General features: G+C 49.0%; 1 protein-coding gene across 1 annotated transcript; it reads left to right on the top strand.

Annotated features, from left to right (window-relative positions):
• Positions 1–597: 597 nt before the first annotated feature.
• On the top strand, positions 598–79535 carry IPO13 (importin 13). The gene is made up of 16 exons (XM_089663600.1): positions 598–733; positions 7014–7134; positions 9042–9189; positions 11366–11547; positions 12674–12700; positions 12825–12959; positions 15306–15449; positions 17017–17097; positions 21810–21947; positions 29118–29214; positions 47712–47764; positions 54453–54519; positions 67290–67348; positions 70145–70234; positions 71957–72138; positions 78081–79535. Exons 2-16 carry the CDS (start codon positions 7036–7038, stop codon positions 78175–78177), a joined length of 1599 nt encoding a protein of 532 aa, XP_089519726.1. The 5' UTR covers positions 598–733; positions 7014–7035; the 3' UTR covers positions 78178–79535.
• The last annotated feature ends 57506 nt before the right edge of the window (positions 79536–137041 follow it).

Here is a 137041-nt window from a genome sequence, read left to right on the forward strand (position 1 = left end):
GATGTATTTTTCTTCATGTTGTGATTTGGAATAGAATGTGTCGTGTTCCCAATGCATTTGTGTGGATGGAAATAAAAGCTATTAGAAGGATTTTCAGCTTTATTCACTTTTTTCAACACACTGCTATTATTTTGAACACAACTGTATATATTGCATGAGAGGGGTCTGGACAGGATGGTTCATCTTGGGTTTTAATTCTTTATGAGCCATAGTTAGAAGATTGCTTAGTTAGGTTGCCCGGCAGCAAGCTTTAAGGGATCCCTTATCCTTTTTTTTTCCTAAGGAGAATCTGTACATAACCCCTGAAACGCGTCTATCAACTTTTGATAGATTCCCCTTATTCTGAGAGGTTGTATCTGGATCAGTCCCTATGGCTTGGAACTCTTGTCTTCCTTTTCGCTCCATATAACCGACTCCTTGAGGAACCCTGTTGGGGTCCCACCTGCCATACTTTACAGTTACGTGACTGATTTGGAACATTTATCAATTCGATTCCAGCACCCCCACATTTTGAGTCCATCACTCGGGTCGTTCTTAGTCTTTCCTCCTCTCTTCCCCCCACACAGGACGATATCCTGTCTTTTGAGACGGAGAAGCAGACGGTGTATCTGCAGGTATATAGGCCGGTCTATTTCCAGCTGGTGGATGTGTTACTGCAAAAGGCGCAGTTCCCTGCAGACGATGAGTATGCATCTTGGTCCTCTGACGAGAAGGAACAGTTCCGAATCTACAGGTACTGGGATATAATATACAGGCGTTGATGGTTTTTTATCTCAAAGTGTTTTTATTGTCCCATCTATGCACTCCTAATACTGTTGATAGGAATAGTGGGGCCTTGAAATTTAAAGTGACTGAAGACATTCGATGTTGGAGATCAAATCTTTGAAAGACTTTAGATTGAATAACCAAGTAATTGAAGTGATTTTTCAAAACCATAAATGGTTAATCATGGTAATTTTGTATTGTGTAGTGTTGTCACGAGCAGGGGCGTAAATCTGGGGGGGGATAAGAGGGTCAAAATTCTCCTCTAGAGCATCCATGAAGCAGCAGCTAGGGATTCATGCAGTTAAGTGCAAAGGGTTTCAATAACCAAACCATTTAAATAAATAAATTAAAAAAAAAAAAAAAAAAGTAGCATCGTCACTTCAACTTTTGTAAAAATAACAGCTAGTTAAATAAATAAGAAAATGTGGAAGAGGTGGGCACCTTTTCCAGGTAAAGAGAAGGGCACAGTGACTGGCTGGGTGGCATCAGTGGCGGAGGGGATCACAGGAAAGGGAAGTTTGTCATGTGACCTGCACCCCTCGTTGGGCGGTGATGGTATGGTGGACGCATTCCCCTGATCTGTCATTGGGCAGTGGTAATCTGGTGGAGGCACATCTTGAACCATTGGTGGCAAGGTGAAGGCACATTCACCCATATTACTGAGCAGTGTTGATGTGGCACAAGTTCATCTCCCAGGACTGTTGCCAGGCAGTGATGGTATGATGGCGGCTGTAACGGAACCGTCCCAGCCTGTGCTGAGTACTTCCGTTCGGACAGGGAAGTGATATCCTAACACCGACCACAGACACCACTGCTGACCATACAAGACTAGACGATACCAGTCTTGAAGTAAACCAGGAAATAGACTAGTTTAATTTAACACAGATACAAGATATATACACTCAGAGGACAATAGCGTCTCCCTGCATAATGACACAGGGTGGGGCAATCTACCTTTAGTAACAAAAGACACACCAACAGACAGTCCCATCAGGAGGTCTGCTGGAAACACCCCCCACCAAGCCAGTACACAAACGCGTACATCCCATAATAGTTTGCTCCAAAGCAAGACACACAACAGAACTGTTACAGATCCGCCAGGTGGTACCTCTGGCAGCCCACTAGGCGGAATCACCCGGAGCGTGGAGTCTAAGTCCCGGTCTGCGTTTTCACCAGGGCCCCTGATGGTGGGGATGGACTTGGAGCAGAACCAGGACCAGGTCACGACCTCCGAGCAATACCACCAGTGGCAGAGGGAGCCTCCGGGGATGAGAGTAAGGCAGAATAGAGCCAGATGTGAGGAGGCCGGCAGGACTAGGCAGGATAAACCGGCGGTTGTCACCGTGGGGAATGGCGAGGTACAGAGACGGCAGGCAGAGAGTGGTCAGGTCACACGCAGGGTCAGTACCGGAGTCGGTCCGCAGAATGGTCAAACAAGCCGGGGGTCGGGATAGGAGAAGGCAGCGTAGTCAGGGGCAATCCGGGTCAAACACAGGAGAAGGCAGCATAGTCAGATAATCTGGGTCAGGGCTGGAGCAGGCAGAAGGTCAAACAATCCGGGTCTTTAATCACAGGGCACAGGTAACGACAGGTAACAGATCAGACCTTGCGGCGATTTGTGACAGTGCAGGGCATCTTTAAATATCGCACCCTGCACTGTCATTGGCCGCCCAGGACACGCCCCCGGGCTGTCATTGGCCGCCCGAGGCGCGCCCGTGGCTCCTACTGCGCATGCGCTGCTTCCGGTCAGCCGCGGGCCGCCGGGATCTGGTGCTTGTGTGCCGGCGTGAACCGCCGCTAGTGCGCATGCGCCGGGGACGGAGCCGTGGCGGTCCCTGACAAGAACAATTAGATGCAGCCACATGGCATTAAACAATCAACAACCACCCACCCCAATATTAGGACAGATCACCTTGTACCCCTAATAGGCACAGGGTGACTTACACATAATAGGGATATGGGGAGCTGAGACAGAGGTCTCCTCACCTCTCCAAAGGGAGCTGGATTCCATGGGCCCCCCACCCAAAGTGACTCCCATCACATATCTCCCCTTTCGGCAGGAGACTAACGCAGGAGGAAACCCCAGACGGGTGGACTTCGAAGTTAGTCGGTACTTCCAGTCCCCCAGTGCCATCACTCACACCGTTCCCCAAGCAAATTGTCCCACACAAAGCATTACCCAGCCAACCTCTGCCTCTCTCGTAGAACATACCCGCCGCCCCCACCCAAAGTGACATTCCCACATACCATCGCTGGGCAGTAATGGTGTGGTGGAGGCGCATCCCCCCGGTACTGTCTCTGGACAGTGGTGGAGGCGCATCCCCCCGGTACTGTCTCTGGACAGTGGTGGAGGTGCATCCCCCCCGGAACTGTCTCTGGACAGTGGTGGAGGCGCATCCCCCCGGAACTGTCTCTGGACAGTGGTGGAGGCGCATCCCCCCGGTACTGTCTCTGGACAGTGGTGGAGGCGCATCCCCCCCGGTACTGTCTCTGGACAGTGGTGGAGGCGCATCCCCCCGGTACTGTCTCTGGACAGTGGTGGAGGCGCATCCCCCCGGTACTGTCTCTGGACAGTGGTGGAGGCGCATCCCCCCGGTACTGTCTCTGGACAGTGGTGGAGGCGCATCCCCCCCGGAACTGTCTCTGGACAGTGGTGGAGGCGCATCCCCCCCGGAACTGTCTCTGGACAGTGGTGGAGGCGCATCCCCCCGGTACTGTCTCTGGACAGTGGTGGAGGCGCATCCCCCCGGAACTGTCTCTGGACAGTGGTGGAGGCGCATCCCCCCGGTACTGTCTCTGGACAGTGGTGGAGGCGCATCCCCCCCGGAACTGTCTCTGGACAGTGGTGGAGGCGCATCCCCCCGGAACTGTCTCTGGACAGTGGTGGAGGCGCATCCCCCCGGTACTGTCTCTGGACAGTGGTGGAGGCGCATCCCCCCAGTACTGTCTCTGGACAGTGGTGGAGGCGCATCCCCCCGGTACTGTCTCTGGACAGTGGTGGAGGTGCATCCCCCCCGGAACTGTCTCTGGACAGTGGTGGAGGCGCATCCCCCCGGTACTGTCTCTGGACAGTGGTGGAGGCGCATCCCCCCGGTACTGTCTCTGGACAGTGGTGGAGGCGCATCCCCCCGGTACTGTCTCTGGACAGTGGTGGAGGTGCAACCTTCAAGTAAGGACTAGGAGCTGCTAGTGCACTTAGTGCTTTCAATGGAAGGGTCCCTTGCAGACCACAAAACGGGGGTTGTAATGTCTGTGCCTGAGCTTTTTCTTTATGTATGGGGAGTGTCTCGGCCATTTGTAGCCCGTCACTCTGCCTGACAGTAATCTGTCATTATCTTGTCAGCAGCACAGCATGCCAGTACAGGAACCTAGCCGAGCAAGTCATGTTCTTCAGAGGAGGATCTATACCAGGAATATTGTGGTGCAGAGCCAACACCCCCATCCCTGGTTACAAGCCTACTTCCCCCAGGCCTGACCTTGATCATTCATACCCTGAGGTGTACAGTGTTCCTCGGTGTTGTATTCCTGCCAAGGAGCAATGTGTGTACAGATGGAGGGGAAGGAAGACCCTTCTGGCTGGGCTCCCTGACGTTGAGCAATACAGATCACATATAATATTTCCATTGCACACATTCTTGGCAATGGTAGGAAATGAATCGGGTTCTGTAGCAACTACCAGCTGGAGAGCGGTAATGTGATAAGCAGGCGTATACCGTATATCACCAGCACACCACTGATCTCGGAAATGTCATCCAAACGGTTATTCAATGATCACATCACAGAGGTTGAGGGACAATGTTTTGGAGCAACGCAGGACCCCTTTGTCAGGCATGTGATTCCGACATTGAACAAAGTGCATTGGCCGTAGGACCTGCTTTCCTTTCTCAAACCTTATATAAAATACAGCTTGGGAAATTCCATGTGTTCTTTTTTTTTTCAGATACACTATGTTGCCAAAAGTATTGGGCTCCGCCCTCCAGATCATGTGATTCAAGTGTTCCAATCCCCTCCATGGCCACAGGTGTATATAATCAAGCCCCCAAACAGCCGAACGGTGGCAGTGCAGGGTCGGGTGACCGTTTATAAACGGCCTCCCCGCCCCCTGATTGTGCGTGCTCCCTAGGAGCGCGCAGCACCGCGATCCGGTGCCCGCTGTGTCCTCCGGACACAGTGGAACACCGATCGTCGTACGGGACCTTTGTTTGAGGTCCCGATCATGTGATCACTGATTTGGCCAATTAGTGATCACATGAATAGTAGTTAGCAAGATGTCACTTCCTGGCATCATTGCTTACTACTTGTGAATGATCACTGAGGTCACATGGTAGGGCTATTCACAACAGCCTTGAACCATGTGACAAGCTTTGACCAATCACAGCTCTCACAGTATTTCTCAATGGCTGCAAGAATGGCTGGAGAAATTACTGCTAGGGTGACGGTATGTAAAAAAAAAAAAAATGTAAACATTAAATTGGTTATAAACTAATTTGGGTTATTTTTATTTATGTATTTATTTATTTTTTACTAAAAAGATAACGGAATACATTTTGGCCAAGATTTATGATGAAATATTTATTTGCAAAATTTTAAAGCACTTTTTTTTTTCAAAATGTTTGGGCTTTTTCATTTGCTAAAAAAATAAAAATCCCCGTGGTTAATAAATACCACCAAAATAAAGCTTTATCTGTCTCAAAAAAATGCTAAAAAATTCATATGGGTACAGTGTTGCATGACCGCGCAATTGTCATTCAAAGTGTGACAGCGCTGAAGGCTGAAAATTGGCCTGGACTGGAAGGGGGGTGAAAGTGTCTGGACTGGAAGGGGGGGGAAAGTGTCCGGACTGGAAGGGGGGGGAAAGTGTCCGGACTGGAAAGGGGGGAAAGTGTCCGGACTGGAAGGGGGGGGAAAGTGTCCGGACTGGAAGGGGGGGGGAAAGTGTCCGGACTGGAAGGGGGGGGAAAGTGTCCGGACTGGAAGGGGGGGGAAAGTGTCCGGACTGGAAGGGGGGGGAAAGTGTCCGGACTGGAAGGGGGGGGAAAGTGTCCGGACTGGAAGGGGGGGGGAAAGTGTCCGGACTGGAAGGGGGGGGGAAATTGTCCGGACTGGAAGGGGGGGAAAGTGTCCGGACTGGAAGGGGGGGTGAAAGTGTCCGGACTGGAAGGGGGGGGAAAGTGTCCGGACTGGAAGGGGGGGAAAGTGTCCGGACTGGAAGGGGGGGAAAGTGTCCGGACTGGAAGGGGGGGTGGGACTGGAAGGGGGGTGAAAGCGTCCGGACTGGAAGGGGGGGGAAAGCGTCCGGACTGGAAAGGGGGTGAAAGCGTCCGAACTGGAAGGGGGGGAAGCGTCCGGACTGGAAGGGGGGTGAAAGCGTCCGGACTGGAAGGGGGGGAAAGCGTCCGGACTGGAAGGGGGTGGGACTGGAAGGGGGGGAAAGTGTCCGGACTGGAAGGGGGGGAAAGTGTCCGGACTGGAAGGGGGGGAAAGTGTCCGGACTGGAAGGGGGGGAAAGTGTCCGGACTGGAAGGGGGGTGAAAATGTCCGGACTGGAAGGGGGGTGGGACTGGAAGGGGGGTGAAAGTGTCCGGACTGGAAGGGGGGGGGGGAAAGTGTCCGGACTGGAAGGGGGGGGGAAAGTGTCCAGACTGGAAGGGGGGGAAAGTGTCCAGACTGGAAGGGGGGGAAAGCGTCCGGACTGGAAGGGGGGTGAAAATGTCCGGACTGGAAGGGGGGTGGGACTGGAAGGGGGGTGAAAGTGTCCGGACTGGAAGGGGGGGGGAAAGTGTCCGGACTGGAAGGGGGGGGGGAAAGTGTCCGGACTGGAAGGGGGGGGGGAAAGTGTCCGGACTGGAAGGGGGGGGGGAAAGTGTCCGGACTGGAAGGGGGGGAAAGCGTCCGGACTGGAAGGGGGGGAAAGCGTCCGGACTGGAAGGGGGTGAGAGCGTCCGGACTGGAAGGGGGGGAAAGTGTCCAGACTGGAAGGGGGGAGAGTGTCCGGACTGGAAGGGGGGGAGAGTGTCCGGACTGGAAGGGGGGGAGAGTGTCCGGACTGGAAGGGGGGGAGAGGGTCCGGACTGGAAGGGGGGGAAAGTGTCCGGACTGGAAGGGGGGAAAGTGTCCGTACTGGAAGGGGGGGAAAGTGTCCGGACTGGAAGGGGGGGAAAGTGTCCGGACCTGAAGTGGTTAAGACAACCATGGCGTGTGTCACCCGCACTTGACATGTGAATAACCCGTGTTTCCTTCTCCTACAGAGTGGACATCTCGGATACCCTCATGTATGTCTATGAGATGCTCGGTGCTGAGCTGCTCAGTAACTTGTATGATAAACTCGGGCGCCTCCTGACCTCCTCAGACCACCCCACGTCCTGGCAGGTAGGTTTTAGGACACCAGGAAAGGGGATTTTTTTGTAATAAATTGAGATAAAAATAAACATTGGTCACTATCGGAATTACTGGTGAATGCTCCTCCCCTTTGCGAGTATTGCTGGGATTTGGGCTGGGGAGGTTTTGCCAAATTTAAATTTCTTGTTGGCGGAGGATTAGAATGATCACCGGACACCGATCTGGCTGGCTGTGGTCAATGTGGTCATTCTAATCCCCTTTTTATACTTTTGCTGGAAGTCGAGTTCCCAGAATGCATTGGCTGTCTTTCCTGACCTGTTGTCTAGGTAAAAAAAACCCAAAAAACTTTTATTGGACCTGATACAACCTGTAGTGCTTGTGTAAAGGGGGCACTGTGGTGAGTACCCTTGTGTAAAGGGGGCTCTGTGGTGAGTACCCTTGTGTAAAGGGGGCTCTGTGGTGAGTACCCTTGTGTACAGGGGGCTCTGTGGTGAGTACCCTTGTGGAAAGGGGGCACTGTGGTGAGTACCCTTGTGTAAAGGGGGCACTGTGGTGAGTACCCTTGTGTAAAGGGGGCATTGTGGTGAGTACCCTTGTGTAAAGGGGGCACTGTGGTGAGTTCCCTTGTGTACAGGGGGCACTGTGATGAGTACCCTTGTGTACAGGGGGCTCTGTGGTGAGTACCCTTGTGTACAGGGGGAACTGTGGTGAGTACCTTTGTGTACAGGGGGCACTGTGGTGAGTACCCTTGTGTACAGGGGGAACTGTGGTGAGTACCTTTGTGTACAGGGGGCTCTGTGATGAGTACCCTTGTGTAAAGGGGGCTCTGTGGTGAGTACCCTTGTGTAAAGGGGGGCTCTGTGGTGAGTACCCTTGTGTAAAGGGGGGCTCTGTGGTGAGTACCCTTGTGTAAAGGGGGGCTCTGTGGTGAGTACCCTTGTGTAAAGGGGGGCTCTGTGGTGAGTACCCTTGTGTAAAGGGGGGCTCTGTGGTGAGTACCCTTGTGTAAAGGGGGGCTCTGTGGTGAGTACCCTTGTGTAAAGGGGGGCTCTGTGGTGAGTACCCTTGTGTAAAGGGGGGCTCTGTGGTGAGTACCCTTGTGTACGGGGGGGCTCTGTGGTGAGTACCCTTGTGTACGGGGGGGCTCTGTGGTGAGTACCCTTGTGTACAGGGGGGCTCTGTGGTGAGTACCCTTGTGTACAGGGGGGCTCTGTGGTGAGTACCCTTGTGTACAGGGGGGCTCTGTGGTGAGTACCCTTGTGTACAGGGGGGCTCTGTGGTGAGTACCCTTGTGTAAAGGGGGGCTCTGTGGTGAGTACCCTTGTGTAAAGGGGGCACTCTGACAACTCCTGATATGAGGGGGCACGTTTTCTGGCCCTGTCTCAAGGGCATACCATGGCTGACAGAGCTGCCTGTAAGAACTGTACATGAATCTGATTTTCCTTCTCAGTGGGTCCACAATTACACAAAAGGCACAACTATCCACGTCTGGCAATTCCCACCAATCATGATGCAGGTATTTGCTTCTCCGTGAACTCCCGAAACCATACACACGCACATAGGTAACGGAGCACCACTTAGTCATGTAACACCCGACGTGCAGAAATACATACAAAAATGTGATACTTCGGACAGAATGATGAGAGGGGAAGCAGAACCAGACCCTGGTGAAAACAGGAGGAAGAACCCAACATTTTGGGGGTGTGGAGACCCCCACTCTCCTGCCCCCCCCCCCCACTCTTTTCACTAGAGCCTGGCTCTGCTTTCCTCTGCATATCCAGCTGCTATATAATGAAGACTTCAAATGCTTAGTGAACTGGTTCTCCATCACTCATGAATAGAAGAGGCTCTTATGACCCCAAATACAATGAATGTTCCATGTGTCCCGTCCTGTGGATACTCAGCCTTGGTAATAATGGGATTGTTCTCTCCTCCAGCACACAGAAGCTTTGTTGTATGGATTCCAGTCCATAGCCGAGACTGTTGACGTCAACTATTCCGACGTTGTCCCGGGGCTCATCGGCCTCATCCCGCGGATCAACATCAACAACGTGCAACTTGCAGACACAGTTATGTTTACGATCGGTAAGGAAAGACGATTTTTAACAGTTGTTTTTTTTTTTTTCTTTAACCGGTTGCAAACCACCTATCGCAGTTTTACTGCAGCAGAGCAACATGTGGCGGCCAGAAGGCGAGGGGTCTGCCAGGCATTTTGGCTTGGTGGACCATGTTGGAAACCCTTTGTGCCTGTCAGGAGCCTTGCACCCCGGGGGATCAGAGTAGAGGTCCTACCCCTTCGGGTGGTTGACAAAAGCACACCCCTAAGTGCATTTTTTTGTGTTGGCTTTTTGCACTCGCACGTGCATAAGGGGGGATATGATCTCCATGTATAATACATAAGGGGGGATATGATCTCCATGTATAATACATAAGGGGGGATATGATCTCCATGTATAATACATAAGGGGGGGTATGATCTCCATGTATAATACATAAGGGGGGATATGATCTCCATGTATAATACATAAGGGGGGGGATATGATCTCCATGTATAATACATAAGGGGGGGGATATGATCTCCATGTATAATACATAAGGGGGGATATGATCTCCATGTATAATACATAAGGGGGGATATGATCTCCATGTATAATACATAAGGGGGGGATATGATCTCCATGTATAATACATAAGGGGGGGATATGATCTCCATGTATAATACATAAGGGGGGATATGATCTCCATGTATAATACATAAGGGGGGATATGATCTCCATGTATAATACATAAGGGGGGATATGATCACCATGTATAATATATAAGGGGGGATATGATCTCCATGTATAATACATAAGGGGGGGTATGATCTCCATGTATAATACATAAGGGGGGATATGATCACCATGTATAATATATAAGGGGGGATATGATCTCCATGTATAATACATAAGGGGGGGGATATGATCTCCATGTATAATACATAAGGGGGGATATGATCTCCATGTATAATACATAAGGGGGGTATGATCTCCATGTATAATACATAAGGGGGGTATGATCTCCATGTATAATACATAAGGGGGGATATGATCTCCATGTATAATACATAAGGGGGGATATGATCTCCATGTATAATACATAAGGGGGGATATAATCTCCATGTATAATACATAAGGGGGGATATGATCTCCATGTATAATACATAAGGGGGGATATGATCTCCATGTATAATACATAAGGGGGGATATGATCTCCATGTATAATACATAAGGGGGGATATGATCACCATGTATAATACATAAGGGGGATATGATATCCATGTATAATACATAAGGGGGGATATGATCTCCATGTATAATACATAAGGGGGGATATGATCTCCATGTATAATACATAAGGGGGGATATGATCTCCATGTATAATACATAAGGGGGGGATATGATCTCCATGTATAATACATAAGGGGGGGATATGATCTCCATGTATAATACAATGTATAATCTTCTGGGTTTAACCTCTTCCTGCCGGATGTGTGCATATATATACATCCAAAACATAAACAATGCTGTGTTGAGAGCGTGCGCCATACATGCTTCCGGCACAGCTACCAGTGGTTACCTGCAGGGGTGGACTGACAACTCATGGGCCCCCAGGCAATAGGGGATCATGGGGCCCCTGTGTCCTTGGCCAAACTCAAAAAAGCCTATGAAAAAGGTACCAGGGGCATCTCATGGGGGCCCCTACTGACCCCGGGCCGTCGGGCAGTGCCCGAGTTTCCAAATATTCAGTCCGCCCCTGGTTACCTGAAACCTCCTGATCTCTACTTGCCATTGGGAGCTTTTTGATCATGTGACTGCTATGACAGCCAGTCACAGGGGGTCACATGCTCAGAATGCCCGCCTCCCGATGTCAAGAAGGTCCTAATGGGCTAGTAGGTGGTGGTGGGAAGGGACTGAGGACATCATGTGGTGGAATTGAGTTACTGCAGTCGACTGCATCAGAGAGGAAGAGAACATTGCAGGCAGAGCTTTTTTTAATTATAATACTGCGGGGGAGGGGGGGGCATTATATAAACAAAGATTTCACCCACAGTTCAGATTTGATTCGATCGATTTAATTCGATTAAGATCGTTTTCTACCATTGCAAATGTATGAACGACTATTGCAGCTGTACAGCTCACTTTTGGAGGTGGCTGATTATAATACGAGGAAAGAAGAGAAATATTGCTAATATCACTCTCCCTCTCTGTGTGTTTCTTAGGGGCACTGGCAGAATGGCTGGCGGACCACCCAGTCATGATCAGTAAGGTGTTACCGCTCGTCCTCCACGCTCTGGGGAATCCTGAACTGTCTGTGTCCAGTGTCTCCACGCTAAAGAAAATCTGCCGGGAATGCAAATACGACCTTCTCCCGTACGCTGCCAACATTGTCGCTGTGTCCCAGGTAACACAATACTGCAGACTCCATCTACTGCTATCCATTTATGTGTACGCATGGCGTTCTATTCACTAAAGAAAAGCACTTTCTTTCCACTGACCACCAATGTAAGGGACATTCTTCCCACTGACCCCCAATGTAAGGGACATTCTTCCCACTGATCACCAATGTAAGGGACATTCTTCCCACTGATCACCAATGTAAGGGACATTCTTCCCACTGACCCCCAATGTAAGGGACATTCTTCCCACTGACCCCCAATGTAAGGGACATTCTTCCCACTGACCCCCAATGTAAGGGACATTCTTCCCACTGACCCCCAATGTAAGGGACATTCTTCCCACTGACCCCCAATGTAAGGGACATTCTTCCCACTGACCCCCAATGTAAGGGACATTCTTCCCACTGATCACCAATGTAAGGGACATTCTTCCCACTGACCCCCAATGTAAGAGACATTCTTCCCACTGACCCCCAATGTAAGGGACATTCTTCCCACTGACCCCCAATGTAAGAGACATTCTTCCCACTGATCACCAATGTAAGGGACATTCTTCCCACTGACCCCCAATGTAAGAGACATTCTTCCCACTGACCCCCAATGTAAGAGACATTCTTCCCACTGACCCCCAATGTAAGAGACATTCTTCCCACTGATCACCAATGTAAGGGACATTCTTCCCACTGACCCCCAATGTAAGAGACATTCTTCCCACTGACCCCCAATGTAAGGGACATTCTTCCCACTGACCCCCAATGTAAGGGACATTCTTCCCCCTGATCACCAATGTAAGGGACATTCTTCCCACTGACCCCCAATGTAAGGGACATTCTTCCCACTGACCCCCAATGTAAGGGACATTCTTCCCACTGATCACCAATGTAAGGGACATTCTTCCCACTGACCCCCAATGTAAGAGACATTCTTCCCACTGACCCCCAATGTAAGAGACATTCTTCCCACTGACCACCAATGAATGAGTGAATTACTGAGATCTGGAAATTCAAGTGTTCCCCTGGGATAAATAGTCAGACTGGTCTCGGGGACCTCCTGTAAGCGTAGAATTCTGTTGTGTGTGTATTATACGGAGACTCTTCCTTCACTAAAATATTTTTTCTTCTCACATTGCAGGACGTGTTGCTGAAACAGATTCACAAGGTAATTGGGAGATCTCCCCTGTCTGTACAGCTTGAAGATTTGCCCCAACCTATCAGTGTTATGAAGGGGAGGGGGCCGTGTTCTCCTTGTCTGTTCTCCTCATTATATCGATCTTCTCTTTCAGACCAGTCAGTGTATGTGGCTGATGCAGGCGTTGGGCTTCCTGTTATCGGCCCTGCAGGTGGAGGAGATTCTCAGCAACCTACACTCCCTCATCACCCCCTATATCCAGCAGCTGGAGAAGTTGGCTGATGAGACGGTGAGTGCTGCTCGGCATGTCCATTGTTCTCATGTTGTGGAAAACAGTGATTGCTTAACCGCTTTCCCACCGCCCTATAGCAGATGTACGACTACAGGGCGGCAGGGGTGCGCAAAATCACGTGTGTATGTATGTATATGTGTGTGTGTATGTATGTATGTATGTATGTATATATATATATATATATATATATATATATATATATATATATATATATATATATATATATATATATATATATATATACATACACATACATTTTTTATATATATATATCTTTATATATGGGATTTTGCATTTCCAGGCAAGGGGCGCGTGCCCTACCTGTGCCGCTATTCACAGCCTCGGCTGTCAATCACCGGGTCCGGTGATTACTCGCCGGCACCCGGTGACCGCCGAGCATTTCCGATGGGGATGAGAGCTGTATGTAAACAAAACATCTCTCTCCCCTGTCAGCTCCTGCACACTGCTTTGTATGGCTCTGCATAGCAGTGTGCTTACAGTGGAAAGCACACACACAGCCTTCAGTAAAACAGCACACAGTTAACCCTTTGATCGCCCCCAGATGTTAACCCCTTCCTGCCCCGTGCCATTAGTACAGTGTCAGTGCTTTTTATTAGCATTGATCACTGTATTGGTGTCAGTGGGGATGTCCGTGACACCAAGTCAGCTCCCCCTAGTGTCAGATTGCCTGCCGCAGTCCTGCTGTAAGTCGCTGATTGCCGCCATCACTAGCGGAAAAAAAAAAATAATTCCAGTATCCAGTATCTATACCGCCATTTGTAAACGCTATAACTTTCAGGTAAACCAATTAATTTACACGTATTGGGATTTTTTTTTTTAAGCAAAGACATGGAGCGGGAGACATTTTGGCCTATAATTTATGACGAAATTTGATTTTTTAACATTTTTTTCACTAGACATGTTTAATAGCAAAAAGTGAAGAATATTGTTTTTTTTTTTTTCTCAAAATTGTTGGTCCTTTTTTTTTTTTTTTTGCGCAAATAATAAAAACCGCAAAGGTGATCAAATAACACCGATAAAAAGCTCCATTTGTGAGGAAAAAAGGACATAACGTTAATTTGGGTACAGCGCTGAATGACCGCGCAATTGTCAGTTAAAGTAACGCAGCGCCGCAACGCAAAAAATAGCCTAGTCAGAAAGAAGGGGAAATCCTCTGGAGGGCGAGGGGTTAAAGTGGAATTCCGGTCACAATCTAAGCCTAAACCTGCTCCCGCCCCTATTCTTGGCCTGTTCTATCTAACCCATAAAGGAAAGTTTCCAATACCTTCCTTTTCTGAAGTCGGTCCGGTAACATGATCGGGTCACAGCACCGGCTTCCGTGTAGAGGAGGGACCACCGACAATGGCTGCACCATAGTACGTCTATGGGTGACATCCTCGCCTAGGCTCTGCAGTCGCTGTCGCTGCTCTCGCCTCTACACTGAAGCCGCCGATGGAGAGATCATGTGATCGGGCCGGAGGGACTCCAGAATAGGTAAGTATGCACATCTTTCCTTTTACAGGGTGGATAGAATGGGGGTGGGAGTAGGTTTAGGCTTAGTTAGGTTGACTGGAATTACACATATAAAGCGAATGTACGGTTTTGTATATATTTTATGTATGGTCGGGACAAAAACACTTATTTAACTAAAGAAAAAACAAAAAAAAAAAGAGTAACTGTACCTTTTTTATATTTTATTTTCATTGCTAGCCAGCAGATGGAGCTATAAACATTTTTGGAACACAATTTTGAATCTCCCTATCAGCTGCAGGAAAAAAGCCTGTCTATAGAGTTCTATAGCTCAGGCTTTGGGAATCCTTTGGCATGTATTAAAAACACTGATGTAACTTTAAAGTCTAACTCTGGGAAAGGTAAACACCTTCCCCCTCAGTGGGGCTGTCCCACAATGCAAGGGTTAAATGCTTGTTCAGGCCTGGCGGAAGGACAATAAAAACTTTTTTTTTTTTCTTACTCGATTGGCTGCTTTCCCTGCAGACGGGGCTTTCCCATGCTCTGGCAATGGACTGTTTTCAGGGTCCTCTCGTCCAGTGCACGACTCTTTAAAGGGCATTTTCATTGGATGGTAATGTGTATGCTGCTGGATGTGGCTTAGGCCGTGGCTGCTATGGCTGAAGGCTTTACAACGGTCTTGGCATCGAGTTCTATTCCTGTCACTTCCAGAAATTCTTATGGTAAATGAAAGTTTTATTTTATGCAGTAGTCATGTTTGAGTGAAGGTTTTGTACAATATATCTGTGCTTCCGGATTCCAGGAGTTGTGTGTGAAGTTTATGATGATGTTTGTATTTGTATAATGTCATTCCATTTTTTTCTTTCTGTGCAGCCGAACCCCTCTAATAAGCTGGCGATAATCCACATTCTCGGCCTCCTCTCCAACCTCTTCACCACATTGGACATCAGCTGCCATGATGATGAGCACGAGGGAGCAGAGGTCAAGAAGCTGCCGGTAGCACATGGACCCAATCCGGTGAGTCAACCAAGCTGATCCTCTTCCTTTTCCTTTCTTCACTCTCTCTCCTCCCTCTCTCTCCCCTCTCTCCCCCCTTCCTCCCTCTCTCTCCCCTCTCTCCCCCCTTCCTCCCTCTCTCTCCCCTCTCTCCCCCCTTCCTCCCTCTCTCTCCCCTCTCTCCCCCCTTCCTCCCTCTCTCTCCCCTCTCTCCCCCCTTCCTCCCTCTCTCTCCCCTCTCTCCCCCCTTCCTCCCTCTCTCTCCCCTCTCTCCCCTCTCTCCCCCCTTCCTCCCTCTCTCTCCCCTCTCTCCCCCCTTCCTCCCTCTCTCCCCCCTTCCTCCCTCTCTCCCCTCTCTCCCCTCTCTCCCCCCTTCCTCCCTCTCTCTCCCCTCTCTCCCCCTTCCTCCCTCTCTCTCCCCTCTCTCCCCCTTCCTCCCTCTCTCTCCCCTCTCTCCCCCTTCCTCCCTCCCTCTCCTCCCTCTCCCCCCTCTCTCCCTCCCTCTCGCCCCCCCCCTCCCTCTCTCCCCCTCTCCCCCCTCCCTCTCTCCCCCTCTCCCCCCTCCCTCTCTCCCCCCCTCTCGCCTCTCTCTCCCCCTCTCGCCTCTCTCTCCCCTCTCTCCTCCCTCTCTCTCCCCCCTCTCTCCCCCCCCCTCTCTCTACCCCCCTCTCTCTCCCCCCTCTCTCTCCCCCTCTCTCTCCCCCCCTCTCTCTCCTCCCTCCCTCTCCTCCCTCTCTCTCCTCCCTCTCCTCCCTCTCTCTCTGCCCCTCTCCTCCCTCTCTCTCTGCCCCTCTCCTCCCTCTCTCTCTGCCCCTCTCCTCCCTCTCTCTCTGCCCCTCTCCTCCCTCTCTCTCTCCCCCTCCACTTCTTGACATCATTGCTTACTACTTGTGAAATCTGTGAATGGTCACAGAGGTCACATGGTACAGGGCTATTGAGAACAGCCTTGTACCATGTGACAAGCTGTGACCAATCACAGCTCACACCGTAGTTCTCAATGGCTGCAAGAATGCAGCCAGAGAGGAGAAATGATTGCTTTTACAGCCTTTATAGGTGTAAAAGCAATCGGTGTAAAAAAAAAAAAATAAAAAAAAAAATCTTCATCACCCCCCACAAGTAGTACAGTGTCACTATGGTGACACTGTACTGCTAGGGTGACAGTATGTAACAGAAAACCCCCCGAAAAAATAAATAATTAAAAATGTAAAAAACTGTCTAAAAAAGAAAGCTAAAAAATTCATATGGGTACAGTGTTGCATGACCGTGCAATTGTCATTCAAAGTGTGACAGCGCTGAAAATTGGCCTGGACAGGAAAAGGGGTGCCCTTACTTGAAGTGGTTAATTTGCAGGGGTTTCCTCCCACTTCCTGTTTGGCTACAGGACAGGAAGTGAGGGGAAATCTCCCCAATGGGACACAGATGGCGAAAACAAATCTGACAGGGGTCATAATCCTCCCTTGCTCTATCCAAAATGAAGAAAAAAAAAAGGGGGTTTGCTTATAGTTCTGCTTTATATAATTTCCAAACATGCTATATTTGCAGTTTAACTTGTACACAGTCAGCAATGCACTTTCTTTGCTTTGTGCAGGTCGTTCTGGTCTTACAGCAAGTCTTCCAGTTGATTCGAAAAATTCTCAGTACTTGGCTGAACGATGCCCAGGTGGTGGAGGTAAGTCCTGGAGGTACACGTGCACTACTGTGTTGCAGCAGTTCCTTTCAGACCTGGAGGGCTCATGAACATGGGGGGCAGACCGTCTGTGCTCAGGGGTGTACATATCTATGTATTTATTTCAGGTACTTATACAGTGCCGTCAATTTGCGCAGCGCTTTACATATATATTGTACATTCACATCAGTCCCTAACCTTCGAGGGGCGTACAATCTAAGGTCCCTAACCCTCAAGGGGTGTACAATCTAAGGTCCCTAACCCTCAAGGGGTGTACAATCTAAGGTCCCTAACCCTCAAGGGGCGTACAATCTAAGGTCCCTAACCCTCAAGGGGCGTACAATCTAAGGTCCCTAACTCTCAAGGGGTGTACAATCTAAGGTCCCTAACCCTCAAGGGGCGTACAATCTAAGGTCCCTAACCCTCAAGGGGCGTACAATCTAAGGTCCCTAACCCTCAAGGGACGTACAATCTAAGGTCCCTAACCCTCAAGGGGTGTACAATCTAAGGTCCCTAACCCTCAAGGGGTGTACAATCTAAGGTCCCTAACCCTCAGGGAGCGTACAATCTAAGGTCCCTAACCCTCAAGGGGCGTACAATCTAAGGTCCCTAACCCTCAAGGGGTGTACAATCTAAGGTCCCTAACCCTCAGGGAGCGTACAATCTAAGGTCCCTAACCCTCAAGGGGCGTACAATCTAAGGTCCCTAACCCTCAAGGGGTGTACAATCTAAGGTCCCTAACCCTCAAGGGGTGTACAATCTAAGGTCCCTAACCCTCAGGGAGCGTACAATCTAAGGTCCCTAACCCTCAAGGGGCGTACAATCTAAGGTCCCTCACCCTCAAGGGGCGTACAATCTAAGGTCCCTAACCCTCAAGGGGCGTACAATCTAAGGTCCCTAACCCTCAAGGGGCGTACAATCTAAGGTCCCTAACCCTCAAGGGGCGTACAATCTAAGGTCCCTAACCCTCAAGGGGCGTACAATCTAAGGTCCCTAACCCTCAAGGGGCGTACAATCTAAGGTAATACCTGTATACTTGTAGAAACTCAGGTCTGCGTTCACCAGTTTTCAGCCACTTCCTGTACGCAGCACCCCGCAGGCATGGAAATGCAGCCTTTTTCTACGGTTTGAGTCCCTATGCGCCTGTGTGCATGAGCCCTTCATGCCAAAGCAGAAAAGAGTTTGTATATCGGGAGTCACTTTGGGGGGGGGGCCCATGGAACCCAGCTCACTTTGGAGAGGTGGGGAGACCCCTGTCTCAGCTCCCCATATCCCTATTATGTGTAAGTCACCCTGTGCCTGTTAGGGGTACAGGGTGATCTGTCCTAATATTGGGGTGGGGGTTGTTGATTAATGCCATGTGGTTGCATCCCATTGTTCTATTGTGTGTCTTGCTTTGGAGCAAACTATTATGGGATGTATGTGTTTATGGGTATTGGCTTGGTGGGGGGTGTCTCCAGCAGCACTCCCTATTGATGGGACTGTCTGCTGGTGTGTCTCTTGTTACTAAATGTAGATTGCCCCGCCCTGTGTCATTATGCAGGGAGGGGGGATTGTCCCCTGAGTGTATATATCTTGTATCTGTGGTAAAATAAACTAGTCTACTTCCTGGTTTACTTCAAGACTGGTGTGGTCTAGTCTTGTATGGTCGGCTGTGGTGTCTGTTGTCGCTGTTTGGACGGGGAAGCGGTATTCTAACAGAAATACCCAAGTGCAGTCGGGGTCCTGTTCCGTTGCAATATCTTTTTTTTTTTTTTTGTTAACCTCCCTAGTGGTCTGATTATGTCAGTATTTCTGTGCTCAAAGCGGTACATTGTTTCCAGTGGAAATATGTTGTTTTTTTTATTGTAGGTATTGTAGAGTAATTCTTAGGAATAACTCACTGAAATCTGTCCGAACAAGAGTCTAGTAAACATCCCGGGGAGGATAAAATTTGAAACACAAAATCATAAATTATAATATAATAATCATAAAAAATAATATAGTAATGTAATTCAATAATATAATCAAACCAAAAACACTGAAATGTTAAAAAGAGCGCCAAGTTCGCACATCGCTGAGCTCAGTCGCAGAATCGTTTTCATTGTCCGGCGCCCTGCCTGCATCTTTACTGTTCTTTCTGCCTGGAAACTGAGAAACGTCCATGGCGTCCAAAAAGCGTCCCTTTAGGTCAGACGCGGTTTTAGAGCGGCTAGAGAACAGCGATAGTAAATCAGAACCACTTGCAGAATTGAGTGATAATGATTGGTGGGGGAAATTCCTCATCAGACACTGAAAACGATTCTGCGACTGAGCTCAGCGATGTGCGAACTTGGCGCTCTATTTCACATTTCAGTGTTTTTGGTTTGATTATATTATTGAATACATTTATTATATTATTATTTTTTTATGATTGTTTAATAAATTATAATTTATGATTTCGTGTTTCAAATTTTCTCATCCCCGGGATGTTTACTAGACTCTTGTTGGGACAGATTTCAGAGAGTTATTCCTAAAAAATGACAGGCCTACAATAAAAAAAAATACATATTTCCATGCAAAAAAAGTACCGCTTTGAGCACAGAAATACTGACATAATCAGACCGCTAGGGAGGTTAATAAATTGATTGTAAAGGATAATTTAACAAACGTGATGCTTACCTGTTCTGTAATGGCTTTGCACAGAGCAGCCCCGATCCTCCTCTTATCGGGTCCCCTGGCTCCTGCCCCCCTGCCAAGTGCTCCCACAGCAAGCCGCTTCCTATGATGGCTCATGTCATGGTGGCACTTGTGCGGGCCCGGTCCATTGACACACACAACGCGGCTCAGCCCTTCCTGCCCCCTCCTCACTGGCTGTGATTGACAGCAACAGGAAACCGTGGCTCCTGCCGCTGCCTCTCTGTCCATTGAGGAGAGAGAGATGCTGTTGTGCACAGCACTGGATCGAGATCAGGCTTAGGTAGGTATAAGGATGGGGAGTGGGGGGGGGGGGGATGCACACAGGAGGTTTTGTACCAGGGGCGGACTGACCATTTGGAAACTCAGGCACTGCCCGAGGGCCCAGGGTCAGTAGGGGGCCCCATGAGATGCCCCTGGTACCTTTTTCATAGGCTTATTTGAGTTTGGACAAGGACACAGGGGCCCCATGATCCCCTATTGCCCGGGGGCCCCATGAGTTGTCAGTCTGCCCCTGTTTCATACCTTTTAATGCAGGGAATGCAAAACCTTCTACCTTTTAGAACCACTTTAATAGCTGAGGTCCAGGAAACCCGCTCAATATAATGATTGATATGTATGGATCGCCTGATCTGCCAAAGGATTTGTAATTCTGTTCAGATACTCTTGGCAGTCCAACACCTCTGCCAGACATCACAGCCTGGAAAGTTACACCACTTTTTGTGAAAGCCAAACTTAGTGACCGGCCCCAAGAATAAAAAAAAGTGTGACCACCCCCCCCTCCCCAAACAAGCGTACAATCCAAACGCACACATTCCTGCATTACAAATGGCTGCGCGTATAAGTGGGTGCTGCAGCGTCCGTCGGCTGGAACCGAACAGAATCCGCGAGGGTGAACGTCACCAGCACACCGAGGATCACCAATATGGGTTCAAAACTTTTTTAATGAACGATCACATCGTTACAGCAAGGCAACTTTTCGGAGTCCCGCAGGACCCCTTCATCAGGCATGTGGTCACAAGGTGTGATGAAGGGGTCCTATGAGACTCTGAAACGTTGCCTTGCTGTAACTATGCGATCGTTCATTAAATGTTTTGGACCCATATTGGTGATCCTCGGTGTGCTGGTGACATTCCCCCCCCAATCGTTTGTCTTGGTGGTTCTAAAACCGAGGATGCTTACTTTAATCCTTGGCCCTCTAGTGGGTGATGCTCCAGTCGTCTTCTCCTCTGCCCCAGAACGTGGACAGGCCCTCAACGTCATCCCGTACAATGTAGGACCAGCGGTATCCAAAGAACAAAGGTATTCCGCTCAGGCAAACCATCTACAACAGGTGACGGCTCTGGTCCGCCACCACACACGATGCAATAGGAAGAAGGTCAGCCGCACACAGGAGGATAGATGAATATAGTGTGTATTTATTGATCCATAGGACACACAACACCAGGAGAGGAGTACAGGACCTGCTAACGCGTTTCACACAATCTCGCGCTCATAACCAGAGCTGCCTAGTCCTGCAATGAAAACAATGGTAGGTGGGGCCTTGATATGACCAGAGAGGCAGTGCAGCTTTGGGAAACTGGTTGGACAGTCCTGGAACCGGCAGAATAAAAGCCTGCAGAACTGAGAATACTTTGTATTAGAACCTCTAGTCCAGGGGTAGGCAACCTGCGTCTCTCTAGCTGTTGTGGAACTACATTTCCCATGAGGCATTGCAACATTACAAAACTGACAGTTACAGCTATGACTTGCAGAGGCATGATGGAACTTGTAGTCCTGCAACAGCTGGAGAGCCGCAGGTTGCCTACCCCTGACCTAGTCAAAGTATGTTATATCCTGCATATTTGGGGGGCAGGGGTCACTTTTTTTTAATTCTCGGACCAGCCCGAATTTCCCCTTACATTGATCTCTTCTCCCAATCCTCTCCTCGCCTGCTGTGTAGGTGGTGACTGGAGGCAGATATCGAGGTTCTCATTCTGATTGTATATAACAATGTTTGTAAACGAATGCACCCGATGGTGGTGTATCCAAGGGGTTAACCTCCAGATTTCCCATGACAGGCAGTGTGCGCCATATTTGAGAAGTCGGTGAAGACTCTTCTGGACGACTTTGCTCCGATGGTTCCTCAGTTATGCGAGATGATGGGCCAGATGTACAGCACTATTCCGCAGGCCTGCGCCATCGATCTGACACGGCAGGTCAGTAATTTGTACAAAAAAAAAAAGATTTTGGAAACTAGTAGAAGAAAACACTCTTCTTTCGTGCCATTATATCACTACTTAAAGCAGGGATGCCCAACATTTTGAGGACAGTGGGCCGGTCGTGGGCCACATTGAAATGAAATGGTTCAGAATGTCGAGTTGTTTTTTTTAATAGCATAATGAACATTTTCCTCCTACAGTCGCTGAATGCTGGCAGGACTGAGAGGAGAAACTAGCTTTCTGCAGTTGCAATAATGGAGAGCACTGGTTTCTGTATATGCCGCCTCCGCAGCCCCTCCTGCACAAGTGTAAAACAGAATCTGACAGGGAGGTCGTACGGGCCCCGTGGAGCATGGGACGGGGTTGCCATGCTACATCAGTGTTTCGGGGTGTGTGGTAAAAACACTTCTCAGCTATGGGGTTGAGAATGCTGAATGCTGGCAGGACGGAGAGGAGAAACCCAGCTTTCTGCAGTTGCAATAATGGAGAGGACTGGTTTCTGTATATGCCGCCTTCGCCGCCCCTCCTGTACAAGTGTAAAACAGAATCTAACTGGAAGGTCGCAGGGGCCCTCTGGAGCATGGGACGGGGTTGCCATGCTACATCAGTGGTTGGGGGTGTGTGGTAAAAACACTTCTTAACTATGGGATTTTACCACCCCCCAAAACCACAAATGTAAATGAGCCCCCTCTGAGCTACGTTCATACTGCCGCACTGTGGGTGCGATGCACCTGCGGCTTTTTCTTTGCCATAGACTTCAATTATATCTTGTGAGTGTGGTTCACTTTCTGAAATTGCACCAAAACCCCTGCATTTAATTTGAGGTCAAGGGCCACATCAGAGGGCTCCGAGGCCCACAGTTTGAGCAGCCCTGATTTAAAGTGTACCTGTCACCAAGATAAAGTGAAATGTTCCTTTCCGGTCCTCTGAGGGATGCAGGAAGTCATTAGCAGTCAGGTTATACTGCCACCTACAGGATGTTTTGAAACTGGCAAACGAGAAAATTGTATTCCAGCCTCGGATAACCCTCCTACATTCAGCATGTCTCCATTTTTGGCCAGTGTCCTAGAAGGATGGGTGTCTTTCAGCTTTACTGCATTAAAAAAAACTCAACATTTTGCTGTTAATGGTTTTTACTTCAGTTTTTCTCTTCATTCAAGGCTCTTCGGACAGCTGTGGTTGCAACTTGAGCGGCAATAAGAAGTGGTCTATCCTCAGTTTGACCGGGACCAGAACCCGTTGGACAGGGCTAGCCTGGATGTGACCTTTTGAGCACTTGGTTCTGCTTAACATTGTATCCAGACCCTATTCTGGTAACAAGTCAACTGCAGGACATTTCTGAATTTAAAGCCCTTGGCCTTGTCTGAGCCCTTGGCCTGTATATGAGGATACACATGAGATCCTACTGTGTCAAGAAAGGTAGCGAGTCCTAACTTGGATTCAGCCTTGTGCTCCAGTCCTGACGCTTTATGCTGGTCAAATGTGGTCTTCAGTGGGTCAGTTTTTTTGTTATAGGGAAAAAGTTCAGGCATCTACTGTAGTTGTGTTTCTCATTCTGCATGAGGAGGATGTTGGAGAGGCTTCGTGATACCCAGAGCCTTCTATGTGCTGAACATGCTAGTTTCCGTGCCGCAGGCAATGATCCAAGCACTCCGTGGGATCTGCATACCAGGGTCTAGTGTCCTCCTCCTTGTTTGCTTTGCAGATTCGAGAAGAGGACCTTTTGGTGACCTTCCATGCTCTGGCTCAACAAGTTGAATGTTCTTCACTGATATGTCTCCTGCCTGTTGCTTTACAATCCTGATGCATTGTGGTATCTGGGAAGTCAGGAGCATCTTTAGGCCTGTGACGCGTCGAGTCTGTAGGACAAGTCGGGTTTTCAAACCTTTTTGCTTAGGGCTTCATCCCAAGGATGACTGCTAGTTGCTGGGTGTGTTGAGATTGGTCTTCAACCCTATCAGGTTGTGATCTTCCTTACTGTCCTCTTCTGAGGCAGTCTAGCTTCCCTGCCTACCCATTTATGGGATTTGCCTTGTACAGTACCTCATCCTAGTGCTTAGGCTGACTTTGTGCCATCAAACGTTGGTTCCTGAGGTCCTTGGGAGTGATTCATTCTACTCCTTGGAGGTGTTTTTCCCAAATAGTTCTTGTGTTATCGAGAGGAACGTCTGCTTGGAAGTCATTATGGACACGTTTCTTGTTCCTTGGATCCTTCTAGAAGTTCAGGCTTAGGGCCGTTGTTTATTTTCAGACTGATTTTGTGGTTTTCCTTCTTCAGGACATCGTATTTGGGTTCTCTGTCCGGTTCCAGTTCTTACGAGGGAGTTCTTTTACTCCTCGTTGACCACGGTTCAGACTGCCTGTATTCAACTTGTTTGTTTCAACCTTGGTTGGGCTAGGTTGACCAGCTTCTCACTTTTATTATTGGTGTCTCTAACATTCCACACTAGCTAAGTAACCTTTCTCTTGGTCCTCAGGCAAAAAAGCTGAATTCCAGGAAATCGGTTCCTTTAGTAAAAAAAAAAAAAAATGCAAGTTCCGGGGGACCTTCCTCCTCCCTCCCTCCCTCCCCTCCCTCCCCTCCCTCCCCTCCCTCCCCTCCCTCCCCTCCCTCCCTCCCCTCCCTCCCTCCCTCCCTCCCTCCCTCCCTTCTTCCTCCCTCCCTCCCTTCTTCCTCCCTCCCTTCTTCTTCCTCCCTCCCTTCTTCCTCCCTCCCTTCTTCCTCCCTCCCTTCTTCCTCCTTCTTCCTTCCTCTTCTTCCTCTCAGAACTAGGTGAATGTGGTTAAAATGAAGTTCTACTCACCCTGTTAAAAAATAAAAGTCAGCAGCTGCAAAAACTGTAGCTGATGACTTAAAAAAACAGCCACTTACCTGTAACTTGGTCCCGTGGTGTCCCCCCCGCAGCCCGTTTCACCGGCCGTCCTGTATTCCAGGAGGCCGGCATCTTCAGTGTGGGCACCCGGCTGTGATAACTTGGGGCTTCACAGCCGGGTACCCACTGTGCATGCGCGAGTAACTCTGCGCTTCATGAATGGTCCTGTAGTCTTCTGGGACCTGTCACGTGTCCCAAAAGACTACAGGGAGGGAGGACACCTTCCATTTCTGATCGCCTAGGCCAGGGGTGGGCAACCTGCGGCTCTCTAGCTGTTGTGGAACTAGATTTCCCATGAGGCATTGCAAAGATTACAAAACTGACAGTTACAGCTATGACTTGCAGAGGCATGATGGAACTTGTAGTCCTGCGGCTCTCAGATTGCCTACCCCTGGCCTAGGCATTCGGACCGGAAGTGGGAGTGGGTACCTGTCAAATTCAGGTATCTGCTCCCCCCCCGCCCCCCAAAGGTGCCAATCCTTAATGGGGAGTGGAGCAGTCCTTAAAGCGGAACTTCCCCTTTTGGGTGGAGCTCCGCTTTAAGTTCTGCAGATTTCCATGAGCCAATCATGTGCATGCAAAATACTTTTTATTTTCCTTGCACCTGATTGGGTATTCTTTACAAAGTGAAGCTTCACTGCATTCACTAAGCTCTGGGGAAAATGAGTGCAATTGTGCTAGCAGAGTTTACAGTCTGTTTGCCTTTAGTGAATCAACCCCAACAAGTTAAAGTGATATTAAACCTTTGTTTGTTTTTTTTAAATTAAAATAAAAAACACGTCTATACTTGCCTGCTCTGTGCAATGCTTTTGCACAGAGCAGCCCCGATCCTCCTCTATTGGGGTCCACCGTCTGTGCTCCTGGCCTCTACTCTTCGGTGGGTGCCCCCACGGAAAACCGATTTCCATGGGGGCACCCATGCAGGCTCGCTTCTGAGCCTCCCTGTCTGCGTCCATTGACACAGAGTGGGAGGCTTGGCCCCGCTCGCATGTCACAACATTTGGCTCATTTGGCCATTGGCTCCCACTGCTGTTACTCTGCCCAATGAGGTGACAGAGCCGCTGCTCTTGTGCACATCGCTGCATTGGTTTGGGCTCAGGTAAGAAATACGTTAGGGTGAAAAAAAACTTAAAGCGGAGCTCCACCCAAAAGAGGAACTTCCGCTTTCAGGACTGCTCTCCCACTCCCCATTAAGGATTGGCACCTTTTGGGGGGCGGGGGGAGTGTGTACCCAAATTTGACAGGTACCCGCTCCCACTTCCAGTCTGATCGCCTAGGCGATTGGAAGCGGAAGGTGTCCTCCCTCCCTCCCTGTAGTCTTTTGGGACAGGTCTCAGAAGACTACAGGACCATTCGTGAAGTGCAGCGCTGCACTACTCGCGCATGCGCAGTGGGTACCCGGCTGTGAAGCCGCAAGCTGTTACAGCACGGTGCCCACACTGAAGTTGCCGGCCTCCTGGAATACAGGACGGCCGGTGAAATGAGCTGCAGGGGACACACCATGGGACCAAAAGGACAGGTAAGTGGCTGTTTTTTAAAAGTCAGCAGCTACAGTTTTTGTAGCTGCTGACTTTTATTTTTTGACAGGTTGAGTGGAACTCCGCTTTAAAGCTATAGAACCACCTTAAGTCTAGTGAGGTGCATGACACCTCCTGGACTTAACTCGGTTGACAGCTGTAGTTTCCAGATGAGCAACGCTGATCCTTCTGAGCTATGAATCTTGAACAGAAGAGTCGCTGCAGCTGCTATGCCCGCCACTACCCTCCCTACTGGCCGATCACTGAAGCCTTGGTTTTATGTGAACACATTCACAAAATACAAAGGCTTCTGTGAATGGGCAGCAGAGGGGAGAGGTGGGCATAGCTGCTCTTTGTTCCTTTCCTCTCAGATCCCTGGAGTGTCTCTCATGCAAAGCAGTAAACCTGTCAAATGTAAATAACAGAGATAAGCCCAGGGGATGTCATGCAGCTCCTTGGACTTCATTCATAGTATGCTTTCCTGGAATAAAGCGTTAATCATAGTTTCACTTTTCCTCCTGGTCTGGTTAGTTTATTTCCTTTAGTAGGTGGGGGTGGTTCAGCCTCATCCACTGGCTTCAGCCAAGGTTCCATAGGAGGCTTTCCATAGGCAGTCCCCAGTTTTGGTTCAGGTTGGGTTTGTTGGCATTTGCTGTTGCCCACCCCTCAGTTGGAGTTCTCTTGGAAATCCCAAAGGTTGAATACGTCCTGTGTCCTGTGTCCCTCAATGGATGAGGGGGGAAAAAAAAGGGATTTTTTTTTTACTCACCATGAAATCCTTTTCTTGTGGTCCCATTGAAGTTGCATAGATCATTTGCCTCTTTTTTTAGGATCATGCTGTCTATATGGCTTTGCTATAAAACTTCAGGCATGCTGGTAGTGGGAGGTGTTTTCCTGAGCTTGCCTACAATTATTATTTTTTTTTTGGCCAGTGTCCTATCCCGGTAGGTTGCAGTATAACCCGAAGGTGAAAGATTGTGTCCTCCATTTGCTACAAGAAAAAGGCTGCGCATAGTAAATCCTATTTTGACTGAAGATTATTATTATTATACAGGATTTATGGCACCAACAGTTCGCTCAGCACTTTACAAGATAATGGGAGACAGTACAGCAACAATACAGTACAACACACGAGGGGTTCGAGGGCCCTGATCCTTGGAGCTTACAATCTAGGAGGGAGGGGATAGTGGTACAGGAGGAAATAGCTGTGGGGGATGGAGTGGTAGGAGGAGTGGAGGAGATTGGCAATTAGCTGAGGACGGTGTAGACTTCCCTGAAGAGATGGGTTTTCAGGGTGCGCCTAAAGGTGAGGAGAGTAGGTGATAATCTGATGGATTGGGGTAGGGAGTTCCAGAGGATGGGGGAAGCCCTGGAGAAGTCCTGGAGACGGGCATGGGAGGAGGAGACCAGGGAACTAGAGAGTAGGAGGTCTTGTGAGGAGCGGAGAGTACGTTTTGGGTGGCATTTGGAGACAAGATCGGTGATGTAGTTTGGGGCAGTATTATGAATGGCTTTGTACGTCAGTGTTGGCATTTTGAATTTTATGTGCTGGGCAATCGGAAGTCAGTGGAGGGAATGAAAGAGGGGGGTGGAGGACACTGAATGGAGGCCAGTGGAGGGATTGGCAGAGAGGGGTGGAGGACACTGAATGGAGGCCAATGGAGGGATTGGAAGAGAGGGGTGAAGGACACTGAATGGAGGCCAGTGGAGGGATTGGCAGAGAGGGGTGAAGGACACTGAATGGAGGCCAGTGGAGGGATTGGCAGAGAGGGGTGGAGGACACTGAGTGGAGGCCAGTGAAGGGATTGGCAGAGAGGGATGGAGGACACTGAGTGGAGGCCAGTGGAGGGATTGGCAGAGAGGGGTGGAGGACACTGAGTGGAGGCCAGTGAAGGGATTGGCAGAGAGGGATGGAGGACACTGAGTGGAGGCCAGTGGAGGGATTGGCAGAGAGGGGTGGAGGTCAGTGGAGGGATTGGCAGAGAGGGGTGGAGGACACTGGAGGCCAGTGGAGGGATTGGCAGAGAGGGGTGGAGGACACTGAGTGGAGGTCAGTGGAGGGATTGGCAGAGAGGGGTGGAGGACACTGAGTGGAGGGATTGGCAGAGGGAGGTAGAGGACACTGAGTGGAGGCCAGTGGAGGGATTGGCAGAGGGGGGTGGAGGACACTGAATGGAGGCCAGTGGAGGGATTGGCAGAGGGGGGTGGTGGATACGGAGCGGTTAGTAAGGTGGATGAGTCTGGCCGCAGTATTCAGGATAGACTGAAGCGGGGATAGCCTGCGATGAGGTAAGCCAGTGAGGAGGGAGTTGCAGTAGTCGAGGTGTGATATGATGAGGGAGTGAATGAGTTGCTTAGTGGTTTCCGGGGTTAGGAACGGTCGTATCTTGGAGATGTTGCGGAGGTGGAGTCTACATGAGTTTGTCAGCGATTGGACCTGGGGCTGAAAGGACAGATCGGAGTCTAGGATGACACCAAGTACTCTGGCTTGCGGGGTGGGCCTGATGGTGGCATTGTTGGTCTTGATGTTGGGAGGGGGTGCGGGGCGTGGGCTGGGGGGAAAACTAGCTCGGTTTTGGAAAGATTTAGTTTGAGGAAGATGAAGAGCTCTGATTGGCAGGACAAGTTGTCAGCACCATCCCCCATATGTCTGTCCTTACCAGTTTCCGTTTAATCATTGGTATGATTGGACCGCGGGTAGAACCTTCTTTTTTTTTTTTTTTTTTCTTTTTTTTTTTCACAGTCCTAAATCTTGTGTGTTTTGTGTTCTCTGGCAGTTGGTTCACATCTTCGCGCACGAGCCAGCGCACTTCCCTCCAATCAAAGCGCTTTTCCTGCTGGTCACATCGCTGACTCTGTCCCTGTTTCAGCAAGGTTAGTTCACACCGGTGACGTGTACAATGTAAACCGTTCCTGTTTCTATTCCAGGGTTCTGCCAGGACCGAGCCGCTCTCATCTGTTGGAGGTTGAATATGGTGGTGCAGCCATGCTTATAATATACGGGAATATAAAAAAATATAATAAGCGATCGCTATTCTTTGCGATAATACAAGGTCGTTCTGTGGTCGAAATAAAAAAAAAAAAGGACACATATCATGCATTCTGTTAGTAGCATTAACACGGCAGTATTTAACATGATGCTGCTACCTGCTGCTCCTTCAGGTAGATTTATTTATCCATTTCCTGTAACAGGGTGACAACGCTGTTTGTTCTGCTGTGAAATCGCACAGCAGCATTGTCACCCTTTGGTCAGGGTGGTCTTGGGGCTCATGTACACGGGGCGTTTGGAAAACCTTTCTGAACGATAGAAACTGACTGCTGGAAAATGTAGGTTAACCCCTTGGTGCCGGCGCCTTCTGACTCTTTAACCTTTTCACGCCAGCCGAACGCAAATGTGCAGCCTCCCGGCGTCTGGGCCTAGACGCCGAGCGGCCACACATTTGCGTTCTATTAAAAAAGGACATATCTGCCGAGAGCGTGCGCCCTGCTCGCTCCCAGCACACGTCCGATACTCATGGAAAGGTCCCGATCTCCTCTTTCGATCAGGACCTTTCCCAATCATGTGACCGCCGTGACGGCGCGTCACGGCGGTCACATGACCCTAAACCCAGCCTTCTGGAACTCTTAAAGGGCCCAGAGGCATCGGCGTGAAGGGGTTAAGGGTTTCAGAAGCCGGGAGGCGGAGCGGGGTTTGAAGGTCATGTGACTGCCGTGATTCACCGTCACAGCGGTCACATGATCGGGAAAGGTCCCGATCGAAAGAGGAGATCGGGACCTTCCTGTGAGTATCGGACATGTGTGCTGGGAGCACGCAGAGCGCGGGGTCTCAGCACATACCGTATGTTTTTCTTAACTGCACGCAAATGTGCGGCCGCTCGGTGTCAAGGCCCAGATGCCGGGAGGCCGCACGTTTGCGTGTGGCCGGCGCGAAGAGGTTAACAAAGTCAGTTTAGTTGAGTTTGCATACCGAGTTTATGCGCGTTTGCGTTTAGAAGCGTTTTAAAAGATAACCTCAGGAGACCTTCCAAAATACCCAGAATGCACTGAAAAACAGTAAAAAAAATTAACTATTTCAGACATTTTGAGAGGAATAGAGAGAGTAGAAGCAGAGAGAGCAGTATGTGTGGAGATGACCTGTCTATTCTGGTTGTATTCACTATGGATCCCATCATGAGCATAATGCGGCGCGTTCTACCATTTTTTCCACGCGAAACCTGGACCTGACTGCGCTGGTGTACCGGGTCCATTTGAATACATGGAAAACACTTCGCATGCATTTCTGATGATGAAAAAAGGCTCCGGACAGCATCTGGACATGGAACAGTTAAAAAAAACGCTTCTTAACGCAAACGCTTATAAACGCGGTAAACCGCGTTTACAAGCGTTTTGACATTTGAAACGCCGGTAAAATCTACTCCTGAACGCAAGTTTGGTGCGTTCAAAAAAATGACTGTAAACTCAACTGCCTGTAAACGGCGATGTGTACACGGACACAGAGGAGGACATTAGGGAGAGTTCAGGGGCTGCTGAAAAAAACGCAGAAAAGCTCCGGAACGTCAGTTTATCAGCCGCAGTGTACATGGGCCCTTAGACGGACATGTAGTTTTAGATGAATTTTAAGTGACGGTATTTTTTTTTTTTTCACGAAAAATGGGGATTTGTGATGTGCACAGAATGATACAAAACCTTTATTAAAAAGAAATTGCATAACTTGTATTCCTACAAAAAAGATGGAGAACAGGCCGATATTCCCTTATATGAAATATATGAACATGGAACGGTTTTAGGGCCAGTTCACACCACATGCAGTCCAGTGCGGCTTTTTTCTGCATCAAAAATGCATTGATAGGTCATATGGTTTCCAATGGCGTTGTTCACATCAGTGCAGTCAGTTCCAGCACGTTCCAGGAAAAAAAAGTAGTACATGCTGTGTTTCTTCGGAACTGTACTGGCAGGCGTGAAAACGCATCAAAAGTGCACCGGAACGCACCAAAAACGCACTGAAACGCACATGTCCTTATTTAAATTGAAGAAAGAGAGGGGGGGAAAATGAACCGGAACGCATCAAAAACACAGCAAACATGCGCATACAGAAACCCATCCGGACTGAGTTTCTATGATGTGAACAAGCCCTTAGACGTATTATTTATTTCAGGTACTTATATATCACCGTTAATTTACGCAGCACTTTACTTATATATTGTACATTCACATCAGTCCCTAACCCTCAAGGGGCGTACAATCTAAGGTCCCTAACCCTCAAGGGGCGTACAATCTAAGGTCCCTAACCCTGAAGGGGCGTACAATCTAAGGTCCCTAACCCTGAAGGGGCGTACAATCTAAGGTCCCTAACCCTGAAGGGGCGTACAATCTAAGGTCCCTAACCCTGAAGGGGCGTACAATCTAAGGTCCCTAACCCTGAAGGGGCGTACAATCTAAGGTCCCTAACCCTCAAGGGGCGTACAATCTAAGGTCCCTAACCCTCAAGGGGCGTACAATCTAAGGTCCCTAACCCTCAAGGGGCGTACAATCTAAGGTCCCTAACCCTCAAGGGGCGTACAATCTAAGGTCCCTGACCCTCAAGGGGCGTACAATCGAAGGTCCCCGACCCTCAAGGGGCGTACAATCTAAGGTCCCCGACCCTCAAGGGGCGTACAATCTAAGGTCCCCGACCCTCAAGGGGCGTACAATCTAAGGTCCCCGACCCTCAAGGGGCGTACAATCTAAGGTCCGTGACCCTCAAGGGGCGTACAATCTAAGGTCCCCGACCCTCAAGGGGCGTACAATCTAAGGTCCCTACCCCTCAAGGGGCGTACAATCTAAGGTCCCTACCCCTCAACGGGCGTACAATCTAAGGTCCCTAACCCTCAAGGGGCGTACAATCTAAGGTCCCTAACCTTGAAGGGGCGTACAATCTAAGGTCCCTAACCCTGAAGGGGCGTACAATCTAAGGTCCCTAACCCTGAAGGGGCGTACAATCTAAGGTCCCTAACCCTCAAGGGGCGTACAATCTAAGGTCCCTAACCCTCAAGGGGCGTACAATCTAAGGTCCCTAACCCTCAAGGGGGGTACAATCTAAGGTCCCTAACCCTCAAGGGGCGTACAATCTAAGGTCCCTAACCCTCAAGGGGCGTACAATCTAAGGTCCCTGACCCTCAAGGGGCGTACAATCTAAGGTCCCTGACCCTCAAGGGGCGTACAATCGAAGGTCCCCGACCCTCAAGGGGCGTACAATCGAAGGTCCCCGACCCTCAAGGGGCGTACAATCTAAGGTCCCCGACCCTCAAGGGGCGTACAATCTAAGGTCCCCGACCCTCAAGGGGCGTACAATCTAAGGTCCCCGACCCTCAAGGGGCGTACAATCTAAGGTCCGTGACCCTCAAGGGGCGTACAATCTAAGGTCCCTACCCCTCAAGGGGCGTACAATCTAAGGTCCCTACCCCTCAAGGGGCGTACAATCTAAGGTCCCTACCCCTCAAGGGGCGTACAATCTAAGGTCCCTAACCCTGAAGGGGCGTACAATCTAAGGTCCCTAACCCTGAAGGGGCGTACAATCTAAGGTCCCTAACCTTGAAGGGGCGTACAATCTAAGGTCCCTAACCCTGAAGGGGCGTACAATCTAAGGTCCCTAACCCTCAAGGGGCGTACAATCTAAGGTCCCTGACCCTCAAGGGGCGTACAATCTAAGGTCCGTGACCCTCAAGGGGCGTACAATCTAAGGTCCGTGACCCTCAAGGGGCGTACAATCTAAGGTCCGTGACCCTCAAGGGGCGTACAATCGAAGGTCCCCGACCCTCAAGGGGCGTACAATCGAAGGTCCCCGACCCTCAAGGGGCGTACAATCGAAGGTCCCCGACCCTCAAGGGGCGTACAATCTAAGGTCCCCGACCCTCAAGGGGCGTACAATCTAAGGTCCCCGACCCTCAAGGGGCGTACAATCTAAGGTCCCCGACCCTCAAGGGGCGTACAATCTAAGGTCCCTACCCCTCAAGGGGCGTACAATCTAAGGTCCCCAACCCTCAAGGGGCGTACAATCTAAGGTCCCTAACCCTCAAGGGGCGTACAATCTAAGGTCCCTAACCCTCAAGGGGCGTACAATCTAAGGTCCCTAACCCTCAAGAGGCGTACAATCTAAGGTCCCTAACCCTCAAGGGGCGTACAATCTAAGGTCCCTAACCCTCAAGGGGCGTACAATCTAAGGTCCCTAACCCTCAAGGGGCGTACAATCTAAGGTCCCTAACCCTCAAGGGGCGTACAATCTAAGGTCCCTAACCCTCAAGGGGCGTACAATCTAAGGTCCCTAACCCTCAAGGGGGGTACAATCTAAGGTCCCTAACCCTCAAGGGGTGTACAATCTAAGGTCCCTAACCCTCAAGGGGCGTACAGTCTAAGGTCCCTAACCCTCAAGGGGCGTACAATCTAAGGTCCCTAACCCTCAAGGGGCGTACAGTCTAAGGTCCCTAACCCTCAAGGGGCGTACAGTCTAAGGTCCCTAACCCTCAAGGGGCGTACAGTCTAAGGTCCCTAACCCTCAAGGGGCGTACAATCTAAGGTCCCTAACCCTCAAGGGGCGTACAATCTAAGGTCCCTAACCCTCAAGGGGCGTACAATCTAAGGTCCCTAACCCTCAAGGGGCGTACAATCTAAGGTCCCTAACCCTCAAGGGGCGTACAATCTAAGGTCCCTAACCCTCAAGGGGCGTACAATCTAAGGTCCCTAACCCTCAAGGGGGGTACAATCTAAGGGCCCTGACCCTCAAGGGGCGTACAATCTAAGGGCCCTGACCCTCAAGGGGCGTACAATCTAAGGTCCCTAACCCTCAAGGGGCGTACAATCTAAGGTCCCTAACCCTCAAGGGGCGTACAATCTAAGGTCCCTAACCCTCAAGGGGCGTACAATCTAAGGTCCCTAACTCACATTCATACATACACATACTAGGGACAATTTAGACAGGAGCCAATGAACCTACCAGCATGTCTTTGGAGTGTAGGAGGAAACCAGAGCACCCAGAGGAAACCCACACAGGCACAGGGAGAACATGGAAACTCCAGGCAGGTGATGCCGTGGCTGGGATTCGAACCAACGACCCGAGTACTGCCAGGCGGGAGTGCTAACCATTTAGCCGCTGTGCTCACCACATGGCAAAAGATTATCCTGGTCACAGTGTCCTGCATTGTCCTGCAGATGTTGATTCTCATTTATATAGTTACATCTCAAAAAGAGAAGATTCTCTTCTGTATGTTGATTGTTATCCAATGTTTGCTTTTTTTAGGGATGCACTTGCAGTACAAATGTCAGGGATCATGTTATGTAATGGTCCCCAAAACAGGTTATTGTTCAAAAACATCTCCTAAATGGCACAACGCTGCAGATTTACTGGCAGAAAATATTCCCCCAGAAAGGACACGTTGGGATGGAGGAAATAAAAATGTGAAAAAGTGCTTGTGAGCTACTATGGTGGATATTAAAGTGCCTCGATAATGAATCAATTATGGAGGAAAAACAGAAAACAATCAGTGAGACAAAATTATAATAATAAATCCTTAAAGGAAATGTCCATCTAGAGTTGTCAAAAATAAAGTCCCCAAAACAGGAAAATCCACAGATAGCTGATGTGTCACCGACCAATCACATAAAAGGCTTACCAGAGAGGTGGGACCCCCTGTTAAGAGCGGTCAGTCACGCTTTGCTGTATGCTAACCCAGAAAACTGGAAAGCCGGACTCCCCTCTGGATCCCCAAGTGAGAAACGCCAAAGATCCTCCCAGCAATGATCCTAAGTTGGGTGGACTTCCTAAGAAGGTCGCAGAGCACCTTCACCCCACTACACCAGAGCTGAGGGTCGCTCCGCCCCTCCTTGCGTTCCAAGCTTCGTTTTCACACCAAAAGTAGGACCAATGAAATAACTGGTGTAGTGGGGTGAAGGTGCTCTCTGACGTTGTTAGGCAGTCTACCCAACTTGGGATCATTGCTGGGAGGATCTTTGGCGTTTCTCCCTTGGGGATCCAGAGGGGTGTCCTGCTTTCCAGTTTTCTGGGTTATCATACAGCAAAGCGTGACTGACCGCTCTTAACCACTTGCTGACCATAGATGGCCGAGTGACAGCTTCACTGCGGCCGGCCAGTTCTGGGAGGGTGTCATATGATGTCCTCCCAGAATGCGCCCTCCTGTGCGCACCCGGCGATCTCCGTGATCGCTGTGTCCTACGGACACAGCTGATCACGTGATGTGGTAAAAAGGCCAATCACAGCAGCCTTTTACCAGGTGATCAGCCGTGTCCAATGACGCAGCAGATCACCGGTAAATGCAGTTTGCAGTTATCGGCTGCACTTTCCTCACGCTGTCACAGAGCAAGGAAAGTACTGCTGATAACCGGCAATTGTCTGGTGCCGATCCCTCCTCTATCATCAGGGCACTGATGATCAGTTCCACCCACCTGTGCACAGCAGTACCACCCATCAGTGCCCATCAGTGTTGCATATCAGTGCCACCTCAGTTCCGCCTATCTGTGCTGCCTATCAGTGCCCATCGGTGCTGCCTCTCAGTGCCCATCGGTGCTGCCTCTCAGTGCCCATCGGTGCTGCCTCTCAGTGCTGCCCATCGGTGCCGCCCATCGGTGCCGCCCGTCAGTGCCGCCCATCGGTGCCGCCTATCAGTGCTGCCCATCGGTACTGCCTATCAGTGCTGCCTATCAGTGCCCATTGGTGCTGCCTATCAGTGCTCATCGGTGCATCCTATCAGTGCCCATCAGTTCTGCCCATCGGTGCTGCCTCTCAGTGCCCATCGGTGCTGCCTCTCAGTGCCCATCGGTGCTGCCTCTCAGTGCCCATCGGTGCTGCCTCTCAGTGCCCATCGGTGCTGCCTATCAGTGCCCATCGGTGCTGCCTATCAGTGCCCATCGGTGCTGCCTATCAGTGCCCATCGGTGCTGCCTATCAGTGCCCATCGGTGCTGCCTATCAGTGCCCATCGGTGCTGCCTATCAGTGCTGCCTATCAGTGCCCATCGGTGCTGCCTATCAGTGCCCATCAGTTCTGCCCATCGGTGCTGCCTATCAGTGCTGCCCATCGGTGCCGCCTGTCAGTACTGCCCATCGGTGCCGCCTGTCAGTGCTGCCCATCGGTGCCGCCTGTCAGTGCTGCCCATCGGTGCCGCCTGTCAGTGCTGCCCATCAGTACTGCCTATCAGTGCTGCCTATCAGTGCCCATTGGTGTTGCCTATCAGTGCTCATCGGTGCTGCCTATCAGTGCCCATCAGTTCTGCCCATCGGTGCTGCCTCTCAGTGCCCATCGGTGCTGCATATTAGTGCCCATCGGTGCTGCCCATCGGTGCTGCCTATCAGTGCCCATCGGTGCTGCCTATCAGTGCCCATCGGTGCTGCCTATCAGTGCTGCCTATCAGTGCCCATCGGTGCTGCCTATCAGTGCTGCCTATCAGTGCCCATCGGTGCTGCCCATCGGTGCTGCCTATCAGTGCCCATCGGTGCTGCCTATCAGTGCCCATCGGTGCTGCCTATCAGTGCTGCCTATCAGTGCCCATCAGTTCTGCCCATCGGTGCTGCCTATCAGTGCTCATCGGTGCTGCCCATCAGTGCTGCCTATCAGTGCCCATCAGTGGTGCCTCATCAACGCACATCAGTGAATGAGAAAAATTACCTGTTTGCAAAATTTTATAATAGAAACGGTAAAAAACTTTTTTTTCCCAAAATGTTTTCTCTTTTTTTGTTTATAGCGCAAATAATAAAACACCCAGCAGCGAGTACACACCACCAAAAAAAAAGATAAAAATTTCATATGGGTACAGTGTTGCATGACCGCGCAATTGTCATTCAAAGTTCGACTGCACTGAAAGCTGAAAATTGGCCTGGGGGGGAAGGGGGTGTAAGTGCCCGGTAGGGGAGGGGTTAGCGGGGTCACAGCTCTCTGGTAAGCCTTTTTATGTGAGTGGTTGGTGACACAGCAGCTATCCGTGGATTTTCCAGTTCATCGCGGCTTTTGGGGACTTTCTTTTTATTTTTCATAACTCTAAATGGACATTTCCTTTAATGATTTATGATTATAATTTTGTCTCACCGATTGTTTTCTGTGAAGCGCTGCACTTTATATGTATACTGTTCTATTGCCTGGTACCGGCTGCTCTATATTTGCACTTTGTATCTTCCTTTTAGCGCAGATTTATATACACCGTGTTCCAAATTATTCTGCAAATGATATTTTTCTCATTTCCCTCAATAATTGATGTAAATATCAGTCGGCAGAATTCTCAGGTTACAACTATAAGAGTACAATTCACATTTTATTGCACAAACCTCCTAATGATAACAGGATTTTTGTTCCGGATTATTCCGCACAGGAAGTTTCCAAACACTTTATAGGTTGTAAAGAACTGAAAATTGTCATGTGTTGTGTTTGCAGCAGATTTACTGAAATCAAAAGCTATTTCAATCAAACTTTTCCCAACATTGTAACTTTGTAACCATTTGAAGCGGTCACGTTACATTGTAACATAGGAGCCCTTATCTGATAGCAGATCACAAGTCTTGCATCCATTGAACTTGGGAGTTTTTGGACAGTTTCTGCTGGAATTTGTTTGCAAGATGTCAGAATAGCCTCCCAGAGCTGCTGTTTGGATGTAAACTGCCTCCCACCCTCATAGATCTTTTGCTTGAGGATGCTCCAAAGGTTCTCAATAGGATTGAGGTCAGGGGAGGATGGAGGCCACGCCATGACTTTCTCTCCCTTTATCCCCATAGCAGCCATTGATGCAGAGGTATTCTTTGCAGCGTGAGATGGTGCATTGTCATGCATGAAGATGATGTTATTACGGAAAGCATAGTTCTTCCTTCTGTACCAGGGAAGAGAGTGGTCAGTCATAAACTCCACATACTTTGCAGAGGTCATCTTTACACCTTCGGGGACCAGCTCTGTTCCCATGATTCCGGCCCAAAACATGACTCCACCACCGCCTTGCTGACGTCGCAGTCTTGTTGGAACAGGGTGGCCGTCCACCAACCATCCACTACTCCATCCATCTGGACCATCCAGGGTTGCACGGCACTCATCAGTGAACAGGACTGTTTGAAAATTAGTCTTCATGTATTTTTCTGCCCAATGCAGCCGTTTCTGCTTGTGAGCATTGGTTAGTGGTGGCCGAATAGAAGGTTTCTGCACAGTTGCAAGACTCTGGAGGACTCTACACCTTGATGTCCGTGGGACTCCAGAGGCACCAGCAGCTTCAAATATCTGTTTGCTGCTATGTAATGGGATTTTAGCAGCTGCTCTCTTGATCCGATGCATGGATCTGGCAGAAATCTTCCTCAATGTGCCGTCTGTGCTCTGAATCAGCCACAAATCTCTTAATAGTGCGATGATCACGCTTAAGTATTCATGAAATATTGAATGTTTTCATCCCTCGTCCAAGGCATCGAACTATTTGACTCTTTTCGGCAGCAGAGAGATCCTTTTTCTTCCCCGTATTGCTTGAAAATGGTGTTCTGCTTAATAATGTGGAACGCCCTCCTTTAGTAGTTTTTCCTTAAATTGGGCTCATCGGCCAATCTAATTATCACACGTGTCCCAGATTGTTTTCAGTGATCAAAAGAGCCCTGACACACAATGCCATCCATGAGTTACACTGAAAAACAAAAGATTTCATCTTTGTGACACCTAAATAGAATTTGCATAATAATTTGGAACAGGGTGTATATTTTGATTTCCTTAGTAATGTGGATCTGATCTCGGCCTCTCCTGTTTTATGATGAATAAAGAACAAGAACAAAGCAAGGAAGGCAAAGGTTTCTAACCTAATTATAGGAGCCAGCAGGTAGATCAGAAGCTGGAACGAAGCCGATGATGTACACAATGCTCAGCGTAGCATGTAATGTAACAAATATGGAACACAAATCTGGTATTTTAGTTACTTTTGGTTTTTAAATCTTACCCAATATTGTGAGTATATGTAGTAATGCCTGTGCGTGGTCTGTAGATGGGGCTGATGTTTTGTACTGGATAGTGGCTTGGGATGGGGAGACATACTTGTACAGACCAGCTTCTGTCTCGTCACGCTCATTATCTTAGCCTTTCCCAACTTTTAAAACATGGAGGAACCCTTGAATACAACGTTGTAACCTTCGGGTCTCGGGGACCCCTTCTACTAACTGCTGTAGCTACAGCTCAGGGTACATTGGAATGAACACTACCTTGAGATATAAGAATTGATGAACACCAAATGTAATGTACTTTCAGTGCTAACAAATATTATTAATAACGACCAGAAAAGAAGTGAAAACTGTAGTTGTCTGTGGAAAAGGGTCCCCCCTTATGTTGGTGGGTGATGAACTGCCTTCTTTATTGGTGGTCAGTAGAGAAGGGCCCCCTAGATTGGTTGTCAGTGGAAGGTGGTCCACCTTATCTTGGTGGTCAATGAGAGAGGAGCCCCCTTATCTTGGAGATAAGTGAAGTGCCTTCTGTATTGGTGGTCCGTATAGAAGGGCCCCCTTAGATTAGTGGTCAGGGGAAGAAGAGGACCACCTTACATTGGTTGTCATTTGGAGAGGAGTTTCTTACATTGGTGGTCAGTGGAGACAGGCCCCATAGAGTGGATGTCAGTGGAAGGAGGTCCACCTTATTTTGGTGGTCATTAAGAGAGGAGCCCCCTTCTCTTGGAGAGACGTGAAGTGCCTTCTTTACAGGGAGTCATCGGAGAAGAGCACCTTAGATTAGTGGTCGGTGGATGAAGGATCACCATACATTGGTGGCCACTGGGAGAAGAACCCCCTTACATTGGTGGCCAGTGCAGAGAGGCCACCAATGACAGAGACAGAGGTCCACCTCACATTAGTGGTCAGTGGAGACAGGCTTTCTTAGATTGATGATCAGTGGATGGAGGCCCACCCAACCTCTCATTAGTGTTCAGTGGAGATGGGTTTCCTTTTGATGATCAATGGATGGAGGCCCAACCTCTCATTAGTGGTCAGTGGAGATGGGTTTCCTTTGATGATCAATGGATGGAGGCCCAACCTCTCATTAGTGGTCAGTGGAGATGGGTTTCCTTTTGATTGGTGGTCATTGGAAGGAGGTCCACCTTACATTGGTGGGACGTGGAAGAGGAGCTCCCCCTTACATTGGTGATCATTGAAGTGCCTTCTTTACTGGTGGTCAGTGAAGAAGGGCCCTGTATATTAGTGGTTAGTGGAAGAAGGATCAACTTACATTGGTGGTCATTGGGAAAAGCGCCCACTTACATTGGTGGGCAATGGAGACAGCCCCCCTAAGATATGTAGTCAGGAGACAGAGGCCCAACCTCACATTAGTGGTCAGTGGAAATGCGCTTCCTTTGATTAATGGTCAGTGCAAGGAGGTCCACCTTACATTGTTGGAAAGTGGAAGAGGAGCCCCCTTATATTGGTGATCAGTGAAGTGCCCTCTTTACTGGTGGTCAGTGAGGAAGGGCCCCATATATTAGTGGAAAAAGGACCTCCTTACATTGGTGGTCATTGGGAGAAGGGCCCCCTTACATTGGTGGCCAATGGAGACAGGCCCTCTAAGACTTTTAATCAGGCGGCAGAGGCCCAACCTCACATTAGTGGTCAGTGGAGATGGGCTTCCTTAGATTGATGGTCAGTGAAAGGAGGTTCACCTTACATTGGTGGTCATTGGTAGAGTAGCCCCTTACATTGGTGGTCATTGGTAGAGGAGCCCCTTACATTGGTGGTCATTGGTAGAGTAGCCCCTTACATTGGTGGTCATTGGTAGAGGAGCCCCTTACATTGGTGGTCATTGGTAGAGTAGCCGTTACATTGGTGGTAAATGAGAGGACGACTGTTGATCAGTGGGGAAAAGTGGTCTTTATATTGTTGGTCATTGGGAAGAATGCCCCCCTGATAGATACTGTAGCAAAGTAGATCATTGGTGTTACTTGACATGAATTCAGAGAGGCTGAAACTGCTCATCTCTAGGAACCCCTAGTATACGTGTTGAGAGACTACATTATCCTGTATGAATAACCCCCAGCCATCATTTGAATCACATTTCCCTCCCAGAATGCATAGCTGAAGCTAGCTTTGGCAAACATTGTTCTAAGTTAGTAACTAGAGTGACTTGCTAAGTTAGAACCAGAGCTCTCAATTGGGCTCCATTCACACTTATGTGATTTGTAATGCGACTTTGGACCCCAAAGTCGCATGACAAGTTGCCCCCCCCCCCCCCATGGTTCCCAATGGGTACCATTCATATCTCTGCGACTTGAGGGCCATAGACGTCATGTAAACCCTCCAAAGTCGCACCTGAATGTTGTGCATGCAACTTTGTACAGCAGAAACCATTATCCTTGGTCAAAGCCAAGGTTGCACCCATCCAAAGTCGCATTCAAGTGCACTGTGAAGTTGCAGTAAAAATCGCACAATTTTGAAGTCGCACAAGTGTGAATGGCGCTTTAGTGGGTGCCATGAGCTTTGCAGAGCTATAGGCCTGAGTCAGCAAAAGGTATGTCAGACCTCTGTAGAGAGACCACTGTTTCCACACAGAACCAAAGATCCTTCTATGCAGCATGTTGGACGGGTTGTTTTCTACTTGGGCTGTTGTGTTTTTTTTGTTTTTTCTATTTCCTTTTTCTTTTTTCTTTTTTCTTTTTTGCTTTTCTTTTTTTAAAGAAAGCCACCTTATAAGACTTTGCACACTTTAAAATGAAATTTCAGTTGGGCTTTAAGGTGGAAAATATATAGTGCTGGTCAAATGTGTTAAACATACAGGGCGCTTATCCAAAATTGCAGAGCCATAAAAACATACAGAGAAAAAAAAGGACTTTTTAAAGCGGAGTTCCGCTCACAGTGTAAAAAAAATACAAAGTCAGCAGCTACAAAAACTGTAGCTGCTGACTTTAAAAAAAACCCCCAAAAAACAGCCACTTACCTGTCCCAGGATCCCGCGGTGCCCCTGCCGCAGCCCGTTTCACCGGCTGTCTTCTCTCTCTGTCAGCATCTTCAGTGTGGGCACCCGGCTGTGACAGCTTGCGGCTTCACAGCCGGGTGCCCACTGCGCATGCGCGAGTAGCGCTGTGCTCCCTGAATATCCCCGTCGTCTTCTGGGACCTGTCGCGTGTGCCACAAGACTACGGGGAGGAAGGGGTGATAGGACAACTCCCTTTTTTCCGATCGCCTAGGCCAGGGGTAGGCAACCTGAGAGTCGCAGGACTACAAGTTCCATCATGCCTCTGCAAGTCATAGCTGTAACTGTCAGTTTTGTAATCTTTGCAATGCCTCATGGGAAAGGTAATTCCACAACAGCTAGAGAGCCGCAGGTTGCCTACCCCTGGCCTAGGCAATTGCAGTGGCAGTGGGTACCTGTCAATTTCAGGTACCCGCTCCTCCCCTCCTGCTTCCCAAAGGTGCCAATCCTTACCCTAGGTTCACATCTGTGCGGGTTGTGCCGCTGCGGATCCGCACAAAAATCCGTGCAGCCTGGACTGGAAGGGGGTGAAAGTGTCCGGACTGGAAGGGGGTGAAAGTGTCCGGACTGGAAGGGGGTGAAAGTGTCCGGACTGGAAGGGGGTGAAAGTGTCCGGACTGGAAGGGGGGGAAAGTGTCCGGACTGGAAGGGGGGAAAGTGTCCGGACTGGAAGGGGGGGAAAGTGTCCGGACTGGAAGGGGGGGGGAAAGCGTCCGGACCGGAAGGGGGGGGAAAGCGTCCGGACCGGAAGGGGGGGAAAGCGCCCGGACCGGAAGGGGGGGAAAGCGCCCGGACCGGAAGGGGGGGGAAGCGCCCGGACCGGAAGGGAGGGGGGGGAAGCGCCCGGACCGGAAGGGAGGGGGGGGAAGCGTCCGGACCGGAAGGGGGGGGGGGGAAGCGTCCGTACCGGAAGGGGGGGGGGAAGCGTCCGTACCGGAAGGGGGGGGGAAGGCGTCCGGACCGGAAGGGGGGGTGAAAGCGTCCGGACCGGAAGGGGGGGGAAGGTGTCCGGACCGGAAGGGGGGGTGAAAGCGTCCGGACCGGAAGGGGGGGGAAGGCGTCCGGACCGGAAGGGGGGGGAAGGCGTCCGGACCGGAAGGGGGGGGAAGGCGTCCGGACCGGAAGGGGGGGGAAAGCGTCCGGACCGGAAGGGGGGTGAGAGCGGCCGGACTGGAAGTGGTTAATGCTTCATTATTACAGCGTATGTTAGGCTCGCCCCCCCAGTCTGTATTTCCAGGGTTAGAATATACGTCGCCCGCAAACACGGCATTGTCCAAAAATGTCCTGCAGCTTTGTCTGGGGAGTCGATTGAAGCTGCCATCGCCTGCACCTCACCGTCCCGTTAATCGCATCCTTTCCTGAACTCTGCTCTTCTCTGTGCCTGTCGCTGTTTTGCTTTCCTCCTCGCTTGCCGTGTACATATTCACCTTCTGTGTGATCGCCATGTGAGCCCAGCTTCATCTATTGCACAAACAGTATAACAATGGAGGAAGGGCAGACTGGCTCTGTTGCCATTTGCAGCCAATCCCATTAAATGTGTAAACTTTTCTGCTGCCAAGTTTCCAAACTGCCTGAACAGCCAGGACCACTTTTTCAATCCAATCCGTCCCATGGTCGCAGTTCAGCGGGGGGTTTGTTTGTAGGGTATAGGGACCTAGCCATCACAGGGGTCTTACTAGCCGATTGCTGAGTTGCCAAGAATGTACAGCCAGAAGGATCTGCTAGCAATAGGAGGGTTCAGTAACAACTTTACATCTGGAGGAAAACTAAATGTAATCTCCAAACACAGAAAGGTTTCTTCACAGTAAGAGCTGTGAGAATGTGGAATAGACTCCCTCCAGAGTTGGTTGTGGCCAGCTCAGTGGATTGCTGTAGGAAAGTCCTGGATTCTTTCTTGGATACACAGAATATAACTGGATATAACATTTATAGGGAAAGTTGATCCAGGGAATATCCGACTGCCTCTCGGGGGATCATAAACAAATTTTTCCCCTGCAGGAGCTTTGCTGGGGTTTTTTTGCCTTCCTCTGGATCACCTGTGGGTGTAGGATTATAGCTTTTTTTCGTTCTTTTTTTTTTTTTTTTTTTTTATGGTTAAACTGGATGGACTTTTGTCTTTTTTTCAGCCAGACTAACTATGTAACAACCATTTTATTGCTAGCAGATCCTTGTTGGCTGTACATTCTTGGCAACTATGCTGACATCCTGCCGATAAAGGCCAACCACACTGTTACACAAACTGTTAAGTGCTCCATAACGCTCTCTCTGCAGCCTGACTGAGTCCCCATAGCTGCCCCACTGCTGGGGGTAGGAGGAGGTAGGGATCTGTGCCCGGCATGGTCCTGTGTTGATGACTCCACCTGGCAGCACTGCAGTGAGAGTGAGCATCTGAGCTTTGAATATCCTGTCCGTGACAGTCCTTGATTTCCAGGACGGAGCCCGGGACAGGTTTTCAAAAATCCAAGAGTGTCCGGGACAGTTGTCAACTATGCATGTCCCCTTCTTCTTTTTTTTTTTTTTTTTTTTTGACATTCTCACCCATTCTATTAAGCTGCAAGCTTGTAGGACTGGAACCTGGTTTTCCCTTCACACCTATGCTATGTTCTACCAAGTAGATTGTAACGGAACCGGACCCCGACTGCACTAAGGTATTTCCATTAGACTCCCGCTTCCCGAACACAGATCCACGGACCCCACCGCTGACCATACAAGAGGAGACAGCACCAGACTTGAAGGAAACCAGGAGATAGACTGCTTTATTTTAACACAGATACAAGATATATACACAGGGCGGGGCAATACATTTAGTAACAAGAGAGTAACAAGAGTAACACAGCAGACACCCCCCCACCAAGCCAATACACAAACATCCCATAATAGTTTGTTCCCAAGCAGGGGCGGACTGACAACTCATGGGGCCCCCGGGCAATAGGGGATCATGGGGCCCCGTGTCCTCACCCACACCCAAAAAAGCCTATGAAAGGTACCAGGGGCATCTCGTGGGGCCCCCTATTGACCCTGAGCCCTTGAGCAGTGCCCGAGTGCTCAAATGGCCAGTCTGCCCCTGCTCCCAATCAAGACACACAATAGAACAATGGGACAACCACATGGCATTATAAATGTGAAAATACGGTACCAAATAAATCTACCAAACTATCCCAATATTCACAAAGAAAGGTCCCCACCTTCTACACTACCCACCCTAAATTTAGTGACAATCAAAATTATTTTACCATAAATCTCCAAGAAAAATATAACAAAATGTGTAAAAATTATAAAAATTAAAATATAAAAACTGCGCTACAGCTCTGTTGGTGTCACTGTCAAATCAGCCCTGCTACACCCCCCTCACAGGCACTTTCAGTTCCGGGGAGGACCTTCGCGTCCCATTGGCTGCTCTGTTCCGTGAGGAATCTGTATGAGATCGGTACAAGGCTCATGTGGACCTTGAGGGGAAGGTAATCAGAGCGGAAGGCTTCAGGAGTAGAGGAGAGGAGAGGAAGCGTTTCTGATGATACCTTCTACTGACACATAAGGCCTTGTTTCCTATGATTTCTGGTAAGGGTATACTTGCCGATTACAGTAGAGGTGACACATCACTGGAGTTGTGTTGAGCACAGAGTGGAGCACATCACTGATTTTTGCACAGTGTTTGTTTATTTTGTTTTTGTATTTGGGTTTGCACAATCTTTGGCACTAAATTTAGAGTGATATGGAATATTGTCATTAAGATAATGCACTATTGTGAGTTTTGTTTTGTTTGAGGTATTTCCCAACCTTTGGGAGCCAGAGGCAAGGCTCAAACATCTTCAAAGAAATATCAAGTTGGAGTTTGGACACTGTTTTATTTATTTAAAGTTTGGACTTTGAATGACACTGGATATTATATTTTGTGGGAATGACTTTTTTTATATTTTAATTTTTACACATTTTGTTATATTTTTCTTGGAGATTTATGGTAAAATAATTTTGATTGTCACTAAATTTAGGGTGGGTAGTGTAGAAGGTGGGGACCCATTCATATTGTTTTTTTATTATAACCACATGGCATTAACAATGAACAACCCCCACCCCACCTATACATGTCTACACAATAGCAGGACATTTCACCCTGCATCCCTAACAGGCACAGGGTGACTTACACATAAGAGGGATATGGGGAGCTGAGACAGGGGTCTCTCCACCTCTCTAAAGTGAGCTGGGTTCCATGGGCCCCCCACCCAAAGTCACTCTGTAAATGCCAGTTTTGGGCAAAGGGTCTTGCAGGCGACTTGGTAATGGGGTTTCCCCTTGTTCTGTTTTGGGGTTTTGGGTATGTTGACCTTGTTGCTTTGTTGCATACCCCTTATGTTTAGTGCTTTGCAACATTCCAAGTAGTCATGAATATCGAAGTCCTCTTGTGTCCTGTGATGAACCTATAAGCAATTCGGGTAAAATACTGTATCATGGAATACATCAGAGGACATAACATTGAAATTAGCAGTAGCGTGGCTGTATTTCTATAAACTTGATTGAGTTCTAGTTGGCGTAGGAGCAGAGGAATGGCAAAGGTGAAGGAAAGTGCAGAGAAATGGAAAGGAAAGACAGGAATTCTGATCCTATGTTGGTGGACTAGACACTCTAAGTATTTTATTGCTGGAGTACAAAACGCATTGGATATTTCATGTTTTTCTGGACTCCTTCGGTGCTTTCATTGTCTTGACGGGCAAGCTAGCTATATTATTGTGTAATTATGTTCCTATGGCTGCTATGAATGAACTATGCATAGCTCCCTTCCGCCATTTTTATAACGTCTCCTCTAATAGTGGGCAGTAAGACCATAAAATTGGGAACCAGCTGGTCACGTATGAGTCTTTCCATCTGTTGCCCACAAATAGGGAGCATGACTGGTTTGTATGGGGCAATACAGGCCATGAGACAAATCCTTCCTTTAGATGTTCTGATCAATAAAGGCCATTCTATAGACCTTCAGGAATAAAAAAAAAAGGTTTTCATACCAAAGAAGTCAGGATGGTAAGGTGATGAGCCATCTCAGGAGTCTGCAGCTTATTCCAAACACTCAGGGCCACTGAGGCCTCCATGGGAACAAGCACATGTAAAACTGGCTCTGTTGTCCTCCTACCGCATTCCATCTCTGATGTCTGATTGTGCGGGATGGTCAGGGTCAAAAGCATCTTTCTTTTTGATTTGTTCCTTCTGTTTTTGGGTTCTTCAAGTCTCATGATTTTGTTTCTTTGACCAGTTTCGAGTTGATCATGTCTTCTTTCCTCACCTCCTTCCTCCCGTCCCACCTCCCGCCCGGCACCTTTCCCCCTCCCCTTCCACCCCACCTCCCCCTGTGATCTCTTTCTGTATCACATGACTTATATGATATTAAGTTGCTGTTTGTATAATTTTTTCTCTTAAGTTACATCTTTATTATATTTTTAGGACCCAGGAACCATCCTGATATTGTTGATTCATTTATGCAACTCCTGGCACAGGTGTGTTTTGAGTTTCATTCACTTTTCTTTCTCTCTCTCTTCCTCTTTTCGATTCCTTTCTTCCTTATTTGATTCAATTTATCTTTCTGTTCTCTCCCCGTTTCTTGCTATGATTTTCTTTCAGTTACGTAGCTTTTCTCCATCAAGTTTTGCACCAGATCTTTCTTTGAGATGGCCTCTTGGGAAGCTAAATTTTACAAAGTTGATGGGTCTGTGTGTCTATAGAGGATGGGGATCACTTCACGCTGGGGGTGGAATATTTAGGGACAAGGCTCATTGGCCGCCTCTGAATGCAGGCCTTTGCTTTAAAACCAAGGTTTAACCAAGAATTTTTTTCCAGCTACTGTTCCACAAGTGGGGCAGCTAGGATTATTGTGACTCGGACCTTCTGGTTTATGAAGATGGAAGCCCTTCATGTCATTGTTTGTCCTCCTTCCAGAATTGCATTCTCTGTCGTATTTCAGTTGCTATGCATTACATATGTTACACAGAGTAAGCCATGTATACTCAGTTCGTAGTTGAAGTGTTTGTATCCATCGGTAGAAATTTTGCATCCGGTAAGAACTGACAAAGTGCTCTGGGGGGGGGAAATAAAGGAGTAGGACTTAAAGGGTCAGTCCAGCCAAAAATGTTATTTTAGTTTTTAATATATGCTGTAATTTTTAGTTTCACAGTTTCTTTGTTAGAGACTCTATTGGTGAGAACTCTGCTGATTTCCCTGGATCTACAGACCTGCCGTGACCATTTTTGGGGGCTTCCACACTCCCCTGATGGGTTTGAAATGTGTTTTTATGTCATAGAGAATGCACCAGGAGCATTGGGAACACCTTCCAGATGACTGACAACACCAAAAACTCTCAGGTGCTTGGGAACAAAGCCAGAAAGTAGCCAGAAGAAGATTTTGGCACTAAAGGTTCACGCCCGGTCTCTATTGAAGATGCTGGATGGGCCTAAAACTGCTTAGTCTGATGGGAGCCGGCTGAGATCCCACTATGGATTTAGGAAGTGGGTCTCACCCCCCTACAACCAAAATGTCACTTTTGGATGGAATGACTTTTGAAGTCCTAAAATGATCTCTTTAGGATGTGAAGTCATTATAACGTTGCTGTGAATTCCATTGGACAGGGAATTTTATGGAATGGTAACAAATATTTGATAACAGGAGAGGCAAGAATGGTTAAGTCCAGACCTAAATGACTTGGTCCTGTAATTGAATGTTTTATACTATGCTTTCCTATAACAAGTATAAAGGGGCAAAAAAGTGAAAAGTCAGCTTATTACTTTTTTGCCTTGTTATACTAATGATTTACAGATGTGTCAAAATATGGAACTGCATGGCTTCACTGCTGACTTCGGTATTGTTACGTCTTTATTTTGCATTCTGATCATGAGAGTTGATATATAATGATGATGATTTATGCCAACCTCTGCAGATCCTATTGGATTAACATTGCCCTTCCTCAGGTACAGGTTCCAGGATGATGAGCTCCTTTGGTCAGAATAAAATGCCTACTAGCACCCACTCAGTAGGGAAAGAGCAATGTATTATAGCGGGGGCCTCTTCTGAATGTCAAAGCATACAATGACCTGAAGTCCGCTGCTTGTCTACATCTCTGCTGCTCAAAAATGGGAACAATTTAGCTTTTCATGAACATATTCAGCTCTACTAAGACAGGACACCCTCAATCAGTCCCTCCACCTGAGAAAGCTGATATTATATAAATTCCTGACATATTCTCACGCAGTCACACACTATTAATAATAATATACATTTTATATAGCTCTGACATATACTGCAGTGCTGTACAAAGAAGAGCCAGTCACATCAGTCTCTGTACCAGAGGAGCTTACACTCTAATGTCCCCTCCCCCACGGTCACATCAGTCTCTGTACCAGAGGAGCTTACACTCTAATGTCCCCTCCCCCACAGTCACATCAGTCTCTGTACCAGAGGAGCTTACACTCTAATGTCCCCTCCCCCCACAGTCACATCAGTCTCTGTACCAGAGGAGCTTACACTCTAATGTCCCACCAGAGTTACACACTATTATTATACATTTATATAGCTCTTACATATACCGCAGCGCTGTACAGAGATCACTGAGCCAGTCACATCCATCTCTGTACCAGAGGAGCTTACACTCTAATGTCCCCTCCCCCACAGTCACATTAGTCTCTGTAAAAGAGGAGCTTACACTCTAATGCCCCCTCCCCCACAGTCACATTAGTCTCTGTAAAAGAGGAGCTTACACTCTAATGCCCCCTCCCCCACAGTCACATCAGTCTCTGTGCCAGAGGAGCTTACACTTTTACCCCCTTCCTGACCAGGGCAATTTTCAGCTTTTAGCGCTATCACACTTTGAATGACAATTGCGCGGTCATGCAACACTGTACCCAAATGAATTTTTTACCATTTTTTTGAGATAGATAAAGCTTTATTTTGGTGGTATTTATTCACCGCTGGGATTTGTATTTTTTTTGCTATGTAAATGAAATGTCCAAAAATTTTGAAAAAAAGTGTTTTTTTTATAAAATTTTGCAAATAAATAATATTTCATCATAAATCTTAGCCAAAATTTATTCCGTTATCTTTTTTAGTAAAAAAAAAAAAAATCCAAATTAGTTTATAAGCAAAAATTATAATTTTTAAACATTTTTTTTTACATTTTTATTTTATTTTTTTATATTATTATTATTTTTTTTTTATTTTTATTTTTTTTACATACTGTCACCCTAGCAGTAGTGTCACCATGGTGACACTGTACTACTTGTGAGGGGTGATGAAGATTTTTTTTTTTTTTTTTTTTTTTACACTGATTGCTTTTACACCCATATAGGATGTAAAAGCAATCATTTCTCCTCCTCTCTGGCTGCATTCTTGCAGCCATTGAGAAATACTGAGTGAGCTGTGATTGGTCACAGCTTGTCACATGGTACAAGGCTTTTGTGAATAGCCTTGTACCATGTGACCTCTGTGATCATTCACAGATTTCACACGTAGTAAGCAATGATGTCAGAAGTGACATCTTGCTTACTACTTTGCATGTGATCACTGATTGGCCAATCAGTGATCACATGATCGGGACCTCGTACAGAGGTCCCGTCCGACGATCGGTGTTTCACTGTGTCCGGAGGACACAGCGGGCACCGGATCGCGGTGCTGCGCGCTCCCAGGGAGCGCGCACAAGCAGGGTGCGGGGAGGCCGTTTATAGACGGCCACCCGACCCTGCAGTGCCAACGTCCGGCCGTTTATATACAACGGCCGGTCGGGAAGTGGTTAATGTCCCCTCCCCCACAGTCACACACTATTATTATACATTTATATAACTCTGACATATACCGCAGCGCTGTACAGAGTACACTGAGCCAGTCATATCAGTCTCTGTACCAGAGGAGCTTACACTCTAATGTCCCCTCCCCCCACAGTCATATCAGTCTCTGTACCAGAGGAGCTTACACTCTAATGTCCCCTCCCCCACATTCACATCAGTCTCTGTACCAGAGGAGCTTACACTCTAATGTCCCCTCCCCCACAGTCCTATCAGTCTCTGTACCAGAGGAGCTTACACTCTAATGTCCCCTCCCCCACAGTCCCATCAGTCTCTGTACCAGAGGAGCTTACACTCTAATGTCCCCTCCCCCACAGTCACATCAGTCTCTGTACCAGAGGAGCTCACACTCTAATGTCCCCTCCCCCACAGTCTCACCAATCTCTGTACCAGAGGAGCTTACACTCTAATGTCCCCTCCCCCACAGTCACACACCATTATTATACATTTACAAATATCGGACAGAACTTTATGACCACTGACCGGTAAAGTGAATAATCTTGATGGTCTCATGACAATGGCACCTGAAAGTGGGTGGGATATATTAGGCAGCATTTGAACATGTCCCTGACGTTGATGTGTGAAAGCAGAAAAAAATGGGCAAGCATTTTGAGGGACTTTGATAAGGGCCAAGTTGTAATGTCTAGACGACTGGGTCAGAGCAACTCCATAACTGAACCTCTTGGGGGATGTTCCTGGTCTGCAGTGTTCAAGACTGAACAAACATGGTTCAAGGAAGGATAACTGGCAACATGGTCATGGGTGGCCAAGGATCATTGATGGAGGTGGGGAGGGAAGACTGATTGAGGTAGGGAGGGAAGGCTCATTGATGAAGGTGGGGGAGGGAAGGCTCGTTGATGGAGGCGGGGGAGGGAAGGCTCGTTGATGGAGGCGGGGGAGTGGAGGCTCATTGATGGAGGCGGGGGAGTGGAGGCTCATTGATGGAGGCGGGGGAGTGGAGGCTCATTGATGGAGGCGGGGGAGTGGCGGCTCATTGATGGAGGTGGGGAGTGGAGGCTCATTGATGGAGGTGGGGAGTGTAGGCTCATTGATGGAGGCGGGGGAGTGGAGGCTCATTGATGGAGGCGGGGGAGTGGAGGCTCATTGATGGAGGCGGGGGAGTGGAGGCTCATTGATGGAGGCGGGGGAGTGGAGGCTCATTGATGGAGGTGGAGAGTGGAGGCTCATTGATGGAGGTGGGGGAGTGGAGGCTCATTGATGGAGGCGGGGGAGTGGAGGCTAATTGATGGAGGTGGAGAGTGGAGGCTCATTGATGGAGGTGGGGAGTGTAGGCTCATTGATGGAGGTGGTGAGGGAGAGTTCATTGATGGAGGCAGGAGAGGGAAGGGCTCATTGATGGAGGCGGGGGAGGGAAGGCTGGCCCATGTAGTTCGATCCAATAGAAGAGCTACTGAAGCTCAAATTGCTGAAAAAGTTAATGCTGGTTCTGATAGATGTCAGGACACACAGAGCATCGCAGTTTGCTGTGTATGTGGCTGTGTAGCCGCGTGCCAGTCAAGGTGCCCATGCTGACCCTTGCCCACAGCCAAAGGTGCTTGCAATTGGCACGTGAGCATCAGAACTGGACCACGGAGCCATGGAAGGTGGCCTGGTCTGATGAATCACGTTTGCTTTTACATTGCGTGGATGGTCGTCACTGTGTGCGTCACCTGTGCAAGAAATGGCACCAGGGTGCAGTATGGGGTGGAGGCCGTGTGATGCTTTGGGCAATGTTCTGCTGGGAAACCTTGGCTCCTGCATTCATGTTGATGCTACTTTGGAGTCCATATCTTGATGGGTCAGGGCTGTTTTGTGACAGAAGGGGAACCTACTCAATATTAGGTGGGAGGCCATGATGTCATGGTTGATCGGTCTATATATACAGTAGTTCTGACATATGCTGCAGTGCTGTACAGAGAACGCTGAGCCGGTCACAACAGTCCCTTCACCTGAGGAGCTTTACACTCTGTCGTTTTTTCCCCCCAGTCACACACTATTATTATACATCTGACATATACCATATCACTCTACAGGAAACACTTTAGTCTTTGCACCAGAGGAGCTTACACTCTAATCCCCCTACATGGTCATACATACACTTGGACACATATACGGTAGAGCAGGTTTGAGTGGAAACTGATTAACCCACCAGTACATTTTTGAAACCATAAAGAACACCAAGAAGAAACCCACACAAACCCAGGTAAAGGGCAAGGACACCAAGCATGGTGGCCTCATGTTGTCATTTTATTGGCAATGTTAAAGGGATTGAGGGCCATTGTGTCACATGACAAAGAATAGCTGGACAGAAACCGGTTTTAATTGAGTTTATGTGGGAATTATCAGTTTTCATTTTTTTCAGGCTTACTTATACAAGGTTGATATCCCCTGACCTTCATAATTGCTTTATCAGCTGCCTGACCTCAAACACCTCCCAGCTCCTGAGTGTACAGTGTGTGAGGTCAGATAGTGGACAGGCAGTGACTGTCAGGCTTCAGGTGATCTCTGACCCCCTGAAAAGGAGGAAAATGTAAGTCTTTCATAACTAAGCCTGCAACATTCAAGACCAGTCAATCAGATGCTTGATAAAGGCCAGTCACAACTGGTTCACTGTAGCGGTGCGGTCATTTTGTATGGAGTGGGGCAGGATTTGGTCTCCCTCTGGGTTGTCATGCCTCGGGCCCTGGAAGAGAGATGACCCCTATTCCCCAGCTAGGCTGAGAGAGTCCAGATTTAGGTTCGTATTCCAGCTACTGTTGTCACTGACCTGAGCTTGGTAGAGACCATGGAAATTATGTAACATAACCCCTTTTGCCTGGCGTAGCCATTGCGGAATAGAAGGAATTGATTTCATTCAGGGTGTCGGATAGTCGTGAAGGTCTGGCGGTGGATTTGGTTCCTTCCTAACTCCGCTCAGAATGGAGGGATAAGTCATGGTTGGCCTTAACTGCAGGCCCAGATACAACATTGTTGTACAATGTAGCCATGATTTGTGTCTAGCTGTACTAACGCAGCCAGTTCTGGATATAATTATGAATTTCTTGTGTGTGCCAGGTAGCGCGGCCTTCGCCTAGTCATGTGAGGTAGCCATGTTGTGTGTAGTCATTGCCAATCCCGCTTTAGGTAGCTCATAAAGATAAAAGGTGCATGGTTGTGTTCAGGAGATGTTGGTCTCCTCTGCTTTATTACTGATGGTTACTAAATGTTTTGAGGGACACTGAAGATGGGTCTCCCCATTTGTCATCCTTTGTCAAGAACCCGGCAGCCATGCTGCCCTCTGGACAGGTAAGTTGATGAAGGATGATGCCTGAGACTGTGTGAAAAGTGTGTTCATGTCTGTGTCTGTTGCACTTTACAGGCCCTGAAGCGCAAACCATGCCTCTTCCTGTCCGCTGAGCTGGATGTAAAAGCAGTGTTCCAGTGTGGTGGGTAATAGTTTATACTGCTCGAAAACGCTGTCATTGGCCTTCTTTGTTTGGATATTATCCATTTTTTGAATGATGCTGAAGGGATGTGAAGCTTATTTTGTAGCTCTAGTATATTGAGGATCTGTTCAGAGCAGAACTCTGGGCTGGTTAGTAATGTTTAACTATACTGCCTGTCCGTATACTCATAGGAAACATGATTATGTTTGACATCTGCGTGATCATCTCATTGAATTAGAAACCGCAGCTATGCCCGAGCGCCTGAAGGCAGTATTAGTGCAGCACCAATGTCACTTTCTGTGCCTGTCCAGAGCCAAAAGAACAAACTACAATTACCATCATGCAATGGGAATTGTAGTTGACAATGGGCTTGAATGTGGGGGCAACGAGTGTGAATGCAGATGGGTATTTAGCCAGTCCTTCGTAATGGTGGGACAGATAGATGTTTGACATCTGCGTGATCATCTCATTGAATTAGAAACCGCAGATATGCCCGAGTGCCTGAAGGCAGTATTAGTGCAGCACCAATGTCACTTTCTGTGCCTCTCCAGAGCCAAAAGAACAAACTACAATTACCATCATGCAATGGGAATTGTAGTTGACAATGGGCTTGAATGTCAGGGCAACGAGTATGAATGCAGATGGGTATTTAGCCAGTCCTTCGTAATGGTGGGACAGATAGATCAAGGGTCTCCAGGCATGTCAATCCAGCTGCATTTTGTTAGTGGGCTTGACACCCTGTACAAAGGCTTTTACCAAGTAAGGTGTTGCGATAGGTCTCTGAAACAGAATCTGTCCCTTGATGGAAAATAACGCCAGAGACCTCTCTACATCAGAAAGGAGGAAAGCCAAAATGCACCCCATGACATAGTGTCACAGATGAAACTTACAAGCCTCCCACCAGGTAAAAAAGGCTTTCCAAATACGGTGGTACACCTTCCTAGAAGTTAACTTTGTTGTCTTCAGGAGGCTAGAAGTTGACTTTGTTGTCTTCAGGAGGCTAGAAGTTGACTTTGTTGTCTTCAGGAGGCTAGAAGTTGACTTTGTTGTCTTCAGGAGGCTAGAAGTTGACTTTGTTGTCTTCAGGAGGCTAGAAGTTGACTTTCTTGTCTTCAGGAGGCTAGAAGTTGACTTTCTTGTCTTCAGGAAGCTAGAAGTTGACTTTCTTGTCTTCAGGAGGCTAGAAGTTGACTTTCTTGTCTTCAGGAGACTAGGAATTAGAGTCAGAAACACCCCTATCCTTCATAGTTCATCTGCCAAGAGGTTTACGATGTCTGTATACCTCGTTCTTCTTGGCCAAGCAGGTACAATCAAAATCGCCCACCATTATCCAGTGCAACAGATGAGGAAGCTGCAGTGGAGGGAAGGCATAGATCAGGGAAAATTGATCTCAAGGAGTCATGAGGACATCTATCACAAATGCATTCCTGGTTCTGGAGATAAACCTGTTGAGTTTGTTGTTGAATCTGGAGATTCACACCTGGTGTCCCCTACCGCAGACAAATCTTTATGAATATCTATGGGTGAAAAGCTCATTTTCTCGGATTCCACTGCTGGTGGCTGAGAAAGTCTACCTGCCGGATTTCAACACCTGAAATGTGCATGACCGAGAGAGGATAATGAAGTTTTGTCCAAGACAATATCGGGTCCACTTCTGCCTGAGCAGTGCAACTTCTTGTCCTGCTTTGATGGTTAATGTATGCCATTGTAACATGACAGGAGACCCCAAAGGTAGACAGATAAGTGTAGGAGAGCCAGCCGCATCAACCAAATTTCTTAAATGTTGATAAGGAACTTCCACTCCTCTATCTATTCTATATGACCACTATCCCTGAACAAAGAGGTTCTACAGAAAACCTTCCTAACCCAACAAGATGGCATCCATCGTCAAGACCTTCCAATTAATCAAAAGGAAGGATTTACCAACATCTGCGTGAATATCCACCATTCCAGAGCTCACCTGGTCTTGGGAGTCGGATGAATCGGCAGATCCAAGGACTCCTGATGTTTGTTTCATTCTGACAGGTTATTGAGTTGTGTGAAACTGGGCATAGGAGACTGCACCAAAGGCAGCTACCATCTTCCCCAGCATCAAAGGTGGCTGCCATTTTCCACAGCACCTTTTTATGCGTGCTCAAATCAAGTTACTTTCCAATGACCTCAAGGACTCAACCTAGGATTGAAGTTACAGGCATTTTTCCTGAGGAAGCAGCACCTTTGCTTGTGCTGTGTTGAGGACGAAGTCTGAGTACTCCAGCCATTGCATTGGTACCAAGGCCTACATCTGAAGGTTAAGTACCCAACTGAACCTTTCCAGGACTTGTATCGTCTACTGAACATTGGATATCAGCTACTAAAACTGCTTCTTGGGAACTAGATCATCCAGGAACCCCACAATGGGAATACCCTGAGCCCACAGTAACCACCAAACTGGAGTCAACACCTTGGTAAACACTCTGAGGGTCATGAAGAGGCTAAAACAGGGGTGGGCAAACTTTTTGACTTGAGGGCCGCAATGGGTTCATATATTGGACCCGGTGGCCGGACCAAGAGTAGATGAATGATGTGTATGTGTCATCCATAGTAAGTATAGTAATATTCCCCCATAGTAAGCATAGTAATTCATCCCCCATATAGTAATTCATCCCCCATAGTAATTCATCCCCCATATAGTAATTCATCCCCCATATTAAGTCCCCAAGTCCCCCCTGTGTCAATTCACTTACCTTTGCTCCGCGCGTTCCTCTCGCCGTGTTCCTGTGCCGTTCCGGTGTAGCATGAAAATCTGTCTCCTATGAGGATCTGTCTCCCTCAACGTATCTGCGCATGTGCCAGTTTCAGGCATTAGCAGCCGATCGGCGATCTCCGGCACATGCGCAGATACGTCAAGGGGGACAGATCCTCATAGGAGACAGATTTTCATGCTACACCGGTCTTCAGGGCGGACTGTGAGAGGAGCCTAGCTCCACGGGCCAGATTAAAAGGTCCGCCGGGCCGTAGTTTGCCCATTGCTGGGCTAAAAGGTAACGCCATGACTGGTAGTGGTAATCGGTAAACAGTCCATCAATAAAATCTATTAATATCTTTAATCAAATGTGCCTCATAATAGTATTCCATGATTATCATATACACTCCCTGGCTACTTTATTAGGTACACTTTTGCCTTCAGAACTGCCTTCATTCTTCATGGTATAGATTCAACAAGGTGTTGAAAACTTTCCTCAGATTTTGGTCCATATTGACATGATAGCATCACGCGGTTGCTGCAGATTTGACGGCTGCACATCCATGATGCAAATCTCCCATTCCACCACATCCCAAAGGGTGCTCTATTGGATGGAGATCTGGTGACTGTGGAGGCCATTGGAGTACAAGAAACCAGTTGGAGATGATTTGAGCTTTGTGACATTGTGCATTATCCTTTTGGAAGGAGCCATCAGAAGATGGGGACACTGGAGTCATAAAGGGATGGACATGGTCAGCAACAATACTCAGGTAGGCCGTGGCATTTAAACGATGCTCAGTTGGTACTAAGGGACCCAATGTGTGCCAAGAAAATCTCCCCCACACAATTACACCAACTCCACAAGCCTGAACCGTTCATACAAGGCAGGATGGATCCATGCTTTCAAGTTGTTAATGCCAAATTCTGACCCGATCATCTGAATGTCGCAGCTGAAATCCAGACTCATCAGACCAGGCAACGTTCTTCCAATCTTCTGTTGTCCAAATTTGGTGATCCTGTGTGAATTGTAGTCTGTTTCCTGTTCTTAGCTGACAGGAGTGACACCCAGTGTGGTGTCTGCTGCTGTAGCTCATCTGCTTCAAAGTTCAACGTGTTGTGTGCTCTGTGATGACCTCAGGGGGAATAACTACACCGAGTTCACTGTATGAACCACTGATGTATTATACATGGAGATCATACCCCCCCCTTATGTATTATACATGGAGATCATACCCCCCCCTTATGTATTATACATGGAGATCATATCCCCCCTTATGTATTATACATGGAGATCATATCCCCCTTATGTATTATACATGGAGATCATATCCCCCCTTATGTATTATACATGGAGATCATATCCCCCCCTTATGTATTATACATGGAGATCATATCCCCCCCTTATGTATTATACATGGAGATCATACCCCCCCTTATGTATTATACATGGAGATCATACCCCCCCTTATGTATTATACATGGAGATCATATCCCCCCTTATGTATTATACATGGAGATCATATCCCCCCCTTATGTATTATACATGGAGATCATACCCCCCCCCCTTATGTATTATACGTGGAGATCATATCCCCCCTTATGTATTATACATGGAGATCATATCCCCCTTATGTATTATACATGGAGATCATATCCCCCCTTATGTATTATACATGGTGATCATATCCCCCCCTTATGTATTATACATGGAGATCATATCCCCCTTATGTATTATACATGGAGATCATATCCCCCCCTTATGTATTATACATAGAGAGATCATACCCCCCCCCTTATGTATTATACATGGAGATCATATCCCCCCTTATGTATTATACATGGAGATCATATCCCCCCTTATGTATTATACGTGGAGATCATATCCCCCCTTATGTATTATACATGGAGATCATATCCCCCCTTATGTATTATATGTGGAGATCATATCCCCCCTTATGTATTATACGTGGAGATCATATCCCCCCTTATGTATTATACATGGAGATCATATCCCCCTTATGTATTATACGTGGAGATCATATCCCCCCTTATGTATTATACGTGGAGATCATATCCCCCCTTATGTATTATACGTGGAGATCATATCCCCCCTTATGTATTATACATGGAGATCATATCCCCCCTTATGTATTATACATGGAGATCATATCCCCCCTTATGTATTATACATGGAGATCATATCCCCCCTTATGTATTATACATGGAGATCATATCCCCCCTTATGTATTATACATGGAGATCATATCCCCCCTTATGTATTATATATGGTGATCATATCCCCCCTTATGTATTATACATGGAGATCATATCCCCCTTATGTATTATACATGGAGATCATATCCCCCCTTATGTATTATACATGGAGATCATATCCCCCTTTATGTATTATACATGGAGATCATATCCCCCTTATGTATTATACGTGGAGATCATATCCCCCCTTATGTATTATACATGGAGATCATATCCCCCCTTATGTATTATACATGGAGATCATATCCCCCCTTATGTATTATACATGGAGATCATATCCCCCTTATGTATTATATATGGTAATCATATCCCCCCTTATGTATTATACATGGAGATCATATCCCCCCTTATGTATTGTACACGGAGATCATATCCCCCCTTATGTATTATACATGGAGATCATATCCCCCTTATGTATTATACGTGGAGATCATATCCCCCCTTATGTATTATACATGGAGATCATATCCCCCTTATGTATTATACATGGAGATCATATCCCCCCTTATGTATTATACGTGGAGATCATATCCCCCCTTATGTATTATATATGGTGATCATATCCCCCTTATGTATTATACATGGAGATCATATCCCCCCTTATGTATTATACATGGAGATCATATCCCCCCTTATGTATTATACATGGTGATCATATCCCCCTTATGTATAATACATGGAGATCATATCCCCCCCTTATGTATTATACATGGAGATCATATCCCCCCTTATGTATTATACATGGTGATCATATCCCCCTTATGTATAATACATGGAGATCATATCCCCCCTTATGTATTTTACATGGAGATCATATCCCCCTTATGTATTATACATGGTGATCATATCCCCCTTATGTATTATACATGGAGATCATATCCCCCCTTATGTAATATACATGGAGATCATATCCCCCCTTATGTATTATACATGGAGATCATATCCCCCCCTTATGTATTATACATGGAGATCATATCCCCCCTTATGTATTATACATGGAGATCATATCCCCCCTTATGTATTATACATGGTGATCATATCCCCCCTTATGTATTATACATGGAGATCATATCCCCCCTTATGTATTATACATGGAGATCATATCCCCCCTTATGTATTATACATGGAGATCCTATCCCCCCTTATGTATTATACATGGAGATCATATCCCCCCTTATGTATTATACATGGAGATCCTATCCCCCCTTATGTATTATACATGGAGATCATATCCCCCCCCTTATGTATTATACATGGAGATCATATCCCCCTTAATCTCCTCTTCTCAGTAGAGAATACATTCAGTTCCTCTAACCTTTCCTCATAGCTGATCTCCTCCATGCTTCGTATCAGTTTGGTTGCCCTTCTCTGTACTTCCTCCAGTTCCCCAATGTTCTTTTTGTGAATTGGAGCCCAAAACTGAACTGCATATTCCAGATGAGGTATTACTAATAATTTGTACCGGGGGGAGGGGGTGATATCTTTCTCTCTGGAGTCCATACCTCTCCTAATACAAGAGAGGATTTTGCTCTTTAGAACCCGCAGCTTGGCATCATTGCATGCCATTATTAAGCTTGTGATCTACCAGATCCCCTAGATCCTTCACCATTGACCCCCCCAGTTGTACCCCCCTAGTATGTATGACGCATGCATAATCTTAGCCCCCAAGTGCAGAACCTTACATTTATGAACATTAACCCTCATTGGCCCCATAGTCCCCCAATTACACAGAGCATTGAGGTCGGCTTGTATGTTGGAGACATCCTGTAAGGACGTTATTCCCGGCACAGCTTGGTGTCATCTGCAAAGACTGAAATGGGATTTATAATCCCCGACCTGATATTGTTTACAAATATATTAAAAAGTAAGGATTCCAACACTGAACCTTGGGGTACCCCACTAATCACACTGAACCTTGGGGTACCCCACTAATCACACTGAACCTTGGGGTACCCCACTAATCACACTGAACCTTGGGGTACCCCACTAATAACACTGAACCTCGGGGTGCACCACTAATCACACTGAACCTCGGGGTGCACCACTAATCACACTGAACCTTGGGGTACACCACTAATCACACTGAACCTTGGGGTGCACCACTAATCACACTGAACCTTGGGGTACACCACTAATAACACTGAACCTCGGGGTACACCACTAATAACACTGAACCTTGGGGTACACCACTAATACAACTGAACCTTGGGGTACCCCACTAATAACACTGAACCTCGGGGTGCACCACTAATCACACTGAACCTTGGGGTGCACCACTAATCACACTGAACCTTGGGGTGCACCACTAATCACACTGAACCTTGGGGTACACCACTAATAACACTGAACCTCGGGGTACACCACTAATAACACTGAACCTTGGGGTACCCCACTAATAACACTGAACCTCGGGGTGCACCACTAATCACACTGAACCTTGGGGTACCCCACTAATCACACTGAACCTTGGGGTACACCACTAATACAACTGAACCTTGGGGTGCACCACTAATCACACTGAACCTTGGGGTACACCACTAATACAACTGAACCTTGGGGTACACCACTAATAACACTGAACGTTGGGTTACCCCACTGACACCCCTAGACCATTCAGAGTATGAATCATTAACCACTACTCTCTGAATACGATCTTTTAGCCAGTTTTCTATCCATTTCCATATGGATTTTTACCAGCCCGTAGATGTTATCTTACACATTAGCTGCTTGTTAGCAACTAAATCCACGTATACCACGTCCACCGCCACCCCTCTGTCCAAGTATACCACGTCCACCGCCACCCCTCTGTCCAAGTATACCACGTCCACCGCCACCCCTCTGTCCAAGTATACCACGTCCACCGCCACCCCTCTGTCCAAGTATACCACGTCCACCGCCACCCCTTTGTCCAAGTATACCACGTCCACCGCCAACCCTCTGTCCAAGTATACCACGTCCACCGCCACCCCTCTGTCCAAGTATACCGTGTCCACCGCCACCCCTCTGTCCAAGTATACCGTGTCCACCGCCACCCCTCTGTCCAAGTATACCGTGTCCACCGCCACCCCTCTGTCCAAGTATACCGTGTCCACCGCCACCCCTCTGTCCAAGTATACCGTGTCCACCGCCACCCCTCTGTCCAAGTATACCGTGTCCACCGCCACCCCTCTGTCCAAGTATACCGTGTCCACCGCCACCCCTCTGTCCAAGTATACCGTGTCCACAGCCACCCCTCTGTCCAAGTATACCACGCCCACCGCCACCCCTCTGTCCAAGTATACCACGCCCACCGCCACCCCTCTGTCCAAGTATACCACGTCCACCGCCACCCCTCTGTCCAAGTATACCACGTCCACCGCCACCCCTCTGTCCAAGTATACCACGTCCACAGCCATCCCTCTGTCCAAGTATACCACGTCCACCGCCACCCCTCTGTCCAAGTATACCACGTCCACCGCCACCCCTCTGTCCAAGTATACCATGTCCACCGCCACCCCTCTGTCCAAGTATACCACGCCCACCGCCACCCCTCTGTCCAAGTATACCACGTCCACCGCCACCCCTCTGTCCAAGTATACCACGTCCACCGCCACCCCTCTGTCCAAGTATACCACGCCCACCGTCACCCCTCTGTCCAAGTATACCACGCCCACCGCCACCCCTCTGTCCAAGTATACCACGTCCACCGCCACCCCTCTGTCCAAGTATACCACATCCATCGCCACCCCTCTGTCCAAGGTTTTGCTCACCTTCCTCATAAAAAGAAATCAGATTTGTTTGACAACTTCTGTCTTTCATGAATCCATGCTGTCGGTTGCTTAAAATATTTTTTCCAGCAAGAACTCCTCTATGTGGTCTTTTCTTAAACTCTCCAATATCTTCCCAACTATGGAAGTTCCACTATCAGGTCTATTACTTGGGAAAGATTTTGACCCCTTTTTAAATATTGGCCCCACATTGGCCTTACGCCAATCCAGTGGTACTGTGCCAGTCATTAAAGAGTCCCTAAAAATGAGAAACAATGGCTTTGAAATGACGGAGCTCAATTCTTTATGGACCCGTGGGTGTGTGCCATCCGGTCCACGGGCTTTATTCACCTTTATTCTGTCTAAATATTTCTGGGTCATCAGTTGTGAGCCAATGTGGATCGTCTGGGGCTGTGTCAATACCCCAAAAGTCAGTCACTTAAATCCTCTTTCTTCCCCATTCTGATGCTCTGTTTGAACTTCAGCAAGTTGTCTTCACCACATCTAGAAGCCTAAATGCATTGAGTTGCTGTCATGCGATTGGCTGATTAGCAATTCCGATTTCCGGGTGTGATGACATCAAGTAGCTATGCCAACTGATGCGTTTCTCCACATGACCTCGTGACTTCCTCATAGGAAACGTTTAATGCACAATTAGGTCACCGTGTGCCTTGCCAGTCTGCCGGATTGAGATCCATCATTGCTATGTGTTTCTACCCACCTTGCCCCCACACAGGAAACCATTTTTGGGAAAAGACTGTCACATGATCCACCATATCATAGAGACTCACCAGTCCTCCTTCAGGGCCAGTAGGCCTAATCATCACCCTTCATGGTGGGCGCATCCTGCAGGTCCTTTGGGGAATTTATTGCCCTCTAGGAATGCCTTGGATCTGTATAGCACCCTGCCAGTGAGGTCAGCAGATATATCATACCCCCAGATTGCTGCCCGCATGTACATCAGTAATGGGACAAGATCCGCTGCAGGGAGACCGCAGGCAATACTGGTCACCAGTCCTTTGCCCTCTGCTTGCCTATTGTTTGGCTCAGCTTTGAGTTCAGTTTCTCCTAAATGGTTTTCCCCATGTAAGTGATGTCTCAGCACATGCTACCTCAACACGTGTTAACACATAATCCGCGGTACATTGAGGTGACACTAATTTTGAGTAGCACCCCAACACACCTTATCAGTGCACCCCAAGGCACAAGTTTAAAAAATGGTGAATTTCTGATTTTAGTGAGCCTGCAGTCTGTGGAATATAGCTTTGACTTTATAGGTGTGAAGGGGATCAGAGCTGACCACCGGCCTCCCCTTCAGTCTTGCACAGGTGTACCGCCTCCTCCCCCTCAGTCTCGCACAGGTGTACCGGCTCCTCCCCCTCAGTCTCGCACAGGTGTACCGGCTCCTCCCCCTCAGTCTCGCACAGGTGCACCGGCTCCTCCCCCTCAGTCTCGCACAGGTGCACCGGCTCCTCCCCTTCAGTCTCGCACAGGTGCACCGGCTCCTCCCCTTCAGTCTCGCACAGGTGCATCGGCTCCTCCCCTTCAGTCTCGCACAGGTGTACCGGCTCCTCCCCCTCAGTCTCGCACAGGTGTGCCGGCTCCTCCCCCTCAGTCTCGCACAGGTGTGCCGGCTCCTCCCCCTCAGTCTCGCACAGGTGTGCCGGCTCCTCCCCTTCAGTCTCGCACAGGTGTGCCGGCTCCTCCCCTTCAGTCTCGCACAGGTGTGCCGGCTCCTCCCCTTCAGTCTCGCACAGGTGTGTCGGTTCCTCCCCTTCAGTCTTGCACAGGTGTAATGTCTCCTCCCCCTCAGTCTTGCACAGGTGTACCAGCTCCTCTCCCGGAATGGAACGGCTTCCTCTGATGTCACTGCACACTGTGAGCTTCTCAAAATGTGCATTAGAAGCTGCAGCCAGTCAGACATACAGTCAGGTCCATAAATATTGGGACATGGACACAACTCTAACATTTTTGGCTCTATACACCACAATGGATTTGAAATGAAACAAGCAAGATGTGCTTTAACTGCAGACTGTCAGCCAAAAGTAATGGGACAGATTAATAATCATAAATCAAACTTTCACTTTTTAATACTTGGTTGCAAATCCTTTGCAGTCAATTACAGCCTGAAGTCTGGAACGCATAGACATCACCAGACGCTGGGTTTCATCCCTGGTGATGCTCTGCCAGGCCTCTACTGCAACTGTCTTCAGTTCCTGCTTGTTCTTGGGGCATTTTCCCTTCAGTTTTGTCTTCAGCAAGTGAAATGCTCAATCGGATTCAGGTCAGGTGATGGACTTGGCCATTGCATAACATTCCACTTCTTTCCCTTAAAAAACTCTTTGGTTGCTTTTGCAGTCTGCTTTGGGTCATTGTCCATCTGCACTGTGAAGCGTCCAATGAGTTGTGAAGCACTTGGCTGAATATGAGCCGATAATATTCCCGAAACACTTCAGAATTCATCCGGCTGCTTCTGTCAGCAGTCACATCATCAATAAATACAAGAGAAGCAGTTCCATTGGCAGCCATACATGCCCACGCCATGACACTACCACCACCATGATCACTGATGAGGTGGTATGCGACGGATCATGAGCAGTTCCTTCTCCATCCTCTTCTCTTCCCATCACTCTGGTACAAGTTGATGTCGGTCTCATCTGTCCATAGGATGTTGTTCCAGAACTGTGAAGGCTTTTTTACATGTCGTTTGGCAAACTCTAATCTGGCCTTCCTGTTTTTGAGGCTCACCAATGGTTTCCATCTTGTGGTGAACCCTCTGTATTCACTCTGGTGAAGTCTTCTCTTGATTGGTGACTTTGACACACATACACCTACCTCCTGGAGAGTGTTCTTGATCCGGCCAACTGTTGTGAAGGGTGTTTTCTTCACCAGGGAAAGAATTCTTCGGTCATCCACCACAGTTGTTTTCCGTGGTCTTCCGGGTCTTTTGGTGTTGCTGAGCTCCCCGGTGCGTTCCTTCTTTTTAAGAATGTTCCAGCCAGTTGTTTTGGCCACGCCTAATGTTTTTGCTATCTCTCTGATGGGTTTGTTTTGTTTTTTCAGCCTAATGATAGCTTCACTGATAGTGACAGCTCTTTGGATCTCATCTTGAGAGTTGACAGCAACAGATTCCAAATGCAAATAGCACACTTGAAATGAACTCTGGACCTTTTATCTGCTCATTGTAATTGGGATAATGAGGGAATAACACACACCTGGCCATGGAACAGCTGAGAAGCCAATTGTCCCATTACTTTTGGTCCCTTATCAAGTGGGAGGCACATATGCAAACTGTTGTAATTCCTACACCGTTCACCTGATTTGGATGTAAATACCCTCAAATTAAAGCTGACGGTCTGCAGTTAAAGCACATCTTGTTTGTTTCATTTCAAATCCATTGTGGTGGTGTATAGAGCCAAAAATGTTAGAATTGTGTCCATGTCCCAATATTTATGGACCTGACTGTAGCTCCGCCTCATTTCCTGGCTGGAGGACGTCAAGCAACATGTAGCTATTTCCTCCCCAGCCTGACTGTCCCTGGCCCCTTTCATTCATTGGATTTCAGTTCTTTCAGTCTGGAAGGCTCAGCACCATACATGAGCGTTAACTTAAGTCGCCTGTATGCTACCTAGGAACACCCACCCCTCCAGACTGATACCCGCCTTTGATATTTGCATAACTCCTCCCAAGAGCCAGCCCCTTGCTAGCATTAGGGCTGACGGCTCTTGAGACAAGTAATAATACAAGGTGCTCCTCCCACCAGTCATGATCTGCCTTCATTGCACAGAGACCCAGTAATTGCATCACTGGGACTAAAATAGGCTATGAAATGGACAGGTTAGCGTGTTGGGGGGGGGGGGGGGGGAGGAACCACGGAAGGCTAAAACTAAAATATCACCTTTTGAATGTTTTGGTTGGACGTCTTTATTATGACGATTGATCTTTTTTTCATGTAAAGAATAATTTCTTTCCATCCTTGCGTTTCTCTTTCAATGTATTCATATCTCCCTTGTTGTGTCCCACAGCTATCCTCTCTTTGAAGTTCCCGGAGCCGACCACGGTGAAGTCCAGCTGCCTTTTCTTTGTGAGTGTAACGTTACAATTGTCACATGCAGCACATGGTAGCTTTGGGGTGATACATGAAGGGCATGCTGGGGGAAAATAACCATAGCCACCAATCAGAATCATTGTTTCACTTTCTACTCTGGATGGAAGAAATGACTTATGGAAGTTGGTTGGTTGCTGTGACTAAAAGTACAGCATGTATGATATACACCTACAGTTAGGTCCATATATATTTGGACACAGGCACAGTTTTAGTTTTTTTCAGGTATTTACGAAAACATATTCAAGCTATAGTTCTATAATGGATATGGGCTGAAAGTGCACACTCTCAGGTTTAATTTGAGGGTATGTACATCCACATTGGGGGAAGGGTTTAGGAATTGCAGCTCTTAAGAGTACCCATCCCTCCTTTTTCAAGGGACCAAAAGCTGTTTCATGGCCAGGTGTGGGCTACTTCATTATGTCTTCATCAATTAAGCAGGTAAAATGTCTGGAGTTGATTCTAAGTGTGGTATTTGCATTTGGAATCTATTGCTGTGAACCTACATCATGCGTTTGAATGAGCTGTCCATGCAAGTGAAACAGGCCATTGTAAGGCTTCAGAAACAAAACAAATCCATCAGAGAGATCGCAGCAACATTAGGAGCGGCCAAATCAACAGTTTGGTCCATTCTGAGGAAAGAAGAACGCACTGGTGAGCTCAGCGACATAAAAAGGCATGGATGTCCACGGGAGACAACAGTGGTGGATGATCGCAGGATCCTCTCTATGGTAAAGAAAAACCCATTCACAACATCCAGACAAGTGAAGGACACTCTCCAGGAGGTGGGCGTATCATTGTCAAAGTCTACAATCAAGAGAAGACTTCACGAGAGCAAATAGAGAGGGTTCACCACAAGGTGCAAACCATTCATAAGCCTGAATAATAGAAAAGCCAGATTAGACTTTGCCAAAAAACATCTAAAAAAGCCAGACCAGTTCTGGAAATGAATTCTTTGGACAGATGAAACTAAGATGAATCTACCAGAATGACGGGAAGAAAAAAGTGTGGAGAAGGTTTAGAACAGCTCATGATCCAAAGCACACAACGTCATCTGTAAAACATGGTGGAGGCAGTGTGATGGCATGGGTGGAGGCGGTGTGATGACATGGGTGGAGGCGGTGTGATGACATGGGTGGAGGCGGTGTGATGACATGGGTGGAGGCGGTGTGATGGCATGGATGGAGGCAGTGTGATGGCATGGGTGGAGGCGGTGTGATGACATGGGTGGAAGCAGTGTGATGGCATGGGTGGAGGCGGTGTGATGACATGGGTGGAGGCGGTGTGATGACATGGGTGGAGGCAGTGTGATGGCATGGGTGGAGGCGGTGTGATGACATGGGTGGAGGCGGTGTGATGACATGGGTGGAGGCGGTGTGATGACATGGGTGGAGGCGGTGTGATGACATGGGTGGAGGCGGTGTGATGACATGGGTGGAGGCAGTGTGATGGCATGGGTGGAGGCGGTGTGATGACATGGGTGGAGGCGGCGTGATGGCATGGGCGGAGGCGGCGTGATGGCATGGGCGGAGGCAGCGTGATGGCATGGGCGGAGGCAGCGTGATGGCATGGGCGGAGGCGGCGTGATGGCATGGGCGGAGGCGGCGTGATGGCATGGGCGGAGGCGGTGTGATGGCATGGGCGAAAGCCGTGTGATGGCATGGGCGGAGGCGGTGTGATGGCATGGGCGGAGGCGGTGTGATGGCATGGGCGGAGGCGGGGTGATGGCATGGGCATGCATGGCTTCCAGTGGCATTGGGTCATTGGTGTTTATTGATGATGTGACAGAAGACAGAAGCAGCCGGATGAATTCTGCCGTGTTTACAGATATACTGTCAGCCCAGATTCAGCCAAATGCAGCAAAGGTGATTGGACGGCGCTTCACAGTACAGATGGACAATGATCCAAAACACACTGCAAAAGCAACCCAGGAGCTTCTGAAGGAAAAGAAAACTAAAGGCAGAAAGACCCGCAAACAAAGAACAACTGAAGACAGCTGCAGGTAGAGCCTGGCAAAGCATCAGGAAGGAGGAAACCCAGTCTTTGGTCATGTTCATGGGTTCCAGATTTCAGGCAGTCATTGCCAGTGAAAGATTCTCAACAAAATATTACAAATGAACATTTTAGTGATGATTATATTCATTTGTCCAAATTACATTTGAGCCCCTGAAAATGGGGGGAATTGTGTATACAAATGGTTGCAGTTCCTAAAATGTGTACTTGATATTTATGTTCAACCCCTTGAATTAAAGCTGAATTAAAGTGCTTCAAATTCATTTGGATTGTTTAATTTTACTTTATTCTACAGAGCCAAAAGTATGAAAATTGTGCCTGTGTTCAAATATATATGGACCTAACTGAGCTAAGGCCTCGTTCACACAGGGGGTTCTATACCGTACGCCCCTGGAGGGCCGTTTACCCACATGGGGAAACACAAATGCTCCATGCATCCATATTCATGTCAATTGGGGCGCAGAGGCTGCATGGACGCAGCAGGGTGTGTCCCCATGAATGCACACTGTGTGAGTTCGGGGACACACACCTGCACCCGCATGGATGTCAGATTGGGAGCAGCAGCTGTGTCCCTGCATTGTGAACACCGGAGGTTGTCTGATTGGATGAGGTAGAGAGTTTGATGTTACCAACTCTGCCTCCACCTCGTCCAATTAGAGAAGGCCTTGCGAGACTGATGGGAATGATGTGCTCCATTACCAGCAAGGATTATGTAGATGTCATTGTAGCTGATGGTTGACTGATTTGATATTTTTGTCTCAGATGGAGTTTTTGCCGCGGTGCGGTGAGCTCGCCCCGGTGGGACAAGTGGTGCACGATGAAGGCAAATTCCTTCTCCAGGCTACGCTTGAGGTGAGAATACGTGAATACCGATGTTGATCTGTTTATTTTTCCTGTAAATTAAAAACTTGAAGGAGCGGCGGCAGAAAAGACAGAAAAGAGTGTTCCACCGAGTTTAGCTACTTTGTTTTTTTTATTTTGTCCTTTTTTTATCATTTTTAGTCTGAGTGTGGATCTATATTTGTCCCAAATTACATTTAAATTCTCTTACTCTTGATTGAGTCACTAACACTGTGGAAAGTCTGTTTCCAGCATCCACTATTTTACTTATATACTAGAATAATACTTTCTAGGGTTAGCTTTGAACTACATCCATCCCTGAGTGCCCAGCAGAGTTCCCCCTTACATCTGTGGATGCCCAGCACAGTTCCCCCTTACGTCCGTGCGCGCCTAGCAGGAGTTCCCCCTTACGTCCGTGCGCTCCTAGCAGGAGTTCCCCCTTACGTCCGTGCGCGCCCAGCAGGAGTTCCCCCTTACGTCCGTGCGCGCCTAGCAGGAGTTCCCCCTTACGTCCATGCGCGCCCAGCAGGGGTTCCCCTTACGTCCGTGCGCGCCCAGCAGGGGTTCCCCTTACGACCGTGCGCGCCCAGCAGGGGTTCCCCCTTACGTCCGTGCGCGCCTAGCAGGAGTTCCCCCTTACGTCCGTGCGCGCCCAGCAGGAGTTCCCCCTTACGTCCGTGCGCGCCCAGCAGGAGTTCCCCCTTACGTCCGTGCGCGCCCAGCAGGAGTTCCCCCTTACGTCCGTGCGCGCCCAGCAGGAGTTCCCCCTTACGTCCGTGCGCGCCCAGCAGGAGTTCCCCCTTACGTCCGTGCGCGCCCAGCAGGAGTTCCCCCTTACGTCCGTGCGCGCCCAGCAGGAGTTCCCCCTTACGTCCGTGCGCGCCCAGCAGGAGTTCCCCCCTTACGTCCGTGCGCGCCCAGCAGGAGTTCCCCCCTTACGTTCGTGCGCGCCCAGCAGGAGTTCCCCCTTACGTTCGTGCGCGCCCAGCAGGAGTTCCCCCTTACGTTCGTGCGCGCCCAGCAGGAGTTCCCCCTTACGTCCGTGCGCGCCCAGCAGGAGTTCCCCCTTACGTCCGTGCGCGCCCAGCAGAATATGCACTGGAGACCTGGGAGATGGTCTGGGCTGTTTGGCTGGCAGTGGACACATTGGTCTCAGTATTACAATATTATTATTTATTATTATTATTATTTCAGGTACTTATATAGCGCCGTCAGTTTATGCCGCACTTTACATATATATTGTACATTCACATCAGTCCCCGCCCCCGAGGAGCCTACAATCTAAGGGCCCTAACTCACATTCATACATACACATAGTAGGGACAATGTAGACAGGATCCAATTAACCTACCAGCATGTCTTTGGAGAGTGGGAGGAAACCGGAGTACCCAGAGGAAACCCACGTAGGCACAGGGAGAACATGCAAACTCTAGGCAGGTGGTGCCATGGTTGGGATTCGAACCAACGACCCGAGTACTGCCAGGCGGAAGTGCTAACCATTTAGCCGCCGTGCTGCCCAATACACAGACTGGTGCATCCACCGCCAGCCGAGGTATTTTCATTGACAGTCACTGTGGGCCACATAACCCTTTAGTGGGCCTTATGTGGCCCTGGGGCCTCAGTTTGGAGATCCCTGCTCTAGGTAATGGTCTTCCTAGGTAGGTGATGGCTGGCTCCACATGTAGGATGACTCCATACCAGCTTCTTCATGTGATAGCCTCTCTCTCTCTGCAGGGGATTGGCGGACAGGCCTCCCGAAACCTAATGGATTCCTTCGCAGACATCATCTTCTGTCTCAATAAGAACTGCTTCTCCTACTTGGTAGTCTGGATAAAAGAGCTGCTGCATCAGGAAGGCTTCCCGTCGCCTCGACTGACTCAGGAGCAGAAAGACAACTTCAGCCAACACATCCTGCGGTGAGAGCTCTGAATCCTCGCATCCTTCTCTGTCTGTGGTGGGTTAGGGGGGATTGGAAGCCATCCGTACCCTTCACGAAACGCTGCCAATCAGTATACATATTTAATTGTCTGACTACTTTACTACTGAGAGCTTCTCGCTGGCTGTCATCTCCAGAGGTGATCGCCAACAAGCCGTGAAATCTCTCCGTAGCCAGAAGATGTAATAGTCAGTGTAGCCTATGCCTGGGATTGCAGGAAGTAAACGTAAAACATGTTCGATACATAATAGCAACTCTAAACCAATGGTTAAGGTTACCGTTCAACTGACAATTAAAAAAAAAAAAAAGAAAGCATTAATTAATGTTTCAGTTAGATTTTTTGAATGATCACATTACCACTCTGTGCCAACATCACATGTCCCGGCAGTATTGACATTGATATTCCCTACTTGAGACGCTGTCAATCTCCAGCTAGGGGCGAGGTGGGAGGGATGTCCGGTGCTGTATTCGATGGCAACATTCCCTACTGGAGCTGCTGTCATTCACCAGCTAGCGGTGGGGCGGGAGGGATGTCCGCTGCTGTATTTGATGACAAAACTCCCTACGGGAGCCGCTGTCATTCACCAGCTAGGGGCAAGGTGGGAGGGTATGTCCGCTGCTGTATTCGATGGCAACACTCCCTACTGGAGCCGCTGTCATTCACCAGCTAGCTTTGGGGCGGGAGGTATGTCCGCTGCTGTATTTGATGGCAACACTCCCTACTGGAGCCGCTATCATTCACCAGCTAGGGGTGAGGTGGGAGGTATGTCCACTGCTGTATTTGATGGCAACACTCCCTACAGGAGCCGCTGTCAATCTCCATCTAGCAACGGGGTGGGAGGTATGTCTGCTGCTGTTTTGATGGCAACACTCCCTACGGGAGCCGCTGTCAGTCTCCAGATAGGAGTGAGCTGGGAATAGTTCACGGCTGTATTTGACAGTAATACTCCCTACAGAAGCTGCTGTCGATCTCCAGCTTGCTGTGTTTGATGGCAACACTCCCTACTGGAGCTGCTGTCATTCACCAGCTAGGGGTGAGGTGGGAGGTATGTCCGCTGCTGTATTTTATGGCAACACTCCCTACAGGAGCCGCTGTCAATCTCCAGATAGGAGTGAGCTGGGAAGAGTTCACGGCTGTATTTGACAGTAACACTCCCTACAGAAGACGCTGTTGATCTCCAGCTAGTGGTGGGGCGGGAGGTATGTCCACTGCTGTATTTTATGGCAACACTCCCTACAGGAGCCGCTGTCATTCACCAGCTAGTGGTGGGGCGGGAGGTATGTCCGCTGCTGTATTTGATGGCAACACTCCCTACAGGAGCCACTGTCATTCACCAGCTAGGGATGGGGCGGGAGGTATGTCTGCTGCTGTTTTGATGGCAACACTCCCTACTGGAGCCGCTATCATTCACCATCTAGGGGTGGGAGGGATGTCTGCTGCTGTATTTGATGGCAACACTCCCTACAGGAGCCACTGTCATTCACCAGCTAGGGGCGAGGTGGGAGGTATGTCTGCTGCTGTATTTGATGGCAACACTCCCTACTGGAGCCGCTGTCATTCTCCAGATAGGAGTGAGCTGGGAAGAGTTCACGGCTGTATTTGACAGTAATACTCCCTACAGAAGCTGCTGTCGATCTCCAGCTTAGGGTGAGCCAGGGGTGTGTCTGCTGCTGTATTGACAGCAATGCTGAAAAAGAAAACCAAATTCCCTCTCTGCGCACTCAGGTGTGTCCAGCCCAAATGAATCCTCCGATGTCAGCAATAGTCATTAAGATGCATCCAGGATCTATGCAGCTCTTCCTTTTACTTGTCTGACAAAGGAAACAATCTGTACAACAAAAGCAATGAAAAGGCAAGCGCAACCTAATAAAAGATTGGATTAAACCGTATTATTGCACTCACAGGGTTCCAACATATATGCAGCCATATCTCAATCGATGGGGAACATCAGGTGTGACAGCCCTTCTCTAACACAGCTAGATTGCCTGAAACATCAGCTGGATGTCCTGTGTGCAACCCAAGCAGCTTCTGAAGCTTTGTTAGAGAAGGTTCTGTGACATCTGATGTTCCCCATCTGTGACGTTAGGACTGCATGTATGTTGAAACATTGTGACTGCAATATTATTGTTTTAATCTAGTTTATTAAAGAGTTACTGCGGTAGGTTGAGATTCCCTTTTTGTTGCTTTTATTGACAGCAATACCCCCCTACAGGAGCCACCGTAAGTCTCCAGCTAAGGGAGGGCCTGGAAGAGTGTCTGCAACCATTTTTACTGCAATTCATCCTACAGGAGCCACTGTCCATCTTCAGATAACGGCAGGCCGGGGGGGGGGGGGGGGGCTGGGATGCCTGTATAATTGAGGGTACAGGATGACGTATATCAGCAATGGCGTCTAGTATGCAAAAGCACAGGGCAGCTCAACAGCGAGAAACCACAAAGTAGAAGCTGCTGACGGAATCATTGGGTCACTTTTTAAATAAAAAAACAAAAATAACAACAAAGAAAAGAATTATTGATAAATACAAACTGTTATAGGTTCACTAAGACTTTGAAAGTGTTAGTAGGCACTGGTGTAGAGGCTGCAGGAATAGGGCAGGGGGGGGAGCACTGGTGTAGAGGCTACAGGAATAGGGCAGGGGGGGGGGAGCACTGGTGTAGAGGCTGCAGGAATAGGGCAGGGGGGGGAGCACTGGTGTAGAGGCTGCAGGAATAGGGCAGGGGGGGGGGAGCACTGGTGTAGAGGCTGCAGGAATAGGGCAGGGGGGGGGGAGCACTGGTGTAGAGGCTGCAGGAATAGGGCAGGGGGGGGGGGGAGCACTGGTGTAGAGGCTGCAGGAATAGGGCAGGGGGGGGGGAGCACTGGTGTAGAGGCTGCAGGAATAGGGCAGGGGGGGGGGAGCACTGGTGTAGAGGCTGCAGGAATAGGGCAGGGGGGGGGGAGCACTGGTGTAGAGGCTGCAGGAATAGGGCAGGGGGGGGGGAAGCACTGGTGTAGAGGCTGCAGGAATAGGGCGGGTGGGGGGGGGGGGAAGCACTGGTGTAGAGGCTGCAGGAATAGGGCGGGTGGGGGGGGGGGGAAGCACTGGTGTAGAGGCTGCAGGAATAGGGCGGGTGGGGGGGGGGGGAAGCACTGGTGTAGAGGCTGCAGGAATAGGGCGGGTGGGGGGGGGGGAAGCACTGGTGTAGAGGCTGCAGGAATAGGGCGGGTGGGGGGGGGGAAGCACTGGTGTAGAGGCTGCAGGAATAGGGCGGGTGGGGGGGGGGGGAAGCACTGGTGTAGAGGCTGCAGGAATAGGGCGGGCGGGGGGGGGGGGGAGCACTGGTGTAGAGGCTGCAGGAATAGGGCGGGCGGGGGGGGGGGGGGGGGGGGAGCACTGGTGTAGAGGCTGCAGGAATAGGGCGGGCGGGGGGGGGGGGGGGGGAGCACTGGTGTAGAGGCTGCAGGAATAGGGCGGGCGGGGGGGGGGGGGGGGAGCACTGGTGTAGAGGCTGCAGGAATAGGGCGGGCGGGGGGGGGGGGGGGGGGAGCACTGGTGTAGAGGCTGCAGGAATAGGGCGGGCGGGGGGGGGGGGGGGAGCACTGGTGTAGAGGCTGCAGGAATAGGGCGGGCGGGGGGGGGGGGGGGAGCACTGGTGTAGAGGCTGCAGGAATAGGGCGGGCGGGGGGGGGGGGGGGGGGGGAGCACTGGTGTAGAGGCTGCAGGAATAGGGCGGGCGGGGGGGGGGGGGGGAGCACTGGTGTAGAGGCTGCAGGAATAGGGCGGGCGGGGGGGGGGGGGGAGCACTGGTGTAGAGGCTGCAGGAATAGGGCGGGCGGGCGGGGGGGGGGGGGGGGGAGCACTGGTGTAGAGGCTGCAGGAATAGGGCGGGCGGGGGGGGGGGGGGGGGAGCACTGGTGTAGAGGCTGCAGGAATAGGGCGGGCGGGGGGGGGGGGGGGGGGAGCACTGGTGTAGAGGCTGCAGGAATAGGGCGGGCGGGGGGGGGGGGGAGCACTGGTGTAGAGGCTGCAGGAATAGGGCGGGCGGGGGGGGGGGGGAGCACTGGTGTAGAGGCTGCAGGAATAGGGCGGGCGGGGGCGGGGGGGGGGGGGAGCACTGGTGTAGAGGCTGCAGGAATAGGGCGGGCGGGGGGGGGGGGGAGCACTGGTGTAGAGGCTGCAGGAATAGGGCGGGCGGGGGGGGGGAGCACTGGTGTAGAGGCTGCAGGAATAGGGCGGGCGGGGGGGGGGGGGGAGCACTGGTGTAGAGGCTGCAGGAATAGGGCGGGCGGGGGGGGGGGGGGGAGCACTGGTGTAGAGGCTGCAGGAATAGGGCGGGCGGGGGGGGGGGGGGGAGCACTGGTGTAGAGGCTGCAGGAATAGGGCGGGCGGGGGGGGGGGGGGGGAGCACTGGTGTAGAGGCTGCAGGAATAGGGCGGGCGGGGGGGGGGGGGGAGCACTGGTGTAGAGGCTGCAGGAATAGGGCGGGCGGGGGGGGGGGGGGGGAGCACTGGTGTAGAGGCTGCAGGAATAGGGCGGGCGGGGGGGGGGGGGAGCACTGGTGTAGAGGCTGCAGGAATAGGGCGGGCGGGGGGGGGGGGGGAGCACTGGTGTAGAGGCTGCAGGAATAGGGCGGGCGGGGGGGGGGGGGGGGAGCACTGGTGTAGAGGCTGCAGGAATAGGGCGGGCGGGGGGGGGGGGGGAGCACTGGTGTAGAGGCTGCAGGAATAGGGCGGGCGGGGGGGGGGGAGCACTAATGTAGAGGCAGCAGGAATAGGATGGGTGATGGGAAACACTGGTGAATAGGATGGGAAGCACTGGTGAAGGGGCGGCAGGAATAAAATAGGGAGCACTGCTGTAGAGGCGCCAGGAAGATGTTGGGAAGCACTGGTGTACAGACGGCAGGAATAGGACGGGCGATTGGAGGTACTGGTGTAGAGGCAGCAGGAATAGGACGGGCTATGGGAGGCACCGGTGTAGTGGCGGTCGGGTGATGGGAGGCACTGGTGTAGAGGCAGTCGGGCTAGGACGGACAATGGGAGGCACTGGCGTAAAGGCGGCCGGAATAGGAAGGGCGATGAGAGGTACTGGCATAGAGGCGGCCAGGATAGGACGGGCGATGGGAAGCACCAGCATAGAGGTCGCTGGATTAGGACGGGCGATGGGAGGCACTGGTGTAGAGGTGGCCGTGATAGGAAGGGCGATGGGAGGCACTGGCGTATAGGTGGTAGGGATAGGAAGGGCGATGGGAGGCACTGGCATAGAGGCAGCAGGGATAAGAAGGGTGATGGAGGCACCGGTGTAGAGGCGGCCGGGATAGGAAGGGCAATGGGAAGCACCAGCATAGAAGTGGTTGGATTAGGACGGGCGATGGGAGTCACCAATGTAGAGGCGGCAGGGATAGGATGGGCGATGGGAGGCACTGCTGTAGAGGTGGCCGGGATAGGAAGGGCGATGGGCGGTACCAGCATAGAGGTGGCTGGATTAGGACGGGCAATGGGAGGCACTGGCATATAGGCAGCTGCAATAGGAAGGGCTATGGGAGGCATTGGCGTAGAGGTGGCTGGGTTAGGACGGGCGATATGAAGCAGTAAGCAAAGTAGAGCGCCATTCGCACTCTGGTTAGTAAAGTGAAGGCGCTGCAATATTTTGGGATCACTTTGATTTGGTGACGGAACACATTGCTGGGGATCAGTAAAGCTTTGTGATCAGTTTGTCAGCCACTTTGGGAATTCTGTGTCTTTTTACCTGCAGGTGCCACACTGCCTTTGATGTGGCCACACAGAGTATGGTACCATGTGTGAAACTGTTGTTGCTCCTGTCATGTGACACGGCTGCTCCTGTCATGTGACACGGCTGCTCCTGTCATGTGACACGGCTGCTCCTGTCATGTGACACGGCTGCTCCATCCTAATCTGTCTTCCTCTTTAACCCTCTGTGCAGGGAGCGAGTGAACAAGCGGAGGATACGAGACATGGTGAAGGAGTTCACGCTGCTCTGCCGCGGATTACACGGGACAGAATACACCGCCGACTACTGACCGCCCAGTCACGCTTCCTGGATATCAAACGGGGCATTTTCTGGCATGCCCGCCTGCAATACTTGAGCTGTGTTGCCCTGCGCCAACCTTGCAGAGCTGTTTTTTTTTTTTTTCTTTTCGTTTTTGTTACGTTTGTGGAAACTGACCCCCTCCCTTCACTAACCCTTCGTCCTACTGAGGGCACCCGGAGCTGCAAGGGTAAAGGGGTACGGGGGGGGTCATAGCGGTTTGGAAAGGCCTCGCTTGCCAGGTGCTTTCTGCTTGTTGAATTGACATGGCAACCCCTGCATCCGCCAAAGGCTGGGCGTCTGGATACGAGGGGATGCGTGTAATAAGTGCGGGAGGACTGTGACCGGACTGATACGAGGACAACTCACGTCTGCTGCTTCCACTCCGACCCTCGCTGTCAGTGAGCATATTGCGGGTTTTATAATCGGCTTCTGAACTGTTGCGCTGATTGCCGAGAGTCAGACCTGTTCTCCTCCAAGACAGAAGAAGAGGGGTGGTGGTGGGGGGAGGGGAGGGGCAATGGTTTTACATTACCTCTCTGTGTCTGAACCCAGGGATTTTCATTTACAATATGTTTCTCATTACAGAAAAACTGCTGAAGCATGCTGACCTAACCACTATTAAACCAGCCTTGTACTTTAGCCCCCCCACTTCCCTCCCTGCGCCCCTCGGAACTGTCTGATCTTTTATTCCTTCTCTTTTCTACAGCTATAAAACCGAACATGTGACAGCTGCATGCAAACTTGTACTTCGCACATACTTAAGTTTCAAGGGTTAGCCTGGTCACATCCAGAACCACAGGGGCCACAATGTCAGGGGGGTCACAGACTCCGTGGTAGCTGCAGCAAAGGGAATGAAATGCTTGAAGATGCTGGTCCTGGTAAAGGTTTTTCCATTTATCCATTATTTATTACCGCTTTACAGACGCCATTTTCACCGTCCCATCCCAAGCCTACTACCAGCGCTCCGTGGGGCCGCTTTGCTTGTCGATCCCGGATGGGTGGGCGAAGAAGTCAGTCTTGTCGTGGCTTTTCCTTCTAGAAAGGACAAGTGAAAAAATGAAAAGAAAAACATTCGAAGTACCTTTTTTAGTTTTTCTAGTTGGCATCACATTATCACAACCTTCCTCCACCTTTATCAGAAGGAGCAACCCTTGACACAACGAATAATGATTATTACAGCTCACAGGACAGGAGCATGGACAGTAAGTCGAGATATAAAAGTAAACGGAATCAGGAAATTTATTTTATACCTAGTGCTGCTCTGTACAGCAAAATCATTTTCAGCAATCATTAAATGGAAAGAAAAACGTATGACTAAAAAATAAAAAAAAAAGTGGGAAGAATGTCCCTTACATTGGTGGTTATTTGGAAGAATGCCCCATACGTTGGCGGTCAATTGGAAGGGCGCCCCATACGTTGGCGATCAATGGGAAGGGCGCCCCTTGCGTTGGCGGGCAATGGGAAGTGCTCCCCATACGTTGGCGTTCATTGGGAAGTGCTCCCCTTACGTTGGTGGCCATTGGAAAGAACGCCCCATACGTTGGTGGCCATTGGGAAGAACTCCCCTTATGCTGGTGGTCAAAAGGATGAATACACCCTAAGTTTGTGGTCAGTTACAGATACCTAAAAGATCATTGGTGTTAGTGGTTACTTATCTCTTAGACAGACATTGCTGTTTGCTCAAAGAACCCTTAGCTAGGGCGCTCCTTACGTTGGAAATGGAAAGAACGCCCCTTACATTGGCGGTCATTGGGAAGAGCGCCGCATATGTTGGCGGCCATTGGGAAGAGCACCCCATACGTAAGGGGCCATTGGGAAGAGAGCCCCATACGTTGGTGGCCATTGGGAAGAGCGCTCCATACGTTGGTGGCCATTGGGAAGAGCGCTCCATACGTTGGTGGCCATTGGGAAGAGCGCTCCATACGTTGGTGGCCATTGGGAAGAGCGCCCCATACGTTGGTGGCCATTGGGAAGAGCGTTCCATACGTTGGTGACCATTGGGAAGAGCACCGCATATATCGGCGGCCATTGGGAAGAGCATCCCATACGTTGGCGGCGATTGGGAAGAGCGCCCCATACGTTGGCGGCGATTGGGAAGAGCGCCCCATACGTTGGCAGCCATTGGGAAGAGCGCCCCATATGCTGGTGGTCAGAAGGATGAATACACCCTACGTTTTTGGTCAGTTACAGATACCTAAAGGATCATTGGTGTTAGTGGTTATTTATCTTATAGACAGACATTGCTGTTTGCTCAAAGAACCCTTAGCTTATGTTGGCGGTCAATGGAAAGAACGCCCCTTGCGTTGGCGGTCATTGGGAAGAGCGCCGCATATGTTGGCCATTGGGAAGAGCGCCCCATACGTAAGGGGCCATTGGGAAGAGAGCCCCATATGTAACGGGCCATTGGGAAGAGCGCCCCATACGTAGGCGGCCATTGGAAAGAGCGTTCCATATGTTGGCGACCATTGGGAAGAGCACCGCATATGTTGGCGGCCATTGGGAAGTGCGCCCCATACGTTGGCGGCCATTGGGAAGAACGCCCCTTATGCTGGTGGTCAGAAGGATGAATACACCCTACATTTGTGGTCAGTTACAGATACCTAAAGGATCATTGGTGTTAGTGGTTACTTATCTGATAGACAGACATTGCTGTTTGCTCATAGAACCCATAGCTAGCTCTAGAGGAACCTTGGTTGAGAAAGGTTGCATCATCCATTTTAAAGTGTTTTATGGTGGGAGGGGAAGAGGAGAGGAACCCCATGGGTGCAGGATGGGTCTAGTGTGAATGATGCCCTGTGATTTTTGTTTTTTAAACCAAGGTTCTGGGTGCTGAGGGAGTGCCTCCTATTGCCCACGCCTCCATCCATCTTCTATTTATGGTGGTGAGCTCATAAGTGACTGGGGCAGCCATATGCGACCTTGGAAAAAGTTTGACTGCTGTGCTACTTGGTGTCACTTGGATGCTACTTGGTGTCACTTGGATGCTACTTGGTGTCACTTGCATGCTACTTGGTGTCACTTTAGAGCAGAAGGCTTTGCTAACTAATACTATAGAACTGTGTCTACCACGGATGTGAGACATAAGATTCTACATTGTACTTGGTGTCTGGATTTCCTTTTTTTAGGGGACAGGAAGAGCCGATCCAATGCAGCGATGTGATTGGTTTAAAATTGATAACTGTACTTCCTCAGTTGGGAGAGAGAAGGTAATGAGAGAATGTTAGAGGTTACCTAACAGAGCTCCAACATGTGACCATGCGCAACGCAGCAGCGAGGATTCCAGCTCCTTAGAAGATGAAGGAGGCAGGGTGTGACACCACGGCTTTCCTTTCTGGCAGGGTGTCACACTGGGGCTCACTTACCTGTTGGTAGCAAGTTTCCCAGAGACCAAACTGACATGTCACAGACCCATCCATGGTGTCAGACAGCACGATGCCTCAGTTCAGGAAGCACTGGAGAGGTCAGAATTGGCCTTTATAGAATATCTTTTAAACATGTGAACAAATTCTGATGGGATCATGTCACAGAGCCAAATACCATTGTGAGAAGCTTCAGACGGTTGCTGTACTCTACTTCTACAGCAGTGGTCCCCAGACTGCAGCCTGTGGGTGGGATGTGGCCATTTGCTTGCCGCTATCCGGCCCTTAGGGCACCATTCCTTCCACTGACCCCAAATATGGAGCACTCTTTATCTCATTGACACCATAGATGAGGCACTATTCCTTCCACTGACCCCAAATATGGAGCACTCTTTATCTCATTGACACCATAGTTGGGGCACTATTCCTTCCACTGACCCCAAATATGGAGCACTCTTTATCTCATTGACACCATAGTAGGGGCACTATTCAACTGACACCAAATATGGAGCACTCTTTTTCTCATTCACACCATAGATGAGGCACTATTCCTTCCACTGACCCCAAATATGGAGCACTCTTTATCTCATTGACACCATAGTTGGGGCACTATTCCTTCCATAGACACCAAATATGGAGCACTCTTTATCTCATTGACACCATAGATGAGGCTCTATTCCTTCCACTGACACCAAATATGGAGCACTCTTTATCTCATTGACACCATAGTTGGGGCACTATTCCTTCCATAGACACCAAATATGGAGCACTCTTTATCTCATTGACACCATAGATGAGGCACTATTCCTTCCACTGACACCAAATATGGAGCACTCTTTATCTCATTGACACCATAGTAGGGGCACTATTCCTTCCACTGACCCCAAATATGGAGCACTCTTTATCTCATTGACACCATAGTAGGGGCACTATTCCACTGACACCAAATATGGAGCACTCTTTTTCTCATTCACACCATAGATGAGGCACTATTCCTTCCATAGACACCAAATATGGAGCACTCTTTATCTCATTGACACCATAGGTGAGGCACTATTCCTTCCACTGACACCAAATATGGAGCACTCTTTATCTCATTGACACTATAGTAGGGGCACTATTCCTTCCACTGACACCAAATATGGAGCACTCTTTATCTCATTGACACCATAGTAGGGGCACTATTCCACTGACACCAAATATGGAGCACTCTTTATCTCATTGACACCATAGTTGGGGCACTATTCCTTCCACTGACCCCAAATATGGAGCACTCTTTATCTCATTGACACCATAGTTGGGGCACTATTCCTTCCATAGACAGCAAATATGGAGCACTCTTTTTCTCATTGACACCATAGATGAGGCACTATTCCTTCCACTGACCCCAAATATGGAGCACTCTTTATCTCATTGACACCATAGTAGGGGCACTATTCCACTGACACCAAATATGGAGCACTCTTTATCTCATTGACACCATAGATGAGGCACTATTCCTTCCACTGACACCAAGAATGGGGATTAATCTTCCCACTAATACCAATGACGAGGCACTATTCATCCTCCTACTACCCACGGGCGTTCTGTAATTTTTTAATATTTTTTTTACCCCCGTTGACCACCCAGTCTGAGGCGTTTTCGGCTCCCACTGCCCACAATATAAAAGGCTAAAGGACAATAAACTGGCACTTTGCTTAGAAGGTTTGCAGACCCGTCTAAAAGCATCAGCTGGGATGTAACAGTCCAGTGGTGTCCAGAATGGTTTTCTTTTTTTTTATTGTTGCATTAAAAAAAAACAAAAAAAAAACGGGGTCATATAGGCCCCCCTTTATCAGGGCTATGGGATTAACTGTTTAATTTGCAAATGTACTCATAAAGCTTTGGCAAATTTTGTTCCTTCCTTCCCTCCATCTACTTCCAGCAAAGTCAGCTCCTTGTAGTTTGCAGACAAAGCCAGGAGTTCATTCTGTGGTCCTATAGTACAGGAGGACTACAACGTACACCCCTAGGAGGGCCGTGTTTGCCTGCACCGGGATGGACAGGTGATCCTTGCTTCCCTGTTCATGTCAGTTGGGGCAGATCAGCTGCACAGACATGTATGGGACTGCCTAGGCGGAGATGCATGGAACGGCCTTCGAATGGGTGTAAGCTGCCTTCAAGCATTTGAAGTTCTCAAACATGGTTTCCATTCTTACTGTGAACCGGTAAGAACCATATTTGCTTGGATCAGCTGAGGCTCCGGACCAGCTCTGGAGGTTCCGATTCGCTGCCTTGTTCCAGCGCAGATCATAGATGATGGTGTCGGCACTGGAACCCCATCGGGGAATGGGCAACCACCAGTGCTGAATGGAGCTTCTGTTGGCCGAGGTAAGTAAGATGACAAGTTCCCTTTTAAAAGGATAAGTGAACGTTTTTTGTCTTGTCACCTAAAGTACCCCACCTTTGGCAGGTCATAGATGGGTTGAAAATCGGCCGAAAATTCGTCCGAAAGAATAATCAGACGATTTTCGGATCGTTAGTGGGTGAATTGGTTGGCCATTTTTCGTGATTTTGACACGTCGGTCATGTTGGAAAAAAGGTGGTTGGTTTTGTCCATCAGCCAATATTCACGGCAGTGATGGGCAAATTGCCCGATATTTTTACCGATTAAAAAAATGCACATGAGCCGTGACCTGCAAGAAAAGAAGAAAAAGAAGAAGATGAAGACAAAGAAAAAGAAGAACTTTTGTATCTCTTTGTATCCATTTCAGATACAGATGTTTCTATTCAGACACAAATAGATACAATGTTGCAACCGCTATACTTTTGGCTGTAATTTTCTCTCCTTTGCTACAGCAAGTGAGATCTCCAGCGTCTCAATCCAACATCGACCCCAACAGGATCCTTAACCGATGCGTCTCACCCAACCAATAGGCTTGGTCTTTGGGATGACTCCAGGACTGGCCCTATTGGTCGGATGCTGGAGATATGGAGGTTCAGCTGTTTTTCTATTAACGGGGAGTTTGGAGTGGTGCCATGGATTTGGGTAGCTACTTATTAATGACCAAGAAGCACCCTGGTCACAACTCCTGTAGCCCATCCCCACTCCAACATGAAGATATTGAAGAAATAATGCATTGTGCGCAGTCCACCCTAGAAGATTCCGGACCGTCTTCAGAACCCATAGAGAAGATTGTACCAAAGGCTGTCTACGTTGTGGTGATGAGACACATCAGTTAAGGATCCTGTTGGGGTCCATGTTGCATTGAGATGCTGGAGATCTTGGCTGTAGTTTTCTCTCCTTTTCTACAGCAAGTGAGGAGTGTGGCCAAGCTCTGGAATACCAGTTGTACCCGGTAGGCGAAGTTAGATGCTGGGATTCAGTATTGCATTGTGCGCAGTCCCCCCTAGAAGATTTCGGACCGTCATATCAGAGCCCATAGAAAAGATTGTACCAAAGGCTGTCTACGTTGTGGATAGGGATAAGAGGTGAGGTACTTTTTTGTTGAGAGGGAGAACGTTTCATTTGTGTCAAAGCACACGTATCCTGTAGGACCCATTCAGACCTTGGTGTCCTGGTGTGTTGCATTACTAAATAGCATGCAGTTTTTTTGCACATTAACTTTGTGTTGCATTTGGCAGCAAATTCAAGTGCTTGGGCTGCGGCAATGCACCAGAACGTCCCATTAAATTGGAAATCCACCATTCTTGGCAATGCAGCTAATTGCAATGTGCGGTGGAGCAGTACTGTGCGTTGTGTTGTACCGCGGGGCATAGGCATTAGCGGCGTGGGTTGGAAACCAGACGCACTGCGCTGCTACCTCCTCTCCCTAATCAAGTTGAGTGTGCTCACCGGTGCCCAAGCTCTTGGCCGCTGGAAGCACTGTAGAATATGGATCTTGAAGAAATGCCGGCACTTTGGTAGAATCCACAAGCAGATCACGTTTATTAACTAGAACAATGCATAAAATCCACACAGGAAGACCAACGCGTTTCATCATGGTGCCATGGCTGAAATGCGTTTAGATTTTATTAAATAGGACAACACCTAATACACACACACAGAGGGCCAGCGCATTTCAGCCATTTGGTCTCAGTCATGGCACCATGACGAAACGCGTTGGTCCTCCTGTGTGTGTATTAGGTGTTGTCCTATTTAATAAAATCTATCTACATGTGGATTCTACTGAAGTATAAAAAGATTTTGGACCGTCTTTTCAGAGTCCATCGAGAAGGCTGCCTAGGTTGTGGTGAAACATCGCTTTCTCTACCTCGCTGTTTTGCAGCTGGTAAAGTTCAGGTTTTCGTGGCCGTTTGGTTTTTGACTGGTCAGTCCTCCCTGACACCAGAACAGTAACGGGTAGGGACATGCACAGCAAACCTGATTGCGGTGCAGACAATCTCAAGGTCTGGAAGACCCTGGAATGTATTTTATGGTTTCTATGAACTGGAATGGGACTTTTCATCTTATATCTTCATGTTGGAGAGGGGATGGGCTACAGGAGCTGGGGCCCAGGTGCTCCTTGGTCATTAATAAGTAGATACCCAAATCCATGGCACCACTCCAAACTTCCTGTTAATAAAAAAACAGCTGAACTTCCATATCTCCAGCATCCAACTAATAGGGCCAGTCGTGGAGTCATCCCAAAGACCAAGCCCATTGTTTGGGTGAAACGCATCGGTTAAGGTTCAGAGTCCATAGAGAAGATTGTACCAAAGGCTGTCGACATTGTGGTGATGAAACGCATCGCTTTCTCTGCACTGCTTTTTTGCAGCTGGTAAAGTCCAGGTTCTCCTGGCCGGTTGGTTTTTGACTGGTCAGTCCTCCCTGACACCAGAACAGTAACGGGGAGGGACACGCACAGCAAACCTGAATGCGGTGCAGACAATCTCGAGGTCTAGGAAGGTCTGGAAGACTCTGGAATGTATTTTATGGTGTCTATAAACTGGAATGGGACTTTTCATCTTCTTATATCTTCATGTTGGAGTTGGGATGGGTTACAGGAGCTGGGGCCCGGGTGCTCCTTGGTCATTAATAGGCAGATACCCAAATCCATGGCACCACTCCAAACTTCCTGTTAATAGAAAAACAGCTGAACTTCCATATCTCCAGCATCCAACCAATAGGGCCAGTCCTGGAGTCATCCCAAAGACTAAGCCCATTGTTTGGGTGAAACGCATCGGTTAAGGTTCAGAGTCCATAGAGAAGATTGTACCAAAGGTTGTCTACGTCGTTGAAACGTATCGCTTTCTGGCAGCCGGTAAAGTCCAGGTTCTCGTGGCCGTTTGGTTTTTGACTGGTCGCTCCTCCCTGACAACAGAACAGTAACGGGGAGGGACACGCACAGCAAACGTGAATGCGGTGCAGACAATCTCGAGGTCTGGGAAGGTCTGGAAGACTCTGAAATGTATTTTATGGTGTCTATAAACTGGAATGGGACTTTTCATCTTCTTATATCTTCATGTTGGAGTTGGGATGGGCTACAGGAGCTGGGGCCCGGGTGCTCCTTGGTCATTAATAGGCAGATACCCAAATCCATGGCACCACTCCAAACTTCCTGTTAATAGAAAAACAGCTGAACTTCCATATCTCCAGCATCCAACCAATAGGGCCAGTCCTGGAGTCATCCCAAAGACCAAGCCCATTGTTTGGGTGAAACGCATCGGTTAAGGTTCAGAGTCCATAGAGAAGATTGTACCAAAGGTTGTCTACGTCGATGAAACGTATCGCTTTCTGGCAGCCGGCAAAGTCCAGGTTCTCGTGGCCGTTTGGTTTTTGACTGGTCGCTCCTCCCTGACAACAGAACAGTAACGGGTAGGGACACGCACAGCAAACGTGAATGCGGTGCAGACAATCTCGAGGTCTGGGAAGGTCTGGAAGACCCTGGAATGTATTTTATGGTGTCTATGAACTGGAAGGACTTTTTATTGAGCGATTGCATCGAATCTACAGAGCGGCTCGTGTATGAGAGCTTCTAATAGGATTAATAAATATGTATATGGAATATATTCGTGGCAACATTTTACTTTTGAGAAAAGTGACCGTCAAAGGTCAAATGTCAAGAAAGGAATGCAGGGCTGATGGTCTTCTGAAAATGCTAGTTGCCTGGCTCTTGTGTTAATCCTTTACCTTCGGTTGAGTCAGGTTGGCCATTGGCATGGAGAGATCGCGCTGTGGCCGCATGTCTTGTTCTGGATGTAGGATCTGCTGGTGACCCATGACATGCGTGCGGTACTTGCAGTGCTCGGCATGCGCTCATTGGTGCTTTAAAAGCGAATTTGCACTCTTGTAGGAAATGCAGCACCTCCCCCCCCCCGCCACCTTTCCTTCACCCAGTGCCGGGACAAGATCATCTAGAGCCTAGGGAGAACATGCCAAATTGCACCCCCCCCCCAAAGATATATGAGCATTATGTGTGAGCAAAAATCCCCCCCCCCAAAAGAAATCAAGCACTTATCTGCATGGTTACCCCCTAATCACAAATCCCCCCTCCCAGTACAAATCCCCCCTTCCCAGCACAGGTCTACATTGCTGTCACATGGAGTGAGTCCTCCATACTCCATGTATCAGCTATGTCCTTCAGCTCAGTGAGGAAAAGGTAAGTATCTGCTCTTTTGAACCCAGCTGGGGGGGGGGGCGTACTTCTGCAGAGACCACTGCTTTCACAATAACAGCAATATTCCTCTGCAGTATGCTGGCCGGGGGACAGGCTTTTCTATTCTGGCTGTGGCTGCTTTCCAAAGAAAGACATCTTCATGACTTTGTACACTTCCTGGACTGGATTCAGCGGATTTAAAGTGAAATGCTGGATTTAGGGAGCGGAGGAGAAAGGCACAATGCCTGCAGAGTAGGGCCACTGATTTCAAATTCACGTAGGTGCGGCTGGTAACATTTTCCTTAGGCAGAGGTCTGAATCTCATTTTCCTTCTTTGACTCGGGTCCTTCACATCACAGCCCCCTTTTACATTAGTGTCCCTGGTCCCCCCCCCCTCCCTCCCATCACAGCCCCCCTTACATCACAACCCCCTTATATCACAACCCCCTTTTACATCAGACCCTCCCCCACATTGCAATTCCCCTTGCAAAAACAGCCCTCCATAGCACAGCTCCCCCCTCACATCACAGACCCCTTATCACAGCTCCCCCCTCAAATCACAGGCTCTCCATATCACAGCTCCCACCTTACATCACAGACCCCTTATCACAGCTCCCACCTCACATCACAGATCCCTTATCTCATCACAGCCCCCCATATCACAGCTCCCCCCTCACATCACAGACCCCTTATCACAGCTCCCCCCTCAAATCACAGGCCCTCCATATCACAGCTCCCACCTCACATCACAGACCCTTTATCTCATCACAGCCCCCCATATCACAGCTCCCCCCTCAAAGCACAGGCCCTCCATATCACAGCTCCCCCCCCTCACATCACAGCCCTCTTATCACAGCCCCACATATCACAGTTCACCCCTCAAATCACAGCCCCCCATATCAAAGCTCCCCCCTATATCCCATCACAGCCCCCCATATCACAGCTCCCCCTATATCCCATCACAGCCCCCCCCATATCACAGCTCCCCCCTCACATCACAGGCCCTCCATATCACAGTTCCCCCCTCAAATCACATCCCCCCCATATCACAGCTCCTCCCTATATCCTATCACTACCCCCCATATCACAGCTGCACCTTCTCACTTCAGAGCCTCCCATATAACATCACAGATGCCCATATCACAGTCTCTCCCTTTCACCTCACAGTCCCCCAGTTTCCCTCTCTCACAGCCCCCCTTCCCCCCAATTTCACAGCTCCCCCCCCTCTCACTTCAGGAAGGACTCCTCTTCTGAATGTACTCACCTGCCTCCACTGCCAACCTCACTGCATGGAGGAGGGCAGGAGGCACAGAAGGTCTGCACTGAGGGTGGGAGCTGCCCAGCTCTTCTTGTTAATAACCGAGTGACCCGCTTGTTAATATGAAAGGTTGGGCAGCTCCCGCTCCCCCTGTAGACCTGCAGTATCTCCCACCCTCCTCCATGCTGTGAGGTTGGCAGGCGAATACATTCAGAAGAGTCCATCCTGCTATTACTCCTGCCCACTTTAATTCTGTGATTTTTAGCAGCTGCCGTGGTGGGAGGAGAGGAGTCCACTTAGGGTGCCAAGTGGTGCGGTCCGGACAGGACTGTCATTCGGTCTGGGTCTGGACCACGGTCCACCATTTAGTGACGCCTGCTGTAAAGGATAATCAGACTCAAAGCATTGGTTATGTCCATCATGCCAGCTATAGGCAGCCTCTCCAATCCCAACCCAGCATGCAGGCAGTGAAGTCGAGACTCTTGGCCTGTGTGCTAATTCCAGGTCTGTGATGCTGAGAACATGGAAGCCATTGAACAGCCAGGTAAACAGCATTTTCACAAAATCATGTCTTTCCTGGGAAAGGCCCCTTGAAGGAAGATGATGCAGCCAGTCTCTACCTCAGTGACATAAAGTAAAGATTGTTCGGCTTCTTCCAAACAGAAACTGGACTTTTATGGTTTTGGATATTTCTGACCCCCTTTAACATCAGTCTGCTTTAGGAGTCCACCCTTCCATCAGGGTCCCGTCCATCAGAACCAGAGATTATAGGCAGCCTCTGTCAACCATAAAGTGGGTGTACACCTTTCCATATACCCAATGCAGTGACTGGCCTCAAGTGATACACAGACCTGAAACATATCCTACAAAAGTTGTACTTGTTTACCTGCAGTTTCTGCTACATCTGTTTCAAGTGCGGGATTTATAAAGCTTGTCTGAGATTTTACAAAACGGGCAGGAAGTTTAAATTACATGCTGCAGAGCTCAGTGAAGAGAACTCTGAGAGCTAATTGTTAGGAAGAAACACCCATCAACACCAATACACAGGAAAAATCTGAGGTTGTCAATCTACTGGAGATCCCTCCCCATCACCATTTTTCTCTTGGTGTCAGGAAAACTTGTCAGAAATGACTCATGTTGATAGAGAAACAAGGCCACAGGCAGAAATGACACTTAGTGCTCCTTGTTGAGACATGAACATACTAAAGAGGGATATGCTTTGTTCATACAGTATGTCATGTCTGGGGTTTACAACCACTTTAATCAGTCGGTGGACATTTGTGGATATTCCACTGACCCTAGCTGTGGGCCGAATGTGGCCTGTGGGCCATAGTTTGGAGGCACCTGCTCTATAGAAACACTTTTTCTTTGCAGGTTAATAATGATTCCAAACAAGCAACCTACTGTCATTGAGTTCTTGATGAAGGAGGGGGGTGCAGGCTATCCAACATCCACAAAAGTGTCCAACATCCACAGAAGTGTCCAACACACGGGTGGACTGACAACTCGCCCACACTCAAACCACACCCAAAAAAGCCTACGAAAGGTTCCATGGGCATCTCATGGTACCCTTACTAACCTCAGGCAGTGCCCGAGTGGTCAGTCCGCCCCTGGTCCAACATCCACAGAAGACTACAGAATGTTTACAGAGATGACACCATTGACAAGAGTCACCAATGACAAGACATCGCTCTTATCAATGGTGTCACCTCCACATTCTGTAGCCTTCTGTGGATGCTGGACAGCCTGCACCCCTCCCTCATAAAGACCTAAATGAGGGCACATTCTGCTTGGAATCCATTATTTATCTGCAATAAAGAAGAAGAGTTACACTACAAACATCCAGCGAAGGCTACAGAATGTCTATGGAGATGACATCATGGACGAGAGCGATGTCTTGTCATTGGTGACTCTTGTTAAGAGTGTCATCTCCATAAACATTCTGTAGCCTTCTTTGGAGGTCGGACAGCCTGCACCCCTCCTTCATCAAGAACTCAATGACGGCACATTGCTTCTGCTTGGAATCCATTATTTACCTGCAAAGAAGAAGAAGAGTTACTATAGAGGAAGAGTTACTCTACCAACGTGCAATTTGAGCAACCTATGACGTTGCTCCTCTCAATGGTGTCATTTCCGTAAAAATTCTGTAGCCTTCTTTTGATGTTGGACAGCCGGCACCCCTTGTTTGCCAAGAACTCAGTGACGGCACGTTGCTTCTGCTTGGAATCCATTATTTACCCGCAATGAAAAAGAAGAGTTACACTACAAACATCCAGCGAAGGCAACAGAATGTTTATGGAGATGACATCACGGACGAGAGCGATGTCTTGTCATTGTTGACTCTTGTTAATAGTGTCATCTCCATAAACATTCTGTAGCCTTCTTTGGAGGTCGGACAGCCTGCATCCTTTATTCATCAAGAACTCAATGGCGGCACGTTGCTTCTGCTTGGAATCCATTATTTATCTGCAAAGAAGAAGAAGAGTTACTCTACCAACATGTGCAATTTGAGCAACCTATGACATTGCTCCTCTCAATGGTGTCATCTCCATAAACATTCTGTAGCCTTCTTTGGAGGTCGGACAGCCTGCACCTTTTATTCATCAAGAACTCAATGGAGACACATTGCTTCTGCTTGGAATCCATTATTTATCTGCAAAGAAGAAGAAGAGTTACTATAGAGGAAGAGTTACTATAGAGGAAGAATTACTATAGAGGAAGAGTTACTCTACCAACATGTGCAATTTGAGCAACCTATGACATTGCTCCTCTCAATGGTGTCATTTCCGTATAAATTCTGTAGCCTTCTTTTGATGTTGGGCAGCCGGCACCCCTTCTTTGCCAAGAACTCAGTGACAGCACGTTGTTTCTGCTTGGAATCCATTATTTACCTGCAAAGAAGAAGAGTTATTATAGAGGAAGAGTTACTCTACCAACATGTGCAATTTGAGCAACCTATGACATTGCTCCTCTCAATGTTGTCATTTCCATAAACATTCTGTAGCCTTCTGTGGATGTTGGACAGCCGGCACCTCTCCTTCATCAAGAACTCAGTGACGGCACATTGCTTCTGCTTGGAATCCATTATTTACCTGCAATGAAAAAGAAGAGCTACACTGCAAACATCCACCAAGACTACAGAATGTTTATGGAAATGACATCACGGATGAGAGCAATGTCTTGTCATTGGTGACTCTTGTTAATGGTGTCATCTCCATAAACATTCTGTAGCCTTCTTTGGAGGTCGGACAGCCTGCACCCCTCCTTCATCAAGAACTCAATGGCGGCACGTTGCTTCTGCTTGGAATCCATTATTTATCTGCAAAGAAGAAGAAGAGTTACTCTACCAACATGTGCAATTTGAGCAACCTATGACATTGCTCCTCTCAATGGTGTCATTTCCATAAACATTCTGTAGGCTTCTGTGGATGTTGGACAGCCGGAACCTCTCCTTCATCAAGAACTCAATGGTGGCACATTGCTTCTGCTTGGAATCCATTATTTATCTGCAAAGAAGAAGAAGAGTTACTCTACTAACATGTGCAATTTGAGCAACCTATGACATTGCTCCTCTCAATGTTGTCATTTCCATAAACATTCTGTAGCCTTCTGTGGATGTTGGACAGCCGGCACCTCTCCTTCATCAAGAACTCAGTGACGGCACATTGCTTCTGCTTGGAATCCATTATTTACCTGCAATGAAAAAGAAGAGCTACACTGCAAACATCCAGCGTAGGCTACAGAATGTTTATGGAAATGACATCACGGATGAGAGCGATGTCTTGTCATTGGTGACTCTTGTTAATGGTGTCATCTCCATAAACATTCTGTAGCCTTCTTTGGAGGTCGGACAGCCTGCACCCCTCCTTCATCAAGAACTCAATGGTGGCACATTGCTTCTGCTTGGAATCCATTATTTATCTGCAAAGAAGAAGAAGAGTTACTATAGAGGAAGAGTTACTATAGAGGAAGAGTTACTCTACTAACGTGCAATTTGAGCAACCTATGACATTGCTCCTCTCAATGGTGTCCTTTCCATAAACATTCTGTAGGCTTCTGTGGATGTCGGACAGCCGGCACCTCTCCTTCATCAAGAACTCAATGACGGCACATCTTCTGCTTGGAATCCATTATTTACCTGCAATGAAAAAGAAGAGCTACACTGCAAATATCCAGCGAAGGCTACAGAATGTTTATGGAGATGACATCACGGATGAGAGCGATGTCTTGTCATTGGTGACTCTTGTTAATGGTGTCATCTCCATAAACATTCTGTAGCCTTCTTCGGCGGTCGGACAGCCTGCATCCTTCATTCATCAAGAACTCAATAGAGGCACGTTGCTTCTGCTTGGAATCCATTATTTATCTGCAAAGAAGAAGAAGAGTTACTATAGAGGAAGAGTTACTATAGAGGAAGAGTTACTATAGAGGAAGAGTTACTATAGAGGAAGAGTTACTCTACCAACGTGCAATTTGAGCAACCTATGATATTGTTTATGGAAATTACACCATTGAGAGGAGAATTCTGTAGCCTTCTTTGGATGTCAGACAGCCTGCACCCCTTCTTCATCAAGAACTGAATGACAGCACGTTGCTTCTGCTTGAAATCCATTATTTATCTGCAAAGAAGAACAAGAGTTACTATAGAGGAAGAGTTACTATAGAGGAAGAGTTACTCTACTAACATGTGCAATTTGAGCAACCTGTGACATTGCTCCTCTCAATGGTGTCATTTCCATAAACATTCTGTAGGCTTCTGTGGATGTCGGACAGCCGGCACCTCTCCTTCATCAAGAACTCAATGACAGCACGTTGCTTCTGCTTGGAATCCATTATTTATCTGCAATGAAGAAGAAGAAGAGTTACCTACGTGTGAAATTTAGGCAACCGATGTAAGTTAACAAAACGTTACTTTTGGTACATCCCCTCGTCTGTTTTGGATTGGCTGATCTTTATTTGCAGACCCCAGTTATCTCTTGATGGTGGGGATTCAGGTCTGATCGGATTGTTCACCTTCACCTCCTGAGCATCAACAAGCTTCTTTCATGGCAGCTGTCAGCAGCTCATCCGAGGGCGGCTCGTACCGGCCATAAAATTGGTGAAAAAGCTGAAAACGGAGCCGTATGGTTTCCTGATCTCCTCCACTTGTCAGTTTACTGGCCATATGAACCGGGAACAGGTGGCTGCAGCCAATCATAGAGCGACAGCAAGAGAGGTCTCATCGTTGTCGGGTTTTATCCTTCCCAGGGTACCTGTAGAAACTAGTTTTTCAAGAGAAGAAGAAAATTACGTCTACAACAAAGTATAACATGCAGCTATCAGCAAAATTCGAGGAATATAAAGATGTTTTAGGATTTGTATTAGATAAATGTGTAAAATAATGAATTTATTGTAGATAATCTTAGCAGAGTTTGGTCTGCTTATATGTTGCCTTCCCTGGTCACCCCTCTCATTGCCGTGCTAATGACATTTTTAAATAAAATCTTTTGATCTCCATTATATACACGATATTGCCAAAAGTATTGGCCCTGCCCTCCAAATCATGTGATTCAGGTGTTCCAATCCCCTCCATCTCATGTTATTCAGGTGTTCCAATCCCCTCCCAATCATGTGATTCAGGTGTTCCAATCCCCTCCATATCATGTGATTCAGGTGTTCCAATCCCCTCCATATCATGTGATTCAGATGTTCCAATCCCCTCCCAATCATGTGATTCAGGTGTTCCAATCCCCTCCATATCATGTGATTCAGGTGTTCCAATCCCCTCCCAATCATGTGATTCAGGTGTTCCAATCCCCTCCATGGACACAGGTGTATACAATCAAGCCCCTAGGCATGCAGACAGCTTCTACAAACATTGGTGAAAGAATGGGTCGCTCTCAGGAGCTCAGTGACTCCAAGTGTGGTCCCGTGATAGGTGGCCACCTGGGCAATAAGTCCATCCGTGACATTTCCTGGCTACTAAATATTCCAAGCTCAACTGTTAGTGGGATTATAACAAAGTGGAAGCAACTGGGAACAACAGCCACTACGCCACCAAGTGGTAGGCCACGTCACATGACAGGGCGGGGTCAGCGCATGCTGAAGCGCACAGTGTGCAGAAGTCACCAACTGTCTGCAGAGTCAATAGCTAAAGACCTCCAAACTTGGTGTGGCCTTCAGATGAGCCCAACAACAGTGCGTAGAGAGCTTCATGGAATGGGTTTCCATGGCCGAGCAGCTGCATCCAAGCCTTCCATCATCACGGATGCCGTGGTGTAAAGCACGCCGCCACTGGACTCTAGAGCAGAGGAGACGTGTTCTCTGGAGGGACCAACTTCTCTGTCTGGCAATCCGAAGGACATGTCTGGTTTTGGCGGTTTCCAGGAGAATGGTACTTGCCTGACTGCATTGTGCCAAGTGTAAAGTTTGATGGAGGGGGGATTATGGTGTGGGGTTGTTTTTCAGAGGTTAGGTTTGGCCCCCTAGTTCCAGTGAAGGGAACTCTTAAGGCGAGATTTTCATGCTCCCAACTTTGTGTAAAGAGTTTGGGGATGGCCCCTTCCTGTTCCAACATGACTGCCCACCAGTGCACAAAGCAAGGTCCATAAAGACATGGAGGAGCCAGTTTGGGGTGGAGGAACTTGACTGTCCTGCACAGAGTCCTGACCTCAACCCCATAGAACACCTTTGGGATGAATTAGAGCGGAGACTGCGAGCCAGGCCTCCTCCCCCGACATCAGTGCCTGACCTGACAAATGTGCTTCTGGAAGAATGGTCCAACCTTCCCATAGACACCCTCCTAAACCTTGTGGACGGCCTTCCCAGAAGAGTTGAAGCTGTTATAGCTGCAAAGGGCGGGGCCAACTCAATATTGAACCCTACGGACTAAGACTGGGGGGGACATTAAAGGTCATGTGTGTGGGAAGGGCGGGGCCAACTCAATATTGAACCCTACGGACTAAGACTGGGGGGCCATTAAAGGTCATGTGCGTGGAAAGGGCGGGACCAACTCAATATTGAACCCTACGGACTAAGACTGGGGGGCCATTAAAGGTCATGTGTGTGGAAAGGGCGGGGCCAACTCAATATTGAACCCTACGGACTAAGACGGGGGGGCCATTAAAGGTCATGTGTGTGGAAAGGGCGGGGCCAACTCAATATTGAACCCTACGGACTAAGACGGGGGGGCCATTAAAGGTCATGTGTGTGGAAAGGCCGGCGGACCAATACTGCAGGCAATATAGTGTATATACAGGGGGGAGGGGACAATACTTGGGGCAATATAGTGTACCTTACTTTCAACCCAGTGATGTAATCAATGGATCTCTGTGCTTCTCTCCCCAATGCAATCAATTACGCAACATTGGTGGTCAGTGGCATGTTAAACCAACCCCACCCCCCCCCAAAAAAAAAACCAATTACACAACATTGGTGGGCAGTGGCGTGTTAAACCAACCCCACCCCCCAACTGGTGGTTGCTGGCCCAAGAAGAACACTGCCCCCCCTAGACACACGGTTATGGTAGTTTCCCTTTTCTGACGGGCTGCATGGCCACATATTACTGGGGAGACGCCTGACACCCATAAATGTCGCCTCCTCCCTTGGCTGAGCATCTCGACACCAATCAACTCATAATAGGGGGGCAAGCGGCGGGGGGGGGGGTTCTAGGCTGCCATGTAGGTTGTCAGGAAAGAAAGATTCCCTAGATTGTCTGACAACTCCCCTGTCCATGTACAAATGGGAAATGATTACATGGGGGGGGCTGGAACTGTAGGCAGAACCTTTTACCAAATCCAGCAGATGGTTCTGCCATAAACAGGGCTGGGAAAAGGGGTGGGCGGAGGGGGCGGCTGCCCCGGGTGCGATGCTTTACTGTAGGGATGGGGGCGCTCTCCTTCTGTTACAAGGCTGACAGCGGCATCACTACTCCTGTCGGCCCAGTGCTGGAAGCAGTGAAGAAAGGAGGAGAGAGCTGGGACACGGCGCAGGCTGTGTTCTCCCCCCTCTTCCTCTCTGTCAGGGCAGTGCTCCTGTAATAACCATTAGGTGGCGGTGTGCACAGACACACACAGGCGCTGTACTAGCAGGAAGGTGGTGGGGAAGAGAGAGCACAGCCTGCACCATCAGGTACAGAAGTGTCCAGGAGAGAGCTGGGAGTGGAGAGCCATCCGCACAAGCATGTTCCCAGTGTTAAAACTAAGCTGCACAGTGATTTTGACAAGTGAGTGACTGCTGGTTATAGGATCCCATTAACTTCCCATTCCTACTGCCCCCCGAACTCTGTATTACTACTGCCCCCTGAATCTGTATTACCACTGCCCCCTGAACTCTGCATTAATACTGCCCCCTGAATCTGTATTACTACTGCCCCCTGAATCTATATTAATACTGCCCCCCCCAAACTCTGTATTACTACTGCCCCCTGAATCTGTATTACTACTGCCTTCTGAATTCTGCATTAATACTGCCCCCCTGAACTCTGTATTACTACTGCCCCCTGAATCTGTATTACTACTGCCCCCTGAACTCTGCATTAATACTGCCCCCCTGAACTCTGTATTACTACTGCCCCCTGAATCTGTATTACTACTGCCCCCTGAACTCTGCATTAATACTGCCCCCTGAACTCTGTATTACTACTGCCCCCTGAATCTGTATTACTACTGCCCCCTGAATCTGTATTACTACTGCCCCCTGAACTCTGCATTAATACTGCCCCCTGAACTCTGTATTACTACTGCCCCCTGAATCTGTATTACTACTGCCCCCTGCTTCTGTATTAATACTGCCCCCTGAATATGCATTACTACTGCCCCCTGAACTCTGCATTAATACTGCCCCCTGCTTCTGTATTAATACTGCCCCCTGAATCTGCATTACTACTGCCCCCTGTACTCTGCATTAATACTGCCCCCTGAATCTGTATTACTACTGCCCCCTGAATCTGTATTACTACTGCCCCCTGAATCTGTATTAATACTGCCCCCTGACCTGCAGGATCCTACTCGCAAACCTATAAATGTCCCCTAGATGGCGCCATCACACAACCATTCAATAAAAGGAGTTCCTTGAATTTCCAGCAAATAATCTCAATTAATAAAAAGATTTTATAAAACAATTTCTAGGAAAAGCCGAACGTTTGCAATCGACATTTTAGATTGCGGGTTTCCAGGAATTTGTGTTTTCTAAACAAAACATTCCTCGAATTTCATTGTGTTCCCCAATTGTGATCGGTGATCATCCTGTCCCTGATACGTCACTGCGCGCTGTCCTGTGCAGACCATTAGACTGATTACTGGAAAAGGCTGCACCAGAGGCGTAACTTGAAGCTTGTGGGCCCCAATGCAAAAGTTGATATGGGGCCCCCCCCATTATCACCTAGAGGGCCCAGCCTGGGCCCCACCCATGGTGGGCCAGCCCTTTGACTTTCAGGTTCACAGGCAAGCCGATCGCAGCTCAGAATGTGGCCTTCCTGCCCCCACCTTGTGTGCACCATCCATGGCTGAGCAGGGAAAATGCCCCGTCACCCCGTGTGGATGAAACCGGAAACTCAGAGAGACCGGAATGCAGTGCCGGGCAGGGGAGGACTGACCATTTGGGCCCTGGGGCACTGCCCGAGGGTCCGGGGTCAGTAGGGGGCCCCATGAGATGTCCCTGGTACCTTTCATAGGCTTTTTTGGGTGTGATTTGAGTGTGGGCGAGGACACAGGGGCCCCATGATTTTCTATTGCCCAGGGGCCCCATGAGTTGCCAGTCCACCCCTGGTGCCAGGAGAAGTTCATCCAGAGCCCAGGGAGAAGATGCCAAATTATGCTCCTCCCCCCAAGATGTATGAGCAAAAAGAGAATAGGTGCCTGTACTCACTCCTTGTCTCCGCCCCCTTCCCACCCCTGAGCACTGTGTCCTCGTTCCGCCCCCTACTGCGGGGGAATTCTCTGGATTGAAGCTGAACATCACCACAAAACCTGGTGTTTGTTATTTTACCTTTTAATGGGCCATTTGTTTTTATCGTGTTATTTTTGCGGCTGGAGTTCCGCTTTAAGAAAAAAGTCCCCATGAAGGGGGGAGGGCTGTGTTCTGTCCGTGGTCCATTGTCACCGTTTCTGGGAAATGGAAGTTGTGACGTTCGGGATTATTTCTCTTTACATTCCTGAGAAAACAAAAACACATCGATACAAAATGTACAACGTGAGAATTCCCATTTGTTAGCAGCTCTCACCTCCCCCGACCAAACCGTACAATCAATAAATCAACCATTGTTTTCTGCGATGGGGGGGGAGGGGATGTTTGACAGCTTAGTAAATACTCCCCCCCCCCCCCACATCATCATCACAGCGCGACGTTTCATTGTTTTATTGAGATTAAAAAAGAAATATGAACAAGTCCTATATATATATATACATGATATTGCCCAAGGGCGGACTGACAGCTCATGGGGCCCCCAGGGAATAGTGGATCATGGGGCCCCTGTGTCCTTCCCACACTCAAACCACACCCACAAAAGCCTATGAAAGGTACTTGGGGCATCTCATGGGGCCTCCTACTGACCCCATGCTCTCGGGCAGCGCCGCCCCTGATATTGGTAAAGTATTGGCTTCACCCTCAAATTCATGTGATTCAGGTGTTCCAATCCCCTCCATATCATGTGATTCAGGTGTTCCAATCCCCTCCAAATCATGTAATTCAGGTGTTCCAATCCCCTCCCAATCATGTGATTCAGGTGTTCCAATCCCCTCCATATCATGTGATTCAGGTGTTCCAATCCCCTCCCAATCATGTGATTCAGGTGTTCCAATCCCCTCCATATCATGTGATTCAGGTGTTCCAATCCCCTCCATGGACACAGGTGTATACAATCAAGCCCCTAGGCATGCAGACGGCTTCTACAAACATTGGTGAAAGAATGGGTCGCTCTCAGGAGCTCAGTGACTCCAAGCGTGGTCCCGTGATAGGTGGTCACCTGGGCAATAAGTCCATCCGTGACATTTCCTGGCTACTAAATATTCCACGCTCAACTGTTAGTGGGATTATAACAAAGTGGAATTTTTCAGGGGTTGCGCTTGGCCCCCTAGTTCCAGTGAAGCGAACTCTTAAGGCAACATTTTGGACAATTTCATGCTCCCAACTTTGTGGGAAGAGTTTGGGGATGGCCCCTTCCTGTTCCAACATGACTGCCCACCAGTGCACAAAGCAAGGTCCATAAAGACATGGAGGAGCCAGTTTGGGGTGGAGGAACTTGACTGTCCTGCACAGAGTCCTGACCTCAACCCCATAGAACACCTTTGGGATGAATTAGAGCGGAGACTGCGAGCCAGGCCTCCTCCCCCGACATCAGTGCCTGACCTGACAAATGTGCTTCTGGAAGAATGGTCCAACCTTCCCATAGACACCCTCCTAAACCTTGTGGACGGCCTTCCCAGAAGAGTTGAAGCTGTTATAGCTGCAAAGGGCGGGGCCAACTCAATATTGAACCCTACGGACTAAGACTGGGGGGCCATGAAAGGTCATGTGTGTGGAAAGGGCGGGGCCAACTCAATATTGAACCCTACGGACTGAGACTGGGGGGCCATTAAAGGTCATGTGCGGGGAAAGGCGGGCCAACCAATACTTGGGGCAATATAGGGTGTGTTCTTGATTCTGTATTCTCTACAAGGGGGGGGGGCTGTATATGAAGAGTGATTTCAGAAATCGAAGTGTGAATAGTTTTCTTTTTTATCAGTGAACAAAACGGAAATGAAGAGAAGAGAGATGCAAACCCAATCAATATTTGGTATGACCTCCCCCACCCCCAATATCATGGGAGCAGTATTGGGGTGACCCCCATATCATGCAATCAGCATTGGGGTGACCCCCATATCATGTGAGCTTTATTGGGGGTGACCCCCCATATCCTGTGATCAGTATTGGGGTGACTCCCCATATCATGCAATCAGTATTGGAGTGACTCCCCATATCATGTGAGCAGTATTGGGGTGACTCCCCATATCATGTGATCAGTATTGGGGGTGACCCCCCCATATCATGCGATCAGTAATGGGGTGACCCCCATGTGAGCAGTATTGGGGTGACCCCCCATATCATGCGAGCAGTATTGGGGTGACCCCCTCATATCACGTGATCAGTATTGGGGTGACCCCCCATATCATGTGAGCAGTATTGGGGTGACCCCCCTATATCATGCAATCAGTATTGGGGTGACCCCCCTATATCGTGATCAGTATTGGGGTGACCCTCATATCATGTGAGCATTATTGGGGTGACCCCCCCATATCATGTGATCAGTATTGGCGTGACCCCCATATCATGTGAGCAGTATTGGGGTGACTCCCCATATCATGTGATCAGTATTGGGGTGACCCCCCATATCATGTGAGCAGTATTGGGGTGACCCCCCATATCATGTGAGCAGTATTGGGGTGACCCCCCCCATATCATGCGATCAGTATTGGGGTGACCCCCCCATATCATGCAATCAGTATTGGGGTGACCCCCCATATCATGCGATCAGTATTGGGGTGACCCCCATATCATGTGAGCAGTATTGGGGTGATCCCCCCATATCATGTGATCAGTATTGGCGTGACCCCCATATCATGTGAGCAGTATTGGGGTGACTCCCCATATCATGTGATCAGTATTGGGGTGACCCCCCATATCATGTGATCAGTATTGGGGTGACCCCCCCCCCATATCATGCGATCAGTATTGGGGTGATCCCCCCATATCATGCGATCAGTATTGGGGTGACCCCCCATATCATGTGAGCAGTATTGGGGTGACCCCCATATCATGTGATCAGTATTGGGGTGACCCCCCCATATCATGTGATCAGTATTGGGGTGACCCCCATATCATGTGATCAGTATTGGGGTGACCCCCTCTTTGCCTTCTTCTAGACTTGCACCCGGTGAAGGAACTCGGCAGGTCGGTCGTTCTCTGTACATCTTGGAGGACTCAGCTCAGATATGTGGACGTCGGTCTCCTCCGATCCTTCTGTCTCTTCATGTCATCCCAGACAGACTCCATGATGGGGAGATCAGGGCTCTGTGGGGGCCAAACCATCCCTTCCAGGACTCCTTGTTCTTCTTTACACTGAAGATGGTTCTTAATGACAATGGCGGCATGTCCGGGGTGGTTGTCCTGCAGAATAAATTTGGGGCCAATCACAGGCCTCCCTGATGGAGAATTATCTGCCTATATTTCTCAGCATTGAGGACACCATCCTGACCAAATCAACTGCAATCTCCACCATGCTTCACAGTTGGCTGCAGACATTCATTATTGTAGCGCTCTCCAGCCTTGGATGAACAAATGCCGAATATTTCACATTTTGACTGGTCAGTCCAGGGCCCCCGCTGACGTTGTTCTGCACAGTTGAGTCGCTTAGCCGTGTTGCCACATCCTATGCACAACTTGCGGGTTCATCCGTGTGATTGGGTAGGAATGGAAGTTGGTCCTCCATTGCTTTGGGCATGCAAGCTCCATAAAGAAAGTAATATGCTGGGGATGGGTCATCAGGCACATTTCTGTTCTTACCAGGACGACGCCATCTTTTTTCAGGCATCATCCGGGGTCACCATCTAGTTCCTGGACTGAGATGGCGGCTCAGAGATGACACAATCCTGTAAATCCTGGTGACCGTGCAGTTCTTGGCTGCGATGACAAATGTCTGACACAGATCAGCCCCTGCTGCAGCCTCTCACCTTGTGATTTGCTACATAGGTACAATGTACAGTCTGATCACTGGGGGAGGGGAGACTGAGGAAATGCCTCCTTCTCCTTCTACAAAGTTACAATGTACAGTCTGATTACTGGGGGAGGGGAGACTGAGGGAATGCCACCTCCTCCTTCTACAAAGTTACAATGTACAGTCTGATCACTGGGGGAGGGAAGACTGAGGAAACGCCTCCTCCTTCTTCTACAAAGTTACAATGTACAGTCTGATCACTGGGGGAGGGGAGACTGAGGAAATGCTTCCTTCTCTTTCTACAAAGTTACAATGTACAGTCTGATCGCTGGGGGAGGGGAGACTGAGGAAATACCTCCTCCTCCTTCTACAAAGTTACAATGTACAGCCTGGTCACTGGGGGGAGGGGAGACTGAGGAAACGCTTCCTCCTCCTTCTACAAAGTTACAGTGTACAGTCTGATCTCTGGGGGAGGGGCAGTGTCACTGGCTGGAGCCATGATAAAAGGTGGAGTTTTCTGACATTGATGCTGTATGTTGGGATGAGTCGGGAAATTATTCCTGCAGAATGTAAAGTTTCTGGTCCTCTTTGAATGTTGGATTTGCTGTCCGTTTCTTCCGCCTTATTACCCAGAATAAATGTCTTCATACATCGGAATACATGAATGATGACATCGGCAGTGGCGCTGGTCGGTGTTCACCGCGCGGTTTCTACAGCTGAAGTTTCCTCCATATTCCTGGTGGGAGGAGGGGGGGGGGGTGTAGTTGTCATAAAAACCTTCCTCCGGCTTCTCAGACATAAATGTGTTTATTAGACCCAGAATTAATGTTTTCTTTAGTAAATAAGCAGATGCACAGCTGATATGAGGAGGACTCCTGCCGGCTGCACGTGGATCACTCCTGCCGGCTGCACATGGATCCCTCCTGCCGGCTGCACGTGGATCACTCCTGCCGGCTGCACGTGGATCACTCCTGCCAGCTGCACATGGATCACTCCTGCCGGCTGCACGTGGATCACTCCTGCCGGCTGCACGTGGATCACTCCTGCCGGCTGCACGTGGATCACTCCTGCCGGCTGCACGTGGATCACTCCTGCCGGCTGCACGTGGATCACTCCTGCCGGCTGTGCATGGATCCCTCCTGCTGGCAGCGCATAGACCACCCCCGCCGGCTGCACATGGATCACTCCTGCCGGCTGCATGTGGATCACTCCTGCCGGCTGCACATGGATCACTCCTCCCGGCTGCATGTGGATCACTCCTGCCGGCTGCACGTGGATCACTCCTGCTGGCTGCACGTGGATCACTCCTGCCGGCTGCACATGGATCCCTCCTGCTGGCAGCGCATAGACCACCCCCGCCGGCTGCACATGGATCCCTCCTGCTGGCAGCGCATAGACCACCCCCGCCGGCTGCACATGGATCACTCCTGCCGGCTGCACGTGGATCACTCCTGCCGGCTGCACGTGGATCACTCCTGCTGGCAGCGCATAGACCACCCCCGCCGGCTGCACATGGATCACTCCTGCCGGCTGCACATGGATCACTCCTGCCGGCTGCACATGGATCACTCCTGCCAGCTGCACATGGATCCCTCCTGCTGGCAGCGCATAGACCACCCCCGCCGGCTGCACATGGATCACTCCTGCCGGCTGCACATGGATCACTCCTGCCGGCTGCACGTGGATCACTCCTGCCGGCTGCACATGGATCACTCCTGCCGGCTGCACATGGATCACTCCTGCCGGCTGCACATGGATCCCTCCTGCCGGATGGACTTGGATTAGTTGCCCCTTGAATATTTCGTGATTCTCGGAGAACGTTTCATAATAAAATAAAATATTTAGGAAATTTAGTCGAATGTTTTGGAATTCCCTGAAAACATTTAGAAATTCTGATGCCTCTGAAGGTTTTCATTTAAAAAACAAAAAAAAAGTCAAAGTTCTCCGGCCGCGCCTCCGTGTCTCTATTCTAATAAAGAGAAAATCCGCCACAAGGGACGCTTCTCCTCGTCAAACGCGGCGTGCGACGAGTGCCTGCAGACGGCCCCTCCCCCCTCCGTCTGGCGATGACTTCTCGGGAGTGTTGCCCTTGGAAGCTCCATAAAGAAACGCGACAAAACTTTAATCGGGCGGAACTAAGCTTATAATGACCCAATAGATTGCGCCCCCCCTCCCCCCCCTCGATGGGCGACGCCCAGTGCGGACGGCTCAGGTGTACGCCTGTGATGTCATCCCCTCTCCTGGCGGCAGTTCTGGGTGTTGCCGGTTCTGCTATCCAGCTGGCTCGGCTCCATCCTTTCCACGGGACGCGGGAGGAGGGGGGGCCCCCGGGGCTCCTGGAGATGAAAGCGTATTTCTCTGGCGCCGGAGCTGCAGATGCGTTCGCCAGGGGCGAACCCACTTCAAAAGGCCGGCGGCCGCTCCGGTTGCCAAGGGAGACACTGGCAGCACCGCCGCACCCCGCATGACTCAGACAGTCATTTCGGGATGTCCCGTCTGTCTGGGAATTCTATCCCGCCCACCGCGCCTTCTCCTTAACCCTTCGGTGGAAAGCGTGACCCGGGGCGAGCGAGCTATTCCTGGACGCAGCGTACGGCGCGGGACCAGGAAAACGGACGCCGCGGCTTAATATAGAACAGGCAGCCGCTCTATAAATATCCCCCCCACTCTATAATGATCCCCCCGCTCTATAAATATCCCCCCCCGCTCTATAAATATCCCCCCCACTCTATAATGATCCCCCCGCTCTATAAATATCCCCCCCCGCTCTATAAATATCCCCCCCGCTCTATAAATATCCCCCCCCGCTCTATAATGATCCCCCCGCTCTATAAATATCCCCCTGCTCTATAATGATCCCCCCCGCTCTATAAATATCCCCCCCGCTCTATAATGATCCCCCCCGCTCTATAAATATCCCCCCCGCTCTATAAATATCCCCCCCGCTCTATAAATATCCCCCCCCGCTCTATAATGATCCCCCCCGCTCTATTAATATCCCCCCGCTCTATAAATATCCCCCCCGCTCTATAACTATCCCCCCGCTCTATAAATATCCCCCCGCTCTATAAATATCCCCCCAGCTCTATAACTATCCCCCCAGCTCTATAAATATCCCCCCCTCTATAAATATTCCCCTCGCTTTATAATGATCCCCCCCGCTCTATTAATATCCCCCCGCTCTATAAATATCCCCCCCGCTCTATAAATATCCCCCTGCTCTATAATGATCCCCCCCGCTCTATAAATATCCCCCCGCTCTACAAATATCTCCCCCGCTCTATAAATATCCCCCCGCTCTATAAATATCCCCCCAGCTCTATAACTATCCCCCCGCTCTATAAATATCCCCCCCGCTCTATAAATATCCCCCTCGCTCTATAATGATCCCCCCCGCTCTATAAATATCCCCCCGCTCTACAAATATCTCCCCCGCTCTATAAATATCCCCCCGCTCTATAAATATCCCCCCAGCTCTATAACTATCCCCCCGCTCTATAAATATCCCCCCCGCTCTATAAATATCCCCCTCGCTCTATAATGATCCCCCCCGCTCTATAAATATCCCCCCCGCTCTATAAATATCCCCCTCGCTCTATAATGATCCCCCCGCTCTATAAATATCCCCCCCGCTCTATTAATATCCCCCCGCTCTATAAATATCCCCCCTGCTCAAAAATATCCCCCCGCTCTATAACTATCCCCCCTGCTCTATAAATATCCCCCCCCGCTGGATAACAAGGGTCACATTACCTTCCTGGATTTCCTGCCCCAGTCTGCCGGACCCAGACGGGGGGTGCCAGGGGTGGGACTCATCCTCCTTCCCTGTCTTCATTCCGCGCACCGCCTTCATGGTGACAAGCATTTACACCCCTTCATGCTGCATGGACGCACACGGACGCGGGTTACGCTGCACATTGACGTGCGCTGCCGGCTGCACCAATGAGCGCTCCTCGCATCGCAACACGCACTCCATCCGCACCGCGAGCGCACGCATGTTCCCACGCATCACGTGTCGGGCGGCCCGTTCTTTTTAACAGGCAAGAAACGGGCAAAAGAAGTCACTTTGTAACTTTGAAGAAGAAGGAGGAAGCGTTTCCTCAGTCTTCCCTCCCCCAGTGATCAGACTGTACATTGTAACTTTGTAGAAGGAGGAGGTGGCATTTCCTCAGTCTCCCCTCCCCCAGCGATCAGACTGTACATTGTAACTTTGTAGAAGGAGGAGGAGGCATTTCCTCAGTCTCCCCTCCCCCAGCGATCAGACTGTACATTGTAACTTTGTAGAAGGAGGAGGAGGCATTTCCTCAGTCTCCCCTCCCCCAGCGATCAGACTGTTCATTGTAACTTTGTAGAAGGAGGAGGAGGCATTTCCTTAGTCTCCCCTCCCCCAGTGATCACAAAAAAAAAAATCAGAAAACACCCCGGGGTTATTTACTAAAACTGGAGTGTGCAAAATCTGGTGCGGCTCTGTGTGGGAGCCAATCAGCTTCTAGCTTCAGCTTGTTCAATGAAGCTTTGGCAATAAAACCTGGAAGCTGATTGGATTGGATGCAGATCCTGCGCCTTCCAGTTATAGCAAATCCCCCCCCCCCCCCAGTGTGTGTATATATCGGGGGAGGTGTATATACAGTGAAGGAAATGTGTATTTGCCCCCCGGCTGATGGTGAATGTTCGCCCCTCACACAGAAATGATCGGTCTAACAATGGAATGTTCGCCCCTCACACAGAAATGATCGGTCTAACAATGGAATGTTCGCCCCTCACACAGAAACGATCGGTCTAACAATGGAATGTTCGCCCCTCACACAGAAATGATCGGTCTAACAATGGAATGTTCGCCCCTCACACAGAAATGATCGGTCTAACAATGGAATGTTCGCCCCTCACACAGAAATGATCGGTCTAACAATGGAATGTTCGCCCCTCACACAGAAATGATCGGTCTAACAATGGAATGTTCGCCCCTCACACAGAAATGATCGGTCTAACAATGGAATGTTCGGTGTAACACTGAGAGACAGAATACAACAACAAATTCAGCAGAAATGCGTCTAACAAATGATGACTGATCTGCATGTTCATGAGGGAAAGAAGGATTTGATCCCCTATCATTCAGCAGGATTTCTGGCTCCCAGGTGTCTCTCATACAGGTAACAAGCTGAGATTAGAAGCAGTCTCTTAAAGGGAGTGCTGCTAATCTCATTGTGTTACCTGTATAAAAGACACCTGTCCACAGGAGCCATCAAACCATCAGATTCCAAACTCTCCACCACGGCAAAGACCAAAGAGCCGTCCAAGGATGTCAGGGACAAGATGGTAGACCTACACAAGGCTGGACTGGGCTACCAAACTATGGCCAAGCAGCTTGGTGAGAAGGTGACAACAGTTGGTGCAATCATTCACAAATGGAAGAAACACAAAACAAGTGTCAGTCTCCCTAGGTCTGGTGCACCGTGCAAGATCTCACCTCGTGGAGTGTCAATGATCATGAGAACAGTGAGGAATCATCCCAGAACTACACGTGAGGATCTTGTCAATGATCTCCAGGCAGCTGGGACCGCAGTCACCAAGAAAACAATTGGTAACACACTACGCCGACAAGGACTGAAATCCTGCAGTGCCCCCGCACGGTCCCTCTGCTCAAGAAAGCACATGTCCAGGCCCGTCTGAAGTTTGCCACTGAACATCTGAATGATCCAGAGGAGGACTGGTGGGAAGTGTTGTGGTCAGAGGAGACCAAAATCCAGCTCTTTGGCATCAACTCAGCTCGCCGTGTTTGGAGGAGAAGGAATGCTGCCTATGACCCCAAGAACACCATCCCAACTGTGAAACATGGTGGTGGAAACATTCTGCTTTGGGGGTGTTTTTCTGCTAAGGGGACAAGACAACTGCACCACATCAAAGGGATGATGGACGGGGCAATGTACCCTCAAATCTTGGGTGAGAACCTTCTTCCCTCAGTCAGGGCATTGAAAATGGGTCGTGGATGCGTTTTTGATGTGTTCCATTCTGGTGCGTTTTTGATACGTTTTTGATGTGTTCCTTTCCAGTGCGTTTTTGATGTTTCCCGTTTTGGTGCGTTTTTGATGTGTCCTGTTTTGGTGCATTTTTGATGTGTTTTTGATGTGTTCCATTCTGGTGCGTTTTTGATGCTTTTTTGATGTGTTACGTTCCGGTGCGTTTTTGATGCGTTTTTGATGTGTTCCATTCAGGTGCTTTTTTGATGCGTTTTTGATGTGTTCTGGTGTGTGTTTGATGCATTTTTGATGTGTTCTGTTTCAGTACATTTTTGATGTGTCCTGTTTTGGTGCGTTCTTGATGTGTTCTGTTGTATGTTTGATGCGTTTTTGATGTGTCCTGTTTTGGTGCGTTCTTGATGCGTTTTTGATGTGTCCTGTTTTGGTGCATTTTTGGTGCGTTTTGTTCCAGTGCATTTTTGATGCGTTTTTGATGTGTTCCATTCTGATGCGTTTTTGATACGTGTTTGATGTGTTCCATTCTGGTGCGTTTTTGATGTGTTCTGTTCTGGCGCATTTTTTATGCATTTTACCGCGTTCCAGTACAGTTCTGTGCAGGAAAAATGCCGCCTGTTCTACTTTGTTTTCTGGAACCGGAACGCACCGGAACGGCAAGCACTGATGTGAACGATGCCATTGAAAACCATGCGACCTACTTTCTATGCGTTTTTGGATGCAGAAAAAAAGCGCTGTAACGCACGTCGTGTGAAGCGGCTCTATAAACAGATTTTTTTTTTTAACAACAAACACCCTCACGCCTCCCTCCTCGGGGTTCGCACCTCTGCAGGTTGCATTTCTTAATTGTGTTTTTGCTGCGTTTTTGATGCGTTTTATTTTTTCTGTCATTTTCCTTTTCTTGTTGCTAGGCAGATTTTAAACCCCAAACGCATCAAAAACACAATACAGGTTTTTCTGCAGCGTTCCCATTAAAGTCTAAAGAAGAAAAAAACGCAACATTTTGTGTTTCCAAAACACGCAGTGGGGTGAAAACGCACAGATGTGAACCTGCCCCTAGGAAATCATCTTACATGGACTGTACTGCGTTTCTGCAAAACGCATAGGTGTGAACAGAGCAGCCTGGGTCTTCCTTTTCTCAGGTCCCTTCCTGGTGCTCCGGGCCCCTCCCTCCTGTTGGGTGCCTCCCAGAGCAAGCACATTGCTATGGGGGCACCCAAGCAGACTCGCTGCCGAGCCACTTTACGCACAGAGCCTGGCTCGTCCCCACCCCCCGCTCTCTCATCCTTGGCTCACTGGCTGTGATTGACAGTAGCGGGAGCCAATTGGCTGTACCAGCCAATGAGGAGAGAGAGTCCTGGGAGAGCTGAGGCTCTCATGCACATCGCTGGATTGAGATGGGGCTCAGGTAAGTTTGGGGGGGGGGTGGCGCTGAATGCAGAAGGTTGTTACCTTCACGCCATCATCGCAATGCAACAACGCACGGAGAATGCAAGATGGCCTTCGAAACGAGTTGAACTGCAGCGCGCTCACATGATGCAGGACGGCGTTCAAAGTGCATTGAACCACAGCGCACTAATGCGCACACACTGCAGTATTGCGTTCAAGGTGCATTAAACGGCGGCGCTCTAACGCACGCACGGTGCTGGACCGCGTTCGAAAGAATTAGAATCAAAATTCACCGTCGTGTGCATGACGCAGGGGTCTGCGCGAAACGGAAAAAATCGTTCTGTTCAAGGCTTTAAATGCGTTTAATTTGTGTTTTGTTCATTTGAATTTGACTGGATTCAAAATTTCGAACGGATTTGGTAATAATTCTGATGCTGCAATCCACGATCCACGATCCACGCGTGTTTTTGATGGTATACAGGCGATATGAGGAGTCACCAACGCGCAGCTTGTTTTTATTGTGAAGTATTCGATTCTTTCCTATTCTATTCTATTATTTTATATTCTATTCTAATGTATTCTGTTTGAATTCATTGTATTTAGAATTCGAATTTCAGAAGACAGTTATCTGCTTTCCATTTGAATCCATTCTATTCTTTGATTTTGCTATTCTAATCTATTCTATTCTAATTGATTATGTTGTATTCCTTTATTTTCTATCCTATTTTGTTCTGTTTTACTCTATTCTTTTCTATTCTGTTCTTTTTTCCTCTACTCGTTGATTTTATATTCTATTCTCATCTTTCCATTTCTATTCTAATATTTTCTATTCTATTCTAATTGATTCTAATCTATTCTTTTATTTTCTATCCTATTTTGTTTTACTTTATTCTTTTATATTCTATTCTTTTCTTTTGTGTTCTACTGTTTTCTTTTCTTATTTGTAGTTTTCTCCTCTATTTCCTAATCTATTCTTTTGATTGTCTATTCTATTGTAATATTTTCTATTCTATTCTAATTGATGCCATTCTATTCCATTCTTTTTTTTCTATTCTATTTTGTTCTGTTTTACTCTATTCTTTTATATTCTATTCTTTGATTTTCTGTTCTATTGTAATATTTTCTATTTTGATATAATTTATTCTATTCTTCTCTTTTGTATTCTGTTCTACTGTTTTCTTTTCTCTTCTGTTCTTTTTTCCTGTATTCTTTTCTAATCTTTTCTTTGATTTTCGATTCTTTTCTATTCTTTTCTTTTCAATTATTTTATTTTATTTTCTATCCTATTTTGTTCTGTCTTACTCTATTCTTTTATATTCTATTCTTCTCTTTTGTATTCTATTCTACTGTTTTCTTTTCTATTTTGTGCTTTTCTCCGCTTTTCTTTCCTAATTATTTGATTTTCTATTCTATTCTTTGATTTTCTATTCTGTTTTGTTCTGTTTTACTCTTTGTTTCTATTCTATTCTTCTCTTTTGTATTCTGTTCCTTTCTCCTCTAGTCTTTTCTATTATATTCTTTGATTTTCTATTCTATTGTAATATTTTCTATTCTATTCAAATTGATTCTATTCTATTCTTTTGCATTCTGTTCTACTGTTTTCTTTTCTCTTCTGTTCTTTTTTCCTCTATTCTTTGATATTCTATTCTAATATTTTTTACTCTGTTCTTTTCTATTCCTTTCTATTCTGCTCTATTTTATTATTTTCTTGTTTTCAAACTCAAATTTTTTTCCAAATGTGTTTTTGAATTAGAATCGATTTGAATTCTGGCAGAATTTTGTGTTATTTTGGATTCATTTAAAATTGTTGCTATTGTAATTTGTATCCATCCGAATAAAGGAAAATCCGTCCGTATTGGGATTCAGAACGAAAGGAACTGCACGTGTCTATGCAGGACAGCATTTACCATGAACTGCGCACTAATGATGGGACTGCAGGGGGTGGGACTGCAGGGGTGGGACTGCAGGGGTGGGACTGCATTCAGATTGAATGGGACCACAAGGCACTAACATGTGCATGATGCAGGACGGTGTTGCAGATGAACACACTACTGCATGCATGATGCGTGACGGCCTTCATGATGAATGGGCATGTAATGCACTGACACATGCGGGACGCAGGGCAGCATTCAGTTGAGCGGCACCACAACGCTGCGTGTTGCAGGAATCGTTTGCTTTTTCTTGTTTGGCTCTTCAAAGCTTTATTTATTTTTTGTTTGTTTGGTTTCTGGCTAACAAATCCCGAATCTGTTTCTGATTTGATACTTTGTTGTTCTGAGATGACAAATCCCAACGTTCCGCGGTCCAGAGGAATGTACACAACCACGTGGATCTGTTACTCGGCACAGCAATGCATTCTCTGGAGCTGGGAGACAGCGTGTGGGGTCTGCGCTTCACAGGGGGACTCGCGGTGACCTTTAACCCCCTGGCCCTCAAGATGAAGAGTGAGACTCTGGGGAGATCAGTAAAGCTGTACGGCCTCTTTCACATGGGAATACAGCAAAACCAACAGTTGTAACCATGGCATGTTGCCGATAGAAAACAAAAGCGCCCCCTTTGATTTCAATGCAAAATTGTGCCCCATTGACTTCAATGCAAAATGCCCACTATGGACTTCAATGCAAAATTGCGTCTTATTGACTTCAATGCAAAATTGCGTCCCATTGACTTCAATGCAAAAATGCCCCCTAGTGACTTCAATGCAAAATCACATCCTATTAAATTCAAAGCAAAATCACGTCTCATTAACTTCAGTGCAAAAATTTGCCCCCATTGACTTTATTGCAAAAATGACCCCTAGTGACTTCAATGCAAATTTGCATCCTAGTGACTTCAATGCAAAAATGCCCCCTATTGACTTCAATGCAAAATTTCGTCCCAGTGACTTCAATGCAAAAATGCCCCCTATTGACTTCAATGCAAAATTCCCCTATTGACTTTAATGCAAAAATCGCATCGCATTGATTTCAATGCAAAATTGTGTCCTATTGATTTTAATGCAAAATTATGTCCCTTTGACTTCAGTGCAGAGACATGTCCCATTGACTTCAATTCAAAAATGCACCCTATTGACTTCAATGCAAAATCACATCCCATAGACTTCAATGCAAAATCGAGCCCCGTTGACTTCAGTGCAAAAAAAAAGGTGCTGACAATGATAATTGACTTAAAATCGTGTTATAATAATATTCTGACTGGACACATTTGTGCTATGAACTTATTCAGGAAACATGGTCATAATAGGAATAAAATAATAATAATAATAATCTAGAATAATAATATTCCGATTCTTGTATAGGCCCAGTCCTGACGGCTTCTCTTTGTAATCAATTTTTTATTGGTTCTCTTTAAAGGATAAAATTATGCTATAAACATATTTGGGAAACATGGTAACAGTATAATAATAATAATAATAATAATAATATAGAATCATAAAGAAAACAATAATTATAATAAAAGTATAATAATAATAATAATATTCATAATAATAATAATAATACAATTCTTGGACAAGCCCAGTCCTGACTGGTCCCCTATGAAAAAATAAAATTGTGATATTATCAGGAAACATGGCAATAATAGTATAATAATAATATAGAATCATAATACAAACAATAATTATAATAATAGTATAATAATAATAATAATAATGATAACACTCTTCTGATTCTTGTATAAGCCCAGTCCCGACTTCTGACTTTTGTAAAAAAAATGTTATTGGTTCTCTTGAAAAGTAAAATTATACTATAAACCAGCCCAGAAAACCTGGTAATAATAGTACAATAATAATAATAATAATATATAACAATAATAACAGTAATAATATTCCGATTCTTCTATGATCCAGGTCCTGACTGGTCCTCTTTAAAGGATATAATTGTGCTACAAAACAACTCAGAAGACACAGCATAATAGTATAATAACAACAATAATAATAATAATAATACAATTCTTGGACAAGCCCAGTCCTGACTGGTTCCCTATTAAAAAAGATAAAATTGTGCTATTATCAGGAAACATGGCAATAATAGTATAATAATAATATAGAATCATAAAGAAAACAATAATTATAATAATAGTATAATAATAATAATAATATATAACAATAATAATAGTAATAATATTCTGATTCTTCTATGATCCAGGTCCTGACTGGTCCTCTTTAAAGGATATAATTGTGCTACAAAACAACTCAGAAGACACGACATAATAGTATAATAACAACAACAATAATAATAATAATGATAACACTCTTCTGATTCTTGTATAAGTCCAGTCCCGACTCCTGATTTTTGTCATTTTTGTTTATTGGTTCTCTTGAAAAGTAAAATTATACTATAAACCAGCCCAGGAAACCTGGTAATAATAATAAAATATTAATAATAATAATAGTAATAATATTCCGATTCTTCTATGATCCAGGTCCTGACTGGTCCTCTGTAAAGGATAAAATTGTGCTACAAAACAACTAAAGAGACACGGACATAATAGTATAATAATAATAATACAATTCTTGGACAAGCCCAGTCCTGACTGGTTCCCTATAAAAAAATAAAATTGTGCTATAATCAGGAAACATGGCAATAATAGTATAATAATAATATAGAATCATAATACAAACAATAACAATAATAATAATAGTATAATAATAATGATAACACTCTTCTGATTCTTGTATAAGTCCAGTCCCGACTCCTGACTTTTGTCATCTTTTTTTTTATTGGTTCTCTTAAAAAGTAAAATTATACTATAAACCAGCCCAGGAAACCTGGTAATAATAGTACAATAATAATAATATATAACAATAATAATAGTAATAATATTCCGATTCTTCTATGATCCAGGTCCTGACTGGTCCTCTTTAAGGCTACGTTCACACTATTGTTGTGTGCAGGCGGCAGAGAGGCGTTTGGGAAGCGTTTTTACCGCTTCCCGAACGCCTCTGCCAATTCTGCACATTACAGCACATGGTGCTGTTCTAACAGGAGCGTTTGCGTCGCGTCGCGGCAAAACGGACGCCTCTGGTCGAGTCAGGAGGCTTTGAAGCCTCCTATGCTCGTCTATGGTGCCGCTCCGCAAACGCCCGGCCGGCGTTTGCGGTGCGGTTGCGACGCGGTTGCGGGGCGTTTGCGGAGCGGTAACGCCACTCAAATGCATTATAGGCGTTTGTGGGGCGTTATTAACGCTCGGCAAACGCCTAGCAACCGCCGCTAAACCGCGCATGCGGCGTTTGCGGAGCGTTTGCGGAGCGTTAAAAACGCTCCGCAAACACCGGACCAACGCTTGCCAAACGCTATAGGGGCGTTTGGCAAGCGTTGGCAAAACAGCCTAGTGTGAACGAGCCCTAAAGGATATAATTGTGCTACAAAACAACTCAGAAGACACGGCATAATAGTATAATAACAACAACAACAACAATAATAATAATAATAATAATAATAATAATAATACAATTCTTGGACAAGCCCAGTCCTGACTGGTTCCCTATTAAAAAAAATAAAATTGTGCTATTATCAGGAAACATGGCAATAATAGTATAATAATAATATAGAATCATAAAGAAAACAATAATTATAATAATAGTATAATAATAATAATAATAATAATAATAATAATGATAATAATAATAATAATAATGATAACACTCTTCTGATTCTTGTATAAGTCCAGTCCCGACTCCTGATTTTTGTCATTTTTGTTTATTGGTTCTCTTGAAAAGTAAAATTATACTATAAACCAGCCCAGGAAACCTGGTAATAATAATAAAATATTAATAATAATAGTAATAATATTCCGATTCTTCTATGATCCAGGTCCTGACTGGTCCTCTTTAAAGGATAAAATTGTGCTACAAAACAACTCAGAAGACACGACATAATAGTATAATAACAACAACAACAACAATAATAATAATAATAATAATAATAATAATACAATTCTTGGACAAGCCCAGTCCTGACTGGTTCCCTATTAAAAAAAATAAAATTGTGCTATTATCAGGAAACATGGCAATAATAGTATAATAATAATATAGAATCATAAAGAAAACAATAATTATAATAATAGTATAATAATAATAATAATAATAATAATAATGATAACACTCTTCTGATTCTTGTATAAGTCCAGTCCCGACTCCTGATTTTTGTCATTTTTGTTTATTGGTTCTCTTGAAAAGTAAAATTATACTATAAACCAGCCCAGGAAACCTGGTAATAATAATAAAATATTAATAATAATAGTAATAATAGTACAATATTAATAATAATAATAATAGTAATAATATTCCGATTCTTCTATGATCCAGGTCCTGACTGGTCCTCTTTAAAGGATACAATTGTGCTACAAAACAACTCAGAAGACACGACATAATAGTATAACAACAACAACAACAACAATAATAATAATACAATTCTTGGACAAGCCCAGTCCTGACTGGTTCCCTATTAAACAATAAAATTGTGCTATAAACCAGCTAAAAACACCGGATAATAATAGTATAATAAAAATATTTATAAAAATAATGATTTTCTGATTCTTTTTATAAGTCCAGTTCTCTTTGTGATCAACTTTTTTTTACTGGTTCTCTTTAAAAATAAAATTGTGCTGTAAACCAACTCAGGAAACCTGGAAATAAGATAATAATAATAATTAAAAAATATATAATAGAAGAAAATAATAATAATAATAATATTGTGATTCTTCTATAAGTCCAGTTCTCTGTAATCACCTTTTTTTTTGGTTCTCTTTAAAAGATAAAATTGTGCTATAAACCAACTCAGGAAACCTGGTAATAATAATAATAATGATAATAATAAACTCTACACCTTGATTGGAGGCCAGCTGTGGTAAATGGCACTGATTGGATAGGATTTGGAAAGGCCACACCCCTCCCTATAGAATACTGTATCAGAGCATAAGCCATGAAGTCAATGGCTCAGACACAGGATTGATGCAAGGCACAGATCTGGGGAAGGCTACAAAAACATTTCTGCTGCGCTGAGGGATCCCCGGAGCACAGCGGCCTCCATAATTCTCAAATGGCAGAAGTTTGGTGCGACCAATTTAAATACCACTTTCAGTCACATGACACCACGCATGACCTCATCTGGAACGAAGAGCTCGGAGTCGTCACTGGGGGGCGCTCAGGTGGAACTTAGCCACTGTGAACATAAACCTACAGAGACCTGTTCACAGAGCCAGCTAAGTCCTGCCCGTCCGCCCCCCCCATTCCCCGTCCGTCCGGCGCCCCCTCTGCTCACCCTGCGCTCCGCGCGTGTTCCGTCCAGATGCCCGCAGTCTCCTCCCCCATGTCTCCCGGCGGAGGAGGAATCGTCTGTGACTGATTGGAAATCCCTGGCAATGTGATTTCATCCATTACACTTCCAAATCACTCTGCCAGGAATCCCGTGAGCCACAGACCAGCCAATCGGGGAGGGGCTGCCGTCCGCACTGCGCTGCTGTTGTTCCTGGCGCCAAGAGGGGGCGGGTCATGGGTTCAGGCCGAATGTTCCCGTCCAATGGGAAGTTCCCGCAAAGCGTTACATTTCTTCCAAATCTCTTCTAAGAGGGAAATAAACAGAGACAGCAATCAAAAGGATCCCGACTCCGCCCACAAGCACAGAAATCCTTCGTACGCACAATCTGATTGGTTCTCCTCGGCTTCATTTTGTTTTTACAAAGTTACACATTTATACATTGTTACCTCTTGTTGTATCTCCAAATATTTTGCCTTCCCTGGTCCCCCCTCCCCCATCAACATATTCCTGCAGTGTTTTTTAATAAAACTTCTCTTTTCATTTCGTAGCTTATTTTAAATCAAATCATTTCAACACTGGGTCTCTGTGCTCCTCTATGCAATGCAGGCAGATCATGGCTAGTTGGACAAGCCAACAGGGTGCTGCACATTGCTTCCTGAAAACATCCCAGCACCTTGCCTCAGTACTCCTCTCCTGATGCAAGCAGTGTGCCCATTATAAGGGGTTCCCACCATCCCTTTGCTGAGTTTCCGGGTCTGTACGCCCGCTGTGCCCATTATGAGGGGTTCCCACCATCCCTGTGCCGAGTTCCCGGGTCTGTACACCCGCTGTGCCCATTATGAGGGGTTCCCACCATCCCTGTGCTAAGTTCCTGGGTCTGTACACCCGCTGTGTCCATTATGAGGGGTTCCCACCATCCCTGTGCCGAGTTCCTCGGTCTGTACACCCGCTGTGTCCATTATGAGGGGTTCCCACCATCCCTGTGCCGAGTTCCCGGGTCTGTACACGCGCCGTGCCCATTATGAGGGGTTCCCACCATCCATGTGCTAAGTTCCCGGATCTGTACACCCGCTGTGCCCATTATGAGGGGTTCCCACCATCCCTGTGCTGAGTTCCTCGGTCTGTACACCTGCTGTGCCCATTATGAGGGGTTCCCACCATCCCTGTGCTGAGTTCCCGGTCCTGTACACCAGCTGTGCCCATTATAAGGGGTTCCCACCATCCCTGTGCTGAGTTCCCGGGTCTGTACACCCGCTGTGCCCATTATAAGGGGTTCCCACCATCCCTGTGCTGAGTTCCCGGGTCTGTACAACCGCTGTGCCCATTATAAGGGGTTCCCACCATCCCTGTGCCGAGTTCTCGGGTCTGTATACTTGCTGTGCCCATTATGAGGGGTTCCCACCATCCCTGTGCCGAGTTCCCGGCTCTGTACGCCCGCTGTGCCCATTATGAGGGGTTCCCACCATCCTTGTGCCGAGTTCCCGGGTCTCTACGCCCGCTGTGCCCATTATGAGGGGTTCCCACCATCCCTGTGCCGAGTTCCTGGGTCTGTACGCCCGCTGTGCCCATTATGAGGGGTTCCCACCATCCCTGTGCCGAGTCCCCGGGTCTGTACGCCCGCTGTGCCCATTATGAGGGGTTCCCACCATCCCTGCGCCGAGTTCCCGGGTCTGTACGCCCGCTGTGCCCATTATGAGGGGTTCCCACCATCCCTGCGCCGAGTTCCCGGGTCTGTACGCCCGCTGTGCCCATTATGGGGGGTTCCCACCATCCCTGCGCCGAGTTCCCGGGTCTGTACGCCCGCTGTGCCCATTATGGGGGGTTCCCACCATCCCTGCGCTGAGTTCCCGGGTCTGTACACCTTCTGTGGCGAATTTAGAATTGCTACAGAAAAGCATGTAGTGCGTTTTTCCTGTTTTTGCTGCATTTTTGCTGCGTTTTGCATTTTAAATCTGCCTAGCAACAAGAAAAATGAAAAAAAAAAAAAGCAAAACGCATCAAAAACGCAGCACAAAACACAATGCAGAAACGACTCAAACGCAACCTGCGTAGGTGAGAACGTAGGCTTGAGGCCGAGTCGATCGACCGGGGAGAAATATTATTGCTATTGTTCTTATTAACAAACACGATCGATCATTTTGCATCCGGATGATGATTGGGTCAGAAACTCGATTGCGAGATCGAAGATCACACGGTGGAAAGGAGACGTAATCAATGACCTATTCCAGGTGAACGGATCGTAATGCAGGTCAGTGGGCCAAGGATCGGTTATAGTGGACGACATTTATAACAAAATTCGATGTCTCTCGGTCAGTCGCACGATGGCGCAATACCCCGTGCGTTGCATCGTTCGATATTTGGCAGGTTGTTTGCGAATCGATGTATGGCCACCTTGACGCTGAGCCCTGGGGCTGACGGTCGGTGTCGAGAGATGAAATGGAATTTTCGGAAAGTCTTGAGCGATGAGCGAATTTTCTTCTCTTGCAAGACGGGAGGATCGGCTCCGCCCCCTGCAAACAAACACAGAGATCGGCCGTTAGTTACGCTGACGGGTTTCGGTGAACGCCCAGCAACACAATGGCGGTGAGTCATCGGGAATAGAGGAGCGTTGTGTTCGTGGAACGTCGCCGATCGCTGACAGCGCGTCAATCACCCCGAATAATCCGCCCGTCATCCTACACACACAACTGCCACTTCTGGTGTGAGGGAGGGGAGGGGGGGTTGATGGGGTTAAACCCAGGGGCGGACTGACAACTCATGGGGCCCCCGGGAAACAGGGGATCATAGGGCCCCTGTGTTCTTGCCCAAACTCAAAAAAGCTTATGAAAAAGGTACCAGGGGCATCTCATGGGGCCCCCTACTGACCCCAGGCCCTCGGGCAGTGCCTGAGTTCCTGAATGGTCAGTCCGCCCCTGCACACAACTGCCACTTCTGGCGCGGGGGAGGGGGGTTTATATCATTGGGTTAAACCAGATCTCCAGGCAAACAGTTGAAGTAAATAAATAAATGGGAGCTGACAACCTGCCAAAGGACTTGTACCGCTGTCCATCCAGTCCTGAGATTTACACAGCTCCGTCGCACAGCGCAGTGAAAGGGACCTGATTCTTCTCTGCAGGTCTGTGACTGGACAGGGATAGGAGAAGCAGAATACCAATGACATCATCTCCCTGTCGCTCTGCTCTCTCCTTCAACCAGCAAGCCTCCATGCACCACGCCGGCTGCCTTGCGCTGCTTCTTCCTCTACCAGTCTGAGTTCTGCTGTACAGCGATGGCAGCAAACCCATGCTTTGAGCGGGGACAGCGCCGCGTGTACGTGTTTATGAAGGCGGCTCCGGCGTCACATGTGCAGGCGAATGGATGGGGCTGAGATTGTGATGTCACTGCCCCGCCTCTCCGCCTCATCCAATCCGAGAACCCTGAACAAAGATGGTGCCGACCTCCTGGAGAGGAAAGCAGAAGAAGGCATTGTTGGGGGGGGGGGGAGGGGGGTCCTGTGATCTCAGTGTGAGAGGTAAAAGATGCCGGACATCTGGGAACCTCAGCTTGTGGTTCAGAAGAAAGATTCCCAGACACTCCCCCTGCGGAAACTAATTGTAAATGTGAAGAAGTTACAGCCACCAATCAGATTAAGACCCGTCTTTGAAGACTGAATGTGATTGGTAGAACGTTGGGCAGAGAAAGCCCGTCCCCAGAATTTGGATGACAAAGAAGTGAGATGGAAGTCATTCCGGGTACCATGCCACAAGGGAGGGCGGCTGAGAGACTGGAGAGCGGCTGGGTGACTGGAGAGTGGCTGGGAGAGCGGCTGGGTGACTGGAGAGTGGCTGGGAGACTGGAGAGCGGCTGGGTGAATGGAGAGCGGCTGGGTGACTGGAGAGCAGCTGGGAAACTGGAGAGCGGCTGGGTGACTGGAGAGCAGCTGGGTGACTGGAGAGCAGCTGGGAAACTGGAGAGCGGCTGGGTGACTGGAGAGCGGCTGGGAGAGCGGCTGAGAGACTGGAGAGCGGCTGGGTGAATGGAGAGCGGCTGGGTGAATGGAGAGCGGCTGGGAGACTGGAGAGCGGCTCGGTGAATGGAGAGTGGCTGGGTGAATGGAGAGCGGCTGGGAGACTGGAGAGCGGCTGGGTGAATGGAGAGCGGCTGGGTGAATGGAGAGCGGCTGGGAGACTGGAGAACGGCTCGGTGAATGGAGAGCGGCTGGGTGAATGGAGAGCGGCTGGGAGACTGGAGAGCGGCTGGGTGAATGGAGAGCGGCTGGGTGAATGGAGAGCGGCTGGGAGACTGGAGAGCGGCTCGGTGAATGGAGAGTGGCTGGGTGAATGGAGAGCGGCTGGGAGACTGGAGAGCGGCTGGGTGAATGGAGAGCGGCTGGGTGAATGGAGAGCGGCTGGGAGACTGGAGAGTGGCTGGGTGACTGGAGAGCGGCTGGGAGACTGGAGAGCGGCTGGGTGAATGGAGAGTGGCTGGGAGACTGGAGAGCGGCTGGGAGAGCGGCTGGGTGAATGGAGAGCGGCTGGGTGAATGGAGAGCGGCTGGGTGACTGGAGAGCGGCTGGGAGACTTGAGAGCTGCTGGGAGACTGGAGAGCGGCTGAGAGCGACTGGGAGACTGAAGAGCGGCTGGGAGACTGGAGAGCGGCTGGGTGAATGGATAGCGGCTGGGTGAATGGAGAGCGGCTGGGAGACTGGAGAGCGGCTGGGTGAATGGAGAGCGGCTGGGTGAATGGAGAGCGGCTGGGAGACTGGAGAGTGGCTGGGTGACTGGAGAGCGGCTGGGAGACTGGAGAGCGGCTGGGTGAATGGAGAGTGGCTGGGAGACTGGAGAGCGGCTGGGAGAGCGGCTGGGTGAATGGAGAGCGGCTGGGTGAATGGAGAGCGGCTGGGTGACTGGAGAGCGGCTGGGAGACTTGAGAGCTGCTGGGAGACTGGAGAGCGGCTGAGAGCGACTGGGAGACTGAAGAGCGGCTGGGAGACTGGAGAGCGGCTGGGTGAATGGATAGCGGCTGGGTGAATGGAGAGCGGCTGGGTGAATGGAGAGCGGCTGGGTGAATGGATAGCGGCTGGGAGACTGGAGAGCGGCTGGGTGAATGGAGAGCGGCTGGGTGAATGGATAGCGGCTGGGTGAATGGATAGCGGCTGGGAGACTGGAGAGCGGCTGGGTGAATGGAGAGCGGCTGGGAGACAGGAGAGCGGCTGGGTGAATGGAGAGCGGCTGGGAGAGCGGCTGGGTGACTGGAGAGCGGCTGGGAGAGCGGCTGGATGACTGGAGAGTGACTGGAGAGCGGCTGGGAGAGCGGCTGAGAGACTGGAGAGCGGCTGGGTGAATGGAGAGCGGCTGGGTGAATGGAGAGCGGCTGGGTGAATGGAGAGCGGCTGGGAGACTGGAGAGCGGCTCGGTGAATGGAGAGTGGCTGGGTGAATGGAGAGCGGCTGGGAGACTGGAGAGCGGCTGGGTGAATGGAGAGCGGCTGGGAGACTGGAGAGCGGCTCGGTGAATGGAGAGTGGCTGGGTGAATGGAGAGCGGCTGGGAGACTGGAGAGCGGCTGGGAGACTGGAGAGCGGCTGGGTGAATGGAGAGCGGCTGGGTGAATGGAGAGCGGCTGGGAGACTGGAGAGTGGCTGGGAGACTGGAGAGTGGCTGGGTGACTGGAGAGCGGCTGGGAGACTGGAGAGCGGCTGGGTGAATGGAGAGTGGCTGGGAGACTGGAGAGCGGCTGGGAGAGCGGCTGGGTGAATGGAGAGCGGCTGGGAGACTGGAGAGCGGCTGGGTGAATGGAGAGCGGCTGGGTGAATTGAGAGCGGCTGGGAGACTGGAGAGCGGCTGGGTGACTGGAGAGCGGCTGAGAGCGACTGGGAGACTGGAGAGCGGCTGGAAGACTGGAGAGCGGCTGGGTGAATGGAGAGCGGCTGGGTGAATGGAGAGCGGCTGGGTGAATGGAGAGTGGCTGGGTGAATGGAGAGCGGCTGGGTGAATGGAGAGCGGCTGGGTGAATGGAGAGCGGCTGGGAGACTGGAGAGCGGCTGGGAGACTGGAGAGCGGCTGGGAGACAGGAGAGCGGCTGGGTGAATGGAGAGCGGCTGGGTGAATGGATAGCGGCTGGGTGAATGGATAGCGGCTGGGTGAATGGAGAGCGGCTGGGTGAATGGAGAGCGGCTGGGAGACTGGAGAGCGGCTGGGAGACAGGAGAGCGGCTGGGTGAATGGATAGCGGCTGGGTGAATGGATAGCGGCTGGGTGAATGGAGAGCGGCTGGGTGAATGGAGAGCGGCTGGGAGACTGGAGAGCGGCTGGGAGACAGGAGAGCGGCTGGGTGAATGGAGAGCGGCTGGGTGAATGGATAGCGGCTGGGTGAATGGATAGCGGCTGGGTGAATGGAGAGCGGCTGGGTGAATGGATAGCGGCTGGGAGACTGGAGAGCGGCTGGGTGACTGGAGAGCGGCTGGGAGACTGGAGAGCGGCTGGGTGAATGGAGAGCGGCTGGGTGAATGGAGAGCGGCTGGGTGAATGGAGAGCGGCTGGGTGAATGGAGAGCGGCTGGGTGAATGGAGAGCGGCTGGGTGTTCCCAGGAATAACTATCTGGGGAGACACCAAATACAATCTACAGGAACAACAGGGACAACCCGACACACACAGATCAAAGGAACATTTATTACACATTCCGGGACCGTCAGCCAATCACTGCGCAGAGAAGTCCAGGAGAAATGAAGGATGCCGCTTATACTTTATATAGGAGACAATCAGAACCCTGAAGTGTGGATGATGTCACCAAAGAATCCTCCCCTCCTCCTTCCTCTCTCTTTTCCCCTTTCAGGTTTTTTTCTTTTTCCATCTGTGTCCCTATTGGGGGAGATTTCCCTTCACTTCCTATCCCATAGCCAAACAGGAAGTGAGCGGAGACCCCTGCAGAGTGAGGGGATCCCTGAAGAGTGAGGAGATCCCTGCAGAGTGAGGAGACCCCTGCAGAGTGAGGGGATCCCTGTAGAGTGAGGGGATCCCTGCAGAGTGAGGAGATCCCTGCAGAGTGAGGGGATCCCTGTAGAGTGAGGAGACCCCTGCAGAGTGAGGAGATCCCTGCAGAGTGAGGAGACCCCTGCAGAGTGAGGGGATCCCTGTAGAGTGAGGAGATCCCTGCAGAGTGAGGAGATCCCTGCAGAGTGAGGAGACCCCTGCAGAGTGAGGGGATCCCTGCAGAGTGAGGAGACCCCTGCAGAGTGAGGAGACCCCTGCAGAGTGAGGAGACCCCTGCAGAGTGAGGGGATCCCTGCAGAGTGAGGAGACCCCTGCAGAGTGAGGAGACCCCTGCAGAGTGAGGAAATCCCTGCAGAGTGAGGGGATCCCTGCAGAGTGAGGGGATCCCTGCAGAGTGAGGGGATCCCTGAAGAGTGAGGGGACCCCTGCAGAGTGAGGGGATCCCTGAAGAGTGAGGAGACCCCTGCAGAGTGAGGGGATTCCTGCAGAATGAGGAGACCCCTGCAGAGTGAGGGGATCCCTGAAGAGTGAGGAGACCCCTGCAGAGTGAGGGGATCCCTGTAGAGTGAGGAGATCCCTGCAGAGTGAGGAGACCCCTGCAGAGTGAGGGGATCCCTGTAGAGTGAGGGGATCCCTGTAGAGTGAGGAGACCCCTGCAGAGTGAGGGGATCCCTGTAGAGTGAGGGGATCCCTGCAGAGTGAGGGGATCCCTGTAGAGTGAGGAGATCCCTGCAGAGTGAGGAGACCCCTGCAGAGTGAGGGGATCCCTGTAGAGTGAGGGGATCCCTGTAGAGTGAGGAGACCCCTGTAGAGTGAGGGAATCCCTGCAGAGTGAGGAGACCCCTGCAGAGTGAGGAGATCCCTGCAGAGTGAGGGGATCCCTGCAGAGTGAGGGGATCCCTGAAGAGTGAGGGGATCCCTGCAGAGTGAGGAGACCCCTGCATAGTGAGGAGACCCCTGCAGAGTGAGGAGATCCCTGCAGAGTGAGGGGATCCCTGCAGAGTGAGGAGACCCCTGCAGAGTGAGGAGATCCCTGCAGAGTGAGGAGACCCCTGCAGAGTGAGGAGATCCCTGCAGAGTGAGGGGATCCCTGAAGAGTGAGGGGACCCCTGCAGAGTGAGGGGATCCCTGAAGAGTGAGGAGACCCCTGCAGAGTGAGGGGATTCCTGCAGAATGAGGAGACCCCTGCAGAGTGAGGGGATCCCTGAAGAGTGAGGAGACCCCTGCAGAGTGAGGGGATCCCTGTAGAGTGAGGAGATCCCTGCAGAGTGAGGAGACCCCTGCAGAGTGAGGGGATCCCTGTAGAGTGAGGAGATCCCTGCAGAGTGAGGGGATCCCTGCAGAGTGAGGGGATCCCTGCAGAGTGAGGAGACCCCTGCAGAGTGAGGAGACCCCTGCAGAGTGAGGGGATTCCTGCAGAATGAGGAGACCCCTGCAGAGTGAGGGGATCCCTGAAGAGTGAGGGGATCCCTGCAGAGTGAGGGGATCCCTGTAGAGTGAGGAGATCCCTGCAGAGTGAGGAGACCCCTGCAGAGTGAGGGGATCCCTGTAGAGTGAGGAGATCCCTGCAGAGTGAGGGGATCCCTGCAGAGTGAGGGGATCCCTGCAGAGTGAGGAGACCCCTGCAGAGTGAGGAGACCCCTGCAGAGTGAGGGGATCCCTGTAGAGTGAGGGGATCCCTGTAGAGTGAGGGGATCCCTGTAGAGTGATGGGATCCCTGTAGAGTGAGGGGATCCCTGTAGAGTGAGGGGACCCCTGGGTGACACCAGAATTTGGCTTCTTCCGCCTGATGATGAGCGATTCTGATTCCACAATGGAGTCTCAGGAGCCACACCCGGGCGCTATCAATGGTCTCTCAGGTCCCTGGGGAGTCACAGACCGGCTGTAGGGGGGGGGGGGAGGGACTGCTGGAGCACTTTGCCACTGTGCCCATTACACCCCGACACCTGAAGTCACCCCCCCAAATGTTTGGAGCCCCCCCATATACAAAGTAAACTCATGTATTGGGGCGCCTATATATGAAAACGTCAATTGTGCCACACATGTCACATATCGCAATCCGGTGCCCGCTGTGTCCTCCGGAACACCAATCGCTGTACGGGACCTCTGTGCGAGGTCCAATCATGTGATCACTGATTGGCCACTTGAACAGTAAAAAGCAAGATGTCACTTCTGACTTCATTGCTTACTACATGTGAAATCTGTGAATGATCACAGAGGTCACATGGTACAGGGCTATTCACAACAGCCCTGTACCATATGACACGCTGTGACCAATCACAGCTCTCACAGTATTTCTCAATGGCTGCAAGAATGTAGCCAGAGAGAAGGAGAAATGATTGCTTGTACAGCCTTTATGGGTGTAAAAGCAATCAGTGCAAAAAAAAATCTTCATCACCTCCCACAAGTAGTACAGTGTTACCATGGTGACCCCACACTGCTAGGGTGACAGCGCAATTGTCATTCAAAGTGTGACAGCGCTGAAAGCTGAAAATTGGCCTGTGGGGGAAGGGGGTGAAAGTGTCCGGACTGGAAGGGGGGGAAAGTGTCCTGACTGGAAGGGGGTGAAAGTGTCCGGACTGGAAGGGGGTGAAAGTGTCCGGACTGGAAGGGGGTGAAAGTGTCCGGACTGGAAGGGGGGAAAGTGTCCGGACTGGAAGGGGGGGAAAGTGTCCGGACTGGAAGGGGGGGAAAGTGTCCGGACTGGAAGGGGGTGAAAGTGTCCGGACTGGAAGGGGGGGGGGAAGTGTCCGGACTGGAAGGGGGGGAAAGTGTCCGGACTGGAAGGGGGGGAAAGTGTCCGGACTGGAAGGGGGGGAAAGTGTCCGGACTGGAAGGGGGGGAAAGTGTCCGGACTGGAAGGGGGTGAAAGTGTCCGGACTGGAAGGGGGGGAAAGTGTCCGGACTGGAAGGGGGGAAAGTGTCCGGACTGGAAGGGGGTGAAAGTGTCCGGACTGGAAGGGGGTGAAAGTGTCCGGACTGGAAGGGGGGGAAAGTGTCCGGACTGGAAGGGGGGAAAGTGTCCGGACTGGAAGGGGGGAAAGTGTCCGGACTGGAAGGGGGGGAAAGTGTCCGGACTGGAAGGGGGTGAAAGTGTCCGGACTGGAAGGGGGGGAAAGTGTCCGGACTGGAAGGGGGGGAAAGTGTCCGGACTGGAAGGGGGGGAAAGTGTCCGGACTGGAAGGGGGTGAAAGTGTCCGGACTGGAAGGGGTTAACATACACACCCGCAGCGGTTCTCATGAATGGGGTGCGATTCTGATGCGGTGAGGAACTCGCACAGAAAACGCTGCAGATTCCGCCCCCCATCAGTGTGAACCCGGGCTCAGTGTAACTTTTTTTTGCAATTAAAAAAAATATTTTTTTTTACCTAACTTTATTTTTCCCATCACATGGCCTCTATGTGATGATTTTTAGGTGACAGGTTCTCTTGCCCTCCAGAGGATCGCCCCCCCCTTCCTGACCAGGCCATTTTTTTGTGTTACTTTAACTGACAATTGCGCGGTCATGCAAAATGAAATTGACGTCCCTTTTTCCCCACAAATGGACCTTTCTTTCGGTGGTATTTGATCGCCTCTGCGTTTTTTATTTTTTGCGCTATAAACAAAAAAATCCCAACAATTTTGAAAAAAAAAACAATATTTTTGACTTTTTGCTATTAAACACGTCCGATAAAAATTTAAAAAAAAATCATATTTCGTCAAATTTCGGCCAAAAATGTATTCCGCTGCGTCTCTTCGCTAAAATTTTTTTTTATCGGTTTACGTGAAGGTTGTGGCGTTTACAAATGGCGGTATAGATACTGGAATTATTTTTAACTAGTAATGGGACTATAGTGGGACTGCGGCGGGCATTTCTGGCACTGTGGGGGGGGGGGGGATGACTTGGTGTCGCTGACATCCCCAGTGACACCAATACAGTGATCAGTAGTAAAAAAAAAGCGCTGACACTGTACTAATGGCACTGGGCAGGAAGGGGTTAACATGAGGGGCCATCAAAGGGTTAACTGTGTGCGATTTACTAGGGAGACATGCTGCTGTGCGGAGAGATACAAAGCAGCATGTCCTTGCTGACAGGGGAGAGATCTGTATTGTTTACACTCAGGTCTCTCCCCTGTCAGTTTTACTCAGCGATCGCCGGGTGCCGGCAGGGAATCTCCAGCCAGGACCCGGTGAGTGACATGCCTGGCATGGTGGTGCGGGTAGAGCGCCCCCTACCTGGAAATGCAAATCACGTATATATAGGTGATTTTGCGCAGCCCTGCCGCCCTGTAGCAGTACTTCTACTGTAGGGGGGCGGGGACGCGGTTAATGAGACATGTAGGGCCCCCCAATGTCTCCTCTGGGCCCCACTGGACGGATTGCACTGCAGGTTGTATGTATCCCCGGCTAGAAAGCGACAGGCGTGACCCAGAAGTGACGTCATCACGCCTCCCAGGTCACAACAAGGAAATAATTGTAATGTTTTGTTACATTGTATTCTTTTATCTTTAATGGATCAATAAAAAATAATTTGAAATAAAAAGAACGGGAGGAGAGCGGAACGTGTGTCCAATCTCCTCCCTCCATCCGCCAGTACCCACCATGCCGGCCCCCACCATGCCGGCCCCCACCCCCCAGGCCTGCAGATGGGCGAGCGGAGCCTGGAATACATGGCGGGAGCATGCGCATTTCTTGCCTCCTCCCCCTACCCACCTCCAAGCACTGTCCCTTGGTTCCACCCCCTAACCCACCTCCCACCCCCAACAACAATGGACCCCCAGCAGCCAGCATTAATAGACTCTTCTGAAGCTAGCAACAATAGACCCCAAAGTCAACAGTAGATCCCTTTCAGCGACAATAGATCCCCACTAGCATCAATAGATCTCCCCACAAACAATAGACAGCCACACAAAATAGATGCCTTCCAGCAACAACAGACCCCCAGCCGCCAGTAACAGTAGACCCCCTTCCTCAACAGTAGATCCACCCTAGCATCAATTGACCCCTCAGCAACAATAGATCCCCGTCAGCAGCAATAGATCTCACCACCAACAATAGGCAGCCACACAAAATAGATGCCTTCCAGCAACAATAGTCCCCCAGCAGCCAGCAGCAGTAGTCCTTCTTTCCTGAACTCTAGATCCCTTCCAGCAACAACTGACCCCTCAATAACAATAGATCTCCCCAGTAACAATAGGCAGCCACACAAAATAGACGCTTCCAGCAACATTAGACCCCCAGCAGCAAACAACAGTAACCCCCCCCCCTTCCTCAACAACAGATCCTTCCAGCAACAATTGACCCTACAATAACAATAGATCTCCACAATAACAATAGACAGCCACACAAAATAGATGCCTTCCAGCAACAATAGACCCCCAGCAGCCAGAACAAGTAGACCTACTTCATCAACAGTAGATCCCTCCCAGCAACAGTTGACTCCTCAGCAGCAACAGATCCCCACCAGCAGCAATAGATTTCCCCACCAACAATAGGCAGCCACACAAAATAGATGCCTTTCAGCAACAGTAGACCACCCTTTCTCAACAGTAGATCCTTCCAGCAACAATAGACCCCCAACAGCCACCAACAGTAGACCCCCTGCTCAACAGTAGATCCATTTAATCAACAATTGACCCCTCAGCAACAATAGTTCCCCACCAGTAGCAATAGTAGCAATAGATCTCTCCACCAACATTAGACAGCCACACAAAATAGATGCCTTTCAGCAACAGTAGACCCCCCTTCCTCAACAATTGACCCCTCAGTAACAATAGGTCTCTCCAGCAACAATAGACAGCCACACAAAATAGACGCTTCCAGCAACAATAGACCCCCAGCAGCCAGCAATAGTAGAACCCCCCTTCCTCAACAGTAGATCCTTCCAGCAACAACTGACCCCTAAGTAACAATATATCTCCCCAGTAACAATAGGCAGCCACGCAAAATAGACGCTTCCAGTAACAATAGACCCCCAGCAGCCAGCAACGGTAGACCTCCCTCAACAGTAGATCCCTTCCAGCAACAATAGACGCCCAGCAGCCAGCAAAATTAGGCCCAACCGTTTCCTCAACAGTAGATCCTTCCAGCAACAATTGACCTCTCAATAACAATAGATTTCCCCAGCAACAATAGACAGCCACACAAAATAGATGCCTTTCAGCAACAATAGACCCCCCTTCATCAACAATAGATCCTCCCAGCAACAATTGACCCTCAATAACAATAGATCTCCCCAACAACAATAGGCAGCCACGCAAAATAGACGTTTTCCATCAACAATAGACCCCCAGCAGCCAGCAACAGTAGATCCCCCAACAGTAGATCCTTCCAGCAACAATTGACTCCTCAGTAACAATATATCTCCGCCAGCAACAATAGGCAGCCATGCAAAATAGACGCTTTCCAGCAACAATAGACCCCCAGCAGTCAGCAACAGTAGACCCCTTCCAGCAATAATTGACCACCATGCAAAAATAGACCCCCTCCAGCAGCAGTAGACCACCCAGCAGCCAGCGTTAATAGACCCTCCACAGTACAGATGTTCAGTGCTGGAGGTGCCGGAACTGCGCCCTGTATATATATATCTATGGTGTATGTGGGGGACTGTACATAAGAGCTTACAATCTAAGAAACTTTATTCGTCTTTATTGCATTGTGCGATCGGCAATCATCGTTTCCCAGAATGTGAAAAAAAAGAGAAATTATAAAAAAAAAAAGAAAAGAAAAAAAAAAAGGTAACTCGAGTTCACCAAAATTCGCCACGAAACCCGACGCCGTCCTGTGAAGTATCGCTGGTATTTGGGCGCCGCGTTCCATCCCGGTTTGTCGCTGTGTATATGGGGGCCCTTTACATATCACAGACTCATCCTAAAATCGCTCCCCGCCCCCCTCTCCACGGTCGTACCCAGACGCATTATTCACCCCCCCCCTCAGCGGTCGTACCCAGACGCATTATTCACCCCCCCTCAGCGGTCGTACCCAGACGCATTATTCACCCCCCCTCAGCGGTCGTACCCAGACGCATTATTCACCCCCCCCTCTCCACAGCCGTACCCAGACGCATTATTCACCCTCAGCGGTCGTACCCAGACGCATTATTCACCCCCCCTCTCAGCGGTCGTACCCAGATGCTTATTCACCCCCCCTCTCAGTGGTCGTACCCAGATGCTTATTCACCCCCCCTCTCAGTGGTCGTACCCAGACGCATTATTCACCCCCCCCCCTCAGCGGTCGTACCCAGACGCATTATTCACCCCCCCTCAGCGGTCGTACCCAGACGCATTATTCACCCCCCCTCAGCGGTCGTACCCAGACGCATTATTCACCCCCCCCCCTCAGCGGTCGTACCCAGACGCATTATTCACCCCCCCTCTCCACAGCCGTACCCAGACGCATTATTCACCCTCAGCGGTCGTACCCAGACGCATTATTCACCCCCCCTCTCAGCGGTCGTACCCAGATGCTTATTCACCCCCCCTCTCAGTGGTCGTACCCAGACGCATTATTCACCCCCCCCCCCAGTGGTCGTACCCAGATGCTTATTCACCCCCCCCCCTCTCCATGGTCGTACCCAGATGCATTATTCACCCCCCCTCTCAGCGGTCGTATCCAGACGTATTATTCACCCCCCCCTCAGCGGTCGTATCCAGACGCATTATTCACCCCCCCCAGCGGTCGTACCCAGACGCATTATTCACCCCCCCTCTCAGCGGTCGTATCCAGACGCATTATTCACCCCCCCTCAGCGGTCGTACCCAGACGCATTATTCACCCCCCCTCAGCGGTCGTACCCAGACGCATTATTCGCCGCCCCCGCCTCGAGGTGTGTGTATAATTACACCGTCTCTAATCCGGGAGACTCGCCCATTAGTGTAGATGCCCTTTAATTACACGCGGCCGCCTCGCCGCCGCCTTTGATGTTCCGTTGTCATTAGCGTCTCCTAATGATGTGTTTCTGGCGGTATCATTGCGCTAATTAGCACCCGCCGACACGCGGCTGGGAAAACTGGGCCACCCGGATCTGAGCGCCATCGATTGGTCGGCTGGGACAGGCGGGCGCACAAAAGGACTCATTTCTTATTTTATGTAACTGATACAACAAACATGCGACTCGCCGGCGTGATGTTACGTTGGTGCCGAGACCGCGCTGGGGGATGGGCAGGTTTGGACAAGTCGCTGTGCGAAGAGCAGCCTGTGCTGCGACGTCATCAGGCACGAGGCCACATCGCAGACATGCATGCGCAGCTCCTTCGTACGGGTGCAAGGCTCCAAACACGGAAAGTAGCGTGCTGAATGTACAAGAAACGTGCGTCATTTTTGCAGGACGCGCCGCGTTGCCATTCACGCCGCCCCAACGCGGCTTGAAGGAACGCACGAGAAATCGCTTCATTTTTATAAAGGGTCGTCTGCTTCTTCGATGGCATTAGAATGCGGATATAAATGGGCCGACAAATAAAATGTGCGGCAACGGCGTGCGCAATGATGTGAATCCAGACTATATATCCACGTGACTGCTGTCCCCCCCCAAGTTGTAACTTCCCACCAATCGCCTGTTGTGGCCCCCCCAAGTGGTAACTTCCCACCAATCGCCTGTTGTGGCCCCCCCAAGTGGTAACTTCCCACCAGTCACCTGTATTGCCCCTCCCACGTGGTAACTTCCCACCAATCACCTGTATTGCCCCCCCAAGTGGTAACTTCCCACCAATGGCCTGTATTGCCCCCCAACTGGTAACTTCCCACCAATGGCCTGTATTGACCCCCCCACCCCAAGTGGTAACTTTCCACCAATCGCCTGTATTGCCCCCCCACCCCAAGTGGTAACTTTCCACCAATGGCCTGTATTGACCCCCCCCCACCCCAAGTGGTAACTTTCCACCAATCACCTGTATTGCCCCCCCCACCCCAAGTGATAACTTCCCACCAATCGCTTGTATTGCCCCCCCCAAGTGGTATATTCCCACCAATTGCCTGTATTGCCCCCCTAAGTGGTAACTTCCCACCAATCACCTGTATTGCCCCCCCGCCCCAAGTGGTAACTTCCCATCAATCACCTGTATTGCCCCCCCCAAGTGGTAACTTCCCATCAATCGCCTGTATTGCCCTCCCCCATTGTAATAAAAAGTAACAATTTAGATACAATGTGTCTCCTTCACTTCCTGTCCCGGAGACACAGCAGGAAGTGAGAAGGAATCTCAGCAAAGGGATGGAAATCTCCTCTAAGTGCCATTTATAGCGGTGCGATTAAGGAATTGAAATCGCATCTGAAACCGCATCTAATGACTGTGAATGTCAGCGTCTTGACATGCAATTTGCTGCAGCGCCATTTCTAAGGTGGAAATCTAAATGGAAATTTCTAAATGGAGATCGCACGGCAAATTGCAAGAAATTGTCAACAATCTTCACTAGTAGCAATAAATTCTTCCAAAATCACACTGAAATTGCACACAAATCGCAGGATGTTAATTCGCAGCGGTGTGACCGGAGACTAACCCCCCGTTCACATTAAGCCCGACTTTGAAATCATGCGACTTACAGTGAAGTCGAACGATTTCAAAGTCGGGGGGACCCACCGATTTTAGGTGCGATTTCCAAGACATCTGATACAGATGTCTATGCAAATCGCACGACAAGCAGCGCATGGACTACGATTGAAGTCGGTGCGGCTCCGACCGAGTCAGAACTGCACCGATATGACCGCTCCAATTGTGGACAATTGGGTGCGATTTGCAAGTCGCAGGTCATGCAAATCGCATGCCAAGTCACACTGATGTGACCAGGGTGTTACTGTAGGTGCCATTCACATTGAGGGTTTCCGTCAACCCTTTGTAAAATTTAGCATTTTTGCTCGTGTTTACGAAATGCAGGAAAACCACGCGGGCCGCGTTTGCGGTGCCATTCATTAAGTGCCCGATCATACAGGTGCGATTTGGGAGTTGAAATCGCACCTGAAATCACAGCTAGTGACACGTGCGATTTGCTGCAGCGCGATTTCTGAAGTAGTCCTTTCATGACGATTTCACATACATATGTGAATATATAATACAATGAAAATCGCACCGCAAATTGCAAGAAATCATTGAAAATCTTCACAAGTAGCGATAAGTCCCCAGTCACACCAAACCCGACTTTGAAGTCATGCGACTTACAGTGAAGTCGCACGAATTCAAAGTCGGGGGACGTGCCGATTTTAGGTGAGATTTGCAAGACAACTGACACAGATGTCCATGCAAATCGCATTAAAAGTAGTGCATGGACTTCTTTAGAAAGCGGTGCGGCCAGGGACGAACTGACCATTGGGGAACTCGGGCACTGCCCGAGGGCCCGGGGTCAGTAGGGGGCCCTATGAGATGTCCCTGGTACCTTTCATAGGCTTTTTTGGGTACGGTTTGGGTCTGGGAGAGGACACAGGTGGCCCCATGATCCCCTTTTGCCCGGGGGCCCCATGATCCCCTTTTGCCCGGGGGCCCCATGATCCCCTTTTGCCCGGAGGCCCCATGATCCCCTATTGCCCAGGGGCCCCATGATCCCCTATTGCCCGGGGGCCCCATGAGTTGTCAGTCCGCCCCTGGGTACGGCTCCGACTGAGTCGGAACCGCACCGATATGATCGCTCTAATTGCAGACAATAGGGTGCGACTTGGCATGCGATTTGCAAGTCGCATAGCATGCCAATTTGCATCCAGTGTGATCTGGTTGTTAGCCCCCGGACACATCGGGTGGGATTTGGCATGCCAGGCAACTTGCAAATCGTAGGGCAAGTCGCACCCTATTGTCCGCTATTAAATTGGTCATATCGGTTCGGTTCCAACTCAGTCGCACCGATTTCTAAAGTAGGACATGCACGACTTTTGGTGTGATTTGCAGAGACATCTGTGTCAGGTGTCTTGCAAATGGAAATCGGCAACTCACCCCATTTTGGAATCGTGTGACTTATGCAGGCCGTGGATGGGTCGCAAATCGGCTGATTTTTCGGCCGGAAGAAAAAAAAAAAACGACCGATTTTCGCACTGTTGATGGGTTAATTGGTCGGCCATTTTTCTGGATTCTGGATTTTTTTAGTTGGTAAAAGTTGGGGGAAAAAAATCGGCCGATTTTCGCAGCAATGATGGGCAAATCGGAAAAAGAGGAAGAGGAAGAGGAGGAAGAAGAGGAGGAAGAAGAGGGAGGAGGGAGGAGGAAGAAGAAGTAGAGGAGGAAGAAGAGGAGGAAGAAGAGGAAGAGGGAGGAGGGAGGAGGAAGAAGACGAAGAGGAAGAGGGAGGAGGGAGGAGGAAGAAGAAGTAGAGGAGGAAGAAGAGGAAGAGGAGGAAGAAGAGGAAGAGGAGGAAGAAGAGGAGGAAGAAGAGGGAGGAGGGAGGAGGAAGAAGAGGAGGAAGAAGAGGAAGAGGGAGGAGGGAGGAGGAAGAAGACGAAGAGGAAGAGGGAGGAGGGAGGAGGAAGAAGAAGCAGAGGAGGAAGAAGAGGAAGAGGAGGAAGAAGAGGAAGAGGAGGAAGAAGAGGAGGAAGAAGAGAGAGGAGGGAGGAGGAAGAAGAAGTAGAGGAGGAAGAAGAGGAAGAGGAGAAAGAAGAGGAAGAGGAGGAAGAGGAAGAGGGAGGAGGAAGAGGAAGGGGGAGGAGGAAGAGGAAGGGGGAGGAGTATTCCAGTCCGCTATTATATTTTATATGACAGTCTTGCAGTTGCAACAATGTATCCATTTGTATCCGAATAAGAACATCTGTATCGAAATGGATACAAATGGATACAAATGGATACATTGTTGCAACCGCAAGACTTTCATGTCAAATATAATAGCGGAGCTCTCTGCAGGGACAGAAGTAATTAAATGCCGGCCGCAGACGGGATGAAAATCGGCCGATTTTTTTACCGTTGGTGGTAACGTCGGCCTATTGAACGACCGATTTTTAGTTTTTTTGTTAAAAAAAATGCCAGTTTTCGACCCGTCTATGGCCTGCATAAAGCTGGCCATATCGGTCGGCGCCGTTGCAGCCACCAGCGGATGTTTTTCGTGGATTTTTCAGCATGACCGATAACGAGAAGATCCACAAAAATGGACGACGGGCGGGCCCCACTAACGGCGTGAATATCGGCTGATTTTTCGTGCGGATTACAAATCGTCCAATAAACGACCCGTCTATGGCCTGCATTACAGTGAAAGTGGCTTTGATGTGACCGGGGGCTAATGCCGGCCATAGACGGGTCGTTTAATCTGCCGATTTTTCATCTCACACCTTGACATGCGTTCATGGAATGGTAACGTGTGAATGTGGCCCTAAATGTTATCTAGTGCCGTTTTTATTTGAACGGTTCCAAAGCAGCAAATAGGGTGCAACTTTGAAAAAGTTTCCCGCACTATTTTTGTCCGATTTTGACGCACCGCAAATAAAAAAAAAAAGATGGCGGAGGGTTCGGCTTCAGCAGGA

This window comes from Staurois parvus, unplaced genomic scaffold (genome assembly GCF_062004578.1).
Source record: "Staurois parvus isolate SC_StPar_1 unplaced genomic scaffold, SC_StPar_1.0 ptg001727l, whole genome shotgun sequence".
NCBI classification, from domain to species: domain Eukaryota; kingdom Metazoa; phylum Chordata; class Amphibia; order Anura; family Ranidae; genus Staurois; species Staurois parvus.

What these genes read in the sequence shown, in the direction of transcription:
- IPO13 (XM_089663600.1), top strand. Translation starts at nt 7,036, where the DNA reads ATGTATGTCTATGAGATGCTCGGTGCTGAGCTGCTCAGTAACTTGTAT. An exon ending in CACAGTTATGTTTACGATCG is followed by an intron (nt 9,190 to 11,365) that starts GTAAGGAAAGAC and finishes TGTGTTTCTTAG; the next exon opens with GGGCACTGGCAGAATGGCTG. An exon ending in ACGATGCCCAGGTGGTGGAG is followed by an intron (nt 17,098 to 21,809) that starts GTAAGTCCTGGA and finishes TTCCCATGACAG; the next exon opens with GCAGTGTGCGCCATATTTGA.